This window comes from Girardinichthys multiradiatus, chromosome 13 (genome assembly GCF_021462225.1).
Source record: "Girardinichthys multiradiatus isolate DD_20200921_A chromosome 13, DD_fGirMul_XY1, whole genome shotgun sequence".
NCBI lineage: Eukaryota > Metazoa > Chordata > Actinopteri > Cyprinodontiformes > Goodeidae > Girardinichthys > Girardinichthys multiradiatus.
In genome coordinates, this window is record NC_061806.1 from 35,577,724 (window position 1) to 35,717,097 (window position 139,374).

Below are 139,374 nucleotides of genomic sequence, written 5' to 3' on the forward strand. Positions count from 1 at the left end.
AACTTTCAATCATGTTCACATTGACAAACCTTTGAACATAGAGGCATTACTCCTGATACATTAATGCCCAGAAGAATAAATAAATCTTATGGAAAGACCTTTTGGTGCAGGTTTTCCTAGTCTTCCAGTCTGCATGAGGGGTACTGGTTTTCAGGCAATGAAGTACATTATTTTTACTGATGACAGTTTTCTACATTAAGAAGCTAAATTCTTAAAGTTTAAAACTCCTGTTCACTTCAGAACTAGAATAGGATTGGTTTTGTTCAAATGATAAAGTTTTAGATCGGTTGTCCATATGAGGGCACTCGTGTTCCAAGTGCGATTCGCCTCGAGCTTTTATTTTGAAGGCGAATGTAACCGACCACCAACGGAAGTGATTGTTTCCTAGCAGCAGAAGCTACGTGTACAAACTTCACTTTTCTTCTTTCAGTTTAAGAAATGTTCTCGCTGAGGTAATCTTACTTTCTTGTAAACATGGTATCCCAACAGTCACCACGATGTTTTATCATAATTCTAAAGTTTTTAAGTTGTTTTTTTGTTTTATTTAGCTAAATAGCCTCCCGGCAGCAACAGCAACTGTGAGTGTTAGCTTAGCCTGCTAGCTGGAAGCAGACATGATGCCCTGAGAACAACTGCGCGTCAGGACAAACACTTTGGTGGAGAACAGATTGTGTTTCTGATGGAGTTTAAGAAGAGAAAAGTTTCTGCCGTGATTGTATGAAAACTTCGTTGCGTTGGAGAAAAGACAACTTGGGGAGATGGAGGAACCAACACACTGTAGGCTGATGGGCTCTCACTTTCAATGTAATTTATCTTCTAAATCTTTGTAAATGTGGATTATTGCATTAACCTTTAGGCTGCAGTTAATGACTGAAAACAAAGATCATAAACAATTAGTTTAACAAAGTCAGTTTATAATCAACATAATTTCAAAAGTTGTATGTCAATGGAAAAAGATTACTTTAAGTTAAAATAACTTTCACATGATACCAAAGTTAGGTGTGCAAAAAGTAAGGACAGCTGTAGCATTTTAAAAGATGAAATCATGTTGTAATTTGTGTCCCGCTGTTTATATTGAACCCTGTGAAAAGTTATGACCCAAAATCTCAAAGAAATGCTTAACTTCAGATATTTCCATGAAACATCCACGCAGCAATTTGTGAAAAATGTTCTCCCTTCTTAGTGTTCAGCTTAAATGTAAATTAACTTGTAATAGTCCTTTTATTTAGCCCAATGATCTCTTGTTCCACTAGAATATTATACTGTATTTTACCTTCAATGTCTGTGACAGAGAATATTCACCTTGAATGAAAACATTCAGCTCGCATTAAATTTCAAATGAAACATAATTTTATCTTATCACAGTGACGAGACTAATGATTGTCTTCAGAACTAAGAGGATACCAAACAAAATGCAGATGCTGCTTTGTTGTGCGGATTTATTTTACCTTTTTAATTATGATTTACAAGACAACTCAAGTAAAAATTACTTTAACATTTTCTTACAAAGAGAATCAACTACACATACATAAGGTTGATTGGTTTTAAACCAAGTTTACCAGCAAGTTTAATCTAAAAGCCACCTTTCCATGAAGACCTGAACATTTGAAGTAAATCTCTAGACTTGAAATTATTTAAATTAGGTTTCTTCGGAAAATGAACAACCAGATGTACATTTACATACTGTTTGCTTATTATATTTCCCACAAAATTATATATTGGAAAAAAATTTCAAATTATATAAAAACCTAACCCCACCTATTGGACTTTCTGTACTTAAGGAGAGCATAAACTGTACCTTAACTGACATGCACATCAAATTGTGGTGCAGCAAGGAAATCACCAAGTTGAAGACTTGAATAATATATTAGGAATGGACCTTAGATCTTCAGATTTGTCAGTCTGATGCTGAGTATAACCCAGGATCTATTTAAGACTGAGGCAGGTCATGAAGTCTGAAAACCACTGAATATGGGTGGGTGAAGCAGCAGTCTTTACCTCAGTAATACACTTTACAAGAGTAAAACCAAAGGACTGATGTGTCCTCTTCTAGGGTTCTTGCTGGTCTCAACGTCACATATGGGAAATAAAATGTTTGTGTCAATGGCAAATGACTGTTTCTGATATAACTACTTTAAAAATTCTGGTAGCATTGAGGTGGACAACTTTCTGCTTGAGTTTAGAGGGGCCTCTTCATTGTGATCTGCGGATGCTCATTTATACTGTATCTCGTAAGAGTATCCACACCTCTTCAGGTTTTTCCCATTTTGTCCCAACACAGCTTTAAATATATTTTATTTGGTGTTTTGTGTCATAAACCAGCACAAAGTATTGCATAATTGTGCCATGGAAAGAAAATGATCAATGATTTCCAAACGTATTTCCAAATAAAAATCTGAAAGGTTCTCCATGCACTTGTATTAAGTGTTCCTGAGTCAGTATTCTGTAGAACCGGCATTTAGTGCAGTTAAAGCTCCAAATCTTTTAGGATTTATCAACCATCCTCAAGATCCTTTTAAGAGTTTTTCACATTCTTTGTTAAATAGCTCAAACTGAGCCGCATCTGATGGAGATCATAACTTTTTAAGTCAAACCACAATTTCTGAGTTGGACTTAGGTCTTGACTTTAATTAGGCCGATTCTGTGGACAAGCTTTTATTAATCATTTTATTGGTATTATATTGCATAATTGTGCAATAGAAAAAAATGATAAATGTATATACAAATAAAAATCTAAAAGGTTTGGCATGCACATGTATTTAGTCTTCCTGAGTCAGTATTCTGTAGAACCTGCATGTACTGCAGTTACAGCTCCATGTCTTTTAGGATATACCAACTGGCTTTGATCAAGAGTTTTTCCCATTCATTGAAAAAATAGCTCAAACTCAGTCGGGTCTGATGGAGATCATAACTTTTTAGGTCAAACCACAATTTCTGAGTTTTAACTGAGGCAATTCTAACAGATGAACATGCTCTGATATAAACCATCCCCTTGCAGCTCTTGCTGTTTAGTGTCGTTGTCCCACTGGAAGCCGTTAGCAGGTTTTATTCCAGGATCCTGTTAAAGCTAGGAATATTGTTCTATAACATTACAATGCTTTGATTCTCTCCACAACCTTATTCCTGATAGATTTGTTCTGTTTGTTCTTCATGAAGCTATTTGTTCATTTATGCTCTGTAACAAGCCTCTGAGGCCTTTACAGAGCAGCTCTGTTTATACTAAGTTTAAATTACACCGAGATGGATAGAAGATAAGAAACTCATCATAAAGGTTGGTGGGCATGACATTTGTTAAATTACAGAGATGAGAATAAAGAAATTTTTTTTGCTGCAAGGATTTAAACAAAATACCTACATTTGTGGACAGCTGTACAAACTATGCTCTATGATCTTTAAATTGGATAAAACCTTCTCTATGCCAGACCTGAACGAGAGGGTCAAAGGTGGAAGGTGGGGATATGTGGACAGATAATGTGGGGCTGTGAGGTGAGAAACTTCAAATGTTGACATGTTTCCATATCTGAACTCAAATCTGGAGAGAGGAGATGATTTCTAAATAGTGGCGTAGGTAAACCTATATTGGCTGATCTCTTCACAGTATAGTAAAATGATCTGAGGTCATAAGGAGAAAATCACCTTAACATTGTATAAGACATTTGACTGGAGTGTGTTGGGTAAAGCCTGTCTGTGTTTGTGTTTCCTGCAGACATCCAACAGCTGTTGGTGATCAAGGATGAGCTTCCTGCTGAGATGCCGAACTGGAGTCCCAGCCTAGACCAGGAGAACTTGAATCCCTCACAGATTAAAGAGGAAGAGGAGGACACTGAAATCATGCAGTTCACATTTGATCCTGTATCTGTTAAAAGTGAAGATGATGAAGGAAATACTCAGATCTCAAAGCTTCATCATAACCAGATTGAGGAAAACAGACTCTCTGTAGAATCAGATGATGAGGACAAAACTTCAGATTCTTCAAAGACGGATGTCGGTAATGGAAACTGGGAGAAGAGCAGTGAAGCTCAGTCAGGTTTGGACTCCACAAAGAATAAAACATTTCCTGTAGGTGATACAAGCTGCAGGAGAGGTGAGCTGTTACACAGCTGCACTGAATGTGGTAAAATATTCAGCCGCAGACGAAATTTGTTACGACACAACAGAATCCATACAGGGGTAAAACCCTTCAACTGCTCCATCTGTAGCAAAGCTTTTATATGGAAAAGGGACCTAACAATACACATGAGAATACACAGTGAAGAGAAACCTTTCAGCTGCTCCGTCTGTGGAAAACAGTTCAGAAGAAAGGAGAACGTACCGCTTCATATGAGAATTCACACTACAGGAAAACCTTTCTGCTGCTCCATATGTGGAAAAACATTCTTAAGAAAGGCAACCCTAACTTCTCACATCAAACGTCACACTTCAGAAAAACCTTTCAACTGCACGGTCTGTGGAAAAAAGTTTAAAAAGAAAGAAGACATAACTCGGCACATGGTATGTCACACTGAAAACAAACCTTTCAGTTGCTGCGTGTGTGGACAAATGTTTAAAAGAAAGGGAAGTGTAACTCATCACATGAAAAGTCACACTGAAGAGAAGCCATTCAGCTGCTCCATCTGTGGGAAGACATTCAAAAGGAAAGAAAGTATAAGTCCTCACATGAAAAGTCACACTGAAGAGAAACCTTTCAGCTGCTCCATCTGTGGGAAGACGTTTAAAAGGAGAGAGAGTGTACCTCGCCACATGGCATGTCACAGTGAAAACAAACCGTTCAGCTGCTCAATATGTGGAAAAACATTTGGTCGTAAAGAAAGTTTGACGAATCACATGTTGAATCACACTTCAGAGAAACCCTACAGCTGCTCCATCTGTAACAAGGCTTTTACTTTGAAAGCAACTCTAATGGAACACACCAGGTTCCACACAGAGGACCGACGGTTTAGCTGTTCTGTCTGCAAAGCGTCTTTCAAAAAAAAATACTCTCTAGACGTACACACAAAAATCCACACTGGAGAGAAGCCTTTCAGCTGCTCCATCTGTAGCCGAAGCTTCAGTCAAGGCGCAACTCTGAGGCGTCACATGAGACGGCACTCTGAAGAAAAACCCTTCAGCTGCCCCTTCTGTGATGTCAAGTTCAAATGGAAAAGTGCTTGTGTGACACACATTAAAAGACATGCAGCTGAATAGTCTTTTGGCTTCACATACAGAGCTGGAAGTTACAGTAAGTTTTGATATAACTGTTATAAAGAATCATCAGCTGTTCTGTTAGCAAAGCTATTTTTAAAAGAAAAGCAAAACTGATTCTGGTGATTTTGCTCCTTTGTTATATTCGCATATTTTGTTCCCCCTTTAAAATCTGTGATTTAGAGTAATTTTCAAATTTTCACTCTACTGCAAGAAAATGTGGTTACTTGGCTACAATTAAAAAATGATCTACCTGCAGGAATTAGCAATAATTAAACCTGCTCAGCTGTCATTGATCAAAGCAGATCTGTTTTCAGGCAGAGGCAAGGAGCTCAACCCACATCAAAGCTGCTGTCTGGAAGCTGCTTTGACAGACGGACGTGGAAACAGAAAACTTTTGTTGGTTTTGGATGTTCTAAAAAGTCAGCTAAAGATTTAGTTTAAAGCTAAATGTCTGTAAATAAATGTTCAATTTGGAGCCATGTATTCAGTTTGCTAACAAAACATTCAGTTTGAAACTAAATATTTAGCTTGCTAACTAAATAATTAGTTAATCATAAACAAGTATATGTGTTATGTGTAGCATTCATGAACAGGAAGGGATTCTTATAAAGCTCAACTTTTTGATCAATAGACCACCATGTATTTAAAAAACTGAGACTCAACAGAAAATTGTGCAACATATGACTCTTTACATTTAAACGTGATTTTATTTCTAGATCTTTACATAACAAACAGTTCAAAGAATGTATTTTGAAAGGGTTAACATCTGCACAACCTGGAAGAGCACAACCTGGTTTGGGCATCTGCTTTAATGTGATGGAACTGGAATTAATGAAAGAACAAATTAAATTTAATATCGTTTCACACTTACTGATGATGTGTTCTTGCTCACAATCTTGGCCACAAATTCTTTCATATATACTTTTGTAATTAAATCATCTATTTTCATGTATAAAAACATATTCTAGAGTTTCTTCTCTTAAATGGTCTGAGTAATTACTTGTTCTACTCTTATTTGTTCACATGTTACACTTTTAGGTCGGTTGTCCATATGAGGGCACTCGTGTTCCAAGTGTGATTCACCTCGAGATTTTATTTTGAAGGCGAATGTAACCAAACACCGATGGAAGTGATTGTTTCCCAGCAGCAGAAGCTACGTGTACAAACTTCACTTTTCTTCTTTCAGTTTAAGAAATGTTCTCGCTGAGGTAATCTTACTTTCTTGTAAACATGGTATCCCAACAGTCACCACGATGTTTTATCATAATTCCAAAGTTTTTAAGTTGTTTTTTTGTTTTATTTAGCTAAATAGCCTCCCGGCAGCAACAGCAACTGTGAGTGTTAGCTTAGCCTGCTAGCTGGAAGCAGACATGATGCCCTGAGAACAACTGCGCGTCAGGACAAACACTTTGGTGGAGAACAGATTGTGTTTCTGATGGAGTTTAAGAAGAGAAAAGTTTCTGCCGTGATTGTGTGAAAACTTTGTTGCGTTGGAGAAAAGACAACTTAGGGAGATGGAGGAACCAACACACTGTAGGCAGATGGGCTCTCACTTTCAAGGTAAGTTTTCTTCTACATCTTTCTAAATATGGATTATTTTATTAACCTCCAGCCGGAGTTAATGACTGAAAACAAAGATCCTAAACAATTAGTGTAACAAAATAAATTTAAAAACATTTTAAGACATTAAAATAAATTTCAAATGGTACCAAAGTTAGGTGTGTAGGCTAAAAACAAGGAGAGCTGTAGCATCTTAAAAGATTAAATTATGCGAAAATTTGTGACCCGCAGTTTGCATTGAACCCTGTGAAAATCTCAAAAAAATGCTTAAGGTCAGATATTTCCATGAAACATCCACCCAACAATTTGTGAGAAATGTTCTCCCTTCTTAGCGGTTAGCTCAGATGTTAGTTAATTAACATGTAATAGTCCTTTTATTCAGCCCAAGGGTCACTTTTGCCACTAGAAAATTATATTTTACCATCAGTGTCAGCATCAGAGAATATTTTGCCTGAACAAAAACATTCAGCTTGCATTAAATTTCAAATTAAACATAATTTTATCCTGAAATGAACATTAAGATTTCAAATTCTTAATGAAAACTTACAGATGGTAACATAGCTACTAAAAGATGGGGGAAATATTAATAAATGGCTGGGTTTAAATTTTAAATCATGCAAAACTTAAAACTACCTAATGGGCTTTCTGTATTAAAGGAAAGCATATACCTGAATAGATATGCATATATAATGCAGCAGGAAATTGTTTAAAGTGTATTCACACCAGGACAATCCTTTGGTCCCCTTGTTTGGTCCGGACCAAAAGCGGACCTTAGTTTTTTCATTTGGTGCGGTTCACTTTCACATTGTACTTTTTGCTAGTGAACTATAAACAAAGCCAGCTGCATGATTATCGTTGCTCCCACTGGACAGAAATGATGGGGGCTGGACATGGCCCATACCCAGAAATGGAGGAAAACTATCTTTGAAGTTCTGCATGCTGCATATTTCTGCTGTTATTACAGCTGCAGAATCAGTGTGAGTGTAGTGCAGCTCATTCAACGTAGGTTTCGCAATGTTCTATTTCTGATTTTTGTCCACTGCTCATTGTTTGTAGCATCCATACAGGAGTAACGTTTGCAACACTGAAGGGCTTATTTTTCACATGGCGTTACTGTGGCTCGTTAAATCCTAAAAGGCATATGTTTTCTCTAGTTGGGTCGGATCAAGGCCAGTTCCTATTCCCCCATAGAAGCGAACTGCACCAGAGTCTGTTTGGAAGCAAACAGAGACCACCTCATAAAGTGTGTCTGGGTCTGGTTGTTTGGGCCAGTCCAGGGTTCACTTGAGTGTACTCACAGCTTCACAAAAGGTCCGGACACAAGGGGGGAAAGAAACTCTGGTCCTTATAAAGCGCACCAAATGTAACAGGTGTGAACACACCCCAAGTTGAAGGCTTCAAATAAAGCGCAGTTGTAACCGTGCCAGGGTATGGTTTTCTAGTCCGCTTCACCGTCCGGGATGGGTTCACACGGCCTGGTCCAGAAACTGGACTCTGGCACAGCACTAACCAGTTTTAAGCACGTTTTGCTATCTGATTTATTAACTGGTTAAATGAGAAGTTAAGTCATGTTAGCAAAATAATTGTTCGTTTGAACCCTACACACCCCTTTAACTTTTTCCCATTGTGTCCCATTACAAACACGGCTTTGATTATGTTTTATTAGGATTTTATGTGATAAACCAAAACTTCAAATGTTGACATATGTCCATATCTGAACTCAAATCTGGAGAGAGGAGATGATTTCTAAATAGTGCCATAGGTGAACCTATATTGGCTGATCTCTTAACAGTATAGTAAAATGATCTGAGATCATAAGGTGAAAATCCCATTTGACCTGGCTGTGTTTGTGTTTGCACTGAATGTGGTAAAATATTCAGCCGCAGACAAAATTTGTTACGACACAACAGAATCCACACACGGGTAAAATCCTTCAACTGCTCCATCTGTAGCAAAGCTTTTATATGGAAAAGGGACCTAACACAACACATGAGAATACACAGTGAAGAGAAACCTTTCAGCTGCTCCGTCTGTGGGAAGACGTTCACAAGAAAGGAAACTGTAACTTCTCATATGAGATGTCACACAGAAGAAAAGCCTTTCAGCTGCTCTGCTTCAATCTGTGGAAAAACGTTCAAAAGAAAAGGTAGTGTACATCGGCACATGATCTGTCACACTGAAAGCAAACCCTTCAGCTGCTTGGTATGTGGAAAAAAGTTCAAACGTAAAGAGGGTTTAACATATCACATGATGGGCCACACTGCAGACAAACCTTACAACTGCACAGTCTGTAACAAAGCTTTTACTTTAAAACTAACTCCGATAAAACATACCAGAATCCACACAGATGAGAGACCATTTAGTTGTTCTATGTGTAAAACTACTTTTAAAACTAAAATTTATTTAACAGAGCGCAGAAAAATCCACACCGAAGAGAAACCTTTCAGCTGCTTGGTCTGTGGTCAAAGTTTCCGACAAAGTACAACTCTAAAACCTCACATGAAGAAAAACCTTTCAGCGACCCCATCTGTCAGGCAACATTTAAATGGAAGAGTGCCTCCTACATCCAGCTGAGTAACTGTTCAGCTGCACAGACTGGTTGAAGCTTCAGGAAGGTTGGAAATTTTTGAAAAGCAGCCCTGTACACCATCTCCAGTGTTGTTTTTAAAAGGTAAACATGTTCGAAGCTGATTATGTAATACACAGTTTTCACATCTATTCATGTTTTTTCCACATTTAACTTTACAGATTTGATTTGAAGTAGTTAGTTTTTTCTCTAAAATGTACAGTTTCCCATAAGGATGAGGCAATGACAGCTGTTTAGAGAGGTGTGCATTTTTAAGCTGGTGTGTCTGAAAATTTTATTAAAGTGTCTTTTGTTGGAATCACAGCCTCCAGTCTTCTTTGTTGTGTTTTACAAGCTTGGGTTATTTTCTGACATTCTTCCTTGCAGATCCTCTCAATCGAGCTCAGTCAGATTGGAATGACAGCAGCGTTAAGCCAGATGTTCAGTTGGATTTAAGGCTATTCTCCGGCTGGCCCACTCAGACATTCAGTAACTGCCTTTGAAGTCACTCCTCCTTGTTTTGGTTTCAGGTCATTGTCTTGTTGAAAGATAAATCCTCACCCTTGTCTAAAGTCTGAAGCAGGTTTTCTTGATGAATATCCGGATTTGGCTGCTGTCTTCCTTCATTTATCCTCTAAGTCTTGCAGGAGATAAACATCCCCACAAAATGATGCTTCCACCACCATGCTTTAAAGTGATTGCTTTAGCTGGGTGATGAGCTGTGCCTGTTTTTCCTCAGACATGACACATAGTTTTGGTTCCAAGCTTCATTTATCTCCAATAGACCACAATGCTTGATTTATCTTCAGGGCTGCAGATTATTTTTCGTCTCCTTCCCCAGATTTGTGTCTTGACAAAATTCAGTCGAAGTCTAAAGAGACTTCCTTTGACATTTTTTCTTTGTTTATTCTCTGTTACGCATTGTCAGCTATTAGACCTTTATATAAAGTGTTTTTCCATCCAAATTATGTTCAGTCAACTGAATTTTGACAAGGTGGAGTCTAATGAAGGTGTACAAAACATCTCAAGCATAATCAGTGGAAATGATCTGCACCTGAGCTTAAGTTTTGTGTCCAAAGGGTATGAATACTTATGCCCCTATTATGTTTGTAAAGTTATCAAAAATATCCAAAAACATGCATTATTTTTTCATTAGTGGCTTTTTTTAAGAATACAATAAAGTGTTATCCTTGTTAATATTTAGCTCCCTCCAGGGTACTCCATTGGGTTTCCACAATTCAAAAAGCTGCTGGCTAGATTAATTGGAGATTCTCACTAGTGTGAGGTGTGAGTGAGTGTGTGAATGGTTGTTTTTTTGAATGTCTCTGTTGACTGCTTCAACACAATTATGGCAGCATAATTCCATCTATAAAACAAACCTGGCTTATAGCTGACTTCCAAACCTCAGTTTGTTTCTTTCATTCAGTCTGGGACTCAAATGTACAGACACATATGTCTGGCCAGTTTTCAAACACAATCTAACAGTAAACCAGCAGGGCCAAGCTCAATGTGTCTCTTACCTAGGGGCAATTGATTGTTTCAGAGCCACCAAAAGCAGCTGTGGCATCAGGCTATGAAGCAGGTAGATTAAACTAATGACATTATCAAAAATGCGCTCATCTGTCAGATAAGGTTATGTTTCTACACTTTGATTTCATTAGAAACTCTGGTTTTCATAAACATTTGTAAAGTGTAGACCTATTATTTAAAGCAGTTAAATTTAGATAGGGGGCGCTGGGTTGCTTGAGCATGCGCCTCATAAGCAGAGGCCATAGTCCTCAACAAGGTTGTCCAGGGTTTGATTCTCGGGCAATTTACTGCATGTCTTCCCCTTCTCTCTCCACCATATTTCAACTTACTGCTCAATAAAGGCCACTAGAGCCAAAAAAACCTTTAAAAAAGTTACTTTTAGATAAACATCATTAGCAAGTGGCGAATAAACATATTTTCAGAGAAAGTCCTGATTTCGTGCCTTCTGTGTTTGTGTGCTGTAAAAAAAATCCTAAAGCAAAGATGGAAAGGAATGGAAGGTTAGCCTTGATCCCTATTTACGGTTTCTTTATTTGTTCTCCTCGCTTCTATTGCCATGATAGTTAATATGCTGGCTTTGAAGTACTGCTTTGAAAAAAAGGAAGATGCAGTGCAAATGTTAATCCACAATGTATCTCTCTACAATGCCATTTGTTTTTATTTGAGGAACCTTTGGAAAAAGAGAAGGGATGACAGGTTAAAGAAGCCACCAGATCAACCTGGGCCTTGTGACACTCCAGAACAACACGAATCCAGCATGGAACATTGTCCTGGTACTGATATATTTTGTCTTATAAATAACTGATTATTAGAGTTCCCATGGTGGTGAATTTCCATCACATATGGAGACTCTTGGAATTTAGCAGTTAAATGTTTTCCTTTTCATGTATAATAGGGAGGACTGGTGAAATCAAATCAAAGAAAAACAACAGTAAAACTCTGGGCTATGTTTAATAGTGAAAGTAAGAGCATTTCCACGCGCACAATGCAAAGGAAACTCAAGGGATTGGGACTGAACAGCTGTGTAACCTTACGAAAACCACTAATCAGTGAGGCTAACTTGGAATAAAGTCTTCAATTTGTTAGGGAGCATTAAGATTGGACTCTGGAGCCATGGAAGAAGGTCATATGGTCTGATGAGTCCAGATTTACCCTGTTCCAGAGTGATGGGTGCATCAGGGTAAGAAGAGAGGCAGGTGAAGTGATGCACCCATCATGCCTAGTGCCTACTGTACAAGCCTGTGGGGGCAGTGCTATGATCTGGGGTTGCTGCAGGTGGTCAGGTCTGGGTTCAGCAACAGTATGTGTTCAAAGGATGAGGTCAGCTGATTACCTGAATATACTGAATGACCAGGTTATTCCATCAATGGATTTTTTCTTCCCTGAAGGCACGGGCATATTCCAAGATGAAATGCCAGGATTCATGGGGCTTGAATTGTGAAGGAGTGGTTCAGGGAGCATGAGACATCATTCTCACACATGGATTGGCCACCACAGAGTCCAGACCTTAACCCTATTGAGAATCTTTGGGACGTGGTGGAGAAGGCTTCGCGCAGCGGTCAGACTCTACCATCATCAATGCAAGATCATTGTGAAAAATGAATGCAACACTGGGTAGAAATAAATCTTGTCACATTGCAGAAACTTATCGAAACAATGCCACAGTGAATGCGTGCCATAATCAAAACTAAAGGCGGTCCAACGAAATATTAGTGTGTGACCTTTTTTTTTTTGGGCAGGCAGTGTATAAAGCACTTTTAATCGGATAGTAGATGGTCCACGTTACCACAGCTACTGTAGCTACTTTAAGGTGTTGGGGTGCGGTTCACATCGATCTTTTATTTTGAAGTCAAACATGACCCGCTCACCAGCGGAAGTGATTGTCTCTGAGCAGCAGAAGCTAGTGTGCGAAAAAAAAGCATCGTTTCCTTTACCTAGTTGGACATTTCCAGGTGTTGTCGACCTTTCTAGTATCGTTAGAGCATGTTTTAAAAACCACAGCGATTTTTAGCTGATTTGAGGAGTATTTATTTTTTGTTGTTTATCTTAGTTTTCTTCTCGGAGCAACAGCAGCTGTGAGGGTTAGCTTAGTCCGTTGGCTGGAAGCAGACCGTCAGCACCAAGAAACATGGCGAGTCAGAGAGACACTTCGATGGGGAACAAACTGTTTCTGATGGGTTGTAAGGAGCGAAAAGTTCCTGCTGTGATTGTGTGAAAACCTCAAAAGTACAAAGTGTCGGAGAAAAACGAAGTGACGGTGATGGAGGAACCAACACAAAGTGAGCAGATGGACTCTAAGTTTCATGGTAATCATGCTTTTCTAAAGCTTTTTCAGTGTTTCATTACTGCATAAAGGCTATTCAACTACTGACGATTTTATACCTGCATAAGGCTGAAGTAAAACAAAACAACATTGTAACTATTTTTAAATGTAGAAAAAGAAATCGACTGATGTCTGAACACGTAGTGAATTTAAAGAACAGGTGCATATGTGGTTGTGTTTTGTTAATCTTTAATCAATGTTGATATAGAGTTTAAATCTTATTTTTAGACCTAACATGAGTTTGTTTAAATGTAAAACTTTAGCTCATTGGAAAAGCAGACTGTTGTCAAAAAACATAAGATAAACTGAAAACATAATGCAACTCTATAAGAATAGATTAATCCTTTAATTCTTCCTCAGTGGATAAATCCCTGGTGTATCAGCAGCAAAGTTAGCAGTTAAATGGAGACACAAACATACACATTAAAAACATACAAAAATAATAAAGATATCTTTAAAGTCGATGAAAACTAAACGTGGAAATGCTGTTTTGTACTGATTGAATAGGGAGTGTTAATCTTGAATTGTACCTTATTAGAATAAAATGTACCTGTACAAATGGTGCATATATTTGTAAAATAATATGAAATATAAAATAATACAGAAACTAGTTTAAAACAATTAACAGCTTGGAAGATGTGCCTGCTTTCATAACTTTTTTGTAATTTTCTGTAATCTGCTCATAGTCTATTGCTTGTAAATGTGGTTATATTCTAATAAATAATATAAACCAACATAAAAAATCCAGGGGATCACTTACTTATTTTGGTATGATTATCAGGTACCATAATCTTTCGTAAGATTAAATTGGCCAAAAGGGGGATCAGAAACAATTTATATGGGAATCGAGAGTAATGGAAAGTTTTAAAATTAATTCAATATGTGAGGTTTGATCATTTTTATAAAACTTTTTTTTTTTCATAATTTGTAACAACATATTGCTACAAAACAAACGTGGAAACTAAAGTGGAAGTACGAGGGGGAAATGTGAAGGTGTGAATTGACCCGGGGTCAGCTGCAACTAAAGACTCCAGCAAGACTCAAAACACAAGAGAGAAGTAAAACAAAGCAAAGATTAATCAATATTTTTAAATGTAAAAACACAGATGTTTTAGCTTTATAATCCCATTTTCATTACCATAGTGACACATAACAAAGAAAACAACGTGTTTAATGTACAGCTTTGACACACATTTGAGATGGTAACAAAAATGAATGTTTTGGAGCCTTTATGTATAAAACATACTGTGGTGTGAAAAATGGTTGGCTCCCCTTCCTGATTTCATATTTTTTGGCATGTTTCGTACTCGTACTCGTCGTCTTCCGCTTATCCGGGACCGGGTCGCGGGAGCAGCAGACTCAGCAGAGACGCCCAGACGTCCCTCTCTCCAGACACCTCCTCCAGTTCCTCCAGGGGGAGCCCAAGGTGCTCCCAGGCCAGCTGAGAGACATAGTCCCTCCAGCGTGTCCTGGGCCGTCCCCTGGGCCTCCTCCCGGTGGGACGTGCCTGGAACACCTCCCGAGGAAGGCGTCTAGGAGGCATCCGGTATAGATGCCCGAGCCACCTCAACTGGCTCCTCTCGATGTGGAGGAGCAGCGGCTCTACTCCGAGCTCCTCCCGGATGGCCGAGCTCCTCACCCTATCTCTAAGGGAGTGCCCGGCCACCTTACGGAGGAAGCTCATTTCAGCCGCTTGTATCCGTGATCTCGTTCTTTCGGTCATGACCCAAAGTTCATGGCCATAGGTGAGGGTAGGAACGTAGACCGACCAGTAAATTGAGAGCTTTGCTTTTCGGCTCAGCTCTCTCTTCACCACAATGGACCGGCACAGCGCCCCCATTACTGTGGCAGCCGCACCGATCCGTCTGTCGATCTCCTGCTCCATTCTTCCCTCACTCGTGAACAAGACCCCGAGATACTCAAACTCCTCCACTTGAGGCAGGAACTCCCCTCCAACCTGAAGAGGACAAGCCACCCTTTTCCGGTCGAGAACCATGGCCTCGGACTTGGAGGAGCTGATCTTCATCCCAGCCGCTTCACACTCGGCTGCGAACCGCCACAGCGCATGCTGTAGGTCTTGGCTAGAGGGGGCCAGCAAGACCACGTCATCTGCAAAAAGAAGAGACGAAATCCTCTGGTCCCCAAACCAGACCCACTCCGGCCCTTGGCTGTGCCTAGAAATCCTGTCCATAAAAGTTATGAACAGGACCGGTGACAAAGGGCAGCCCTGCCGGAGTCCAACATGCACCGGGAACAGGTCCGACTTAGTGCCGGCAATGCGGACCAAACTCCTGCTCCGCTCGTAAAGGGACCGGATGGCCCCTAATAAAGGGCCCCCTATTCCATACTCCTGGAGCACCCCCCACAGGGCATCACGAGGGACACAGTCGAATGCCTTCTCCGGGTCCACAAAACACATGTGAACTGGTTGGGCAAACTCCCATGAACCCTCGAGCACCCTGTAGAGGATATAGAGCTGGTCCAGTGTTCCACGGCCGGGACGAAAACCACACTGCTCCTCCTGAAGCCGAGGTTCGACTATCGGCCGGACTCTTCTCTCCAATACCCTGGCGTAGGCCTTACCAGGGAGGCTGAGGAGTGTGATCCCCCTGTAGTTGGAACACACCCTCCGGTCCCCCTTCTTATGAAGGGGGACCACCACCCCAGTCTGCCAGTCCAGAGGCACTGTCCCCAACCGCCACGCAATGTTGAAGAGGCGTGTCAACCATGACAGCCCAACAACATCCAGAGACTTGAGGTACTCAGGGCGGATCTCATCCACCCCCGAAGCCTTGCCCCCGTGGAGCTTTTTAACCACCTCGGTGACTTCAGCCTGGGTGATGAAAGAGTCTAACCCCGAGTCCCCAGCCTCTGTTTCCACCACGGAATGCGTGATGGTAGGATTGAGGAGATCCTCGAAGTACTCCTTCCACCCCCCGATAATGTCCTCAGTTGAGGTCAGCAGCCTCCCACCCCCACTATAAATAGTGTTGGCGAAGCACTGCTTCCCCCTCCTGAGGCGACGGACGGTTTGCCAAAATCGCTTTGAGGTCAACTGGTAGTCCTTCTCCATGGCCTCACCGAACTCCTCCCAGGCGCATGTTTTTGCCTCTGCCACCGCCCGGGCCGCAGCACGCTTGGCCTCACGGTACCCGTCAGCCGCCTCAGGAGTCCCACAAGCCAACCACAGCCGATAGGACTCCTTCTTCAGCTTGACAGCATCCCTTACTGCCGGTGTCCACCACTGGGTTCTGGGATTGCCGCCGCGACAGGCACCGCAGACCTTACGGCCGCAGCTACAAGCAGCAGCATCGACAATAGATGCGGAGAACATGGTCCACTCGGACTCTATGTCTCCAACATCCCCCGGGATCTGGTCAAAGCTCTCCCGGAGGTGGGAGTTGAATACATCCCTGGCCGAGGGCTCCGCCAGGCGTTCCCAGCAGACCCTCACTATGCGCTTGGGCCTACCAAGTCTGTCCGGCTTTCTCCTCCTCCAGCGGATCCAACTCACCACCAGGTGGTGATCAGTGGACAGCTCAGCCCCTCTCTTCACCCGAGTGTCCAAAACATGCGGCCGAAGGTCTGATGATACGACAACAAAGTCGATCATCGACCTCCTGCCTAGGGTGTCCTGGTGCCAAGTGCACTGATGGACAACCTTATGTTTGAACATGGTGTTCGTTATGTACAATCCGTGACTAGCACAGAAGTCCAATAATGAAACACCACTCGGATTCAGATCGGGGAGGCCATTCCTCCCGATCACGCCTCTCCAGGTGTCACTGTCATTTCCCACGTGGGCGTTGAAGTCCCCCAGCAGAATAATGGAGTCCCCAGGAGGGGCACTATCCAGCACCCCCAACAGGGACACCAATCAGAGACCTATCCCCAACCCAAAGGCGCAGGGATACGACCCTCTCATCCACTGGGGTAAACCCCAACACGAGACGGCTGAGCTGGGGGGCAACAAGCAAACCCACACCAGCCCGCTGCCTCTCCCCGTGGGCCACTCCAGAGTAGAAGAGAGTCCAACCCCTCTCAAGGAGATGGGTTCCAGAGCCCACGCTGTGCGTGGAGGCGAGCCCGACTATTTCTAGTCGATATCTCTCGACCTCCCGCACAAGCTCAGGCTCCTTCTCCCCCAGCGAGGTGACATTCCACGTCCCTAGAGCCAGCCTAAGCATCCGGGGATCGAGCCGCTGAGGTCTCCACCTTCGTCCGCCACCTTCATCCGCCACCCAATCCTCTTTGCACCGGTCCGTCACGGTTCCCCCTGCAGATGGTGGGCCCACTGGGGGATGGCCTCGTGTCTCTCGTTCGGGCTCAGCCCGGCCGGGTCCCGTGAGGAGCGACCCGGCCACCAGGCGCTCTCCAGCGAGTCCCGACCCAGGCCTAGCTCCAGGGTGGGACCCCGGCTCCGCCGTACCGGGCGACGTCACGTGCCTCAATGTTTTCGTCCTCAGGAGGGATTCTTGAACCGCTCTTTGTCTGACCCGTCACCTAGAGCCTGTTTGCCATGGGAGACCCTACCAGGGGCATTTAAGCCCCAGACAACATAGCCTCTAGGATCATTTGAGCACTCAAACCCCTCCACCACGTTAAGGTGGCGGTTCAAGGAGTTTTGGCATGTTTATCACACTTAAGTGTTTCAGATCATCAAACTAATTTAAATATGATGACAACACAAATAAACACAAAATGCAGTTTTTAAAAGAAGGTTTTTATTATTAAAGGAGAAAAAGATCCAACCTTACATGGCCCTGTGTGAAGAAGCAATTGCCACTCAAACCTAATACCTGGTTGGGCCCTTAGCAGCAACAACTGCAGTCAAGCATCTGCGATAACTTGCAATGAGTCTTTTAGGCACGGTGAAGGAAGTTTGGCCCTCTCATCTTTTCAAAATTGATGTAATTTAGCCACATTGGAGGGGTTTTTTTAGCATGAAGTGCCTTTTCAAGGTTATGCCACGGCATAGGCAACAGCAATAGGATTCAGGTCAGAACCTTGACTAGGCCACTCCAAAGTCTTAACTTTGTTTTCTTTGTTTGAGCTTGAGGTCACAAACAGATGGCCGGACATTCTCCATTAGGATTTCCTGGTAGACAGCAGAATTCATGGTTTCATTTATAACAGCAAGTCATCCAGGTTCTGAAGCAGAAACAGCCCCAGACCATCACACTCCCACCACCATATTTTACTGTTGGCATCATGTTATTTTTCTGAAATGCGGTGCTACTTTTACGCCAGATGTAATGGGATACACCTTCCAAAATGTTCAACTTTTGTCTCGTCAGTCCTCAGAGTATTTCCCCAAAACTCCTGGGGATCATCAAGATGTTTTCTGGAAAAAATTGAGACAAGCCTTAATCATCTTTTTGCTCAGCTGTGGGTTTCGTCTTGGAACTCTGCCATCCAGGCCATTTTTGTCCAGTCTCTTTCCTATGGTGGAGACATGAACTCTGACTTTAACTGAGGCAAGTGAGTCCTCCAGTTCTTTGCTTGGTAAATTGAAAATGGCCTACACTTGAATATCAAGTCCCCAGAGACCCCAAAGCGCTTCACACTACAATCAGTCATCCACCCACTCATACACACATTCACACACTGACACATTGGATGTTGTTGTGAGTCTTTTGTGACCTCTTGGATGAGTCGTCCCTGCACTCTTGGGGTAATTTTGGTCGGCCAGCCACTCCTGGGAGTGTTTCCCACTGTTCCATGTTTTCGCCATTAGTGGATAATGGCTCTCACTGTGGTTCACTGAAGTCCTAAAGCTTTAGAAATGGCTTTATAATCTGTTCCAGACCGATAGATCTGAATTACTTTATTTCTCTATTCCTGAATTTCTGTGGATCTCAACATGATGTCTAGCTTTGAAGATGTTTTGTCCTACTTCACTTTGTCAGGCAGGTACCTATTTAAGTGATTTCTTCATTAAGAACAGGCGTGGCAGTAGTTAGGCCTGGGTGTGGCTAGAGAAAGTGGACTCAGGTGTGACAAACCACAGTTGAGTTATGTTTTGACACAGGGGGCAATTACTTTTTCACTCAGGGCCATGTTTTTTCTCCCTAAAAAGCCTTCATTTAAAAACTGCATTTTGTGTTTACTTGTGTTGTCTTTGACTAACGTTTAAATTTGTTAGACGACCTGAAACACTTAAGTGTGACAAACATACAAAGAATATGAAATCAGGAAGGGGACAAACACTTTTTGCAGGTAGAAAAACGGCTCTGGAAGAGAACTTTTTTCTGTACCTCTCTGTGTTTGTGTTTCCTCCAGACATCCAGCAGCTGTTGGTTATCAAAGAGGAGCTTCCTGCTGAAGACCAGAACTGGAGTTCCAGACCGGACCAGGAGGATCAGAAGCCCCCACAGATTAAAGAAGAACAGGAGGATGCTGAGATCATGCAGTTCATATTTGATCCTGTAGCTGTAAAGAGTGAAGATGATGAGGAGAAACCCCAGCTGTCAGAGCTTCATCACAGTAAGACTGAGCTGAGCAGAGACGATGCAGGACCAGAACCAGATGAATGTTTAGAATCTGATGAGGAAGACAAAACTTCAGATTCTTCAGCGACCGACGTCAGCGATGGAAACTGGGAGGAGAGCGGTGAAGCTGAATCTGGTTCCGACTCTGTGAGAAACAACAAATTCCCTGTAGGTGATAGAAGCTGTGAGAGAGATGAGAAGGTTCACATCTGTGGTGAATGTGGTAAAGCATTTAAACGAAGATCATGTTTGGTACGACACAACAGAATCCATACAGGAGAGAAACCTTTCAGCTGCTCCATCTGTAACAAAGCTTTCACCTGGAAACGAGGCTTAGTTATACACATGAGAACGCACAGCGGAGAGAAACCTTTCAGCTGCTCGGTCTGTGGTCAGAAATTCTCAAGGAAGGAGTCTGTGACCTCACACATGAGATGTCACTCAACAGAAAAACCTTTCAGCTGCTCTGTCTGTGGGAAAAAATTCAATAGGAAGGAGAATGTTATTCGGCACATGAGATGTCACACTGAAGAAAAACCGTTCAGCTGCTCCATCTGTGGACAAAGGTTTGGCAGGAAGGAAAGCTTAAGCTATCACATGACTCATCACACTGCAGAAAAACCCTACAGCTGCTCCGTCTGTAACAAAGCTTTTACTTTGAAAGTAACTTTATTGTACCATAAAAGATTTCACACAGAGGACCGACCATTCAGCTGTTCGGTCTGTAAAACGGCTTTTAAAAGAAAAGCCTATCTGACAGAACACAAAAAAATACACACTGGGGAGAAGCCATTCAGCTGTTCGGTCTGCGGCCGCAGCTTCCGTCAGTCTAACAGCCTGAAGCGTCACATGAGAAGTCACACAGAAGAAAAACCTTTCAGCTGCCACGTGTGTCAGGCAACATTCAAATGGAAAAGTGCTTGTGTGAAACATGTGAAAAATCACACTGGTAAATAACCAGTGAGGTAGAGATGCAGCGTCTATTAAACATATTCATACCCTTAAAGAATTTTCCACATTTTCTCATGCTACAAGAAGAAACGGCAATTTACTTTATTGGGTTTTCATCAAACCAACATGAATTAGTCCATAATTGTGTGTTGGGAGGAGGAGGATTCTTTTTCAGTATCATTTTATCAGTTACCGCAATCGCTTGATGGTATTTGTGAGGTTTTGGGAGAATTACTTATTCACCAAAGGCCTGGTTGTCTTGGAAAGCTTTATTAATGAATGGAATCTGTAGGGAAGGTGGGAAGAGTTGATCGGAAGATGGATGAAGCAAAATATGAGGCAATCCTGGAAGAAAATAAGGAAGTCAGTGGGCACAACTCCAATGTAGAAAAAAGGGAAAAGTAGATGGGTGCACGGTTCTGAAGAAACACAAAAAACTCTGGGTAATCGGCACACCATGATTAAATCTTAAGAATCCTGGGAGATAACTTGTTAAAGGCTGCAAAAAAGCATGCGTCTGGGACGGAGGCAGACACATGCAGTCTGACAGTTAGAGCCGAGCAGAAGAAAGCCATACAGGAAGGCCTTCCTGCCTCAGAGCGCTCACCACCAATGTCATTGAAAGTGCCGAGTAAGCAGCTAGTGGTCCATTCAGAGAGTTTGAAAGTAAGAACCTGGGAGATGTGTGGGGCTGTCCAGACTAATTCAATAAATTAGAATATTATTGAAAAGTTCATTCACTAAGTAAAACACATTATATAGTTTAATTATAGACGGCCTGATTTTTTTTTTTTTTAAAGCCTGTTTAAAGAGGGCTAATGAAAGCAGCACATTTAAAATTAGATTGTTACATCAGACCAATAAATACATCTTTAATAGAAAGATGTGGGCTAAAAGTATGTTTTTAATACCTCCTTAAAGGTTAGTTTCAAAAGGTACTTTTAGGGTGTATTTACACCAGCCACTTTTGGTCCGCCTTAAATGGACCAGAGTTCGGTTTCACGTTAGTCCCGGTCTTTTGTGCAGGTGTGAATATACTCAAACTCAGGTGTGGACGAAACGAGACCGAGAACCTCTTTTTCAGGTGGTCTCAGTCCGCTTCCAAACAAACTCTGGTGCTGTTCGCTTCTGGTGTTTGTATACGAACCGGCCCTGATTCAACCCAACTACAGGAAACTGGAGCTCTTGACCCTCACAGTGATATTGCAGCTGTAATAATGGCACAAATATTCAGAACAGGGGCTGCTTGCAGGACTTCCAGAGTAGTTGTCCTCCATTTCCTGGTCTGTGCTCATTTCTGTCTGGGAGCAACGATTGTCACACTTTATTTACAAGTTAGAGTTCACTTGCAAAAAGTACTAGGTGAAAGTGCACCTAACGAAAAAAATAAAGCCCGTTTTTGTGAATACACCTTTAATCTGACAAACGGACCACGTCGAAACGCATGTTGTCATTAAATGTGGTCATGTGTCTGAATGTTCCAGTCAAAGCTCAGGTCTAGGTTCAATTGAGAATCTGTGGTGAGAGTTAAATATTGATGTTTACTGACACTCTTCGTCCAATCTGACAGAGGTGAGCTATTTTCAATCAAAAAGATTTCCTTCTACTTCACAATTGTACAACATTAAATCCCAAGTAAATACACAGATGTGTGTGGTTTTAAAGTGACAAAAATGTGCAAAATCCAGGGGTATGAATACTTTTGTAAGGCACTGGATCTCAGTGGACACTAAGTGTTACAACTTTCTCTGTCATTGAGTTGTGATGTTGTGATTCTTTAATCGATGTGTAATCTGAAATAAACTGCTGCATGTCGGATCCCCCTGAGTGGCTTACATCTGAAAAGGTTTTACAATAAACACATTTTCCTGCCTCAAGTGGAGGAGTTTAAGTATCTCGGGGTCTTGTTCACGAGTGAGGGAAGAATGGAGCGGGAGATCGACAGACGGATCGGTGCGGCTGCCACAGTAATGGGGGCGCTGTGCCGGTCCGTTGTGGTGAAGAGAGAGCTGAGCCGAAAAGCAAAGCTCTCAATTTACCGGTCGGTCTACGTTCCTACCCTCACCTATGGCCATGAACTTTGGGTCATGACCGAAAGAACGAGATCACGGATACAAGCGGCTGAAATGAGCTTCCTCCGTAGGGTGGCCGGGCACTCTCTTAGAGATAGGGTGAGGAGCTCGGCCATCAGGGAGGATCCCGGAGTAGAGCCGCTGCTCCTCCACATCGAGAGGAGCCAGTTGAGGTGGCTCGGGCATCTATACCGGATGCCTCCTAGACGCCTTCCTCGGGAGGTGTTCCAGGCACGTCCCACCGGGAGGAGGCCCAGGGGACGGCCCAGGACACGCTGGAGGGACTATGTCTCTCGGCTGGCCTGAGAACGCCTTGGGCTCCCCCTGGAGGAGCTGGGGAGAGGGACGTCTGGGCGTCTCTGCTGAGTCTGCTGCCCCCGCGACCCGGTCCTGGATAAGCGGAAGACGACGAACGAACGAACATTTAATACATTATAGATCAGATTATAGCTGTCAACTCGCACAACTGTAGAGTGTAATTAGTTTAGGTTGCAGCTCTACAGATGCAAAGGTTAAAGTCTCAAGGAAGAAAAGTAACTGTAGAGAGCTTATTTAAAGGTGCATCACTACTGAATACTACAGGAAAATTAGCCAGTGGCTTTGTGAAAACTACTTAACTTACCTTTTCTCTGTAGAGCTTTTGCATGTGATTATCTACAGTAAAGCAATACACATTTTGTGGTAATGAGATCATTGTAAATTTGACAGAGAAATCTGGTCCCAGAAACGTAATGCTAGACTCTCTATTCACTCTCCATACATGAAAACTGGAGTGTTTGGCTTGGACTGGGATCCTTGAAAGTTAATAAGTTTGTTAGTCTTCACACCATTCAGAAACCTTTCTTTGGAACACCAGGTGTCCATATCTTTGTTATGAGTTATTATCAATCGAGATTAGATTGATGAGTCGTCTCCAAACCTCCCTGCGATGATTGAGTCCTAGGTGGGGACACAGTCAAAGATAAAGAGGGATTGTGGTTTGACCTGTTATTTTTGAATACAAGGTTTGCCTTTCAGTGACTTTCAGTTGTTTTTATATCAATCTAAAATATAAAGTATATTTATAATAGACTTTCTTTTGCTGTGTGATCATCAGTTTCCAAGGGGGCTGGTGCCTATCTCCAGCTGTCAATAGGTGAGTTCAGTGATAATGTAACCGACGTTTGAGTGTATCCTACAAGAAAGTTGAATAAACGTAGATCTCTTGGATTAAATTAAAAGAGAAACCTTTAACTTTCTGCAAATCCAATACTTTTGTGGACTGTTATTAATTCTGAGGTTTTCAATAGAAGGAAAAAAACAAAACTCCCTGGACGATCATGACTGTTTGTTGTTCCTCCGGCCTCCAGGTGGCGGTGTTGCTCCATATATAAGACGAGACTGGAACGTTGCCTTTCCCAAAAATGGTTTGTATTTGCTGTGTTTCTGGCTTATTTTTAGTCAAAGGAGGAGAAGAAAATGTTTTAACTAGTATCATTTCCTTTGAAAACTGGCTCAGAGTTTATCTGTTCTTTCTTTCTAGGTGAAACGACTAAAGGAGTTCCATCCATTAACATTTACTTCTCCTTCTCCTAGAAAGTACTCCTGGATCAGTGCTTCTTTTGTTCTTTTTGTGTCTCTGCTCTGTTCTCTCAAACCCCCAGTCGGTCGTGGCAGATGGCCGCTCACACTGAGCCTGGTTCTGCTGGAGGTTTCTTCCTGTTAAAAGGGAGTTTTTCCTCTCCACTATTGCTACATGCATGCTCAGTATGAGGGATTGCTGCAAAGTCAACGCCAGTGACTGTCCACTGTCTCTACATGCTCATCCGGGAGGAGGGAATGCTGCAAGTCACTGACTGGATGCAATCTGCTGGGTTTCCTTAAACAGAAAAACGTTTTATCCAATTTGAATAAATAGCTGAATCTGACTGAACTGTTCAATGGTTAGGATTAATTGGAATGTATGTACCTGACTTTTGTGAAATGCCTTGAGACGACATGTGTTGTGAATTGACGCTATATAAATACACTGAATTGAATTGAATTGTCAACTCTTTTGAGTTGTCCTGATGATACAATTGGGATCCACGTGTCCGGTGAGACAAGTGAAACAGACTATTCCGCATTGCAAGCAGATAATAAAATACAGCGCCTGTCAATCTTGAAGCTTCATAAAGAGGTGAATATTGATCCTCACATTAAAACCTGGCTTCATTAATTTAAATCCATTCTAATACTCACTGGTCCCCTTAAAATATAATTTAAAACAGCTCTTATTTTGTTGCCGTTTGGATCTTTACGGGTCATTTCTCTCAGAAAGAATGCTCTATGTGCCAAAACTACTGTTTGTCAATATTTTTCCATTTGAAGGACGTTCTAGTTTTTAAAGGTTTCGCTTTGCGCTTTTATTTTGAAGGTCAAAATGACCCAAGCAATTTCCTGCCGGAAGCAACCGAATCGCCGAGTGTTAGCTTAGCCTGCTAGCTGAAAGCAGTCAGCACAGAGGGACACAGCGAGTCAGAGAGACAGTTTGGTGGAGAACAGATAGTGTCTCTGATGGAGTTTAAGGAGAAAAGTTTGTGCTGGGATTGTTTGAAACCCTCAGATACTCAGAGCGTTGGAGAAAAGACGTCTTACAGAGATGGAGGAACCAACACTCAGTAACCAGATGGACTCTCGGTTTCAAGGTAATTATCATCTTTACCAGTTCGGTTGTTTATTTCTGTAACGTTCAATTATATTTTCATTATAAAAATGAGAATATGTTCATAGTTTATTGATTATATATTGATAAATACAGAGGTGGTAGTAATTAGTTACTTTTGCTTGACTAGCTTTTTGTAAAAGATTACTTCTAGGAGTACATTTAAGGTACCATACTTTCTACTTCTGCTGGAATAAAATTGTTTGGAAGTAACGGTACTCTTACTTGGGTACAATTACTTTATTCAATTACTGTACTTTACTCACCTTTAGTCCTTACTGGAGGAATACCGATGATCATTTTGACTAAAAATGCAGCAGACAGTCTATGCTAAGTGAGACCTCCTGTTTGTGAACAAGCTTCAATATTCTGATATTATTTTATGCTTGGTCATGTGGAGGTCAAGTGAATATACAATAAACAGTAGATATTGGAACTGGGGACACTTTTAACATTTTCCTTACAAGAATTGGCACTTAACGTTATATTTTTGTCTGATTTAAAATCATTTTGTACAAATTAAATCAGATGTTATGATCAAACAATTACTCATTAGTTGAGTAGCCTTTTTACACAATACCCTTCATACCCTTGAGGAAGTTTTGGGATAACGAGTTGTTACTTCGGGTAAAAACATATTGAAGTAATGCTACTCTTACTGACCCACCTGAGTCACAGCTTAGCTGTTCTTCAAGTCATCAAGTCTACCTTCTTTCAGTTTTTTGTTTGTTTGCTTTCTCCCTCACTCACCTTTCATTTCTCTGTCCTTCCTTCCTTTCACCTTTTTTGTGTCCTTCCTTGTGTCATCCCACCATTAATTCCTCCTCTTCTCCACTCGTCCATCTGTTTAAGCATGTAAACATTATTTAGTGGCTCTGTGAGCGTAACACCATTGTTGGAGGGATATAACCTCCATACTCTCAATGTTAGCTGTTGTATATAAACAGACAATTAAAGCAACATCATATTAAAAATGTTAAACAGAATTTAAAACTGGGAATTTAATTGTTGGTTGTTTTCACCGAAAATAGTAAAAACTAACAAGTAAAACAAGCAACTTAACTATGTTTTAAAATAAGAACCAGTAACTTTGCATGGAGAAAACTGACCAGAGAGCGTGGTTCTACATTATACTTTAACAATAAAGTGAACAGAATAGTAAAATGACCAGCCGTGATGAAACGTTTATCTTTTTATTCCTTAAAGCTGGAAAGTTCCATTAATTGTGTAGGCAAATAAAAATTTATGTGATTGACATTGAAACAGTTTTTTTTTTTTTTTTGTCTCTACTCTGTTTCTTCTTCCTGCAGATGTTAAGCAGCTGTTGGTGATCAAAGAGGCGCTTCCTGCGGGCGATCAGAACCAAAGTCCCCGACTGGACCAGGAGGACCAGAAGCCCCTACAGATTAAAGAGGAACAAGAGGAGGCTGAGATCACTGAGTCAACATTCAGTCCTGCCCATGTGAAGAGTGAAGATGATGAAAAGAAACCCCAGCTCTCAGAACCTTTTTACAGAGACTCAGTTGGACCAGAACCAGATAAATGTTTTATATCAGATATTAAAGATAAAACTTCAAATTCAGAGACAGACGTCAGTGATGGAGACTGGGAGAACAATGAATCTCCGTCAGGTTTAGACTCTGTGAAAAAAAAGAAAGGCCCTAAAATTCATACGATATATGACAGAGAAGCAAAGTTGCACAGCTGCACTGAGTGTAATAAAACATTTAACAGCAGATCCTATTTATTAAGACACAACAGAATCCACACAGGAGAAAAACCTTTCAGCTGCCCAATCTGTAGGAAACCTTTTACTTGGAAACATGGATTGGTCCAGCACATGAGTCTGCATAGTGAGGAAAAACCTTTCAGCTGCTCCGTCTGTGGCCAAATGTTCAGAAGAAAGGAAGATGTAACCTCCCACATGCGACGGCACTCTGAAGAAAAACCGTTCAGCTGCTCGGTTTGTGGGAAAAACTTCAAAAGGAAGGAAAGCGTAACTTACCACATGAAACGTCATACTGATAAAAAACCCTACAGCTGCTCCTTCTGCGACAAATCCTTTACTTTAGAAATAACTTTAATAGAACACACTAGGATCCACACTGAGGAGAAACCTTTCAGATGTTCCATCTGTAATGCAGCTTTTAAAAGGAGGTACACTTTAACAGAACATACGAGAACCCACACCAAAGAGAGGCCCTACAACTGCTCCGTCTGCGGCCGCAGCTTCGCTCACAAGTCGTATCTCACCGTTCACATGAGAGATCACGCAGAAGAAAAACCTTACAGCTGCTCCGTCTGTAACGCAGCTTTTAAAAGGAAGTACACCTTAACAGAGCATGCAAGAACCCACACCAGAGAGAGGCCCTACAGCTGCTCAGACTGTGGCCGAAGCTTCATGCATTCTATAAGTCTGAGGCGTCACATGAGAATTCACACAAGAGAAAAACCTCTAAGTTGCTCCATCTGCAGGGCAACGTTCAAGTGGGAAAAAACTTTTCTGAGGCACAAAAAAATCCATACAGTTACATAAACGTTTAACAGTAGAGACTGTGGAGGAAGGGTCTCTCTTTTAATCAAATACAGGTCCTTCTCAAAATATTAGCATATTGTGATAAAGTTCATTATTTTCCATAATATCATGATGAAAATTTAACATTCATATATTTTAGATTCATTGCACATTAACTGAAATATTTCAGGTCTTCTATTGTCTTAATACGGATGATTTTGGCATACAGCTCATGAAAACCCAAAATTCCTATCTCACAAAATTAGCATATCATTAAAAGGGTCTCTAAACGAGCTATGAACCTAATCATCTGAATCAACGAGTTAACTCTAAACACCTGCAAAAGATTCCTGAGGCCTTTAAAACTCCCAGCCTGGTTCATCACTCAAAACCCCAATCATGGGTAAGACTGCCGACCTGACTGCTGTCCAGAAGGCCACTATTGACACCCTCAAGCAAGAGGGTAAGACACAGAAAGAAATTTCTGAACGAATAGGCTGTTCCCAGAGTGCTGTATCAAGGCACCTCAGTGGGAAGTCTGTGGGAAGGAAAAAGTGTGGCAGAAAACGCTGCACAGCGAGAAGAGGTGACCGGACCCTGAGGAAGATTGTGGAGAAGGGCTGATTCCAGACCTTGGGGGACCTGCGGAAGCAGTGGACTGAGTCTGGAGTAGAAACATCCGGAGCCACCGTGCACAGGCGTGTGCAGGAAATGGGCTACAGGTGCCGCATTCCCCAGGTCAAGCCACTTTTGAACCAGAAACAGCGGCAGAAGCGCCTGACCTGGGCTACAGAGAAGCAGCATTGGACTGTTGCTCAGTGGTCCAAAGTACTTTTTTCGGATGAAAGCAAATTCTGCATGTCATTCGGAAATCAAGGTGCCAGAGTCTGGAGGAAGACTGGGGAGAAGGAAATGCCAAAATGCCAGAAGTCCAGTGTCAAGTACCCACAGTCAGTGATGGTCTGGGGTGCCGTGTCAGCTGCTGGTGTTGGTCCACTGTGTTTTATCAAGGGCAGGGTCAATGCAGCTAGCTATCAGGAGATTTTGGAGCACTTCATGCTTCCATCTGCTGAAAAGCTTTATGGAGATGAAGATTTCATTTTTCAGCACGACCTGGCACCTGCTCACAGTGCCAAAACCACTGGTAAATGGTTTACTGACCATGGTATCACTGTGCTCAATTGGCCTGCCAACTCTCCTGACCTGAACCCCATAGAGAATCTGTGGGATATTGTGAAGAGAACGTTGAGAGACTCAAGACCCAACACTCTGGATGAGCTAAAGGCCGCTATCGAAGCATCCTGGGCCTCCATAAGACCTCAGCAGTGCCACAGGCTGATTGCCTCCATGCCACGCCGCATTGAAGCAGTCACTTCTGCCAAAGGATTCCCGACCAAGTATTGAGTGCATAACTGTACATGATTATTTGAAGGTTGACGTTTTTTGTATTAAAAACACTTTTCTTTTATTGGTCGGATGAAATATGCTAATTTTGTGAGATAGGAATTTTGGGTTTTCATGAGCTGTATGCCACAATCATCCGTATTAAGACAATAAAAGACCTGAAATATGTCAGTTAGTGTGCAATGAATCTAAAATATATGAAGGTTAAATTTTCATCATTACATTATGGAAAATAATGAACTTTATCACAATATGCTAATATTTTGAGAAGGACCTGTAGTTCTGCAGAGAAGATGTTCAGCTTGATGTTCAGAGCTGAATCAATCAGGTGGCACCAAACCTACAGTAGGTTATGAAAACAATCAGTTACACATGCAAAGCTGCCAGACTTTTCCACCTGCCTATTTGCTTCATTGTTGGAAAAATATAATAAAGCAAGTTTGGACACAGTGTTTGATTCAGAAAGATGCATCAGCTTGTTTGAGTCACTGTGAGGAGTAAAGGAATCATCTGTGGTTCCTGCAAAGCTGTTATACAAGTTCAGTTCATTAAAATAGAATATCAAAAATTATTTTGTTCCTGTAATTAGATTAAAACTGAAACTTTTTTGATTCTTGATTGAGAGTTATAGTTCAAGTATTCAGTTAATTTTAATGATTATGATTTATAGCTAATGGAAAAAACATTCAATTTCTCAGAAAATTTGTTATATGATAACATTAATATATGTTTTATTGCAGAATATCTGCCTGCTGAGAGGTATGTCCTTGTACTGTTCAGCAATGGACTCAGTAATTGGTTCTGGTTATTTTTGCATGGCATGGAGGCAATCAGCGTTTTTTGTTCTGCTGGGGTGTTCAGGAAGTCTAGGTTGCTTTATTAGTGGCCTTCACCTCCTCTGCCTTGTTGGCAGAGTACCTTTTTCTACAACACTTTCTCCTTCCACTTAACTTTCCTTTAATGTGCTTAAATACACTTTTTCAAAAATTTCAAGAAGCTGAATTTTTTTCAATTTTCATCAGCTATAAGTTCTAGTCATCAAAAGTAACAGAAACAAACATTTGCATCAAACTGTGTGTAATGACTAAAGTATGTAATGATGAGCTTTGCTTTTTGAATGTAATTACTGAAAAACATCGACTTTTTGATGATTTTTCTAATTGTTTGAGATGCGCTTGTACATGTTTCCAGTGCTGTAGATTGGCATGAAGTAGAAGGCAATAAAAACGTGGAAACATTCCTCTGATGTGAGGTATTCTTTATCTGCATGAAAAATATGCAAAATAACACTCCTTCCGACTAGATGAGTCTGACATAATATTTTGACAGATTTTATTATCTAAAGTTAAACATACACACAAACCTCTGAGGAAGACATGCAAAGTTTTTGATAAAACAGTGGTCTTCAAATCTTTATTCTCAAATATTTGACCCAGATCAGGGAGGAAGAAGAGGAGGCTGCATTACACCTAATTGAAATAATAAAGAAAATATGAAACTGGTTCATTAAAACTTGATTAATCAGAAAACAGAAGAAAAAGGTAGGTTAACAATCAAAAAAGGAAATTTTAAGTAAAAAACACAAGTCTAAATCTACTAAATCCAAGATGAAAATGAAATTACCAACTCTGGTTTGCTGAGTCGTGAGCTTCATAAAAGAAAAACTATTTTTTTAACTAGTTAATTTAAAGGTAGTTGTAGAAATGTACACGACTAACTGAAAACAGCTGTTAACATGCCTCAGAGATGAAAAACACTGGACACAGCAGTAAGGATGGACTAATGCTGGGTCTAGACTAAATTAATTAATGAATTAATCACAGCCATGCCCAGTGCCCGAAGTCTTCCCTGATTGGATGAGGGAAGTGCAATCAGAGACCAAAGAGAAAGCTTTAATTTGTCCTCAGTGGGCAGACAGTCCTGAGCGACCAATCATGGAGCTCAGCCAATCAGCAACCAGCAACATAAACCTGACAGAGGAACTCAAACATAAGTTCTTAGAAGGTGAGGCTTTATCCCACAAGAAAGCATGCATGAATGCAGCATCTATGCTTCCAAATATAATCAGTTAATGTAGCTGGTGCTTTGAGGTACTGTTTGATGATGGGAACATTTAATTCTCAGACCATCGTTTGTGTTTGTGAGGCTCAAGCATGTCTGGAGGTCCCTCATGTGATCAATGCAATAAATAGCACAAGATATTGTGCTAAATATTTAGGTCCATGTTGCCCATCTCTACTTGGATAAAAAGGTTTTTATAGGTACAGGGATTTAGCAGCTTTACGTTTCATGTAACATGTTATAAAACACCCAAATGTGTAATGTAGGAAAAATTTGTCATTTTTCTTATGAAGGAGCAGCGAGTTTTCTGCTGGAGATCACTGGGTGCTGCTCCTTTCACCCCTTCACCGTTCTTAGGGTAAGAAGAGGAGCTGTCTGCCATGGGACATTTTGTTCCCATTCTGACAACTGATGGTTTAAAGTTATTTTCATCTAATCTACTTCAGTCTACTGTAAAGAAGAGGGGTTATGAGACTCCAATAAATAATATCTACCAACAGGAGATCACTCGTTCCTTCCTTACACCACATTTTACTGATGACCACTTCAGACTGGGAACCACCAGGCAGGGCTGACGTTTTAGAGATGCTTTCACCCAGTCATCTCACCTTCCCAGTTTGGCTCTTCTCAAACTCCTGATTTCACAGCCAGAAGAGGAAAGATTTCCTCTGGCCAAACCCATCCTGTTCAGCATGTATCTTTTCCCTGTGGCAGATGGTACAGATGTAATAAATACATAAAAAACTCAAAAACAGCATCGTCTCTTGGTCTATAGGATGTACAGGTCCTTCTCAAAATATTAGCATATTGTGATAAAGTTCATTATTTTCCATAATGTCATGATGAAAATTTAACATTCATATATTTTAGATTCATTGCACACTAACTGAAATATTTCAGGTCTTTTATTGTCTTAATACGGATGATTGTGGCATACAGCTCATGAAAACCCAAAATTCCTATCTCACAAAATTAGCATATTTCATCCGACCAATAAAAGAAAAGTGTTTTTAATACAAAAAACGTCAACCTTCAAATAATCATGTACAGTTATGCACTCAATACTTGGTCAGGAATCCTTTGGCAGAAATGACTGCTTCAATGCGGCGTGGCATGGAGGCAATCAGCCTGTGGCACTGCTGAGGTCTTATGGAGGCCCAGGATGCTTCGATAGCGGCCTTTAGCTCATCCAGAGTGTTGGGTCTTGAGTCTCTCAACGTTCTCTTCACAATATCCACAGATTCTCTATGGGGTTCAGGTCAGGAGAGTTGGCAGGCCAATTGAGCACAGTGATACCATGGTCAGTAAACCATTTACCAGTGGTTTTGGCACTGTGAGCAGGTGCCAGGTCGTGCTGAAAAATGAAATCTTCATCTCCATAAAGCTTTTCAGCAGATGGAAGCATGAAGTGCTCCAAAATCTCCTGATAGCTAGCTGCATTGACCCTGCCCTTGATAAAACACAGTGGACCAACACCAGCAGCTGACACGGCACCCCAGACCATCACTGACTGTGGGTACTTGACACTGGACTTCTGGCATTTTGGCATTTCCTTCTCCCCAGTCTTCCTCCAGACTCTGGCACCTTGATTTCCGAATGACATGCAGAATTTGCTTTCATCCGAAAAAAGTACTTTGGACCACTGAGCAACAGTCCAGTGCTGCTTCTCTGTAGCCCAGGTCAGGCGCTTTCTGCCGCTGTTTCTGGTTCAAAAGTGGCTTGACCTGGGGAATGCGGCACCTGTAGCCCATTTCCTGCACACGCCTGTGCACGGTGGCTCTGGATGTTTCTACTCCAGACTCAGTCCACTGCTTCCGCAGGTCCCCCAAGGTCTGGAATCGGCCCTTCTCCACAATCTTCCTCAGGGTCCGGTCACCTCTTCTCGTTGTGCAGCGTTTTCTGCCACACTTTTTCCTTCCCACAGACTTCCCACTGAGGTGCCTTGATACAGCACTCTGGGAACAGCCTATTCGTTCAGAAATTTCTTTCTGTGTCTTACCCACTTGCTTGAGGGTGTCAATAGTGGCCTTCTGGACAGCAGTCAGGTCGGCAGTCTTACCCATGATTGGGGCTTTGAGTGATGAACCAGGCTGGGAGTTTTAAAGGCCTCAGGAATCTTTTGCAGGTGTTTAGAGTTAACTCGTTGATTCAGATGATTAGGTTCATAGCTCGTTTAGAGACCCTTTTAATGATATGCTAATTTTGTGAGATAGGAATTTTGGGTTTTCATGAGCTGTATGCCACAATCATCCATATTAAGACAATAAAAGACCTAAAATATTTCAGTTATTGTGCAATGAATCTAAAATATATGAATGTTAAATTTTCATCATGACATTATGGAAAATAATGAACTTTATCACAATATGCTAATATTTTGAGAAGGACCTGTATAAACACCTGCAGAAATTACATTATATTTTTATTTTACTGATTAATATCTTGCATTGTCTCTCCTACGTTCCTACTCCTACTGCTTGAAAATTAAGATAAAAAGGATGGGTTTTGATCAGAGATGCACCAATCGATTGGAGATCGGAATCAGCAGATATTTCCCTTTATTTTCATCTCTGATCTCTTGCCAGGTTGGTTTTTATCTTTATTTCAATCAATAAATGCATTGATCAAAATCCTGTACTTGGATGCACTTATGGTTACTAAAATCAGATGAGGTTAGGAACATTTAGGGAAAATTAATACATGAACTAAAAGAGCAGCTAATGTTCAGAGAAATAAAGAAAGATCAAGGCCACTTTAAGACTTTAAAAAGTACATCTGTCACAACATACAGGTAGGTCCTCACTAACAAAAGTAAAGATGCATCTCAATAAATTTGAATATTATTGAAAACTTTATGTCAGTAACTCAATTCACACATTTAACAGATTATTTCGACGCAGACTGAAGTGTTCTAGCCTTTATTTCTATTAATATTGAAGATTTTCTGCTTACAGGTGATGAAAACACAACATTTAACATGTTTCTATTGGTCAGAAATATGAGTTTAATGAAAAGTTCATTTATTACCTGTTTAAAGGTATTTTTAATCTGACAGAACACATATTCTAGTTTATTTAGATGTATTTGAACTGCTGTAAAAATAAAACTTGCTCATTCCTGAACAAGGTTACTTAAGTGAATTACTTAAGTGGGTCGAAATAAATACAAAAAAACCCTTCAGGCACAAAGCAGCAACTATTCAGTCAAAAGCTCAACTGAAAGACCCGCTAGCAGTAACACAATGTTTTACTGACAACAGGCTAAACAACGTAGGGCTACGTCTGTGACATAGTTACGTCTCTGTAGCACGTAGCGGGACTGGGAAACGCTGGTCATCTAGTCTGATGAATTCAATTATTTTTGGGGTTATTTGCTTAGCCTTCTGACTGTCGCTCATACGGGCGAGAATGTCCTTTTCAATCTCTGCAGTGAGCCTCAAAAACTCACCGTGCTTGTTTTTAAATGTCTTATTAAATAAATTGTTAAAGAATTTTGAAGTGCTTCCCCTGCGAGGTAAATTTCTATTGCATGTGGTGCAGAATCCCAGCTTTACATCACTCTCGCAGACAAAAAAACGTTTTGCTGCTGTGTACTTGCCCAGTCCGAAGGAAAGAGGGAGATACACTACACTGCACAATGGGCCGAAAATCGGCAGATGACGATCGGTAGCCGATCAATAAGAACACCACTAATCAGAACCTAATCGGAACAATAAACGGTACGATAAATTGCCCTTCCCTACCTCTCATGTGTTTCCTTTAAAAAAGCTGTTTTATCCACAAACAGAACTAAAAATTGCTGCATGCATGACATTAAATATCTAACCAAATTAACCTTTGACCCCAGATTGTACAACTAAACAGTCACATACATGTGTGGGTTTTCGTGTGTTCCACAAGGTCCCGTTTATCCCGAAACTCCAGTCCACAAACCGAACAGTGGAGAGGTATTTCTCCCGTGTGACAGCTCATGTGACAGGTCAGGCTGGACTTGCGGCCAAAGCTTTGCTCGCAGAGGGAGCAGCTGTACGGCTTCTCTCCAGTGTGGGTCCTCGTGTGTTCTGCCAACGTGTACTTTCTTCTAAACGCTGCGTTACAAACAGAACATTTGAAGGGTCGCTCTCCCGTGTGGACTCGGTTGTGTCTCGACAGATCCGCCCGGTGGTTAAAGGTTTTACTGCACTCGGAGCAGCTGTGTAACTTCTTACCTCTGTCGCATGTTGTTTCACTAACAGAGCCGTTCTTTAGAGAGTTTAAACCGGACTCTTTGTTTTTGGATGACTCTAAATGAGGATCTAGACTCGGTTCTAAGCTCACAAAGTCTCTGCTCTTCTCAGGTTGGTTGTGATGAATTTGTGATGACTGCAGTTTCTTTTTATCATCATTGCTCTTTACAGGGACGGTTGGTGCTCTGAGCTCTTCTATCTCAGTCTCCTCCTGTTCCTCCTTAATTTGTGGAGGGTTGGAGCGGTCCTGGTCCGGTCTGGGAGTCCAGTTGTTCTCCTCAGGGGAAGGCTCCACTTTGATCACCAACAGCTGCTGGAAACCTTCAGAAAAAATGTAGAAAAGTTATCAAACGTTTTGAAGGTGGTGATGAGTTCAGGTGAAATGTTGACTTTGACTAGGCCATAAATATGCTTTGATCTCAACTATTTCCCTGCAGCTCTGGCTTGAAAGGTTACTCGGCATTTGGTCTCAACTGATCAGAGCTCCATCTTTTACATCAGGGGTGCCCAGCTGCAGTCCTGCAACGTGTAGATGCATCCCTTCTCGTTAATGTCTCGTTACCAGGCCCCTGCAGAGCTGAATGACTGCTGAAGAGGGAACTCCACCATTTCATTTAGGTGTGTTAGAGCAGGGATGCATCAACAACAGCTGAGGAATGGATTAGGGTGTTCCTGTTCTAGATCACTATGTGCCCCCTACATGCCTGTTGAAACTGGACTTTTTGGTTAATTTCCTTAAAGAAAATGGCTTTTTTCTTCCAATTATTCAATCAAGGCCAGATATGTGGAGTGCACAACTAATAGCTCTCATGGTCACAGATTCTTCCACTTAGCTGTGGTTCTCTGCAGCTCCTCCAGAGTTACCATGGGTCAACTGGGTGCTCCTCTGACTACTGCTCTCATTGCCTAGCCAGTCTGTTTAGGTCAGGGGTCTGCAGCCTGTGGCTCCGGAGCCACATGTGGCTCTTTAGGCGCCCCACAGTCGCTTGTAAACCACCATAAATGACAAAGAATCATACTTTTTACACTAGTTCTTATATACAAAGATAAAATGTAATCAAAAAGACTAATGTTAGCAATATGCTATTTTTAATGCAACTTTTGCACAGAATTTCCACAACAGAACGACTATTTGTGCAAGAATTTTTTGTTAACTCTTTATTTTGTCATTAGGTCACAAAGTACATGTTTTTTTTTTTTCCCTTTTCCATAATGGAGTTCAGCAAAATAAACTAACTCTCTTTTGTATGTTGTTTTTTTTTCTAAAACCCAATAATAGAAACAAAATTGTGGATCTTGAATTTAACCATTAAACACATTTTACAGGTTTTTAAATGACTAGCTACCTGTTTTTGAAAGGTCGTCTTGGTTTTGTGGCGAAACCAAAAACGGCTCTTTTTTGTTGCTGTGACCTGGTTTAGGTGGAACCCCATGATCAGATGGTTGTCTAATCTAACCCTGATTTAAGCTTCTCCACAGCTTCATCCCTGACCTGTCTGCTGTGTTACTTCATCATCATGAAGCAGTTTGTTCACTGATGTTTTCTAACAAATCTTAAAACCTTCAGAGATCAACTGCATTTATAATGAGATTAAATCATACACAGGTATGATTTCATAATCATAATCATAATCATGACAGCTACTTCTTTACAAAGTAAGTGACTTCTGAAGGCGACTGGTTGCACAAGAGACATTTGAAAAGTTTATATAAAGGTTTGTCACAAAAAATACAAACAATATACATTAAGATTTACGGTTGCAATGTGACAAAATGTGAAAAAGTTAAAACAGTATAAAAGCTTTTGCAAGGAAAAGTTAATGTTGTATTAAAGAATAATAATTAAAAGATTAGAAACTTCTAACTTTTAGGGCTGCACGGTGGTGCAGTTGGTAGCACTGTTGCCTTGCAGCAAGAAGGTCCTGGGTTCAATTCCCAGCCAGGGGTCTTTCTGCATGGAGTTTGCATGTTCTCCCTGTGCATGCGTGGATTCTCACCGGGTACTCTGGCTTCCTCCCACAGTCCAAAGACATGCCAGTTAGGTTAAGTGGTCTCTCTAAATTGCCCCTTAGGTGAATGTGTGTGTGCGTGGTTGTTTGTGTGTTGCCCTGCGATGGACTGGTGACCTGTCCAGGGTGTACCCTGCCTCTTGCCCATAGGCTGCTGGAGATAGGCACCAGCTCCCCTGTGACCCACTATGGAATAAGCGGTAGAAAATGACTGACTGACTGACTGAGATTAGAAAACACTTTAAAAGAAATGGAAAAATGTGGTTGCCTTGTATCTTGAGCAGCTTATTATAGTCCAAAAAATTTTATGTATGCAGTTTCAAAACTCCCTGAAATCAACCCAGACATGTTTCTTCTGTATTTTTGCCTTTGTGTTGAAATGCAGTAGGAGGCAACCTGACTTATAGTCTTGACTCCTTTGAATAGCTTTGACCACAGACTGAGCAGCTGGGAGGTTATTTACCTGCATGGATCTTTGTGTGCTTCACAACATCCTGGTTCCTCCTGAATGCGGCTTTACAAACTGAGCAGCTGAAGGGTTTCTCTCCTGTGTGGATTCTTGTGTGCTCCATCAGAGCGTTTTTCAGTTTGAAAGCAGCCTTACAGATGGAGCAGCTGTAAGGTTTCTGTCCTGTGTGACACCTCATGTGACGAGTTAGACTTATGCCGTGACTGAAGCTCTGGCTGCAGACCGAGCAGCGGTACGGCTTCTGTCCAGTGTGACTTCTAGTGTGTTCCACTAGCGTGTATTTCCGCTTAAACGTCGCCTTACAGATGGAACAGCTGAACGGTCTTTCGTCCGTGTGGATTCTCCCGTGCTCCATCAAATTTCTTTTTGAAGTGAAAGCTTTGTTACAGACGGAGCAGCTGTGAGGTTTTTCCTTAGTGTGGTAGGTCATGTGATAGGTTAGACTCTCCTTCCTGCTGAACCTTTGTCCACAAACCGAGCAGCTGAAAGGTTTTTCCTCGGTGTGACACCTCATGTGCCGAGTGACACTTTCCCTCCTGCTAAATTTTTGTTCACAGAAGGAGCAACTGAAGGGCTTTTCTTCAGAGTGGATTCTGCTGTGTCTTACCAGACACGGCCTGCTGTTGAAGGTTTTCCCACATTCAGAGCAGCTGTAAAACTTCTTAGCATTTACATCACCCGATGAAGATCCATTGCTCTCCCCACAGTCTTCCTCAATGACCTCTTTCTTTGAGGACTCTGGAGGTTTGTCTTTGTTATCTGACTGCAAATTTGGTGCCCCATGCTCCCTGTTCTCTTCAGTCTGGCTGTGATGAAGCTCCAAAGCCTGAGATAAGTCTTCATCATCTTTGTTCTCTATAGGATTGAAAACAAACTCTGTGATCTCAGCCTCATCCTGTTCCTCTTTAACCTGTGGGTCCTCCTTCCTGAACACCAGCAGCTGCTGGACGTCTGCAGGAAACACAAACAGAAAAGTTCTTGGAAACACAAAAAGCAGCAACATTCGGTCTATAACATTATTTGACCAAAATAGTTTTCACTTTAATTTATTGTGGATTTTCTCCATACAGGGTCATAAGCCTGCATAAGCCTTTCTAATATTGACTTAAATGAGCCTTTGCACGTTACACTTTGATCATATTTAGCTTTTTGTAGCAATCAATAAGGTTCTGGGATATTTCCGGTTGGACATTTGTTCTATTTCGTTCCAGAATTTGGAAAGCTAATTTAATTTGCTTTAATTTTTACAACATTTCAGAAATTAGCTATGATGTTCAGTTGGAAAACAATCCAAACAGAATGCTTTATGTTTCATTTTTGTTACTTTCAGTGGTGAAAACACAATATTCTACAGTTAAAAACTTGATATTTTGAGTGAATAAACAAGGCAGTCGATATTTAATCTGACTGCTAAAAATGGAGAAAATTCATTAAAGATAACTTGCTGGCAATATTCTTTTATGTCGGTTTTATAATATTTTGTTTTGGGTTACAACTTCGACTTGTTACACTGTAAATTGAAGGACAACAATTACATTGTGGGCAACTGGAGTTGGGGGTTTGATTCCAGCTTTCTTCTTGTCGATGTTCCCCTGGGCAAGGCACCTACAGATCTGCATATTAGTGTGTGAATGTGTGCAGTTTGTGAGTGTGACTGGGTGAATGTGGCTGTAGTTTAAAAGGACTTTGCGTGGTCAGCAGGATCAGAAAAGCACACAGTAAATTCAATCCTTTTACTATTTACATCTTTATTTTTTGTAGTTCTCTACATGCATGATCATTTGAAAAGTCTAGTTCTCTTTTAAACCAACCCTAAAAATGTTGACAACATTCCTAATGTGGAAATATAGCTCATCCACCACATGTGCATATTTCTGCCTCTGTTTAGTCTCAATTGAATGAAAACTGGGTCTGTGCGTCTGATCTTGTACTTCTGCAGATGAATCCTCCTCAATCAGAGATAGTGAGGGGTGTCTGACAGAGAACCAGCAGCCCAGAAGACCATCTAACAGCCATGATGAATAGCTTGTCTCAGTGAAAAAGGATGAATGTTGCTGAAGGTTCTGGAGAAGCTCAGGGTGACATCCATACGTCTGGCTTAACTGGTTAAATAAATAAATAGTTTTTATTTGAAGTTTTTTTTCTGTGCAAACAATTTCAAGTTATTAGAAGTATTTTCTATTATCACAGAGAAATGTGTAACAGTATTAGAGTTACCATCACTGTATGTTGGTTCCTCCATCTCTGTTGTCTTCAACGTTGAGACCCTCTGAGGTTTTTACATAATCACTGCAAAAAACCTTTATCTCCTTAAACTCCACCAGAAGCACAGTCTGTTCTCCATCAAAGTGTCAAAGTGTCTCTGATTCCCACTGTTCCTCAGTACAGTCTGCTTCCAGCTAACAGGCTAAGCTAACAAACTAAGCTAACACTGGACGCCTCCGTAACTTCCGGCCGGAAACGTCAACTGAAACAAAACTTCACGAAGAGAATAAAACCGGACAATGCACACAATGCATTTTTTTAGGATATGCCGAATATTGACTCAACCTCCAGACACAACAGACGATAAATGAGCTCAACTTTCGTCATCATAGCTTCGATAACTTCCGGTAGTAATCGAGTCCTTCAAAATAATTCACTTCAAAAATACTTTATTAATCCCAAAGGGAAATTAAATGTTGTTGTACCTCATTATGTAGATTTCTTCGAAGAGCCGTCGTAGATGCTGATGGCTGTGGGCAGGAAGGATCTTAAAATAAAAGTAACTGCGTTTCTATTCACCATTTATAATCACGAAGTGTCCAATCAGTATAAAATGTATGGTATTGATTTAAGTCAGAGTGTCACATTTTGGACCAGTTTAAAGATAATGGAATAGGACGAAGAAGTCTTCTGTTTACCACAAGTGTGGACACTGCTTCAAGTAGGAAACCAAAATAAACCAGTTTACATGCCAAATACTACATGTTGCAGAAACGTAACAGTTTGAAAACTCTACTCACTTTATGAAACATAGTGGTGGCAGCATGATGCTGTGAGAATATTGTTTTAGCAGGTACAGGGAAGCTGTACGGAGTTGATGGGAAGATGGATGGAAGGAAACCTGTTAGATGCTGTAAAAAGATTTGACAAAGTGGTCCACAAACCACATTTAAAGTATACTCACGTTAGAAAGACCCAAAGTAAACACTTGAGTATCTGAGAATATGTGGGAGGACTTAAAAACTATCATGACTATCTCTTCATCCAACCTTGAGCCATCCATGAACTGTGCCTGTCAGAAACACCTACCTTTCGTGGGACATTTTAAACCCACTATTTTCAATGTGTTTGTCTGTGGCTGAATTAATTACAACCCGCTCATGGCCTGAATCATAGTGCTTAATGGTTTCCACAGCAGAAAACTCTTGACATTATTTCCAGGAAAACTATTCTCTAGATTTCACAAAAAAATCTTACAGCAGATTGGACAGAGAATATGTTTTCCTGCTGAAGTAACCTTAACTGTGGAGAAGAAAGAGTGGAAAAAGATGCATTTTTCAGAAGGTAGTTTTTTATTTCCGGAAGGTTGAACAAAAGGTTTTTTGCACATCCTTTGGAAACACCTCGTCTGAATACTTTCCTTAGTTGGAAGCTCAAAATTTCCTAAATTTTTGTTTGTGCTGTGAAAATGCCAAATTTGAATACGTTTCATATTTTGGGAGCTCATAAGCCTGCAACCATCAGTTCAACTGGGGAACTTCAGGGCTTTTGTCTACTCTACAAATACTGCATTTTTTAAAAGATATTTAAAGGAACAAAAGATCTGTCATTATTTGCACTTTGTGAGGGATTTGTGATTCCAACCATGGAACCATGAGTCTAAATCTGGAGGTCAAATGACAATTTTTCCAGCAACATAACAAAAAATGATTGTAGTTATTTGTTCATGTTTAGAGGAAGAAAAAACTTTGTATAAGAGAAAGATAAAAAGATGCATAATGTGAGAGGGCTGCATGTGTACGGAGTTCGAATGAAAGAAAATAGAATAATAATAATAGGACGAGTTTCAGAATACAAATGTTTATTATATGCTATAAATTTCATATATCCAATTGTGGAACACCATAAAGTCAGACATGACAAATGGATCTGGTTTTCCTTTCTGTTCAGTAACAGCAGTGATTCTATGCTTAAGTTTAAGGACATTTCAACTGGAATGCCCTCGAAAGTCGGAATTATGAGTCAGAAAATTGGAGCAACACAACCATACCTGACTTCTCTATTCAAGATGGCTGCTACTCGCATCAACAGTAGTAAAACATTCTTACTTTGACAGTTTTAGCAGTTTTTTATTACTTATGTAACATTTAGTCAGTCATACATTTATGGGGTAAGAACGCTGTCAAAAACAATGTGTATGTAAAGACGGAAACGTGTGCATATTAGTCAATAGTTGTGCATAAATAAAATCCAAAAGAGGTATTGTATATTTTCTCTGTAAGAATACAAAATAAAATGTTACAGCTTCAAGAAATTACAAACACAAAGTTCAAGTTTACAGTTGTGGTTTATTCTTTATGAATACAATATGATAACAGTTTGTGAATACGATTTATTTTCTATGAGAATACGAATTTACATCAGCGACTTGGTGTCACGTGATCTCAGGCTGGTTAGTGGAGCACAGAGTTAGTCGATTCGGGTTGTGTATGCGCTGTCACACTCCTCACCACTAGTAAACGTAGTGCCGGGATTGGATGACGGAAAAAGGTAATGGGAGATAATTCAGTCTGAAAGGAATATTAGGAACAGAGGGTAGATAGGGGGGGAAATCAAGAGTATTATAAATAAAGCATTGTTCTTATTTTTATGAAATACAAAACTAAAACATATAGTGGGTGGAGTTACACAATTATGTACAGTAGGTGGCGTATGCACCTCTGAAGAAGAAGAAGCAGCAGCAATAGCGCCAAGATGGCGGACCAAGAGCATATATTAACAACATTAAGACATACATAAACTTAACATTACTTGGCTTTGTACCGTAGTTTCTTGGTCTGTCATCTTAGCGGTAGTGCTGCTGCTTCTTCTGGTGGCGGTGCGCAACAAATATTTATAATACTCTTGATTTCCCCCCTATCTCCCCTCTGTTCCTAATATATCTTTTAGACTGAATTATCTACCATTCTGGCACTACGTTTACTAGTGGTGAGGAGTGCGACAGCGCATACACAACCCGAATCGACTAGCTCTGTGCTCCACTAACCAGCCTGAGATCACGTGACACCAAGTCGCTGATGTAAATTCGTATTCTCATAGAAAAGAAATCGTATTCACAAACTGTTATCATATTGTATTCATAAAGAATAAACCACAACTGTAAACTTGAACTTTGTGTTTGTAATTTCTTGAAGCTGTAACATTTTATTTTGTATTCTTACAGAGAAAATATACAATACCTCTTTTGGATTTTACTTATGCACAACTATTGACTAATATGTACACATTTCCATCTTTACATACACGTTGTTTTTGACAGCGTTCTTACCCCATATACATTTACTACTTCTCAGAGTTTATAAGACGAAATGTGTCAATGTTTATATTCATAAAATACTGTGTAGAACAGTGTTATTGTTGTAACAGTGGCCATTTTGGCCAAATACAAGCGATAAAGAATACAAACGTTTACAAGCAGGAAACTGGAACGCTATCACCTTGGAAGATACGTCATTCCAACTTCCTAGTTTTGAAGTAAATGGAAGGCAGCACTTAAACAAGCAGTAATCTGAGCTTGAATCCTGGAAGATCCCTGAACATCTCTGATGATGCTCTTTGGCTGCAGATCAATAAGAATAATTCAATTCAGTTCATTTAAGTGGCGCCAGTTCAAAACAAATGTCATCTCAAAGTAAGAAGAATTAAATTCAGTCCAGATAAATCCACTTCATTATAATACAATCACATAATCAGAGTCAGATTCATTTAAAAAACACTATTTTGTAACAGATGAAACAAGCTTGAATTCCAATGTCCTCTTAGAGTTGATTTCCCTTGAAAAGCTGCTTTACAAACAGCTGCTGAACAGTGTTGTGACTCTTTACTCAACTCCAACATCAGAGACCACAGTCTGGGCACTTAAGAGGTTATCTTCTGTATGGATCTTTGTGTGGTTCACAAATGCATGTCTCCATCTGAAGGTTGCCTGACAGGTGGAGCAGCTGTAAGGTCTTTCACCTGTGTGCAGCCTCATGTGACGTGATAGACTCATGTAGCGGACATAGCTCTTACCACATACCGAGCAGCTGTAAGGCTTCTCTCCAGTGTGGGTTCTTATATGTTCCTCTAAAGTGAGTTTCCTTTTGAACGTTGCTTTACAGGTGGGACAGCTGAATGGTTTTTCTTCTGCGTGACCTCTTATGTGGACAACTAAATAGGACCTGTACCTGAAGCTCTGGCCGCAGATCGAGCAGCTGTGGGGCCTCTCATCAGTGTGGGTTCTTATGTGATCTTTCAAGGTGTGACTTCTTTTAAAAGCTGCATTACAGATGGAGCAGCTGTAAGGTCGTTCCCCTGTGTGGACTTTTGTGTGTTGCATTAAATTTTTTTTAGAAGAAAAAGCTTTGTTACAGACAGAGCAGCTGAAAGGTTTTTCTCCACTGTGAACTCTCATGTGCCGCACTAATCCACTTTTCCATGTAAAACCTTTGCTACAGACGGAGCAGATGAAAGGTTTTACTCCTGTGTGGATTCTTTCGTGTTCTGACAAATAATGTCTGCGGGTGAAGATTTTACCACATTCAGAGCAGCTATATCGAACAGGGGTCACAGAGTCTAAAACTGACTGAGTTTGAATGCTCTCCTTCCAGTTTCCATCGCTGACATCCGTCTCTGAATCAGACGTTTTGTCTTCAGGATCCGATTCTAAACACCCGTCTGGATCTAGTTCTGGTTCCACAGAGTCTCCATTTTCCTCGGGTTGTCTGTGATGCAGTTCTGGGAGCTGAGGTTTCTCTTCAGTATCGTCACCCCTCTCAGAGACAGAACCTAATGTTAACTCACTGATCTCCGCCTCCTCCTGTTCCTCTTTAATCAGTGGGGGCTTTTGCTCCTCCTGGTCCAGTCTGGGACTCCAGTTCTGCTCCTCAGCAGGAGGCTCCTCTTTGATCACCAAAAGCTGCTGGACATCTGCAGGAAACACAAACATGTAACAGCTCTCTGGTTCAATGAATCACGGACAAATTCAATCTACAACTAATCTAGTTTTGAATCTCTGAAGTATAAAAAGGCACTTTTCATCATGGCTAATGATTTTATTGTAATGATAACCAATATGTCACCTTCACTTCTGAGGCAACATGATTAATATTCTTTCATTATTATTCCAACCTCAATGCCATTTTTTGTACAAGGGAAATAAAAACTGAAGGTTTTCTTATTATTAAATCATATCCCTTCAATTTGTCTTTTCTGAAATTATGTGAATTTCAGTTCAGATTGAGAGACAAACCTTTTGTTTTAAAGAAAAAATCCAGATCTGCTTGGGATTAATTAATTGATTAAGCTGTGAGATTTCAAGGATACTAGGCTCCAAATGAATAATTTACTTTTGACAGATTTTCATATGACAGTTGACTTTTTTGATTGCAATGTTTCCATATGGGACCTAAAACTGATTTATACAACTATATTACCTAATTTCACTAATCCAGATTTATATCAGACATCCGTGTATGCACTCCTTTGTAAATATATTCTAAATTTTATAACCTTTTATAATTTGTTCATCTAGCCCCAGGGCAATCCACTCTTAGTGGAAAATCGTGTTTTAATATTTTTGAAATTTTTGTTTTATTTCTGACCTACGTTTTAATGTAAAATGTGCCCTTTTATGTGTGTGTCTTTTTCTGCAGAATTAAACCAGTCACTGATTGCATGGAAGCATTTAAAGAGCTTCAGAAGAACATGATTACCATTAAATTTAGAGTCCATTTGCTCACTGTCTGTCGGTCCCTCCATCTCCGTTAGTTGTCTTTTCTCAAACACTGAGATTTCCACACAATCTCAGTAGAAACCCTCCTTAAAATCCTTCAGCAACACAGTCTGTTCTCCATCAAGGTGTCTCTCTGACTCGCTGTGTTCCTTGGTGCTGACTACTTTCAGCTAACAGGCTAAGCTAACACTGGGCGCGTCCATCACTGTGCTCCAGTGTTGACGGTGTTTCAGCTAACAGGCTAAGCTAACACTGGGCGCTTCCATTTCTACCGGGAGGAAATTTGCCATTAAATAAACTCCCAAAAGCATAAGGCGAGATGTTTACATCTTACTTGAAGGACTACTAAAATGGAAAATTCACAACCTTTAAGACGGAAACAAGACGGAGCTTCTGCTGCTAGAAGACAGTCACTTCCGTTTGTTGTACTGGCCTTCAACATAAAAGCTCGATCTGAATCAGAAAGAGTTACAATGTAAATGCGTTTGGATGCAGAACTACCTATAATCAGATTTATACTTAAGTTATAGGAAACAAATAACGTCGTCTGCATTGCTTCCGCCGTTATAAAACGAATTCAGTTCAAAATAAAAGGTCATCCTAAACATTTCACATTGTGTTACATGGACCACCCACAGTTAGATCCATGGTCCAGTCAGACTTAAAGTGTACAATGCAAACCTCTTTATCACTCGACACCAATCTGATCGAGTTTAAGAGGCATCGACATTTAATCAGATAGAAAGAGGTGTTTCTAACCCCAACTTACTCTTTGGTTTGAGTCGATAAATATTAAATTTTTAATCAGTCAGTCAGTTTCTACCGCTTATTCCATAGTGGGTTGTGGGGGAGCTGGTGCCTATTTCCAGCAACCTATGAGCGAGAGGCAGGGTACAACCTGGACAGGTCGCCAGTCCATCACAGGGCAACACACAAACAACCAAGCATGCACTCATTCATACACCTAAGGGTAATTTAGAGTGACCAATTAACCTAAGAGGCATGTCTTTGGACTGTGGGAGGAAGCCAGAGTACCCGGTGAGAACCCACGCATGCACGGGGACAACATGCAAACTCTATGCAGAAAGACCCCCGGCTGGGAATCGAACCTAGGACCTTCTTGCTGCAAAGCAACAGTGCTACCAACTGCACCACCATGCAGCCCTTCAGATTTAATGATATACTAATTTAAATAGATGTGCCTACATTTATGTAGACCTGATTGTCAACAAAGGCATCTCAATGTATTTAAAAAACACAAACAGATCCAGTTATATGGAATCAAACTCGGTCTAAAATTTAATTCAAATCATTCCAGTCCATTCCAACTATGACAGATTCAGATCCAAATACAAATATTTTGGCACCGAATCAAGTTGGAAGATGCACAGATCATGATCACATTGTGACTTGACTTTTAGAAGTAGCTTTTAGGAAATGTTTTGATCCCACTCTATCCAAGGCGGTCTTTGAATGCTTAATTACGATGAAATCAACTCGTTTTAATTAGAGGGAACCTAACACATGGATTGCATCAGGTTGCTTTTTTCTTCTAGGAGTAAATAAATGCAACAATCACGACAAAAACAACAAATTTATAGCAATTTTCTGCAGTCTAACAATTGAGTTTATTGACGTAACACCAATTCACAACAAGTGGCATCTTAAAGCACTTTACAAGACAACCAGAACCCAATTCTGTCCAAATTTAATTGAAATAAATGAAGTTTATTCCAATGCAACAAAATCAAAATTAGATTCGGAACCAATTTTCAAAAAAGGGACTTGTTGCAGACCAATGTCTTCCCTTTAGGTTGAATTTCAGTGTGCTGCAGTGAAGTTTGCAAAAAAAAAAAAAAACTATCCCACTTACAAACAAAGCTCTGAACGCACCCAGAGTTCTACCATGTCGTCTATCCACAACACTCTTCGGTCTAGAAGTTGGGCTCCAGAGAAGACTCTTGCCTTTTTGTAGAACAGTGTTGTATCACTTCATTCAACATGTAAACTGCAGGCCTGGTGCAAGGTTGGGGTGTCAAGCATTAAAAAGTCTGAAGTCTTTATGGGATTCTTCTTAAATAAAATTGATTCTATTAAAAATAAAATCTTTGACATACTCCCGAAGATGATTACTTCATCCTCAGCAAGTGAGACAACATTGGAAATAACTGCAGAACCTGATTTGTGTTTGGACTGTTTTGATCCTGTGAAGCTTCCTGAGTTATCAGAAATATTAGCTTCATCTAAACCTTCAACTTGTATGTTAGACCCGATCCCAACCAAATTATTTAAGGAAGTGTTCCCTCTGATTACAGCCCCATTTTAGATATGATTAATCTATCCTTAGTAAATGGATATGTACCACAAGCTTTTAAGGTAGATGTAATTAAACCTTTACTTAAGAAACCTTCACTTGATCAAGATGATTTAATAGATTACAGACCTATATCCAATCTTCCATTCTTATCTAACATTCTTGAGAAAATAGTTGCTAATCAAATGTGTGAACATTTACACAGCAATGACCTGTTTGAAGAGTTTCAGTCAGGCTTCAGAGCTCTTCATAGCACTGAAACAGCTCTGCTGAAAGTCACTAATGATATTCTTATGGCCTCAGATAATGGACTTGTGTCTGTTCTGGTTCTGTTAGATCTCAGTGCTGCATTTGATACAGTTGACCATAATATTCTCTTAGAAAGGCTGGAATATGCTGTAGGGATCAGGGGAACAGCGCTAGGCTGGTTTAAATCTTATCTGTCTGACAGATTCCAGTTTGTTCATGTAAATGATAAATCATCTTTAAACTCCAGGGTTAATTGTGGAGTACCACAGGGTTCAGTACTTGGGCCAATTCTCTTTACAGGTCCTTCTCAAAATATTAGCATATTGTGACAAAATTCATTATTTTCCATAATGTCATGATGAAAATTTAACATTCATATATTTTAGATTCATTGCACACTAACAGAAATATTTCAGGTCTTTTATTGTCTTAATACGGATGATTTTGGCATACAGCTCATGAAAACCCAAAATTCCTATCTCACAAAATTAGCATATTTCATCCGACCAATAAAAGAAAAGTGTTTTTAATACAAAAAATGTCAACCTTCAAATAATCATGTACAGTTATGCACTCAATACTTGGTTGGGAATCCTTTGGCAGAAATGACTGCTTCAATGTGGCGTGGCATGGAGGCAATCAGCCTGTGGCACTGCTGAGGTCTTATGGAGGCCCAGGATGCTTCGATAGCGGCCTTTAGCTCATCCAGAGTGTTGGGTCTTGAGTCTCTCAACGTTCTCTTCACAATATCCCACAGATTCTCTATGGGGTTCAGGTCAGGAGAGTTGGCAGGCCAATTGAGCACAGTGATACCATGGTCAGTAAACCATTTACCAGTGGTTTTGGCACTGTGAGCAGGTGCCAGGTCGTGCTAAAAAATGAAATCTTCATCTCCATAAAGCTTTTCAGCAGATGGAAGCATGAAGTGCTCCAAAATCTCCTGATAGCTAGCTGCATTGACCCTGCCCTTGATAAAACACAGTGGACCAACACCAGCAGCTGACACAGCACCCCAGACCATCACTGACTGTGGGTACTTGACACTGGACTTCTGGCATTTTGGCATTTCCTTCTCCCCAGTCTTCCTCCAGACTCTGGCACCTTGATTTCCGAATGACATGCAGAATTTGCTTTCATCCGAAAAAAGTACTTTGGACCACTGAGTAACAGCCCAGTGCTGCTTCTCTGTAGCCCAGGTCAGGCGCTTCTGCCGCTGTTTCTGGTTCAAAAGTGGCTTGACCTGGGGAATGCGGCACCTGTAGCCCATTTCCTGCACACGCCTGTGCACGGTGGCTCTGGATGTTTCTACTCCAGATTCAGTCCACTGCTTCCGCAGGTCCCTCAAGGTCTGGAATCGGCCCTTCTCCACAATCTTCCTCAGGGTCCGGTCACCTCTTCTCGTTGTGCAGCGTTTTCTGCCACACTTTTTCCTTCCCACAGACTTCCCACTGAGGTGCCTTGATACAGCACTCTGGAACAGCCTATTCAGTTCAGAAATGTCTTTCTGTGTCTTACCCTCTTGCTTGAGGGTGTCAATAGTGGCCTTCTGGACAGCAGTCAGGTCGGCAGTCTTACCCATGATTGGGGTTTTGAGTGATGAACCAGGCTGGGAGTTTTAAAGGCCTCAGGAATCTTTTACAGGTGTTTAGAGTTAACTCGTTGATTCAGATGATTAGGTTCATAGCTCGTTTAGAGACCCTTTTAATGATATACTAATTTTGTGAGATAGGAGTTTTGGGTTTTCATGAGCTGTATGCCAAAATCATCCGTATTAAGACAATAAAAGACCTGAAATATTTCAGTTAGTGTGCAATGAATCTAAAATATATGAATGTTAAATTTTCATCATGACATTATGGAAAATAATGAACTTTATCACAATATGCTAATATTTTGAGAAGGACCTGTATATATGCTTCCAATAGGTCAAATGATCAGGCAGCATGGGATAAATTTTCACTGTTATGCTGATGATACTCAGCTTTATTTATCCATAAATCCTGATGAGCCCAACCAGTTAGATAGACTACAACCATGTCTTGAAGATATAAAAACTTGGATGACTTGGATAAATTTTTTGCTTCTAAATTCAGACAAGACAAAAGTTGTCGACTTTGGACCGGAGTCTTTAAAAAAGAAACTGCTTAGTCAATCACTTAACCTGGATGGCATTAAATTGACCGCCGGTAAATAAAAAAACCTTGGTGTTATTTTTGACCAGGACATGTCATTTAAAACCTATATTAAACAGGTTTCTAGGATTTCCTTCTTTCACCTCTGGAACATTGCCAAAATTAGAAATATCTTGTCCAGGACTGACGCTGAAAAACTAGTCCATGCATTTGTTACTTCAAGGCTGGACTACTGTAATTCTTTACTATCAGGATGTCCACAAAATGCAGTTAAAAGCCTTCAGCTGATTCAAAATGCTGCAGCAAGAGTTCTGATGAAAATTAAAAAGAGAGATCATATTTCTCCTATTTTAGCTTCCCTTCATTGGCTCCCTGTTAAATCCAGAATAGAATTTAAAATTCTCCTCCTCACATATAAAGCCCTTAATGATCTACCTCCATCATACATCAGAGATCTGATTGGTCCATATGTTCCTAACAGAGCACTTTGTTCTCAGACTGCAGGTTTACTGGTGGTTCCTAGAGTCTCTAGAAGTAGAATGGGAGGCAGATCCTTTAGTTATCAGGCTCCTCTCCTGTGGAACCAGCTCCCAGTTTTAGTCCGTGAGGCAGACACCCAATCTACTTTTAAGGCTAGGCTTAAAACTTTCCTTTTTGATAAAGCTTATAGTTAGAGTGGCTTAGTTTATCAGGGAGGGAGCCTTCATCCCTTCCTGTTGGTTGGAGTAAGGGGGAGTCAGGTTTAGCCTAAACCGGCTTAGTTATGGTTGAGGTGCAAACACACCCTCCATTTCTGCTACCTGTATGACCCCTTCTCTTTTCCAATGGTTATAATCAGTCTGACAGAGAGAAGTATCCCAATCCTTGTGGTTTTTAGTATAACAATGACCATCAGAGGGACCCTTTGTGGGGTTCCTTGAGACGACATTGTTGTAAATAAGCGCCGTTTAACTAAATAATCTGAACTGAAACTATCTGTGTAGTTATGCTGCTATAGGCTTAGGCTGCTGGAGGACATAACGACCACTTTCACCCTCTTCGCTACATTCTCACACTACTCTCCAATTTTGCATTATTTGCTGTTATTTCAGCTTTTAACTTTGTTCTCTCTATTCTCTTCCTAGAAGCTACACCTGACCTGGCTTTGTGTCTACCTGTGACACCTTTCTGGAGGGGGGAATCGTCCGAGCTTCTGCTGGCAACAACTTAAAGCTCACCCTCTACCAATGATCCACATGGCCCTGTCTTTTAGTGTTTAACCCTTTCTCTCTCCTAGACATGGCGATTGACTGAGCTTTTACTGTGACTAATTATATGTGCTCTCTTTCAGACTCTAACCTTGAAATCTGGCTCAGAGTTGATCTGTTCTTTCTTTCTAGGTGAAACGACTAAAGGAGCTACATCCATTAACATTTACTTTTCCTTCCCATAGAAAGTACTCCTGAATCAGAGCTTTTTTGTTCTCTTTGTGTCTCTGCTCTGTTCTCTCAAACCCCCAGTCGGTCGTGGCAGATGGCCGCTCACACTGAGCCTGGTTCTGTTGGAGGTTTCTTCCTGTTAAAAGGGAGTTTTTCCTCTCCACTGTCGCTACATGCATGCTCAGTATGAGGGATTGCTGCAAAGTCAACGCCAGTGACTGTCCACTGTCTCTACATGCTCATCCAGGAGGGGGGACTGCTGCAAGTCACTGACTGGAAGCAATCTGCTGGGTTTCCTTAGATAGAAAAACGTTTTATCCAATTTGAATAAATAACTAACTCCGACTGCACTGTTCAATTGTTAGGATTAATTGGAATGTATGAACCTGACTGTTGTGAAGTGCCTTGAGACAACATGTGTTGTGAATTGGCGCTATATAAATAAAACAGAATTAAATTGAAGTAAAAAAACAAATAAACTCTTCATGAGTGCTGGCAGCTCTCATGAGCTTTGAATCTGATGCTTTTTTTACATAATAAACTTGAAGATCTCCCTGGCATTGTTTAAAGGCGCTCTATTTGGGAATCAATGAGAGCTTTGCATGAAGAAACTCTTTCGTGCGCCTGGGACCCAAGCTTTTGTTTAGTATGCATTGTTTATGTCTCCAAGGTACATGGGATTAATAGGACTCATCAAGTTTAATAACTGACAGAAGACACTGTTGTTGTACAACAGGCTCCAGAGCATCGTCTTCATGAGACTGTTGTACAACAACAGAGCGTCTTCAGACAGAGACAGACCGCTACAGGAGATTCTTCAGGCCCACAGCCATCAACATCTACAACAGCTCTTTGAAGAAACGTACATAATATGACCTACAACATTTAATTTCCCTTTGGGATCAATAAAGTATTTTTGAATGGAATAGAACTAGTTTTTTTTTTTCCAAATAATTATGTCCTCTTAGGACAGTTGGTTTATGTTTGAATTTTAAAAGCATTTTTTCCAGCACAAGAGGCCTTTATTTTAAATTTTTTTTTGACAGTAGGCAGATTGGAAAGAGGGGCAGAGCAAAGGTCGCCGGGTCCAGGACTCTAGCCTGGGACGGCCGCATCAAGGACTATATACTCTACATATATGGTTGCGCCACAAGCGGCGCGCCTATGTTTGAATTTTAAATTTTCTTTTGAAATTTGGGATCAGATGATACCAATTACTCTAAAAACACAATTTCAGCTTTATACAATCAGTTCTCTAAAAAAAAAAAAAATGTCCCTACACAAGGACACTGGGTCTGTTTTCCTGAAGGACTCAAAAAAGACATGATTGGTTGAAAACGTATAAAACCAGTTTATTTGAGACAAAAATAGACAGTTGTTTGTGGGTAGTGCACGGAAGACTTCATGATTGCTGCCCCAAAAAAGGGATGAACCAGAAAACAGAAGTGTTAAAAGATCTCCAACTCTTAGCCAGGGACGTGGCGTCTGTGCAGCCGGCAAGCAGTTTCACGAGCTCCGAGTGGATTTACTGCTCCACATAATCCTGTGGCTGCCAATCCACTCGCTCGTCTTTCCAGTCATCATTTTCACCTTCCAACCGGAATTAAGTTAGGGGTGAAAGGAGCAGACTTCCAGGGATCTCCAAGTTCAGCATTTTAATGGTTTTTTCCTGGGCTCTCCATGTCCTTGCTCATCCTCATCCAATTCTAATGATAAAGACATAATACATCTAATGTATAATGCACTGCATGACACAAACAACGAAATATAGTCCCAATGCCTTTAAACAAGGAGTTCATCTTTATCCAAATTGTCCTTTGCTGTAGATTTGTCAAATCTGCATGCCTTATAAAGCTAAAGTTATAACTGTGCATAAATATACTAGTTTCAAGCATGAAATATAATTTTCCATTTTTATTTCTAGCTACAATTTTGTAGTCCAAGCTCGAGCATACTGAAGCTGTAAGTGGATAAGTCTAAAACGAGTTGCTCTCAGATGCACCTCACAACAGGGCAGTGCAATGCAGTTCCACTTCATATAGATTACTACTGATTAATTTAATTGTGAAAAATAAGGATTTAAAAGAATATGTCCTCTTCAAGGGTGGCTGCAAACAAAAGTGTAGAGTAAACTTTCTTCACGGTTTCTAAATAGTTTTACTTTCTGACGACCAAAGCAGAAAAAAGTATCAGGAGTAACATTATTGGGAATTCAGCTAAAATATGTGAGTAAAGACAATAAAGATAAACTGTGGGGAATTAAATGGATGTAAATAAGCCGACCAAGGCCAGATAGATAATTTTACGTGAGGACAGGATCCGTATGCCTCCTGACCTTTAACATAATGGTTTACATTTTTGATTGAATGCATAAAACTTCATGTTGTATACATCTTTTTTCCCCAGTGATGCCTGTTGAGCTAACTAAAGCGTTGATCACAGTCTGAGCAGGTAACAGATCATTCTCCTGCATGCGTACCGGTGTGCTTCACAAATGCTTGTCTCCATCTGAACGTTGCCTTACAGACCGAGCAGCTGTATGGTTTCTCTCCGGTGTGGGTTTTTGTGTGTTCCACTAAGGTAAATTTCCTTTTGAATGTTGCATTGCAAACAGAACAGCTGTAAGGTTTTTCTTCAGTGTGATCTCTCATGTGAACGGCAAGATATGACTTGTAAACAAAGGTTCGGCTGCAGATTGAGCAACTGAATGGCCTCTCCCCTGTGTGGGTTCTTATGTGCTCTACTAAAGTGTGTTTAGTTTTAAAAGCTGCATTACAGACAGAACATCTGAAAGGTCTTTTACCTGTGTGGACCTTTGTGTGTTCTATCAAGTTTCCCTTAGAGGTAAAAGCTTTGTTACAGACGGAGCAGCTGAACGGCCTCTCTCCAGTGTGAATCCTTTCATGTTCTGTTAAATTATTCTTCGTTTTAAATGCTGCGTTACAGACAGAACATTTGAAAGGTCGTTCCCCTGTGTGGACTTTTGTGTGCTCTATTAAGTATCCCATAGAAGTGTAAGCTTTGTCACAGACGGAGCAGCTGAAAGGCTTTCCTTCGCTGTGCATTCTCATATGTTGCGTCAATGACTGTTTCCATGTAAAGGTTCTGTCACAGACGGAGCAGCTGAAAGGCTTTCCTTCGCTGTGCATTCTCATATGTTGCGTCAATGACTGTTTCCATGTAAAGGTTCTGTCACAGACGGAGCAGCTGAAGGGTTTTTCTCCTGTGTGGATTCTGTTGTGTTCTATCAAGTTTCCCTTAGAAATAAAAGCTTTGTTACAGACGGAGCAGCTGAATGGCCTCTCTCCAGTGTGAATCCTTTCATGTTCTGTTAATTTATACTTCCTTTTAAAAGCTGCGTTACAGACAGAACATTTGAAAGGTCGTTCCCCTGTGTGGACTTTTGTGTGCTCTATTAAGTTTCCCTTAGAAGTGTAAGCTTTGTCACAGACGGAGCAGCTGAAAGGCTTTCCTTCGCTGTGCGTTCTCATATGTTGCGTCAATGACTGTTTCCATGTAAAGGTTCTGTCACAGACGGAGCAGCTGAAGGGTTTTTCTCCTGTGTGGATTCTGTTGTGTTCTAACAAATGAAGTTTGCGGCTAAATGTTTTCCCACACTCAGTGCAGATGTGTAACTTTTTACCTTTCCGAGTTTCTCTATAACCGACACGGACTTTGTGTTTCACAGAGTCTAGACCTGATTGAGTTTCGCTGCTCTCCTCCCAGTTACCATCACTGACGTCCGTCTCTGAGGACTCTGAAGAAGAATCTGAAGTTTTATCTTCAACATCTGATTCTAAACATTCATCTTGATCTGGCCCTGCAGAGTTTATGTTCACCTCAGTCTGGTTGTGATGCAGTTCTGGGAACTGAGGTTTCTCCTCATCATCTTCACTCTTCACAGGGACAGGACTGAACTTTGACTCCGTGATCTCAGCCTCCTCCTGTTCTTCTTTAATCTGTGGGGGCTTCTGGTCCTCCGGCTCCGGTTTGGGACTGCAGTTCTGCTCCTCAGCAGGAAGCTCCTCTTTGATCACCAACAGGTGCTGGATGTCTGGAGGAAACAGAAGCGCAGACAGTTACAGAAAACTGTTCTAATGTCATTGTAATAATTACTAAACTCAGTCCACAATTATCCCGGTTTCACAGCTCTGAACTATAAAAATATAATTTTTTCATACTTGTACTATTATGACCACCATTCTGTCAGGAGATATCACAGACAACATGTTGTCAGTGATACCTCCTGAAGTGGTGGCCTGTGAATATAAGCACAACACCACAGTGGTTGTATCTTTTGGCATTGGCTTCATAATCTCCAAAAGTAACCCTGATATAGTGTTAAATATATTAATTTTGGGAAACCTGGCATGTGTATGGAGTTAATTTTGTCTCAATACTATTCAATCAAACAAAAAACTAATCTCAATCAAAAAATATTAAGTTGTGATCAAAACTTTCAGAGTTTTTTCTCACAAAGAGAAAAAAGTTATTTGCAAAACATAAACTTTTATTTGCGCAGGTCAAAAATCTTTGGTTACGAGTCTCGCTTTTTTGGTTTTGACGCTCTCTGTTTTTGGTTGAACTCAACGAATTTTGAGTTCTGGAAACATGAACATCCTGGGCGGGGCCTAAAGACGAACGCTGTAAGACGTTTCCCTATTGGTTAGCGCTGACTAAAGCCGCAGACTCTGATCCCCCCATCTCTGAACTTCTGCTCGAACTGCAGGGCTTGCAGCGTCGCTTCAGTAAGGAGACATCAACTCTACAGAAGAAATATGCGGTCACGCCAGCCGACACCAGCTCTCTCTTAAAGATTAGCGTAGCGCATACAAGGTGCGTTACGGTAATGGAGCAGAAAGGACGTCGATCCTGACAATGGTTGAGAAAATAAGAGGAAAACAGAAAAGTAACCTACAGAACATTTATATTAATTACATTTTTACAACTTTCACATTCATGTTTTATGTAAAAGAATAAATATTTTACTGTACAGTTTTGGAGAAATATCTTGTCAAAATACCTCAAAATGCTCAACCATTATATGCATTTGTCCCACTTTCAGGAATTTATTTCTCCAAAACCATGAGAGGTGACAACACAATCTCTTCAGATTATATTAGAGGGTCATCTATATTAGAACCAGAATTAGTATTTCATAATTTTACTGTAAAGGTTTGGAGAAATACACAACTACCCCAAGTGTAGTATAAAACAGAATCTATGTCGGGCAGATGGCATCCCATAATCCTGTGTGCTGTCCTCACAACCCGTGATACTTCCTCTCCTGTGCAGTTCCCTCACCACACTGTCATGCTGAGACACAGAGTGCTTTCCACCGTGGCCCTGTAGATATCTGTAAGCAGCTGAGGAGATGAAGAAGAGCTGTTGTTGTACCTTCTTCAACAGGTGAGGGGCGTTTCCGATCCAGGAGAGGTCAGAGGAGACCTGGATGCTGTTGTACTTTAAGTTGTCCAGACCACTTCCCAGGACCTCATCGACCTCACCAAAAAGAAGCGTTTGTGGTACTTTGTTGGGGTAGTTGTGTATTTCTCCAGAAACCTACTGTGAAATTATGAAATACTAATTCTGGTTATAATATAGATAACCCTCTAATATAATTGAAGAGATTGTGTTGTCACCTCTCTTGGTTTTGGAGAAATAATTCCTTAAAGTGGGACAAATGCATGTAATGGTTGAGCATTTTGAGGTATTTTGACAAGATATTTCTCCAAAACTGTACAGTAAAATATTAAATATTTATTATTTTACATAAAACATGAATGTGAAAGTTGTAAAAATGTAATTAATATAAATGTTCTGTAGGTTACTTTTCTGTTTTCCTCTTATTTTCTCAACCGTTGCCAGGATCGGCGTACTTTCTGCTCCATTACCGTAATGCACCTTGTATGCGTGACGCTAATCTTTAAGAGAGAGCTGGTGTCAGCTGACGTGACCGCGTATTTCAGACTGTCGGCTCACTTAACCGCAGTTTTCTTCTGTAGAGTTGATGTCTCCTCACTGAAGCGACGCTGCAAGCCCTGCAGTTCGAGCAGAAGTTCAGAGATGTGGGGGATCAGAGTCTGCCGCTTTAGTCAGCGCTAACCAATAGGGAAACGTCTTACAGCGTTCGTCTTTAGGCCGCGCCCAGGATGTTCATGTTTCCAGAACTCCAAATTCGTTGAGTTCAACCAAAAACAGAGAGCGTCAAAACCAAAAAAGCGAGACTCGTAACCAAAGATTTTTAACATGCGCAAATAAAAGTTTATGTTTTGCAAATAACTTTTTCTCTTGGTGAGAAAAAACTCTGAAAGTTTTGATCACAACTTAATATTTTTTGATTGAGAACCATCACTTTAACGTGGTGGAGGGGTTTGAGTGCTCAAATGATCCTAGAGGCTATGTTGTCTGGGGCCTAAATGCCCCTGGTAGGGTCTCCCATGGCAAACAGGCTCTAGGTGATGGGTCAGACAAAGAGTGGTTCAAGAATCCCTCATGAAGAAAAAAATATCGAGGCACGTGACGTCGCCCGGTACGGCGGAGCCGGGGTCCCACCCTGGAGCCAGGCCTGGGGTCGGGACTCGTCGGAGAGCGCCTGGTGGCCGGGTTGCTCCTCGCGGGACCCGGCCGGGCCAAGCCCGAATGAGAGACGCGAGGCCATCCCCCAGTGGGCCCACCACCTGCAGGGGGAACCGTGAGGGACCGGTGCAAAGAGGATTGGGTGGCGGACGAAGGTGGAGACCTCAGCGGCCCGATCCCCGGATGCTTAGGCTGGCTCTAGGGACGTGGAATGTCACCTCGCTGGGGGGGAAGGAGCCTGAGCTTGTGCGGGAGGTCAAGAGATATCGACTAGAAATAGTCGGGCTTGCCTCCACGCACAGCGTGGGCTCTGGAACCCATCTCCTTCAGAGGGGTTGGACTCTGTTCTACTCTGGAGTGGCCCACGGGGAGAGGCGGCGGGCTGGTGTGGGTTTGCTTGTTGCCCCCCAGCTCAGCCGTCTCGTGTTGGGGTTTACCCCAGTGGATGAGAGGGTCGTATCCCTGCGCCTTCGGGTTGGGGAGAGGTCTCTGACTATCATTTCAGCCTACGGGCCAAGTGGCAGTGCGGAGTACCCGGCCTTCTTGGCGTCTCTGTCGGGGGTGCTGGATAGTGCCCCTCCTGGTGACTCCATTATTCTGCTGGGGGACTTCAACGCCCACGTGGGGAACGACAGTGACACCTGGAGAGGCGTGATCGGGAGGAATGGCCTCCCCGATCTGAATCCGAGTGGTGTTTTGTTATTGGACTTCTGTGCTAGTCACGGTTTGTCCATAACGAACACCATGTTCAAACATAAGGGTGTCCATCAGTGGACTTGGCACCAGGACACCCTAGGCAGGAGGTCGATGATCGACATTGTTGTCGTATCATCAGATCTTCGGCCGCATGTTTTGGACACTCGGGTGAAGAGAGGGGCTGAGCTGTCCACTGATCATCACCTGGTGGTGAGTTGGATCCGCTGGATGAGGAGAAAGCCAGTCAGACTTGGCAGGCCCAAGCGCATAGTGAGAGTCTGCTGGGAACGTCTGGCGGAGCCCTCGGCCAGGGATGTATTCAACTCCCACCTCCGGGAGAGCTTCGACCAGATCCCGGGGGATGTTGGAGACATAGAGTCCGAGTGGACCATGTTCTCCGCATCTATTGTCGATGCTGCTGCCCGTAGCTGTGGCCGTAAGGTCTGCGGTGCCTGTCACGGCGGCAATCCCCGAACCTGGTGGTGGACACCGGCAGTAAGGGACGCTGTCAAGCTGAAGAAGGAGTGCTATCGGCTGTGGTTGGCTTGTGGGACTCCTGAGGCGGCTGACGGGTACCGTGAGGCCAAGCGTGCTGCGGCCCGGGCTGTGGCAGAGGCAAAAACACGGACCTGGGAGGAGTTCGGTGAGGCCATGGAGAAGGACTACCGGTTGGCCTCGAAGCGATTCTGGCAAACCGTCCGTCGCCTCAGGAGGGGAAAGCAGTGCTTCGCCAACACTGTTTATAGTGGGGGCGGGAGACTGCTGACCTCGACTGAGGACATTATCGGGCGGTGGAAGGAGTACTTCGAGGATCTCCTCAATCCTGCCATCACGCATTCCCTGGTGGAAACAGAGGCTGGGGACTCAGGGTTGGACTCTTTCATCACCCAGGCTGAAGTCACCGAGGTGGTTAAAAAGCTCCGCGGTGGCAAGGCTTCGGGGGTGGATGAGATCCGCCCTGAGTACCTCAAGTCTCTGGATGTTGTAGGGCTGTCATGGTTGACACGTCTCTTCAACATTGCGTGGCGGTCGGGGACAGTGCCTCTGGACTGGCAGACTGGGGTGGTGGTCCCCCGGGGGACCGGAGGGTGTGTTCCAACTACAGGGGGATCACACTCCTCAGCCTCCCTGGTAAGGCCTACGCCAGGGTATTGGAGATGAGAGTCCGACCGATAGTCGAACCTCGGCTTCAGGAGGAACAGTGTGGTTTTCGTCCCAGCTGTGGAACACTGGACCAGCTCTATAGCCTCTACAGGGTGCTCGAGGGTTCATGGGAGTTTGCCCAACCGGTTCACATGTGTTTTGTGGACCTGGAGAAGGCATTCGACTGTGTGGGGGGTGCTCCAGGAGTATGGAATCGGGGGCCCTTTACTAGGGGCCATCCGGTCCCTGTACGAGCGGAGCAGGAGTTTGGTCCGCATTGCCGGCACTAAGTCGGACCTGTTCCCGGTGCATGTTGGACTCCGGCAGGGCTGCCCTTTGTCACCGGTCCTGTTCATAACTTTTATGGACATGTTTTCTAGACGCAGCCAAGGGCCGGAGGGGGTCGGGTTTGGGGACCAGTGGATTTCGTCTCTTCTTTTTGCAGATGACGTGGTTCTGCTGGCCCCCTCTAGCCAAGACCTACAGCATGCGCTGTGGCGGTTCGCAGCCGAGTGTGAAGCGGCTGGGATGAGGATCAGCTCCTCCAAGTCCGAGGCCATGGTACTCGACCGGAAAAGGGTGGCTTGTCCTCTTCAGGTTGGAGGGGAGTTCCTGCCTCAAGTGGAGGAGTTTAAGTATCTCGGGGTCTTGTTCACGAGTGAGGGAAGAATGGAGCGGGAGATCGACAGACGGATCGGTGCGGCTGCCACAGTAATGGGGGCGCTGTGCCGGTCCGTTGTGGTGAAGAGAGAGCTGAGCCGAAAAGCAAAGCTCTCAATTTACTGGTCGGTGTACGTTCCTACCCTCACTTATGGCCATGAACTTTGGGTCATGACCGAAAGAACGAGATCCCGGATACAAGCGGCTGAAATGAGCTTCCTCCGTAGGGTGGCCGGGCACTCCCTTAGAGATAGGGTGAGGAGCTCGGCCATCCGGGAGGAGCTCGGAGTAGAGCCGCTGCTCCTCCACATCGAGAGGAGCCAGTTGAGGTGGCTCGGGCATCTATACCGGATGCCTCTTGGACACCTTCCTTGGGAGGTGTTCCAGGCACGTCCCACCGGGAGGAGGCCCAGGGGACGGCCCAGGACACGCTGGAGGGACTATGTCTCTCGGCTGGCCTGGGAACGCCTTGGGCTCCCCCTGGAGGAACTGGAGGAGGTGTCTGGAGAGAGGGACGTCTGGGCGTCTCTGTTGAGTCTGCTGCCTCCGCGACCCGGTCCCGGATAAAGCGGAAGACGACGAGTACGAGATTAGTTTTTTGTTTGATTGAATAATATTCAGACAAATTTAACTCCATACATGTGTCGGTGAAATTTATAACTAAAGTTGTATCATGTGTATTAAGTAAGATTAATATCTTTTGTAAAAGGTGCACGATAGAACTACAGCATTTTCATGCAAAAAAATCTTTCATTTTATGACGATATATATATATAAAGAATAAAATATCAAAATGTAAATATTAAATACCCATGTAGTTACTACGTGCTGTGTGTATTAATAGCATTTTAATGCTGTATGTAATATAGAAACAGGATAAAGAACGTAAAATAACAAAATAGAGAAAAAAGAGCACTGAGTAGCTTTGGCAGAAACAAAAATCACCAACTGCACCATTAAATATAAGAATTAAGGCAACGTACTATTGGTAAACAACACTTAACTATGAACATTAACCAAATAAAGTTTGCAAACTTTTTGTTGCACCACTCATTGTTTCGAGCACACCGTGACCGTCCTCTATTCCACAGCACGCAGCCTGCGTCAGACACAGTGCCACGCACGTGTCTGACGCCATGACACGTGACGAAAACAAACACTGAGCATGAGCTCTGTAGGCTAGTACCTACACCCCTATCTGTTTCCATATTTAAATCACCTAAGAAATATAAATAAGTTAAGATTTAATTAAATTGAAAAAGTAGCATTACAGGCAAGGCAAGTAGTAAAAACAAAGAACAGCTCTCACTAAGACTTGTGTCCTATCGTTCAAGGTGGAGAACCGTTCAAGATTTCAAGGATACTAGGCTCCAAATGAATAATTTACTTTTGACAGATTTTCATATGACAGTTGATTTTTTTGATTGCAATGTTTCCATATGGGACCTAAAACTGATTTATACAACTATATTACCTAATTTCACTAATCCAGATTTATATCAGACATCCCTTTATGCACTCCTTTGTAAATATATTCTAAATTTTATAACCTTTTATAATTTGTTCATCTAGCCCCAGGGCAATCCACTCTTAGTGGAAAATCATGTTTTAATATTTTTGAAATTTTTGTTTTATTTCTGACCTACGTTTTAATGTAAAATGTGTCCTTTTATGTGTGTATCTTTTTCTGCAGAATTAAACCAGTCACTGATTGCATGGAAGCATTTAAAGAGCTTCAGAAGAACATGATTACCATTAAATTTAGAGTCCATTTGCTCACTGTCTGTCGGTCCCTCCATCTCCGTTAGTTGTCTTTTCTCAAACACTGAGATTTCCACACAATCTCAGTAGAAACCCTCCTTAAAATCCTTCAGCAACACAGTCTGTTCTCCAACAAGTTGTCTCTCTGACTCGCTGTGTTCCTTGGTGCTGACTACTTTCAGCTAACAGGCTAAGCTAAAACTGGGCGCGTCCATCACTGTGCTCCAGTGTTGACGGTGTTTCAGCTAACAGGCTAAGCTAACAGGCTAAGCTAACAGGCTAAGCTAACACTGGGCGCGTCCATCACTGTGCTCCAGTGTTGACGGTGTTTCAGCTAACAGGCTAAGCTAACACTGGGCGCGTCCATCACTGTGCTCCAGTGTTGACGGTGTTTCAGCTAACAGGCTAAGCTAACAGGCTAAGCTAACACTGGGCGCGTCCATCACTGTGCTCCAGTGTTGACGGTGTTTCAGCTAACAGGCTAAGCTAACAGGCTAAGCTAACACTGGGCGCGTCCATTTCTTCCGGGAGGAAATTTGCCATTAAATAAACTCCCAAAAGCATAAGGCGAGATGTTTACATCTTACTTGAAGGACTACTAACATGGAAAATTCACAACCTTTAAGACGGAAACAAGACGGAGCTTCTGCTGCTAGAAGACAGTCACTTCCGTTTGTTGTACTGGCCTTCAACATAAAAGCTCGATCTGAATCAGAAAGAGTTACAATGTAAATGCGTTTGGATGCAGAACTATCTATAATCAGATTTATACTTAAGTTATAGGAAACAAATAACGTCGTCTGCATTGCTTCCGCCGTTATAAAACGAATTCAGTTCAAAATAAAAGGTCATCCTGAACATTTCACATTGTGTTACATGGACCACCCACAGTTAGATCCATGGTCCAGTCAGACTTAAAGTGTACAATGCAAACCTCTTTATCACTCGACACCAATCTGATCGAGTTTAAGAGGCATCGACATTTAATCAGATAGAAAGAGGTGTTTCTAACCCCAACTTACTCTTTGGTTTGAGTCGATATTACATTTTTAATCAGTCAGTCAGTTTCTACCGCTTATTCCATAGTGGGTCGCGGGGAAGCTGGTGCCTATTTCCAGCAACCTATGGGCGAGAGGCAGGGTACAACCTGGACAGGTTGCCAGTCCATCACAGGGCAGCACACAAACAACCAAGCATGCACTCATTTATACACCTAAGGGTAATTTAGAGTGACCAATTAACCTAAGAGGCATGTCTTTGGACTGTGGGAGGAAGCCGGAGTACCCGGTGAGAACCCACGCATGCACAGGGACAACATGCAAACTCTATGCAGAAAGACCCCTGGCCGGTAATCGAACTCAGGACCTTCTTGCCGCAAGTCAACAGTGCTACCATCTGCACCACCGTGCAGCCCTTCAGATTTAATGATATACTAATTTAAATAGATGTGCGTACATTTATGTAGACCTGATTGTCAACAAAGGCATCTCAATGTATTTAAAAAACACAAACAGATCCAGTTCACATCCAGTTATATGGAATCAAACTCAATCTAAAATTTAATTCAAATCATTCCAGTCCATTCCAACTATGACAGATTCAGATCCAAATACAAATATTTTGGCACCGAATCAAGTTGGAAGATGCACAGATCATGATCACATTGTGACTTGACTTTTAGAAGTAGCTTTTAGGAAATGTTTTGATCCCACTCTTTCCAAGGCGGTCTTTGAATGCTTAATTACGATGAAATCAACTCGTTTTAATTAGAGGGAACCTAACACATGGATTGCATCAGGTTGCTTTTTTCTTCTAGGAGTAAATAAATGCTAGGTGTCCTAAACAATCATGACAAAAACAACAAATTTATGGCAATTTTCTGCAGTCTAACAATTGAGTTTATTGACGTAACACCAATTCACAACAAATGGCATCTTAAAGCACTTTACAAGACAACCAGAACCCAATTCTGTCCAGATTTAATTGAAATAAATGAAGTTTATTCCAATGCAACAAAATCAAAGTTAGATTCGGAACCAATTTTCAAAAAAGGGACTTGTTGCAGACCAATGTCTTCCCTTTAGGTTGAATTTCAGTGTGCTGCAGTGAAGTTTGCAAAAAAAAAAAAAAAACTATCCCACTTACAAACAAAGCTCTGAACGCACCCAGAGTTCTACCATGTCGTCTATCCACAACACTCTTCGGTCTAGAAGATGGGCTCCAGAGAAGACTCTTGCCTTTTTGTAGAACAGTGTTGTATCACTTCATTCAACATGTAAATCGCAGGCCTGGTGCAAGGTTGGGGTGTCAAGCATTAAAAAGTCTGAAGTAAAAAACAAATAAACTCTTCATGAGTGCTGGTAGCTCTCATGAGCTTTGAATCTGATGCTTTTTTTACATAATAAACTTGAAGATCTCCCTGGCATTGTTTAAAGGCGCTCTATTTGGGAATCAATGAGAGCTTTGCATGAAGAAACTCTTTCGTGCGCCTGGGACCCAAGCTTTTGTTTAGTATGCATTGTTTATGTCTCCAAGGTACATGGGATTAATAGGACTCATCAAGTTTAATAACTGACAGAAGACACTGTTGTTGTACAACAGGCTCCAGAGCATCGTCTTCATGAGACTGTTGTACAACAACAGAGCGTCTTCAGACAGAGACAGACCGCTACAGGAGATCCTTCGGGCCCACAGCCATCAACATCTACAACAGCTCTTTGAAGAAACGTACATAATATGACCTACAACATTTAATTTCCCTTTGGGATCAATAAAGTATTTTTGAATGGAATAGAACTAGTTTATTTTCCCCCAAATAATTATGTCCTCTTAGGACAGTTGGTTTATGTTTGAATTTTAAAAGCATTTTTTCCAGCACAAGAGGCCTTTATTTTAAATTTTTTTAGACAGTAGGCAGATTGGAAAGAGGGGCAGAGCAAAGGTCGCCGGGTCCAGGACTCTAGCCTGGGACGGCCGCATCAAGGACTATATACTCTACATATATGGTTGCACCACCAGCGGCGCGCCTATGTTTGAATTTTAAATTTTCCTTTGAAATTTGGGATCAGATGATACCAATTACTCTAAAAACACAATGTCAGCTTTATACAATCAGTTCTCTAAAAAAAAAATGTCCCTACACAAGGACACTGGGTCTGTTTTCCTGAAGGACTCAAAAAAGACATGATTGGTTGAAAACGTATAAAACCAGTTTATTTGAGACAAAAATAGACAGTTGTTTGTGGGTAGTGCATGGAAGACTTCATGATTGCTGCCCCAAAAAAGGGATGAACCAGAAAACAGAAGTGTTAAAAGATCTCCAACTCTTAGCCAGGGACGTGGCGTCTGTGCAGCCGGCAAGCAGTTTCACGAGCTCCGAGTGGATTTACTGCTCCACATAATCCTGTGGCTGCCAATCCACTCGCTCGTCTTTCAGGTCATCATTTTCACCTTCCAACCGGAATTAAGTTAGGGGTGAAAGGAGCAGACTTCCAGGGATCTCCAAGTTCAGCATTTTAATGGTTTTTTCCTGGGCTCTCCATGTCCTTGCTCATCTTCATCCAATTCTAATGATAAAGACATAATACATCTAATGTATAATGCACTGCATGACACAAACAACGAAATATAGTCCCAATGCCTTTAAACAAGGAGTTAATCTTTATCCAAATTGTCCTTTGCTGTAGATTTGTCAAATCTGCATGCCTTATAAAGCTAAAGTTGTAACTGTGCATAAATATACTAGTTTCAAGCATGAAATATAATTTTCCATTTTTATTTCTAGCTACAATTTTGTAGTCCAAGCTCGAGCATACTGAAGCTGTAAGTGGATAAGTCTAAAACGAGTTGCTCTCAGATGTACCTCACAACAGGGCAGTGCAATGCAGTTCCACTTCATATAGATTACTACTGATTAATTTAATTGTGAAAAATAAGGATTTAAAAGAATATGTCCTCTTCAAGGGTGGCTGCAAACAAAAGTGTAGAGTAAACTTTCTTCACGGTTTATAAATAGTTTTACTTTCTGACGACCAAAGCAGAAAAAAGTATCAGGAGTAACATTATTGGGAATTCAGCTAAAATATGTGAGTAAAGACAATAAAGATAAACTGTGGGGAATTAAATGGATGTAAATAAGCCGACCAAGGCCAGATAGATAATTTTACGTGAGGTCAGGATCCGTATGCCTCCTGACCTTTAACATAATGGTTTACATTTTTGATTGAATGCATAAAACCTCATGTTGTATACATCTTTTTTCCCCAGTGATGCCTGTTGAGCTAACTAAAGCGTTGATCACAGTCTGAGCAGGTAACAGATCATTCTCCTGCATGCGTACCGGTGTGCTTCACAAATGCTTGTCTCCATCTGAACGTTACCTTACAGACCGAGCAACTGTATGGATTTTCCCCTGTGTGACTTCTCATGTGACAGGTCAGACTCAAACAATGAGCAAAGCTCTTGCCACAGACCGAGCAACTGTATGGTTTCTCTCCGGTGTGGGTTTTTGTGTGTTCCACTAAGGTAAATTTCCTTTTGAATGTTGCATTGCAAACAGAACAGCTGTAAGGTTTTTCTTCAGTGTGATCTCTCATGTGAACGGCAAGATATGACTTGTGACCAAAGGTTCGGCTGCAGATTGAGCAACTGAATGGCCTCTCCCCTGTGTGGGTTCTTATGTGCTCTACTAAAGTTTGTTTACTTTTAAAAGCTGCATTACAGACAGAACATCTGAAAGGTCTTTTACCTGTGTGGACCTTTGTGTGTTCTATCAAGTTTCCCTTAGAGGTAAAAGCTTTGTTACAGACGGAGCAGCTGAACGGCCTCTCTCCAGTGTGAATCCTTTCATGTTCTGTTAAATTATTCTTCCTTTTAAAAGCTGCGTTACAGACAGAACATTTGAAAGGTCGTTCCCCTGTGTGGACTTTTGTGTGCTCTATTAAGCTTCCCTTAGAAGTGTAAGCTTTGTCACAGACGGAGCAGCTGAAAGGCTTTCCTTCGCTGTGCGTTCTCATATGTTGCGTCAATGACTGTTTCCATGTAAAGGTTCTGTCACAGACGGAGCAGCTGAAGGGTTTTTCTCCTGTGTGGATTCTGTTGTGTTCTAACAAATTAGGTTTGCGGCTAAATGTTTTCCCACACTCAGTGCAGATGTGTAACTTTTTACCTTTCTGAGTTTCTCTATAACCGACACGGACTTTGTGTTTCACAGAGTCTAGACCTGATTGAGTTTCGCTGCTCTCCTCCCAGTTACCATCACTGACGTCCGTCTCTGAGGACTCTGAAGAAGAATCTGAAGTTTTATCTTCAACATCTGATTCTAAACATTCATCTTGATCTGGCCCTGCAGAGTCTATGTTCACCTCAGTCTGGTTGTGATGCAGTTCTGGGAACTGAGGTTTCTCCTCATCATCTTCACTCTTCACAGGGACAGGACTGAACTTTGACTCCGTGATCTCAGCCTCCTCCTGTTCTTCTTTAATCTGTGGGGGCTTCTGGTCCTCCGGCTCCGGTTTGGGACTGCAGTTCTGCTCCTCAGCAGGAAGCTCCTCTTTGATCACCAACAGGTGCTGGATGTCTGGAGGAAACAGAAGCGCAGACAGTTACAGAAAACTGTTCTAATGTCATTGTAATAATTACTAAACTCAGTCCACAATTATCCCGGTTTCACAGCTCTGAACTATAAAAATATAATTTTTTCATACTTGTACTATTATGACCACCATTCTGTCAGGAGATATCACAGACAACATGTTGTCAGTGATACCTCCTGAAGTGGTGGCCTGTGAATATAAGCACAACACCACAATGGTTGTATCTTTTGGCATTGGCTTCATAATCTCCAAAAGTAACCCTGATATAGTGTTAAATATATTAATTTTGGGAAACCTGGCATGTGTGGGTGAAATTTATAACTAAAGTTGTATCATGTGTATTAAGTGAGATTAATATTTTTTGTAAAAGGTGCACGATAGCATGTTCATGCAAAAAAATCTTTCATTTTATGACGATATATATATATAAAGAATAAAATATCAAAATGTAAATATTAAATACCCATGTAGTTACTACGTGCTGTGTGTATTAATAGCATTTTAATGTTGTATGTAATATAGAAACAGGATAAAGAACGTAAAATAACAAAATAGAGAAAAAAGAGCACTGAGTAGCTTTGGCAGAAACAAAAATCACCAACTGCACCATTAAATATAAGAATTAAGGCAACGTACTATTGGTAAACAACACTTAACTGTGAACATTAACCAAATAAAGTTTGCAAACTTTTTGTTGCACCACTCATTGTTTCGAGCACACCGTGACCGTCCTCTATTCCACAGCACGCAGCCTGCGTCAGACACAGTGCCACGCACGTGTCTGACGCCATGACACGTGACGAAAACAAACACTGAGCATGAGCTCTGTAGGCTAGTACCTACACCCCTAAAGGCGCACTTAAAAACCTTTAATTTTTTCAAAAAATGACAGTGCGCCTTGTAATCCGGAGCGCCTTATATATGCATCAATTGGTTAATTGGTTGATCCATACTGGTTGTACACGGCGCTCTGTCAAAATGTTTCAGTACGACTGGTAAACTACAAAGCCGCACCGCTTGCAGCACTACGGCTACCGTAGTCAGGGGTGTCGCCGAAGTAATAGCGGTAAACACCTGTACTGTGCTTACTCCTAGTCCAACACCACTTGTGTGTGTATAACGTTTGAATGTACTGTTGCAGGAATTGCTTGAACTATATGTGATTAGAAGCTCAGTGTGTGGGGTGTATGTTTCGTGCGTGTGTATGGAAGATGTTGACATTACTCCTCCGGACAGAGGTGGCGCTGTGTGCTGCCGTAGCTGAGAATTAAGAGTGAAGGAGTGACGTCGGTATTATTGTGTGTGTGGGGTGGGTAGAGACGGCGACCGGAGCAGCGGTGTATGAGTCTGTAAGCCCTGTGTTTTTACGTGCTGCAAAGTCATTAAAAAGAACCCCGAATCTCGTCAACAACTCAGTGTTTTGATGCTGTTTCTTCATGCTCAACTCAGCAACGTATGAGTGAGGGAGTTAACCCCGAGGAAACTAGTAACTTCGGCCGTGGAGAGAGCGTCTCCCCTGTGTCATCAGACTACGGTCAGGGGACAGAAACAGGAAAGGTTAACAGTACTAACGTTTGATTTAGTGCATCAAACTGTTTCTTTTACGTGTTTACTGAATCAGGGAAAAGTTCCCTTTCACGTTTTAACTAATGTTTGATTTCAACTTCAACTTCATAGACTCCAATGCATTCCTAGCATGCGGTTGGCTCTATTCAATAGAATTCTACGTAGAGGAGACCTTACCATGAGAGTGAATGGAGTTATCAGAACGCTGGTTTGTAGTGTATTAATAAAGTTTGACTGACTGACTTATCTGACTGTTTTGTTGACATTCTCTTTAGCACAGCTCCATCTAGTGGATGCATAACGCAACCCCAGTCAAACGTTTGACTGCAGTAGCTTCTATTCTATGCGCCTTATAATCCGGTGCGCCCTATATATGAAAACAGTTCTAAAATAGGCCATTCATTGAAGGTGCGCCTTATAATCCGGTGCGCCTTATAGTGCAGAAAATACGGTAAATCACCTAAGAAATATAAATAAGTTAAGATTTAATTAAATTGAAAAAGTAGCATTACAGGCAAGCCAAGTAGTAAAAACAAAGAACAGCTCTCACTAAGACTTGTGTCCTATCGTTCAAGGTGGAGAACCGTTCAAAAGAATCGGATTGTTCATGAACGTCACATCAATAATGTTGGTATGTATTCTGTAGAGCGGCAGAACTTGGGTGCTTCATCTAAATCAGTCAGTGCTGTCTTCTTCCATAAAAACTGGCTCTTTTGTTATTTACTTCTCTGCCCTCCTCCAATATCTTCTTTCCTGGTTTCCCCCTTTTCTAGTCTTGTCCACTTTTATTTTCTCCATTCTTGTTTAATTTAATCATTTTTTCTCTTGTTCACATTGATGTACAAGTACTACAGGCAAACAAGTAGCTATATTTGTGATATCTTGAATGAAAGAGTTTCACAATCAATAAAATACATATATTTTAATAATTTTAAATATAACTGTATTCATATAAACACAACCTTTTCAAAGATTACAACCATAAATGCATAATAAAATGAAAAGCAGTAGATAAGATTCATATAAATCTACCAAAGACGTTCTATCATGATTGTAGAATGAAATACACAATAAAATTAACTTACTGGGCTTGTTAATGTCAGGTGTCCTAGTCGGAGGTGGTTTGGTGTTAGTCTCCATTTTCTGATGTCCACACACAGGGCAGTTTGTAGACACAACCCTCGCATGTACGCTTACATCTTGAGGTTCTGACAACTGAGAAATGCATAAAAGTTTAGAGATTCGCAGAAATTAAATTGTTAAATGAAAGTTGAAAAAAATCGAACAAAAAAAAAAAAAATCAGTAAAACAACCTAAGTTCTGCATTAAACAGGACTTATTTTTTTAACTTGTATATTAAAACAAAGCTAAATCTAAAACATGTTCCAAATAAAAAATAAAAATAAAACTTATAGAAATAAATTGGAAATTATATTACAATGATGTTATGATAATGTGCAGCAGTAATATTGTTATTTACCAATGTTCCTGTGAGGACAGTTTCTCCATGAGCAGAACTCGATTCTGGTGAAGTTTCCTTCACCATTTTCTAGGAATACAATTAGCACAGTTATTTTATATAGACTTATTTCGGGTTTTGAATTATGAACAATAACTACCGATGTCTAAAGGTACACTTGCAATGAAATATTCTTACCTGCCGAGCTACAGCTAGCGACTTTTTTGTCGACGACGTTTTCATAGTAGATGCGCTGTAAAGCGTGGGGATAGCATCTGCTTTCAACATTCTCCTCCGTCTATAAGATATCCCGAACTCCGACATCATTTCTCTGGCGAATTCGGACGTTTGTTCCACGAAGCAGTTAGCCGAAAAGTGCTCGGAGCACAACTGACTGTACTTGGTTGGACCAGGCCATCTATCCCTCGTCAGTTTCACTGCTCTGATCCAGGCAGCTCTGATCTTCTTCTCTTCGGGAAAGTAGTGCAGACTAACGGTTGCTGTCGCAGTGTTGCTGCAACCACCGGCAATGCAACGTTTTACCATTTTTTTTTTTTTTACACAAATTGGCTTCTACCGAAACAATTTATCACCGACGTTCACACAATGAATGAGAGTACAAATGGGACGTCCCCTTTTACGTCACCTCCGGGATTTTAACAGCAAAATATGTCTTTTTTGTGTCACGATTATCTTTAATCACGTGTTTAATTCTTATATGTTGTAAATAGCTGCCCAATTTTCTTCAGTGGTTTCTTTGGGGTAAAAGCGTGAGCCAGGTCGAAATTAGGTCTGTAGCCTCAATGTTGAATTCATCTGTATTGCTCAGTGGGCTCCCCGTTTCTATATTCCAGAATACAGCTTTGGTTAGTTCGGCTTTAAAGAAACTAATATTCTTAGTAAAATGCAGTTAAAAATGGTGTAGAAGATAGTCACCATGAAACTGAGTCCATTTGCTCACTGTGTGTTGGATCCTCCCTTCCCTGTAAGCTGTCCTTTCTCCAATGCTGAACTCCTGAAATGCTCATTCACAACAGAGAAGTTTAAGTCCTTAAGCATCACAAACACCGCCTGTTTTCCATCAAAACGTCCCTCTGACTTGCTGTGAGCTCGGTCCTGCTGAGTGTCTGCCTTCAGCTAACAGGTTAAGCTAACACTCGTAGCTTCTGTAGCTAACGGAAGGTAATCTTGCCCTAGAAACACACAACAAACTTCATACATCAGTTAAAATGAATAACGCTTTTTAAAGTACGTTTATGAGACACTCGGGAAGCCAAAGAAAACATTAACATTTCACAATGTTCGCTTAGCAGCTAGTGTTAGCAGAAAGTCACTTCTCTCCATGGTCGGGTCAGATGCCGCATTTGCGTCATGTAGCGTACGTCAACGCCGCCGCCATATTGTGAGTGGCTGCTTTGTTGAGCCGCTCAGAGAAACCACTACAAAATGGGTGATTGTTTTCTGAATAGATAATGTGAGGTGTGTAAATAATATATTAGCAGCATTGTGCTGCTAACACATACATATCTGCTAAAAGAAATTGTCAAGAGGGACTTAAAACTCAAGGGAGTTTTTCCTCTCCGCTGTTGCTACATTCATGCTCAGTATGAGCGATTGCTGCAAAGTCAACGCCAGTGACTGTCCATTGTCTCTACATGCTCATCCAGGAGGAGTGAATGCTGCAAGTCACTGACTGGATGCAATCTGCTGGGTTTCCTTAGATAGAAAAACGTTTTATCCAATTTGAGTAAATAACTAACTTTGACTGCACCGTTCAATGGTTAGGATTAATTGGAATGTATGGACCTGACTGTTGTGAAGTGCCTTGAGACGACATGTGTTGTGAATTGGCGCTATATAAATAAAACTGAATTGAAGAGGTATAAAAGAACTGCAACATTTTTTTACATACATAGTCATACCTAAGAAATTACAATATGCTTTCCGATGAGGCTCGTTTGTCGGATTAAAGTTTTTTTTTGGAAATAACATTTAAGCAGGTATTAAACATACTTTCTTTAAGAATACATTTTTGTATTCAAAATGGGTTTTTTTTGGTCTGATGTAACATCTTGATGTTAAATGTGTTTTCATTAGCTGTAAATATGGATCATCATAACAGTAATAAAGGCTTCAAAACATCACTCTGTGTAATTAATTTATATAATGAAGAAATAAACATTTCAATAATATTCTGATTTATTGAATGGGTCTGTACATTCATACATACATACTATTTTACAACAAATTTTAACCACAAATAACTTGTAAATGACATTAACTATATTTTAAGCCTTTAAGATATGTATCTAAATATAAAGTATCTGATTTTAGGGGTTAAAAAAACAGATCTGTTGTCTGCCCATTGCCTCTTTTTATATTTTACACATAAATAATCTAAACAAATTCAGACACTTAACTTGTGCTCTTTTTAAGTGCCGAGTTAATTTTAATGTTGACTCAAAATCCAGCATGTTCATAGGCAGTCAATGACGGATTGTATCAGGATGCTTCATCATTGGCATGACTGAGAACCTGTGGCATCCTTCTCAGGACATCATTTTCCAGATGCAGCAAACAATTAGGAGGATTCATCAGAGAACATAACTTTGAACCACTTCTCTACAGTCCATTAATTCAGTTTATTAATAAAGCATCAATTCACAAAAATGGCATCTCAAGACGTTTTATAGTTCATATCCAAATATGTGGAATCGAATCTGGTCGTCATTCGTCGTTTTTCCGCAGCTTCACTTTTGATGTGCTGCAGTGAAGTTCGATTTAAAAATCTGTTCTGGAAACGGTAGCTGAATGAAGCTTCAACCACAGTCTGTGGAGCTGAAAGGTTATTCACCTGTATGGGTTTTTGTGTGTTTCACAAATGCACTTTTCCACATGTAAGACACCTTACAGACGGAGCAGCTGTACGGTTTTTCTCCTGTGTGACGTCTCATGTGACAAGTTAGACTTAAAGAGTGAGCAAAGCTCTTGCCACAGACCGAGCAGCTATAAGGCTTCTCCCCAGTGTGGGTTCTTGTGTGTTCCACTAAAGTGCGTTTCCTCTTGAAAGCCGCCTTACAGATAGAGCAGCTGTAAGGTTTTTCTTCAGTATGACCTCTTATGTGGAAAGTTAGGTGTGACCTACAACTAAAGCTTCGGCTGCAGACCGAGCAGCTGAACGGCCTTTCCCCTGTGTGGGTTCTTGTGTGTTCTACTAAAGTGTTTTTACTTTTAAAACCTGCATTGCACACAGAACATATGTAAGGTCTTTCCTCTGCATGTATTTTTGTATGTTTTTGTAAGTTTCCTTTAGAAGTAAAAGCTTTGCTACAGACAGGGCAGCTGTAAGGCTTCTCTCCAGTGTGGATTCTTATGTGCTCTATTAAATTGTTCTTCCTTTTGAAAGCTGCGTCACAGACAGGACATCTGCAAGGTCTGTGCCGAGTGTGGACTTTTGTGTGTTCTTTTAAATTTGCTTTCGAAGTAAAAGCTTTGCTACAGACGGAGCAGCTGAAAGGTTTTTCTTCGCTGTGCGTTCTCATGTGAAGTGTCAAACATTGTTTCCATGTAAAGGTTCTGTCACAGATGGAGCAGCTGAAGGGTTTTTCTCCTGTGTGGATTCTGTTGTGTTCTAACAAGTATCGCCTGCAACTGAAGGTTTTACTACACTCAGAGCAGCGGTGTGACTTTTTCCCTCTCTCACAAACAGGATCCTTTTTTGTCCGAGACCCCAAACCTGACTGAGCTTCACTGCTCTCCTCCCAGTTTCCATCACTCACATCCGTCTCCGAAGACTCTGAAGTTTTATCTTCACCATCAGATTCTACATATTGATCTCGTTCTGGTGCGACAAAGTCTCTGTTCTCCTCAGTTTGGCTGTGATTAAGCTCTGATGGCTGAGGCTTCTCTTCATCATCTTCGCTCTTCACAGGAAGAGGATTGAATGTGGACTCGGTGATCTCACTCTCCTCCTGTTCTTCTTTAATCTGTGGGGGATACTGGTCCAGACTGGGACTCCAGTTCTGCTCCTCACCAGGAAGCTCCTCTTTGATCACCAACAGCTGCTGGACATCTGCAGGAAACAAAGAAAAGTTACAGGACCCCTCTCATATCAATGTAGGGTCTTAGGGTGGGCGAAAAAAAAAATATTACGATGCATCGAGATGCAGACATGGAAGGTCCTGACCTGATTAACAAACATTAAAACCTGAATATTTTAATGTTCACTTCTGACCTAATTTTGAGAACCACAGAAGGTGGAACTCCACAATGTGTGAAACTGACAAGAAATCTTTTGAAATACAAAAAACAAGAGAAACTACATGACAGACTTCAACCTGGAGGTGGAAGTAACGCAATGCCATAAACACCAAAGCTCATCAAGCTTAGCAATGATAAAGATTCCCCTTTATACAGAAAATACAAAGTTATTTACAAAGTTCATTCTAACTATTACCACAAAGGATCTGTGACAAGAGTTGTAAACAATCAGGGCTTTGGAAGTATGGAGTGGTCGTTGGATATAACATCCCACCTCGGAGATATTATGGCGATCTACACACGCTACAGCAAGACCAAACAAAGTAACAAAATCACAAGCAGGTGAAATACAGGTCCTTCTCAAAATATTAGCATATTGTGATAAAGTTCATTATTTTCCATAATATCATGATGAAAATTTAACATTCATATATTTTAGATTCATTGCACACTAACTGAAATATTTCAGGTCTTTTATTGTCTTAATACGGATGATTTTGGCATACAGCTCATGAAAACCCAAAATTCCTATCTCACAAAATTAGCATATCATTAAAAGGGTCTCTAAACGAGCTATGAACCTAATCATCTGAATCAACGAGTTAACTCTAAACACCTGCAAAAGATTCCTGAGGCCTTTAAAACTCCCAGCCTGGTTCATCACTCAAAACCCCAATCATGGGTAAGACTGCCGACCTGACTGCTGTCCAGAAGGCCACTATTGACACCCTCAAGCGAGAGGGTAAGACACAGAAAGAAATTTCTGAATGAATAGGCTGTTCCCAGAGTGCTGTATCAAGGCACCTCAGTGGGAAGTCTGTGGGAAGGAAAAAGTGTGGCAGAAAACGCTGCACAACGAGAAGAGGTGACCGGACCCTGAGGAAGATTGTGGAGAAGGGCCGATTCCAGACCTTGGGGGACCTGCGGAAGCAGTGGACTGAGTCTGGAGTAGAAACATCCAGAGCCACCGTGCACAGGCGTGTGCAGGAAATGGGCTACAGGTGCCGCATTCCCCAGGTCAAGCCACTTTTGAACCAGAAACAGCGGCAGAAGCGCCTGACCTGGGCTACAGAGAAGCAGCACTGGACTGTTGCTCAGTGGTCCAAAGTACTTTTTTTCAGATGAAAGCAAATTCTGCATGTCATTCGGAAATCAAGGTGACAGAGTCTGGAGGAAGACTGGGGAGAAGGAAATGCCAAAATGCCAGAAGTCCAGTGTCAAGTACCCACAGTCAGTGATGGTCTGGGGTGCCGTGTCAGCTGCTGGTGTTGGTCCACTGTGTTTTATCAAGGGCAGGGTCAATGCAGCTAGCTATCAGGAGATTTTGGAGCACTTCATGCTTCCATCTGCTGAAAAGCTTTATGGAGATGAAGATTTCATTTTTCAGCACGACCTGGCACCTGCTCACAGTGCCAAAACCACTGGTAAATGGTTTACTGACCATGGTATCACTGTGCTCAATTGGCCTGCCAACTCTCCTGACCTGAACCCCATAGAGAATCTGTGGGATATTGTGAAGAGAACGTTGAGAGACTCAAGACCCAACACTCTGGATGAGCTAAAGGCCGCTATCGAAGCATCCTGGGCCTCCAGAAGACCTCAGCAGTGCCACTTGCCTCCATGAAGCAGTAATTTCTGCCAAAGGATTCCCGACCAAGTATTGAGTGCATAACTGTACATGATTATTTGAAGGTTGACGTTTTTTGTATTAAAAACACTTTTCTTTTATTGGTCGGATGAAATATGCTAATTTTGTGAGATAGGAATTTTGGGTTTTCATGAGCTGTATGCCAAAATCATCTGTATTAAGACAATAAAAGACTTGAAATATTTCAGTTAGTGTGCAATGAATCTAAAATATATGAATGTTAAATTTTTATCATGACATTATGGAAAATAATGAACTTTATCACAATATGCTAATATTTTGAGAAGGACATGTAGCTCTAATGTGTAATACATGGGAATGGATTCCTATATGAACACTGACATTAACTGAGGCAATTGAGGAGCATGGTGCTTTAGATGCTGTTCCCTGAAGCCTTTTAAATGTAAATTCTGCATTTCATTTGGAAATCAAGGTCCCAGAGTCTGGAGGAACGGCAGAGGCATATAATCCAAGATGTTTAAGGTCCAGTGTGGACTTTCCAAAGTTAGTAATGATTTACGTAGGTAGCCATGTCATCTGCTGGTGTTGGTCCACTGTGTTTTACCAAGTTCAAGTTCAAGTCCAAGTCAGTGCACCCATCTTGCAGGAAATTATAAATCTCTTCATGGAGATGTTGATTTAATCTTACAGCAGGACTGGGAATTTAACAGAGGTGTGTACACTTTGGAGGTCCAGTGTAAGATTATTTTTAATTGAAATAATGAAATAGTGTTAGATGATGTTCTAACTTATTAAGATGCACTTGTATTACTGTTAGTAAAATGTTATAAGATAATTACCATCAAACTGAGAGCTCATCTGCTCGCTGTGTGTTGGTTCCTCCATTGCTGTTGTCTTTTCTCCAACTTCTGAGGTTTTCACATAATCACAGCAGGAACATTTCTCTCTTTAAACCCCATCAGAAACACAATCTGTTCTCCATCAAAGTGTCTGACTCCCTGTGTTCCTCGGTCCTGACTGTCTGCTTCGAGCTAACAGGCTAAGCTAACGTTTGGAGCTTCTGCTGCTATCGGGGGAAATTCAGATAAAACTAAAGGAAAAGAAAACGTCACAAAAACGGTAAAATCCCGGTAGCTTTAAGGATGCGTTTAAATGTGCTTGGAAAGCCGAGTCAGCTGGGACATTTCACATTAAAAAAGGAAACATTTGTTCGCCTAGCTTTTGCTGCTAGGAGACAATTACTTCCGCTAGCGGTCGGGTCATATTGGCCTTCAAAGTAAAAGCTCGATTTTATACACAGTTCAAAGCTACACAGTAGCTACACTTACAATCACATTCAATTAGAATAAGCATTTGTTTCTCTGTTGCTCGTTTGTCAGATTAAATGTACCTTTTATTAAGCATATTTTTTTACTAAACACATTTCTTTATTAAAATGGTTTTATTGGACTGGTGTAAAATTTAAATGTGTATTCATTAACCATATAAATCATTATAGTTAACAGAAATAAAGGTTTTGCCCTTAATCCTGCTGGACATGCCCCCTTCAGAACCACCAACTAAAGCTGGCGACCCCCACTAAGACCATGTGACTAATATAAGCATAGGCCAACAGCAGGGTTGTTTGGGTACAGAGAATGCAATATTGTCGAAAATAATGAATACAGTGGAAAGGTCTGCGGAATGTGTAATATCAGGCTATGTATTAGTCCAAGATATATTTAGTAATTTATATTTTAATGTCACTCTTTTAAGTTGTCATCTAATGACTTATCATTCTCCGTTCTTTCTGACAGGATGTTTCTGACCTCATCCTGCCGACAAATGCTTTGCTTAGCGTCCATCCATCCATTTTCCATACTTGCTTACCCTTGCAGGGTCACGGGTTGACTAGTGCCTATTTCCAGGGGTCATCGGAAGAGTGGTGAAGGCCACTCTGGACAGGTTGCCAGTCCATCACAGGGCAACACAGAACCACACAGGACAAACCATTCACACACACAAACACACACCTAAGGGTCATTTAGAGAGATCCATTAACCTAAAATGTATGTTTTTGGTTTGTGGGAGGAAGCTAGAGTACCTGGAGAGAACTGACACATGGACAGGGGAACATGGGAACTAGACCCCTGGCTTGGGATTCAAACCCAGGAGCGTCTTGCTGCAAGGGACCAGTGCAACCAACATGCACCATGAAGTAAGTAAATATATGTTATTTATATAAAAGCCTTTTCACAAATAAAATATCACATATCAAGCAGACGTTTACATAAAATGACAGTTAAAAACATAATAAAACAATAAAAAAAAATCCTCAAAATAAAAAAAGGGTAAGAGATACTGTTGTACTGTTGTATAGCCAAAAATACAGCAATGTAAGCAAGAAAACAAAACTACTGAGTTAAAAACTAATGCATAGGAGCTCGATGCTCAATGGACCTAAGGGACCTGTTGGGGATATAAAGATTTAAAAGATCAACGACATATGCCCCTCCTTGAACCGTCACCTTAACGTGGTGGAGGGGTTTGAGTGCTCAAATGATCCTAGAGGCTATGTTGTCTGGGGCCTAAATGCCCCTGGTAGGGTCTCCCATGGCAAACAGGTTCTAGGTGATGGGTCAGACAAAGAATGGTTCAAGAACCCCTCATGAAGAACACAATATTGAGGCACGTGACGTCGCCCGGTACGGCGGAGCCGGGGTCCCACCCTGGAGCCAGGCCTGGGGTCGGGACTCGTCGGAGAGCGCCTGGTGGCCAGGTTGCTCCTCACGGGACCCGGCCGTGCCAAGCCCGAACGAGAGACGCGAGGACATCCCCCAGTGGGCCCACCACCTGCAGGGGGAACCGTGAGGGACCGGTGCAAAGAGGATTGGGTGGCGGACGAAGGTGGAGACCTCAGCGGCCCGATCCCCGGATGCTTAGGCTGGCTCTAGGGACGTGGAATGTCACCTCGCTGGGGGGGAAGGAGCCTGAGCTTGTGCGGGAGGTCGAGAGATATCGACTAGAAATAGTCGGGCTCGCCTCAACGCACAGCGTGGGCTCTGGAACCCATCTCCTTGAGAGGGGTTGGACTCTCTTCTACTCTAGAGTGGCCCACGGGGAGAGGCGGCGGGCTGGTGTGGGTTTGCTTGTTGCCTCCCAGCTCAGCCGTCTCGTGTTGGGGTTTACCTCAGTGGATGAGAGGGTTGTATCCCTGCGCCTTCGGGTTGGGGAGAGGTCTCTGACTATCATTTCAGCCTACGGGCCGAGTGGTAGTGCAGAGTACCCTGCCTTCTTGGCGTCCCTGTCGGGGGTGCTGGATAGTGCCCCTCCCGGGGACTCCATTATTCTGCTGGGGGACTTCAACGCCCACGTGGGGAACGACAGTGACACCTGGAGAGGCATGATCGGGAGGAATGGCCTCCCCGATCTGAATCCGAGTGGTGTTTTGTTATTGGACTTCTGTGCTAGTCACGGATTGTCCATAACGAACACCATGTTCAAACATAAGGGTGTCCATCAGTGCACTTGGCACCAGGACACCCTAGGCAGGAGGTCGATGATCGACTTTGTTGTCGTATCATCAGACCTTCGGCCGCATGTTTTGGACACTCGGGTGAAGAGAGGGGCTGAGCTGTCCACTGATCATCACCTGGTGGTGAGTTGGATCCGCTAGAGGAGGAGAAAGCCGGACAGACTCGGCAGGCCCAAGCACATAGTGAAGGTCTGCTGGGAACGTCTGGCGGAGCCCTCGGCCAGGGATGTATTCAACTCCCACCTCCGGGAGAGCTTCGACCAGATCCCGGGGGATGTTGGAGACATAGAGTCCGAGTGGACCATGTTCTCTGCATCTATTGTCGATGCTGCTGCCCATAGCTGTGGCCGTAAGGTCTGCGGTGCCTGTCGTGGCGGCAATCCCAGAACCCGGTGGTGGACACCGGCAGTAAGGGATGCTGTTAAGCTGAAAAAGGAGTCCTATCGGCTGTGGTTGGCTTGTGGGACTCCTGAGGCGGCTGACGGGTACCGTGAGGCCAAGCGTGCTGCGGCCCGGGCTGTGGCAGAGGCAAAAACTCGGGCCTGGGAAGAGTTCGGTGAGGCCATGGAGAAGGACTACCGGTTGGCCTCGAAGCGATTCTGGCAAACCGTCCGGCGCCTCAGGAGGGGGAAGCAGTGCTTTGCCAACACTGTTTATAGTGGGGGCGGGAGACTGCTGACCTCGACTGAGGACATTATCGGGCGGTGGAAGGAGTACTTCGAGGATCTCCTCAATCCTGCCATCACGCATTCCGTGGTGGAAACAGAGGCTGGGGACTCGGGGTTGGACTCTTTCATCACCCAGGCTGAAGTCACCGAGGTGGTTAAAAAGCTCCGCGGTGGCAAGGCTTCGGGGGTGGAGGAGATCCGCCCCCTCAAGTGTCTGGATGTTGTAGGGCTGTCATGGTTGACACGCCTCTTCAACATTGCGTGGCGGTCGGGGACAGTGCCTCTGGATTGGCAGACTGGGGTGGTGGTCCCCCTTTATAAGAAGGGGGACCGGAGGGTGTGTTCCAACTACAGGGGGATCACACTCCTCAGCCTCCCTGGTAAGGCCTACGCCAGGGTATTGGAGAGGAGAGTCCGACCGATAGTCGAACCTCGGCTTCAGGAGGAACAGTGTGGTTTTCGTCCCAGCTGTGGAACACTGGACCAGCTCTATAGCCTCTACAGGGTGCTCGAGGGTTCATGGGAGTTTGCCCAACCGGTTCACATGTGTTTTGTGGACCTGGAGAAGGCATTCGACTGTGTCCCTCGTGATGCCCTGTGGGGGGTGCTCCAGGAGTATGGAATCGGGGGCCCTTTATTAGGGGCCATCCGGTCCCTGTACGAGCGGAGCAGGAGTTTGGTCCGCATTGCCGGCACTAAGTCGGACCTGTTCCCAGTGCATGTTGGACTCCGGCAGGGCTGCCCTTTGTCGCCGGTCCTGTTGATAACTTTTATGGACAGGATTTCTAGACGCAGCCAAGGGCCGGAGGGGGTCTGGTTTGGGGACCAGTGGATTTCGTCTCTTCTTTTTGCGGATGACGTGGTCCTGCTGGCCCCCTCTAGCCAAGACCTACAGCATGCGCTGTGGCGGTTCGCAGCCGAGTGTGAAGCGGCTGGGATGAGGATCAGCTCCTCCAAGTCCGAGGCCATGGTACTCGACCGGAAAAGGGTGGCTTGTCCTCTTCAGGTTGGAGGGGAGTTCCTGCCTCAAGTGGAGGAGTTTAAGTATCTCGGGGTCTTGTTCACGAGTGAGGGAAGAATGGAGCGGGAGATCGACAGACGGATCGGTGCAGCTGCCACAGTAATGGGGGCGCTGTGCCGGTCCATTGTGGTGAAGAGAGAGCCGAGCCGAAAAGCAAAGCTCTCAATTTACTGGTCGGTCTACGTTCCTACCCTCACCTATGGCCATGAACTTTGGGTCATGACCGAAAGAACGAGATCACGGATACAAGCGGCTGAAATGAGCTTCCTCCGTAAGGTGGCCGGGCACTCCCTTAGAGATAGGGTGAGGAGCTCGGCCATCCGGGAGGAGCTCGGAGTAGAGCCGCTGCTCCTCCACATCGAGAGGAGCCAGTTGAGGTGGCTCGGGCATCTATACCGGATGCCTCCTGGGCACCTTCCTCGGGAGGTGTTCCAGGCACGTCCCACCGGGAGGAGGCCCAGGGGACGGCCCAGGACACGCTGGAGGGACTATGTCTCTCGGCTGGCCTGGGAACGCCTTGGGCTCCCCCTGGAGGAGCTGGAGGAGGTGTCTGGAGAGAGGGACGTCTGGGCGTCTCTGCTGAGTCTGCTGCCCCCGCGACCCGGTCCTGGATAAGCGGAAGACGACGAACGAACGAACGACATATGCTTGTGTTTGTCGATGTAAAGCCCTAAAAACCACAACACATATTGTATAAATTATTTTAAACAAAACTTAATTTGTAAATATTTAAGTCATGTATTCTGTTTGTAAAGTAAAAAAATAAAGGAATAAAGCCTGGACACTCATTTTTCCAAAACGTTTTCTTTTTCCCCTACTTATCCAGACCTGGAAAATGTTAAAGATACTTTTCAAGACTGCGTAGGAACTCTGATATCAGAAAGATATTTCTCTCCAGCATGCAGTTTGGTTGGTATGTTCTCCAAATCGATAGTAGCAAAATTAAATTCTACCTCAAAACCCACAATTGGCTTCAGTTTTTTTATAACCTGAACCCAGTACAACTGAAAGCTATAGAATATGTGGTGATCAGCCTTTATGTTACTGTTTTGCTTACAGCAGTTACCAGATTTGAGTTCATCTTCCTAAAACTTCCTTAAGGAGTGATAAAAAAATCCCTCTCCCTGTATGTCAAGTTAATAGAGATTAAAGTAGTCATCAGAAACTAGGAACAAGTGCATCTCAATAAATTCTAATATCAAAAGGTTAATTTTCTAAAAGCCTTTGGTTCAGCAGTGTCTTAATACAAGGAATGTGACAGTTGTAGTTCATGTCCTGAATGCATGTGTATGTTGTGGGTATTGAAGCTCTTACTATAGCTACAGTCCACACCTTGTAAATCTTCCTCAAACTCTTAAATGGGCTTTTATTCTTAATCGTCACAAGGCTGTAGTTAGCCCTGTTGCTTGTGAACCTTTTTCAGGCACACATTTTCCTTCCACTCAACTTTTCATTATCACAACACTCTAAACAACCACCTTCTTTAGCAATGGCCTCTTGGGGCTTACCCTCTTTGTGGACTCCCAGCTAGACAACTGTCAAGGTAGCTGTCCTCCCCATGATTGTGTAGGCCAAAATGTATTGCCCATTTCCTGAGAAACTACATTAGTGTTTTCATTAGCTGTAAGCCTAAATTATCATCAAATTTACAGAAAGAAGAGCCTGAAACTCAAAAGTATGGTAACCTAGCTGCATAAGTGTTTACACTCTTAAACTAAAACTTTAACCACTTTTCCGTTTCAGTATTCAGACTTTTTGAATTTACACTTGCCAGCAATTATAGTAAATTTGATTTACCTGAAAGACCAGCTTCCCAAGTAAGATTTGTTCATTTGTTTCCTATAGCTAAAACTATAGTTTAAAGAGAGGTTCTGATATTTTCATTGTCATGTTTCATGTTAAATGCATTTCCACTTACATTAAGTTTCCCTATGTGTGCTATGAATACTTGCATGCCTGGTAAATAAATTCATAAATAAATCAAATCAACCTAATGTCAGTTGCTCTGCAACCATAATCTCAGAGCTCTGGTTAAGTCAACTCAGAGTTCCCAGAGTGAGCGTTTGTTAAACCTCTTTCTAGAATACCCTCAATGCAGAGGACTGTCAAACACTGCAAAACAGATATGGTAAATAACCCCTGCACGTTTATTTGTGGAGTTAAAGTACTATCTTGAGGCAAAGTGACTGAAGAAATTCATTCATAATCCAGGGACATCTTGCTTCCAAATGTTTTTGCACAGATAAAAATGTTTTGTCACGTCAACCATTTTGGATTTTTTGGACATGTTTCTATACCAAAGTGTAATTAAAAAGGTATTATTTTTAAAGGCTTTTGCTGCTTTTAAATAAATAAAACCCGTGTGGATTGCACCAGAATGCTCAGGTTATCTCTTCAACAACAAAATGATTTTCTGGAAGTCCCAAACAGTCACAAAAAAAAACACTTTGCACCAATTTTCTGCTGTCCATCAATTCAACTTTTTTATTTGGCACCAGTTAACAAATATATTCTTAAGGCACTTTGCAGGACAAACAGGTCCAGTTCATATCCTGTTAAAAAGGGTCCAACCTCATCAAGAATCAATTCAAATCAATCCAATGAAATCAAATCACATATTTAGATCCAATCCTACCAACTGTTGTGTTGCATTTCAGCAGCTTCTCCCCAGGTTGGCATCCAGGGTCTTCCTGTGAAGTTTAAGTCCTTTAAAAAGCTCTTTTACAGACAGTGCAGCAGAAACCGGCTGAAGATTCAACCAGAGTCTGTGCAGCTTAGCGTTACTCATCTGTGTGGATTTTTATGTGGTTGGTGAATGTATTTTTCCACTTGAACGTTGCCTTACAGATGGAGCAGGTGTAAGGTCTCTCTCCTGTGTGACTTCTCATGTGACATGTTAGACTTACACAGTGAGCAAAGTTCTTGCCACAGACCGAGCAGCTGTAAGGCTTCTCACCAGTGTGGGTTTTTATGTGTGCCAGTAAAGCGTTTTTCCTTTTGAATGCCGCTGTACAGACGGAACAGCTGTAAGGTTTTTCTTCAGAGTGACACTTCATGTGAACGGTCAGATACGACCTGAAGCCAAAGCTTCGGCCGCAGAGGTAGCAGCTGAAAGGCTTCTCCCCAGTGTGGGTTCTTGTGTGTTCTATTAATGCGTTTTTACTTTTAAGAGCCGCACCACAGATAGAACATTTGAAAGGTCTTTCCCCTGTGTGGACCTTTGTGTGCTTTTGCAAGTTTCCTTTAGAAGAAAAGGTTTTGTTACAGATGGAGCAGCTGAAAGGGTTTTCTCCGGTGTGTATTCTGTTGTGTCCTAACAGACCTTGCCTGCTTCTGAATGTTTTACCGCAGTCGGGACAGATGTGTAACTTTTTACCTTTCTCACCAAAAGGGACCTCATTATTTTTCACAGAGTCTAAACCTGACTGAGATTCACTTTCCTCCCAGTTTCCATCACTGACGTCCGTCTCTGAAGAACAATTTGAAGTTTTGTCTTCATCATCGGATGGTAAACATTGATCTGATCCCATGTACTCTGTGTTCCCGCCAGTTTGACTGTACAGAAGTTCTGAGAGCTGAGGTTTCTCTTCATTCTCTTCACTCTTCACATTGACAGGACTGAATGTAAACTCAGTGATTTCAGCATCCTCCTGCTCCTTTTTAACCTGTGGAGGCTTTTGGTCTACCAGGTCCGGTCGGGGACTCCAGTTCTGCTCCTCAACAAGAAGCTCTTCTTTGATCATCAACAGTTGCTGGACATCTGCAGGAAACACAAACATTTACTAGTTATTTGGAAATTTGGTCTGATGTTTCCCTTATAACTCTGTTTTCACCCTTTACACTGATGTTGACAGTGAAAGAGATTCTAACCTCTGCCCTTTGGTCTTATATGTTGTGCTCAGCTGCGTGGAAGAAATCTGACCACAGCGCTGCACTGCCAGAAGAAGATGCTACAAGCAAAATTATCAACAAGCCCTATCGGTGCCTCCTGATGCAAAGGTCGTCAGCGGAAGCACTGCGGGTCACGGCTATGCTGATGATTGTCAAGTCTAGATTCCTTTAAAAAACACGATGCTCAATCTGTTCATTCTTTGTTGAAACACCGAAATGAAATCAAAGCTGAGATGATCCAGCATCTTTTGAGCTTTTATGATAAAAAAAAAACTGAAGTCATATTATTCCTGGTGACACCCACCATGTGACTCTGGGCTCTCCGACTCCACATTTAAAACCCACTGCCACCAGTCTCAGGGTAAAATTAGATGGCCACCTTAGATTTGACAAACAAATCAGCTCAGTAGTAAAAACAAGCTTTTTCCAGCTGCGACAAATGACCAAAATAAAGACCATTTTGTCCAGGCAGGACATAACATTTTATCCTTAATTACTTAACTTATTGTTATGCGCTGTATTTGGGGATCAGTCAGGTCTTCTTTGAAATCCTTTTTAAAGACTCTTTTTTTTTTTTTCCCTGGCGTTCAACAACGCAGCTTGAGCCGTTTGTTCCTTTGTGTAAGTTGTTGTGTTTTACATTGTTTTATGTCTGTTTTCACTTTATTTACCATTTTTATTTATTGTCTTAATGTACAGCACTTTGCGCAACCATTTATTGTTTTTAAATGTGCTTTATAAATAAATTGGATGGGACAGACTGTTTGTTCAACCAGTCATTAAGAAATATATAATTCACAACTGATAAAACTACATGCGTTTAGTTTTGTTAGAACGTAACAGCAGCTGTCAGGTTCTCCTGCAGAAATGACTGCTACTGTAATGAACCGTCTCCTATATGCAAAGATTCAGGGTGAAGGCGAGACACAGAATTTGTAGCCAGAAAAATAGAAGTGAATACATTTGATTGAATTTTGGAAAAAGACAAGATTTTATAGGAAAAACAGGTATATATAGGTCATTTTTCTTCATCGCTGATCATTTTTACTATACTGTCAGCGTTCTGTCACTTTTACAGCATAAAGAAACTGTAATATGCTCTAAAATGATGAACGAAGAGGCACAGTCTGTGTGTTTGGCTCCTCAACCCATGTTAGGTTACTGAGCTCCTATTCTGTTATATTTCAAAGGAGTTAACTCAATAGAAAACAGGATCAGAACCTAAAAAATTAAAAGCATTTACCCTTCTATATTCCAACTTGCTCTTTTGCGTCTTTTTTAACTTTCTTACATTTATTTAGCGTTAGTTTGTTTTAGAATGTGTGGAATAGTCACTGGAACCTAGATATTATTAGAAAAGGAAAGATGTAGATCACCAAGAGCCCATCTGCTCACCGTGTGTTGGTTCCTCCATTTCTATTGTTCTTTCTTCAACACACTGAACTTCTGAGGCTTTCATACAGTCGCAGCAGAAACTGGTCTCTCCTTAAACTCAATCAGAAACAATCTGTTCTCCATCAAAGTCTCTCTGACTCGCTGTGTTCCTGTCAGCCTTAAGCTAACAAGCTAAGCTAAAACTCGGAGCCACTAATGACTGCGGGAGGAAATTCAGCTAAAACGAAATAATAAAAAGAATAAAACCCGATTAATGCTTTTAATTATGACTTTTAAGAGACGATACAATACTCATAGGACTTGTTTGAACGAGATAGTTTCATGCATGTAAAAAAAGGAAACTAAACTTTAGTCGCGTAGCTTCTGTTGCTATGAGAAAGACACTTCCGGGTTAGTTTTCGAGTTGGCCTTCATAATAAAAGCTCGCAAGGAATCAATAGCTAAAAGGTTTTGGAGGGCCCGGTTTTATCAGTCAGAAGAGCTGTGGTGTTTCTAAACTTGTTAAATCACTACCATGGGTCAAGTCAGGTTGATATTTTAAGAACTTAAACATAAATTCAAGATTTATATGAATTCTCAAAATCTTTTCAGAGTCGCTTTATTAACTACTTTCACATAAGCAGTTTATGAAAAGGTTATTTTTCCATCTTAGTTTTATTTGTCTGAATCTTTTAAACAGGTGTTCATTGGGATTAGTGTAAATAAAAATGACCCAGGGTTGAGTGCTTTTGATCATCTGATTTTGTTTAACATGTTTAATGGCCATTGAGAAGCGCTTTGTGATCTCTATATTTTAAAAGGTGCTCTATAAATGAAATGTACTTACTTTACCAATATTTACAGGTCCTTCTCAAAATATTAGCATATTGTGATAAAGTTCATTATTTTCCATAATGTAATGATGAACATTTAACATTCATATGTTTTAGATTCATTGCACACTAACTGAAATATTTCAAGTCTTTTATTGTCTTAATACAGATGATTTTGGCATACAGCTCATGAAAACCCAAAATTCCTATCTCACAAAATTTGCATATCATTAAAAGGGTCTCTAAATGAGCTATGAACCTAATCATCTGAATCAACGCGTTAACTCTAAACACCTGCAAAAGATTCCTGAGGCCTTTAAAACTCCCAGCCTGGTTCATCAATCAAAGTCCCAATCATGGGTAAGACTGCCGACCTGACTGCTGTCCAGAAGGCCACTATTGACACCCTCAAGCAAGAGGGTAAGACAAAGAAAGAACTTTCTGAACGAATAGGCTGTTCCCAGATTGCTGTATCAAGGCACCTCAGTGGGAAGTCTGTGGGAAGGAAAAAGTGTGGCAGAAAACGCTGCACAACGAGAAGAGGTGACCGGACCCTGAGGAAGATTGTGGAGAAGGGCCGATTCCAGAGTTTGGGGGACATGCGGAAGCAGTGGACTGAGTCTGGAGTAGAAACATCCAGAGCCACCGTGCACAGGCGTGTGCAGGAAATGGGCTACAGGTGCCGCATTCCCCAGGTCAAGCCACTTTTGAACCAGAAACAGCGGCAGAAGCGCCTGACCTGGGCTACAGAGAAGCAGCACTGGACTGTTGCTCAGTGGTCCAAAGTACTTTTTTCGGATGAAAGCAAATTCTGCATGTCATTCGGAAATCAAGGTGCCAGAGTCTGGAGGAAGACTGGGGAGAAGGAAATGCCAAAATGCCAGAAGTCCAGTGTCAAGTACCCACAGTCAGTGATGGTCTGGGGTGCCGTGTCAGCTGCTGGTGTTGGTCCACTGTGTTTTATCAAGGGCAGGGTCAATGCAGCTAGCTATCAGGAGATTTTGGAGCACTTCATGCTTCCATCTGCTGAAAAGCTTTATGGAGAGGAAGATTTCATTTTTCAGCACGACCTGGCACCTGCTCACAGTACCAAAATCACTGGTAAATGGTTTACTGACCATGGTATCACTGTGCTCAATTGGCCTGCCAACTCTCCTGACCTGAACCCCATAGAGAATCTGTGGGATATTGTGAAGAGAACGTTGAGAGACTCAAGACCCAACACTCTGGATGAGCTAAAGGCCACTATTGAAGCATCCTGGGCCTCCATAAGACCTCAGCAGTGCCACAGGCTGATTGCCTCCATGCCACGCCGCATTGAAGCAGTCATTTCTGCCAAAGGATTCCCGACCAAGTATTGAGTGCATAACTGTACATGATTATTTGAAGGTTGACGTTTTTGGTATTAAAAACACTTTTCTTTTATTGGTCGGATGAAATATGCTAATTTTGTGAGATAGGAATTTTGGGTTTTCATGAGCTGTATGCCACAATCATCTGTATTAAGACAATAAAAGACCTGAAATATTTCAGTTAGTGTGCAATGAATCTAAAATATATGAATGTTAAATTTGCATCATTACATTATGGAAAATAATGAACTTTATCACAATATGCTAATATTTTGAGAAGGACCTGTATTTCCGTGGTAGCACGGAGAGAGGTAGACAGGCACTAAATTATCCGCTGGGAGAAGCTTGTGGTGCTTAGTCTGGGGTTGTGCTCACTGAGCCAGGTTTTGGCAGTTTTTTGAAAAGCAGAAGCTCGTCCATTTTGTTTGACAGGGAGCAGAGATAGGCTTTATAGATTGAGGGCAAAAGTTCAAAATGACTCAAACATAAGCATCACACAGTGGCTACATTTACATGATGGCCCCCCTAAAATCAAAACAATAGTCCAGTTAGATGTAAGATTTTTTTCAGAAAGTTTGTTCGATTCTAAGAAAGTGTCTTGTATTTTTCCCATTTCAGTTGTGTATATATATTCACTTTGCTACTTTATCTTGTTGAAAGCCAAGTCAGAAACAGTTGACAGTAGATTCATTAAACTATTTTACAATGTCAATGTCTGTAAATATTTTTACATGGACATTTGAAGGGATATTCATGCCAGGGCTTTGTTGAGTCTCAAACTATGCTATGGTCCCTTAAGCACGCAAAGAATTTAAGTTAAAAACTTTGTTTAAAAAAGAAAAATCCTATAATCCTCATGGAACCATGAAAATAATGCATATGCTTCCATGTGCTTTGATTTTCAGTATGTGATAGGAGATACAGATAAGAAGTTTAAAAGACTGGAGAAGGAAGACACAAAACCTAAAAAAATTGATCTCCAACCATCAACATCTTTGTTTCTCTTCCATAAAGTGCCTTGTATAAATATTAACATCCCCTGAACCTTTCATATTTTGTCACACCAAACATAACTGTATTATATTAGGTTTTTTTGGCTTGCGAAATGCCATGTGCGACAGGAAATTAATGCAGCACATTGCCCTAAACTCTCCACCCTCATTGTAAAACATGGTGATGGCAGCAACATGCTGAGGGGATCATCTTCTTCAGCGAGGACACGCAGGTTGGTCAGAGTTGATGGGAAGATGAATGCAATGCTGGCAGAAAAAAATGATAGAGGCTGCAAATGGAGGTTTAGCTTCCTAGAGGACAATGACATACAGCCAGAGCTACAATTGAATAATTGGATTAAAGTAAATTCAAGTGTTAGAATGACCTAGTCAAACTCCAGACCTAAATCCAACTGAGTATCTGTTACAAAACCTAAAAATTGATGTTCAAAGCTACGTTTCATCTAATCTGACTGAGTTCGAAGTGTTTCAGGGCATAAGATATAGCATATCTGGTAGTGACATACCCCCAAAAAACGTTCAGCCCTAAATGGTGGTTCTGTGAGGTCAATATTGTACTTAGGTGGGCTGAATACAAATGGACATTACATTTAGCAAGTTACTATTTATTTTTTTAACTTTGAAAACCATGTATTTTTTTCATCTACCTCTCACAGCAATGCAGTATTCGAGGTTGGGCTATCACATGAGACACATTGATTAGTTTGCAACATGACACAATGTGTAAAGTTCAAGGGGTGTGAATACCTTTAAGGCACTGTACACTGCGATTTGGAGCATAACATTTTGAATAGAATAGAAATACCCTTTATTGTCCAGCAGTGAGGACACCCAATACCAGCTGATTCAGTTATTTATCTACGAATAACTGAACATCTGGACTTAAATGTAAACATTGCTCTGAAGAGGAAACTCCTTAGGAGGCAGAAAGGTTTTCCTCATACGCATTTATTTTTGGAAAGGTTTGAAAAACATTTAAACATTTTTAAAGTTAAATTCAAGTTAAAATAACTATAAAAATATATATATTATCAGTCCTCCTAACACAGTCACAAACGATTTTACTGTACTGAAGAAAACAAATAAAACCAATAAATGATCACTTCTAAACACATTCTACACCAAAACCCATCAGCAGCTCTTTACATTTCTCTTGCTTTTCAGACTTTCCAAATGATAAACGTCAGTCTGAAAGTAGTGGTGAACAAACGTTTTCTCACACAGGCCAAAATAGACACGTTAAAATTACTTGCCGATCAAAGGAAAAGTGAACACAACATTTTATTACAAGAAAGTAGTCTGATTGTTGTAACAAAAAAAAAAAGGGGATCTGTAGATCATTGGAGGTCTACAACGGTCCTCAGGTATAAAGTGTACTAAATGTTTTGGGTCGAATGTTTTCTATCTTCTTGGTTTAATTAAATGTTTGCTGTATTCTCAGCATTTTCTTTGAAATCTAAATGAAAACCAAAAAGAAGGGTTGATAGAAGATGAATTATTTGTGTTCAACCTTACACTTTCCATTTTAAGAACATTTTTGTTGTTAGTCAAAGCCTAAACTATTTTTTAAAAAGTCTCCATTTGCATCATACACCTGTGCTCAGGCCAAATTTGTACCAGTCTTGAAATGCAGTTGGATGGTCCCACAAATCCTTCGATGGGCTGCAAATGGCAGTGGGCCGCACTTGGGACATCCTTGTTTTGATCTGGTCACAGATAATTCTTCTGTTGTAACATCCTCTGAGGAAATGTCCTCCTGGATTAATTTTCTCATTTTCCATGAAAAGATTTTATTTAAAAAAAAAAAAAAAAAAAACAGCTGAAATGTTGTTTTCTTCTGTGTGAAACGTAGGGCCCTTTTCCACCAAACCGATTCCAGTGCTTAACTGGTGCTTATAAGTGAGTTCTGTGTGTTTCCACTGAGACAAGCCGTGGTTCTAATACTGATAACCAGAGCTAGCCTCAGTTCGCTACTGGGTCAGAGGAAACAACCGCTTTCATCAGCGGCTAGGGTCGGGCTCATGGGGAACAGCAACCAATCAGAACATTAGTAGCACCATATTTTGTTTAGTTTTTGATTGCTCAAATTTAAAACACAAAAACAGTGAAAATAAATATATTGCGCTTCAATGATAGTAAAATGTCGGATTAGCGTCAGAATAACAGAAGCTGACTTTTTCTCCCCGCAGTTTATTTTGAAATCATCCATCACTTACTTTGAGTAGGTTAATGATTGCAGCTGATTATTTTCAATAATTGTTGTTTCCGACTCAGTTCTTAAACACCATCTGTCTTTTAATATCACCAGATTGTGTTTGGCTGCAGACAGAGCAGCTGAAAGGTCTCTCTCCAGTGTGGCTCCTCAAATGTTGGATTAAGTTACTTTTACATTTAAAAACTGCACTACAGACAGAAGCGTCGTTCTTCTGAGTGGACTTTTATGTGTTTTATTAAATCTGTTTTCAAAGTAAAAGCTTTGTTACAGACGGAGCAGCTTAACGGTTTCTTCCCACTGTGGGTTCTCATGTGCTCAGTTAGGGTGACCTTGTTTTTAAAAGCTGTCTCACAGAAGGAACAGATTCGAGGTTTTTCTCCTGTGTGGCCTCTCATGTGGACGGTTAGATACTACCTGGATCCAAAGCTCTGGTCACAGAGGGAGCAGCTGAGAGGTTTTTTTCTCCTGTGTCTAAACAGATCCAAACTTTTGGAAAATGTTTTACGGCACTCGCTGCAGCTGTGCGTCAATTCTCTCTCACATCTTGTGTCACACGCAGGACATTTACTTCTTACCAAGTCTGAACCCAACTGAGTTTCACTGCTCTCCTCCCAGTGTCCATCACGGATGTCCGTCTCCGCATTTGAAGTTTGGTCTGCATGATCTGGTTCTGGTCCAGCACAGTCTCTGTTCTCTTCAGTCTGACCATGAGGAAGTTTTGAGAGCTGAGGTTTCTCTTCATCATATTCACTCTTCGCAGGGACAGGATTGAATATAAACTCTGTAATGTCAAACTCATCCTGTTCGTCTTTATGCTGTGGGGGATTCGGGTCGTCCTGTTCCAGACTGGACTCGGGTCTTGCTCCTCAGCAGAAAGCTCCTCTTTGATCACCAGCAGCTGTTGGATATCTGCAGGAAACCCGAACACATGCATTTTAAACATGAAAAATACATTTTTGTCCAAAGCTAACAAAACCAACCTGTGAACTCTGTAAAAAGTAATTGCCCTCCTTAATAAATCATAAATTAAGATTAAACACATTTTAGGGGTCATTTTAAGCAGCCATAAACAGGCCTGATTACCGCCAGACCTGTAGATTCAAGACTTCACTAATATAACACCTGTCTGTCAACATGAAGTAGGCTAGGATATCACAAACACCAACACAACCTGCCCTGATCTAAAGAAATTCAAGAACAGATAAGAAACAAAGTCACTGACATCCACTAGCCTGGAAAGGGTAACAAAGCCGTTTCTAAGGCTTTAGGACCGCAGTGAACTACAGTGAGAACCATTATACACACGTAGATGAACCTTTATTGAAGCTGCTTTTATACTTTGTTTCTTTATGTTATGTTTTTATAACAAAAATGATTCTGAATAAAACAGGCCTTGTGTACTTTTAAACCAGAACTACATATATAAGAATTTTCGCACTGCATTTTGTTGCTTTTATGTTTTTATACTTTAAAATGATACTTATCATCCCATCACAATGAAGCAGATTTAAAAAGTAGGAAGGTCTCTTACTATCAGGGAGTTTGTGCTCCAGTCGATTGATCAGTGATTACACAACCGACTGTACTGTCCCACCAACAGATCTCTATCTGCCATCGTTGATTTTATTTTAAAAAATCTCCAGTGATTACATAAGGCAAACATACCCAGGATAGAATTTTTGGGGTATTTGTGCAACTCTTGTCAACAACATAGCGAGGGCGTAATATTGAAGTTTTGGTCTGACAAAATTGTGTTTGAGTTACCTAAAGATAATTTTTTTTTAAGATATTTTTTTGGCACTAGTGGCCTTTATTTTATTTTTTGACAGTAGGTAGACAGTAAAGAGGGGTAGAGATAGGGGGAGACATTCGGGAAATGTCGCCGGGTCCGGGACTCGAACCCGGGACGGCCACTTCGAGGACTGTAGCCTCCGTATATGGTCGCGTGCTTAACACCTACACCATCAGCGCTGAGCCCACCTAAAGATCATTTTTAACCAACCCAATAATCATTTTTGTCAACTGTTCTAAGTAACTATAGAAAGAACAAATCTACTGTTATTATATGACAGCATAAGGTCAGTAATTTATAGCTTAATTTCAGGATTTAACTGTAATGTTTTATTTATAAAACTGAATATCTTTTTGCTTCAAGGCAGAATATTTTGGATAAATAGAGGGAGTGTTACAGATTGTTAAACATTTCATACAAATATCTAAAAACAAATAAGGAAAATAAGCCTTTTTTTTCTAACTACAGCCGACCAATAGTCCCAGCTAAATAAAACATTTATTATCCAATACGACCCGTTTGATGCTATTTAAAGACAACTGACACACAGACAAAAAGGACTGTGTTTTGTTTAATATTTATTTACCAATTTTATATTGATTTCAAGGTAATATTTACCTTGTTTTTCATATTTATCCAACAGCCGACAATAACACCACATTTTAGATTCCTGACTACAGTCAGCCCTCTTGTGCTAAAATAAATCCTATGACAGCACCTAATCAGGGTTTATTAAAAGTAAAGACCAGTCATCTGTCAGCAAACTCAAGTTTTACCTCCTTGAAGCTGAATTCAGGTATTACTGAGGAGTTATTTTAGAGGGACAGAAGACAATGGTGGTTTCATGGTAAGCAGATTGAAATAGTCGATTGACAAAAGTATTTAGGTGACACTATGTACAACAATTAAAATGTTAAAGAAAGTCTAGAAACCTTTTCTTTTTGAGGAATCTGATTGTTTAAAACAAGCAAAGGGCTTTGGATGTTTTCTATCAAGGTAACTGGGGTAGTGCTCTACCATACTATTGCCTCTGTAGATGATAAAAACATGAAGAAAGTTTCAGAAGTGAGCTGGATCTGTTATTGGTACATCCCTGGACATACATGAGGTCATTAGATATAAGTAAACAAAGTCAAAACTGAACAAGTTTCTTCTTTCTCTCTTGTTTCTCTTGTCTCCTTTGTGCCTGCAGAGGTCAGACACTTCCAAACACATTGCATAAAGTTGTGTTCAAATAATAAAAAATTAATAATTAATAAATTTCCAATAATAGCTTTGGATACACATAAAACCAATGGGAAAACTGCACATTTTATTTTAAACCAAAACATAAGGATGTTTTCAAACTTCTCACTCTACAGAAAGTGAGAAAAAATGTAATATGTTATTCAGAGTCTGCATGTTTCTTTACATTTATTTATTGTAAATCTCAAAAATGTCTCCAGATTTAGCTTTCCTGTGAAAAACAGAAAATATTTAGCTACACAACCGCTGTGTCTGACATCTGCTTTCAATCTGTACTGCTTGGAGTTGAACAACTTCTATCAGTCTGTAACCTGTATCCTGATGGTCTGGAACCAAGATGATGCTCACTTACTGGTGTGTTTGGGGTTGTAGCCTTGCTGGAACACCGATGGTAGGGCATTTCCTGTAAGGTTTGGGGAAAGAAGACTTCTTCAAGCAATTTGATGTAGTGAAACTGATCCAGGCTGCTGCAAACATGCACACAGCCATTCTCACAGATTTAATTATTGTGACCTGGATGGATTTTTGAGTGTCTTACAAATGTTTTTTTCCATTTGAAAGTGGCCTTGCAGATAGAGCAGCTGTAAGGCTTTTCTCCTGTGTGACTTCTCATGTGAACAGTCAGATATGACTTGGAACTGAGGCTTTGGCCACAGATCCAGCAGCTGCAAGGCTTCTCTCCGGTGTGGATTCTTGCGTGTTCTGATAGCGTTCTCTTTTTTTTAAAAGCAGCATCACAGACAGAACATTTGAAAGGTCTGTTCTCTGAGTGGACCTTTGTGTGGTCTGTCAAGGTTAATTGGGAAGTGAAGGCCCTGTGACAGATGGAGCAGCTGAAAGGTTTCTCTTTAGTGTGACATCTCATATGCCGGGTTACACTCTCCTTCCTCTTGAACTTTTGTCCACATATGGAGCAGCTGAAAGGTCTGTCTTCAGTGTGACATTTCATGTGCCGATTCACGCTCTCCTTTCTGCTGAACATTTGCCCACAGACAGAACAGCTAAAAGGTTTCTCATCACTGTGGCGCCTCATGTGATAGGTTAAAGTTTCTTTCTTTCTAAATGTCTGACCACAAACAGAGCAACTGAAGGGTTTTTCTCCACTGTGAGTTCTCATGTGCTGCACTAAGACATGTTTCCATGTAAAAGAGGCTTTACAGACGGAGCAGCTGTAGGGTTTTTCTCCTGTATGGATTCTGTTGTGTCTTAACAGATCCCACCTTTGGTTAAATGTTTTACCGCATTCACTGCAGCTGTGTAACTTCTTACCTTTCTCACATATTTTATCACCTACAGGAACTTTATTATTCCTTACAGAGTCCGAACATGATGGAGCGTCACCGCTGTCCTCCCAGTTTCCATCGCTGATGTCTGTTTCAAAAGAATCTTGATCATGATCTTGTTCTGGACCTACAGAGTCTCTGTTCTCCTCAGGCTGGCTGTGACGCTCTGAGAGCTGAGGTTTCTCGTCATCATCTTCATTCTTCACAGGGTCAGGATTGAAAACAAACTCTTTAATCTCACTGTCATCCTGTTCCTCTTTAATCTGTCGGGGCTTCTGGTCCTCCTGGTTCAGCCTGGGACACCAATACTGCTCCTCACCCGGAAGCTCCTCTTTAAACACCAACACCTTCTGAACGTCTGCAGGAACAGAAACCTGGATTAGTTACAGGAAGCTGTTCTCATGTCAAATGTTGCATTAACGAAATAAATTCAGTCCATAATGACAAAAAAAAAAATGTAAATGCTGACATCTGAATGAATGAGATTAAATTTAATGAAGCTGAACTCTGAGAATAAAAATCTGAACAGAATAAGTGGAAAAGGCTCAGAGTAAATAGGCACTGAAATCGAAATTACAGCAAACTTTATAGGCACAAGATTGAACGCAACATTTGGATAGCTCAACATGAAAAGTACAGCATTCCTGCTGTGAAACAAGTAGGTGGATCACTGATGTTTTTGTGGATGTGTGAGCTCCAAACAAAGGTACAGAGAACTCGGTCAAAGACCAAGATGGGAAGATGGCTGCAGCATGCCATCAGAAAATACTAAAGCAGAATTTGCACTAATCGGTTCAGAAGCAGCACATTGGATGTACTTGGATGTTCAAACATAACAAAGATCTGATACACAGGGCCAAGTCGACCTGTCATTGGCTACAGCATGAAAAGTGAAGGCTCTGGGGCGGCCATCTCGGTCTCCTGCACAGGAAACCAAGAACTTATAGAAAGTGAAGTCTTTTTTCTAAGAACAAGGAGCTTTACCATCTGAGAAAAAAAGTCACTCATCCACAATAACTAGGAATAACTTCAAGCTGTCATTAGCCAAGGGCAAGGCAAAATTATTTATATAGCACATTTCAGTAGCAAGACAATTCAAAGTGCTGTACATGAAAAAACAGAAAAAAAAACAGAAAAAGAAAAGTACATTGCAGTGGCATAAAGGTAATTAAATAATTAAAGGGAATAGAAATTGAATAATTAAAAAGATAATAATAAAACATTTATAAAATAAAAAAATGATTAAATGATTGATAAGACAATTAAAGGAAAGTTGGACTGAAAACTAATAATGTTTAGATGGCACAGTCAAAGGCCACTCTAAACAAATACGTTTTTAATCTTGATTTAAAGCAACTAAGGGTTTCGGCGCTTTTACAGATTGGTGGAGTATATGAACTAAAAGATGCTTCTCCATGTTTGGTTCTGGTTCTGGGTATGTAGAGTAGAGTAGATTTGAGCCAGAAGACCTGAGAGGTCTGGGTGGTTGATACACTGACAACAAGTCTGTAATGTATTTTGGTGCTAAGCCATTCAGTGATTTATAGACTAACAGAAGTATTTTAAACTCTATTCTCTGAGCTACAGGGAGCCAGTGTAGGGACTTTAGAACCGGGGTGATGTGCTCCACTTTCTTAGTTCTAGTGAGGACGCGGGCAGCAGCGTTCTGGATCAACTGCAGCTGTCTGATCCACTTTTTATGCAGACCTGTGAAGACACCGTTGCAGTAATCAATTCTACTAAAGATGAACGCATAAATTATTTTTTCAAGGTCCTGCTGAGACATTAATCCTTTAATCCTGGAGAAGTTCTTTAGGTGATAGAAGGCCGACCTTGTTACTACCTTTATGTGCCTCTGAAGGTTCAGGTCTGAGTCCATCACTACACCCAGGTTTCGAGCCTGACTGGTGGTTTCTAGATGTATTAACTGAAGCTGTGTGCTAACTTTTAAACGCTCTTCCTTTGGTCCAGAGATTATTACTTCAGTTTTGTTTTGAGGGTTCAGCTGAAGAAAATGTTGGCCCATCCATGCATTGATTTCTTCTAAGCATTTACCCAGCGCTTGAATGGGTTCATCGTCACCTGGTGACATGGTAACGTATAGCTGTGTGTCGTCTGCATACTTATTAATGTTAAAGAGGCCAGCACATAATAATAAGAAACAAGTTTTAATCAGAGTCATTTTGATTAATAAACAGCAGTCACTTTAAATAAAAGGTTTTTGTATCATTATTTATTTTCCTTAAAAATAGCCAAAAGATCATAAAAAACTTTTGAGCACTAATCAACTGTATGCTTTAGGCCTTGTTTTTGTACTTCTCTCTAGAACAGCATAAAGGGTGAGGCTGTCTTGTTAATATTGGGGTAGTTTTGTCACTGGCAAAGAAAAGGGTTCTTTTTGTCCTTGTTGACTGTTTTCTGGGACGGTATATGGGAATTAAACAGGCTCCATCCTTCTATACAATGACCAATATGTTCGTATTCATCTCTCCATTTAGTTCTCTATACTTGCGCCAGATTGATTAAAATATGCATCAAAGGTTTGTCCATTTCTGTCTCGTGTTTTTTGTAGGTGTAAAAGTTCATTATTTGCATCCTGGATGTTAAAACACTGAGTTGAAGAACAATAATCACCTTGAAACTGAGAGTCCATCTGCTCACTGTGTGTTGGTTCCTCCGTCTCTGTTAGCTGTCTTTTCTCCAAAACTCTAAAGATCCGAGGTTCTCACACAACCTCTCCTTAAACTGCACAAGAAAAGCAGTCCGTTCTCCATCTAAGAGTCTCTCTCTGCGTTCCTCCGTGCTGGTTGTCTGCTTCAAGCTAACAGGCGAAGCTAACGCTCTGAGCTTCTGTTGTTTTCGGGAGACAATTTACCTAAACCTAGTTGTCAACGATGATTGAAAACATCTGAAGACTTTTTAAAAATGCGTGTTTAATTCACAATAAAGGTTGTCTTAACCAGGATATTTCCCTACACTGTCAGGAGGAAACAAAATGTAGACCCCGTAGCTTCCGCTGCTAGAGGACAACCACTTCCGTTAGAGAGCGCGTTAAAATGTCCCTTCAAAATAAAAGCGTGCACTCACTCGTATTTCGACACCATAGTTGATTTTTTTTTACATCTTTACAGGAAAATCCAGTCAGGTTCCCAAAATAATCAACGCCAGTTTGAGCCTAGACGTCCTTTATTTCTACAGGTTTGTTTTATTGAGACACGAGTACTAATTTTTAAGAGCGGTCTGTTTTAAATATACTTACAAATGGTTTTAATGTTATGGCTGGTTGGTGTATTTATAGAGCCCTGAAAGTCCTGAGAGATGATGGATCCTAGAAAATCCTTAAATTGTGCGAAGAACATAACCTCAAGTTGTTAACAAAGATGCTTCTTAAGAAATTAGCAGAATTATCTGCCTACATTAGGACATGAATAAAATACAAATTTCTCATTTCATTTTGACAGTAAACTTTTTTAAAATATGAAGACTGAACCACAGCTTCATGTCACTTTTAGTCCCCAGACATTAACCTACCCATATTTCCTTTTAATCCTTTTGTACTATTAAACTATTAAAGAAAATGTATCTTCTTTGTTTTTCAAATCTAGATGCCAAGTAGAAAAATTAATGAGAAAAATATGCAAGCATTTGGTCATGTTTGAACACTGTGGGTGTCATGTAAAGATGGGCTAAATAAGCAGGAGAAACTTATACTAATATATCCATTACACATTTCAGTTCACTCAATGGTTGCCATGAGACAAAAGAGAAGAAAACTCACTCAGAGTTTACATCTTGTCAAAAAATGTGAACCTCAACCAAACATCTTCTAAAAGCCAAACGATGCAAAACCAACAACCTGCTCTACTTAGGACTCAGTTTGTCTGATTTTGGGTCCAAGAGCACAGCTGTGCTTTTAACTACTTCATATTTATTTGGTGAGGGACAGCAGCACATAATCACTGTTATAAAGTAACCACTGCCTTGTCCATAGGCCTTCTAGCCACCGGCTAATTAAAAGACTGAGTCCCTGGTTGGACTTTTCTATTTAAATCTAGATCCATAAAACTTGTTAGGTTTTAAAATAAGGTTTACATTTAAAAACAAACAATGAAGATAAGAAAAGAACAGCATACAATCATTTATTAAGAAAATATTAAAATAGTTTAAAGTATTAAAAACAATGACTTAAGACTATAAATAACAGCACAAAACACTCATACAACACAATTTTAGGATAAATTGAAAAAATGTAAAATAAATTATTTAAAATTACAATCTTTAGTCAGATCATATGTGACTTCTCATCATTCAAAGATGACCCACGGGGTAAAGGGACACTACCTTGCGAAGGTAGCAACACCTCCTTCACATAACCACAAACATCTGTGAATGTTAGAGATTTTATGTCACAGACCAACGACGAAACAGTGCATATATGTGAAGTGGAAAGATAAATATACTAATCTGAAAAGTGTCCCATGCATTTGTATCAAGCCCCTTTTTCCTTTTACCCTAGCTGTCCTCAGAAGTCACCTAACATAGTAAACCGCATGGACCAGCGTGTCATTTAATCTCATCATAAATCCAGCTGTTCTCTGAAGGCCTCAGAGGTTTGTTAGGGGACTTTAGTGAACAAACAGTCTACTGAAGACCGAGGAACACAGCAGACAAGTCAGAGAGAAAGCTATAGAGAAGTTTAAAGAAGAGTTAGGTTATATTTGTAGCTGTGGATACATTTTAAGGGGGTTAGGGTTATAAAGCAGTATCTCTAACGTTCGATCATCTCATGAAGCTCTGTTCAATCCACCAACTGCAAACCCGCACATGTGGAAGAAGGTGGTCTGGTCAGATGAGACTAAAGACAAACGTTTTGGCCAAGATGCAAAACCGTATGTGTGGCAGAAAACTAACACTATGAACACACCATCACCATGGTGAAACACAGTTGTGGTAGCATCATGCTGTGGGGACAGTTCAGGGTTGGTGGGAAGACATATGGAGCTACATACAGGAGAATTCTGGAAGAAAAGGATTGTCTGCAGAACACTGGGGTGAAGGTTCAGCTTCCAGCAGGAAAACAACCCTAAACATGCAGCCTGGGCTACAATTAGGTAGTTTAGATGAAAGCATATTCATGTGTTATAATGGCCCAGTCCAAACTTCCACTCAATCTGTGGCAATCCTGTTGTTCATAGGTTTTCTCCATCTGATATTACTAAATCTAAACTATTTTGCAAAGAAGAGTGTGAAAAAATGTCAGTCTCTCGATGTGCAATGCTGGTGGAGACACACCTCAAAAGACTTGCAGCAGTATTTGCAGCAAACGGTGCCTTATTTTCCTTCCACTTATGGTCTTCTCTGTGTCGGTCTATCACATAAAATCACAGGATACATTAAAATTTTTGGTTGCAACATGACAAAATACAAAAAACACAATTAAGTTTTTCTTTTACTCTCTTTCAGAAACATAAAGGTAACACTGCTTAACGAAAAGTGATCAGAAATGCATCAGTTTTCTTTTTTAGTATTTGAGTAGAAGTGAAGGGAGGTCCATGAACATTGTTTATATATTTACTGTGAAGTACATGTGAGAGGAGACTTCATATGGTAGACATGATTTATCATAACCCAAGATGGTGTCGACACTGTTGGTCCTCCAGATTTTGGTACCGGGCGTCTATGATTTATCTTCAAACTACCGACCTTTCCAGACATCTGAGTAGAAATAATTCACCTAACTGTGATTTATGAGCTGTTTTTTCACCACTTTGACAGTGAGGTAAAGGCTTAGTTCACTATTTTTTTGGCATCCGGACAATATTATAAACCTGAGAAAAAACTGGACGGTATTATTCTTTAATTAAATATACATCCTTTAAATCACAGCTTGTGATCAGTAATATTTTTAATTCACAGAATTCCAAATAAGAGAAATTTCAATGCTTTGTTTGGCATCTAAACCAAACAGAGCTTAAGAACCTTGGGTCTAGGATCCAGAGGCCATAAAAACCCTTATGGATTTTAGTTTGAACATGTTTTTCTGTGTTAGTCACACAAAAAACCCCAAAACTCAATGAGCTGGACAAAAATATAACATACATTAATGCAAAAGGACTAAATTTTCTCAGAAATTCAGAGTTTCAATGGTTTTAAATAATGGAATATGGTTGTTTTTTTACTTTCCCATTTTATGTCCTGACTTGGAAAATAATCTAATAAATTCCAGACCATGTACGAACCCCGCTGGAAAGTCTCAACAAGCACCACTTTGGGATTTTCCTCTTGAACTTGACCATCATCTCCTTGGTCATGTTCAGGGTGTTCTCCATGAACATCAGCACCAGTTCCCGTCCCGCTGACCTCTGTTCATCCATTATACATCCAATCTCTACAGAGCAGTCAGAGGCTTTCTGCAGGAAACATGATTAATAACTTTGATGAAACACGTCTAATCTGTGGCTTCTACATCAACATCAGCTAGTCTCCTTGCGTGAACTTAAACAACGCTTCTGATGGGCTTTGGCCCATGACAGCTGAGTAAACTTCTTGCTACAGCCCTCGCAGCAGTACGGTTTTTCTCCGGTGTGGATTCTCATGTGCAGCTTCAAGCCGTCTTTCCTTTTAAAGGTGGCCTTGCACACAGAGCAGCTGAAAGGTCGTTCCTCTGTGTGGGTTCTCATGTGCTGCATTAAGGCGCTCTTCCTGATAAAAGCCACCGTGCAGACGGAGCAGCCGAAGGGCCTCTCGCCATCGTGAAATCTCATGTGTTGAGTCAAGCGAGCAGCCTTGGTGAAGCTTTGGCCACATATTTCGCAGATAACTCTCTCCTTGCTGTGGGTTTTCGTGTGGTTCACAAAATCCTGTTTTCTTCTAAAGGCTGCCTGACAAACGGAGCAGCTGAACGGTTTCTCCCCCGTGTGGATTCTTATGTGCTCCACTAAAGTTTGTTTTAACTGAAAGCGGGCCTTGCAGATGGAGCACGTGTACGGTTTTTCCCCTGTGTGACGTCTCATGTGCCGATTAAGGCTTTCCTTGACGCTGAAGTTTCGGGCGCAGACTGAGCAGCTGAAAGGTTTCTCTCCGCTATGGGTTCTTATGTGTCGCTTCAAACTGTCTTTTCTTCTAAAAGCCGTCAAACAATAAGGGCAGCTGTGGGGTTTTACTCCGCTGTGGATTTTTGAGTGCTCCACCAGCGTTCTTTCACTTGAAAAAGGTGCCTTGCAGATGGAGCAGTTGAAAGGTTTTTCTCCACTGTGGGTTCTTGTGTGCTCAGCTAATTCACGCTTCCAGAGAAAAGCACAGCTACAGATGGAACAGCTGTAAGGTTTTCTTCCAGTGTGACTCCTCATGTGCTGAGTTAACCATCCTTTTTTTCTGAAGTTCTGGCCACAGACGGAGCAGCTGAAAGGTTTGTCTTGGCTGTGAGTTCTTACATGTTTCATTAAGGCGTGTTTCCATATAAAAGCCTCTTGACAAATGGAGCAGCTGAAAGGTTTTTCTCCAGTATGGATTCTCTGGTGTCGTAATAAATAAACCCTGAGGCTGAACTTTTCACCACATTCTGTGCAGGTGTGTATGTCATCGTCTCCTTTATCGTCTACAGTATCTTCATTACTTTTAACAGAGTTACCATCCGACAAGTCACTGCTTTCCTCCCAGTTTCCATCACTGATGTCTGTCTCTGAGGAATCCAAAGTGTTGTCTTCGTCATCTGATTCTAAACACTGATCTATGTCTGGTTGTGGTCCAACAGAGGCTCTGTCCTCTTCGGTCTTGGACTGATGAAGCTCTGAGTGCTGAGGTTTCTCTTCATTATCTTCGTTCTTCACAGGTACCGAAGTGAATATGAACTCTGTAATCTCAGCCTCCTCCTGTTCCTCTTTAATGTGTGGGGCCTTTTGGTTCCCCTGGTCCATTCTGAGGCTCCAGTTCTGCTCCTCAGCAAGAAGCTCCTGTTTGATCTGCTGGATGGCTGCAGGAAACAGAAACACAGGCTGGGTTAGTTTTCACCTATTAATCTAGTAATCAGCAGATCAAATACAATGCAAGAAATGCATCAAACACAAAAACTCCCACATCAACAAACAGCATGAACTTCACTGCATGTTCTATGCATAAATGGGGATAATATTGTAATTTATTTATTTTCTTTTATTGTTCTCTTTTACATAATCTTTCTTGTGGTAAAAAGATGGACTTCAATAGGTTTGGGAAGGCCCATTCCCAGATTTATGGGCAGCAACAATTACTTCTTTAAAGTCATTGCTAATACCTTTCCACCATGGTATTGTGTTAAGAACTTCTGCTTTTAACCTGGCTGATTAGCAATTGAACGAGTCATTTAAATTAGCAACGTTTTAAATCCGCGGGAATTAGAATAAGTCCATCAACTTTTTTTTCTAAACAGGCAGCTTTTCATTTAATTTTTGTTTAAGGAACGGCGGCAGGGTAGGATCTATTGTTTGGTACCGAACACTTTTGGTTTGACTGAATAAAACTGCAGAACCTGATAAAATGGGGTTGGGCATCGTTTGAATTTGAACGAGTGCGGTTCCGATTCCAGTTGTTGGCAACTCTCGATTACGATTCTTTCAAGAGGCTTGCTTAAAAAAATATTACATGTTTTAACTGAGTAAACTGACCAGAGTTATTTCACTTGGATGCTATGGTGAAAGGAGTAGCACATCTGGTCAACTCCCTGGCTAAATATTAGCAATGTCAGCTCGTCTATGAAAAAACACACGGGCTAATGTTAGCTGGATATCTGCATTTGAGTTGACCCACTGTTTTAGGTCGAGTATAACTTGTTAGCTGCCTCAATGTTGGTATAAAACGCATTTTGTTAAACTTAAAATAATGCACATTGCTGTGCTATGCTGTGTGTCGGAGCCAGAGGGAGAAGCAGCAGAGAAAGGCAGGTGCAGCGCGTCAAAGATGGGGCACTCTGTTACTTTTACATCATGAATATGGAGGTGTCTAATCATGTTGGCCGTGCTCCCTCCTTTGCATATAGTCTTACAGTAAGTGCTGCCCTGAGCTGACTGGTCATTTCTTTTATTAAAGTTCAGCCATGCTTTCAATCACTGTCGTTCGATGGTTGCCCACACACTTCCTGCAAATTCTTCTTCATTGCTGCTTGGCGGCTTCTTCTTCTGGGTCGGTGAACTGGGTATTAAAACTTGGAATCAAAATTTCAAAATTGGAACAATTCCGGAAGAATCGGAATGTGAGTCCCGGTTCCAATCGATTCTCGAGACTCGATACCCAAACCCTACTGATAAACATGTTAAAGACCAGATAAGCTTCATCCTGATAAGAGAAATCCTTCAATTCAAAGAGAGAGAACTTTTTTTTTTTTACCATTCCTGGAAAACTCACTTCTTATAACAAGGTAGAAAACGGTGTATCTTATCTTAAACCTTAAGTCTGATGACTGGAATCAAAGACAATCCCAGAATCATGCTCTTGTTTCATATGTATTATTAGTGAGTCCGCAGCTCATGTTTGTGCTCCAGTCAATGGATTGGGGATTATGCTAGTGGCCGGATATTGAGGATCACTGCTTCAAGAATTTCCTACGCTAACATAAAGTAAGCATACCTAGAATATCATTTTATTTTTCATTTTTTCCGTTCCTGTTAATGTTTGTCGCTAAAACTTCTGTCCGACTAAGCTCTTTGATTAAGGTCAAGATGATAATAGTCTGCTGGTTTACGTTTACAACTATTTAGACACTTAAAATCAACTGATTTGATATGTGAGCATATGTTTAATTAGGTCCAGATCCATCAAAAACAAAAAATATATATATTTTAATTGAAGGATTTCATTTTAATGCTTCATTTGAAGAATACCAATTAATTGCAAAAATGCAGAAAATATCCATCTCTGTTTTTAGGCTGTAGAATATTATATTTAACAGTACAAAACAAATGAAAGGACTATTACAAGCCAATTGCCTGACTTTTACAAAAGGTTGGACATTCACCAACCATTGTTAGCTGAATCTTTCATGACAAGATATAAAATATTCAGCCTTTTTTCAGAATTGCGTCACAGTTTTTCAAGGGTTTCAACATAACTTCTGGGACATAAATGACCCCCGAATTTCCGCCTTTAAAAAGCTGCCGCTATTTAATTTTTCAACCTACGTTCACTATCTTGACAGCAAAATGTCATCTTAATGATCTTTCACACTAAGAATATTTTGCTAACCTGGCCATTAGCAGCAACTATTCGCTGTTTAACATTTACAGCTGCTAGAATGCGCAACTGAAATCTGTCATCAAAACAAATGACTGGAAACAATAAATAGTAAAATGAAAATGAGCAAGTATAGACAATTTACCATAGAGTGGGGGAAATTCTCCAGATTTACTTCCGGGTGGTCCTTCCTCTGCTGGTTCTGATCGCTCATTGTCTGTTACCATCATCCTGTGGAAATCAGACATCTTCACACAATCAGAGGAACTGAAATCCCATCATAAACACTGCCTGATGTCCATCAAAGCGTTGCTCTGACACCGGCCAACCCTGTTGTTCTGGTATACCTAGCATGCTAAGCTAACATTAGCTTACCTGCTAGCAGGACAAAAAGGCCAGCGGTGAAAATATTAATAAAATTGAACCGAAGAACTCATATTTAGACATAAGTATTGAACTGCGGTCAGGAGTAATATGGTGGAAAACACGAAACTGGACTTCCAACACCTACAGCAGTAGCTACTGAGTTTGAACCCGTCATTTCCGTCTTTCTTCGTTTTCTTTGCTGGGCCTTCAAAATAAGAGCACAAATTTGGCTACAGTTAAACAAAAGGCACTAACAACAAAAATATAGTTGTCATGTCATTTGGAGAGTTTTCAATATGTGTGCTTTTTTCCCTGTATCGCTAAAGAATGACCACTAGTTATGTTATGCATCAGGCTATAGTTAAAACCAAATATTTTACACACACTGTTAAAAAAGACACGTATTTTTTTCCTCAATCAGACGACATCTTCTCTGTTTTATGCCAGTTAGGGTTATCAAAATTATTTATACAGTTAAGCCCTAAAGTATTGATAGCCCTAGCAGATATAAATGTACAGTTTCATTCAACAAAGAAGTTTGCTTCAGATATGAAATGAGACAGGCGTCTCTCAAAAGGTAATGTGAAACCTGACCAACATTTTGCATGTTTCTGCTGGAGTTTTGACTGATTCTCTTTTCTCTATCTAGGAGAATAGTAGCCAAACTAACATCACTCATGAGAAATGTCTCCCATCTCATGCATGAGAGAGAATACAGCACTGGAATATGAGAACTATAATTTATTCTGTTGTTATTGTTATTTTTATAAATGTGTGTATCTGCATACCTCTACTTAACATTCACTGTGGTCAAGTTACTCTGTGAATTTCTGAGGGAACAATAAAAGGAAACATTGCTTTTAAACACTAGATTCAAGAAGTTAACCCAAAAAAAAAAAAAAAAAAAGAAGTGAACCTGAGAAACGTTAGGTTTATAACAGATATAACACAATTACTTCAATGTCTGTGAGTGAAACAGTGATATAATGGAGATATAGGATGAATGGCTTTACCAGCTCTAGACAGTAATACTGAATTAAAACCTTATATGGACAAGAGGACACTGGAGACTTATTGCATATGAGTTTCTGACTGAGCCAGGAGCCAGGTTTACGTCATAGCCTCATGCTGCCATCTCCTGACTCTAAAGCTCCAACGCCACATGTTTATTAGGCATCCTAATACTTTTACCTCTGGGAAATGATAGTACAGTAAAACAAGTCAGTGGTTTTAAGTAAACTATGAATAGTTTTTCATGTTTTTGTGTGAATGTGGACAGCTCTTATGACTGCAGTGACATCAGCCATATCGAGGCAGCGAAAAAGGCAGAAAGTAAAGGATATCCAAATTTAATATTAATAATAATAATGATTATTATTATTATTATTAGTAGTAGTAGTAGTAGTAGTAGTAGCAGCAGAGGTAGTAGCATTTTCCTAGTTAATAATATTAAAGGATTGGCGTAGCTTGAGTTTTATTTTGAAAATCCCCCCTCCCCCCGGTAGTAGTTTCCCGTAGTTCCGTATTTGGCAACGATGGTAGGTTAGACACCTCAGGAGCAAATTTGGCAGGTTTAATAGTTTGTAAAGAATGGATCTACATCCCGATAAACCGTCAGTTCGGTCGGAACACGCAGGTTAGGTTCCGTTTTTCTCTTTGTTTTATATTTAATATTTTGTATTGTTTTTTCTGAAGTTTATAATTATGGTCGATGCTAAGATAACGTCAGCTAAGGTCTGCACACTACACAGCCTGGTAGCAGATATAGTTGGAAATGTGTTTATTCATTAACATTTTAAAAGTGTTAAGGTTTATTTGCTTCATTTGATGCTTATTACTGAATGTAGGGATGCTATTTTAAAATGGCTTTGATCTTGAGCAAATCTAAACTTGTTCATCCCCTTGATGTTAGGTGCTACCTACTGTTATTAGCTAAAGGCGATTGAAAATAATGGTAGCAGAAAGCAAAGGGTAAATATTTAACCCTTTTGACACAAATTTAAACAAAGATAACTGATTGTCTAGTAACCTTGGTTAATCTGTGAGTAAGTAGGGAGGTGTTGTCCAATTACTGGACAACTGTATTTACACCAGTGTTTGTTCTGACGTGTAGACTCAATCTGCTTATTAGTTTGCACATGTGTTGTTAACAGTTTAACAGTTTGAGGAATGGCTACTTCTTTTGTTAAATAATTACATAACATTGGTTTTTTTTTCTGGTTTCAGAAAGAATAAAAATTAGAAACCATCTCTTTGTCAGCGAGTACAGGAAAGTTCAGTTGAAATGTAGTGAGTGAACTGTAACCCGTTTGCAGATTATAACTTAAATTGATGCCAGATATCAATACCTACCCCTCTTAATTAACAATATCTGTTCATTTAGGCCCTAAAACAACAGTGTATGTGCATGAGTAAGCTGCTGCAGCACCATTCCTCTCTTCTGAGGTTTCATCTAGCAAATTGCCCATTTAGAGACAATCATTAAAACACAAACCCATTGTCTTCCACAATGTTTCTGTTTTTTAGCCACCCTGCAGGTGTTTGAAGTAAAGACTCCTGATCAGACTATTACAAGCTCCAGGTTGGACCAGGATGACAAGCTTTATAAAGATATAAAAAAGAAGCTGCATTCTCCTCAGAGACGAACAGAAGCAGATGTAGATGAGTTATCATTCAAACGTACTAGTGTTTTTAAACCTGTAAGTGAAGACTATATCGAGGACATGAAAAACTGCCACTCTGTGCAGCAGAGTTTAAATAGTCAAATAAAGGAAGAAGCAAGTGATTCGGAAAGCCATCCTGACATGAAACACCTTAGCTGCTTTTTCTGTGCAGCAGAATTTACATCAGGAGGTCTGTTGACGATACACACGTCTGGTCATACGGGAGAGAAGCTGCTAACCTGCATTATCTGCAAAAAAACTTTCAACTCCGAGTCAGAACTTGTTAATCATGAGTGCGGGTCTCTTGAGCACCCTCAGAGCCAAACCGAAGAACTGATTCCAGCAAACAAACTGCTCTGCTGCTCTCAGTGTGGAGAAGGGTTCTCCATGAGTGAAGACCTAAACCTTCACCTCAGACTGCATTCGAGAGGAAAACTGTTCAGTTGTTCGGTCTGTAACACCAGCTGTATTGACAGAGACACGCTGATTCAACACATGAGACTCCACACCAGACAAACACAGTTCACCTGCCATGTCTGTGGGAAAGACTTTGCCTGGAGGAGGCACCTGACCAAACATATGGAGGTGCACAGGAAAAGGAAGAAGGTCTTCCGCTGCAGAGCGTGTGGTGCTGAATTTCGTACCTATTATTTGCTGTCTAAACACAAAGGTGTCCATCAGATATCAGAGCTTCCTCAGGGCCAGACTGAGGAGAACAAAGAGGAGGCGACAGCTGACGGGGATGACTTTGGAGGAAGAGAACCAGCAGAATCAGATTCTGATTTGCTAAATGAGACCAACATGGAGGTTTCAGCATCTTTTAAAACTGAAAATGACTTTTGGAGAGATTCTAGTCAACATCTGCCAAATTTACCCACTAAGGGACTTAACAATGTCTCTCAGACTGACAAGAAAACCACTTTTCATACAATGACACAGAAGGAGGTAAAGGAGGAGTATTCAGAGCCTCCACAGATAAAAGAAGAAGAGGAGGAGACCGAGATCGGCAGGTTCGCTTTCAGTCCTGTGCAGATAAAGACTGAAGAAAACGAAGAGAAGCCTCAGTCCTTAAAACGTCATCATTCTCAGACTGAGGAGCATAAAGACTATTTGGAAGAAGGAGAACCAGGTAAAACGGAGAAGACCTCAGATTTGTCTGACCCTGACACAGACGACAGCGAATGTTGGAAACCAAGAGGAAAACTTGGGTCAGGTTCGAACTCAGAAAGTGATTCTGGCCGAAATCCGTCCAGCTGCTCCAATAACAAACCATCAGAGTCTCTGCAACCCGAGAGCGACGACAGCGTTGACAGCGACTTCTGGAAGGACTACAAGAAGCCACAGTCGAGCTCAAACCCAGCGAGACAAGAACCATCAGAGAAAGGAGTGAAATATGTGACGGACTTAAAGCCGTACAGCTGCCCTCAGTGCAGCAAAGCGTTCCGCTACAGTTCCTATCTGAAGATTCACATGAAACAGCACACAGAGAGGTACTTCTGTTCCATCTGTGGACACAAATCCACCTCCAGTTCAAACCTGAAGGTTCACATAAGAACGCACACCGGAGAGAAACCGTTTAGCTGCTCGGTTTGTGGTAAAAAATACACAAACAAGGCGAGCATGCTGTCCCATATGTCTGTCCATGATGCGGAAAGGAAATACAACTGCGATGTGTGTAAGAAAAGCTTCGCTTGGTACACGGAGCTCAAATACCATCAGTGTGTTGGTGAGTCATCAGGTGAACAAACGCATGAGGAAGATGCAAGCATCAATCTGAAACGGCACACTTTATACAGCTGAAAGGATTCATCTGCAGAAGTTGGTTGAATGATTGTTTAAAAACTTGTATAATTCACTTATTTCCTTAAAGGTAAATATGCTTTTGGAAGCTTCTTGAAACAGTGAGGCTTTTCCTGACCAATATTTTCTATAAAGGTTCATTGTTTAAAGGTTCATTGTTTAAAGAAATGCTCAGTAGTGCCCCCGTCTGAGGAAAAAAATTAAAGGCAAGAATTAACAAAGTTATTTAAAATTGTTATGGCCTTACAATGTTATAGCATCGTTTCGCATCCTGAGGAGCTGGTCCAGCTCAGAGTTAGCAGGGAAATCTGCTTTCACAACTGAACGATTACAGTCCTGGTCGAAGGTTAACATCCAGTCATCATGGGAAGGAATGTGAAATTAATCTGAGGCTTTTAAGGACTTATGTGAGCCATCGTTTTTCCAGGGTGGAACAATCATACTTCTCTTAAATTAGGTGAGAAATGTTTGAATTTATTGCAGAGGTTTTTATGTCTATATTTGAGCCTGCATTTCTAAAAACAGGCTCAAATATAGACATAAACCTCCTTTGGAGTTGTGTAATCAGCCAATTAATTTCAGGTCATAATATAAGGACTTAGATAAATTTGATTGTTTTTTTTTTTTCTTTGATCAAGCAACCATTACCCCCATTAAGAGTTGGTTATATGTCCTTTAATGAGTTGCACACGGAACAAACACTTTTTGCCACATTTATCAAGCTTCCAGCATCACTTTGGTTGGATATTTAAGCTCAATTCTTGGAAGAATTGGTAAAGTTAATTTAAATTTGTTGGTTTCTTCATACAGGCTACAGCTTTTAGATATAGTCCCCACCATTTCAGTTTTAATAATCTGAGGTTAGGGCTTTGATTGGACGTCTTTGGAGCTTAATGTAGACTTTCTTTATCCTGGCTTGGGATCATTGTTCTGTTGCAACACCCAGTTTCCCAAACTGCAGTCCAACATTTTTACAGTAGAGCATATAAATGTATGTATTTATTTAACGAAGTTCTGTTAAGTTTGAAATTAAGAACAAAGACAAACCACTTGATCTTTTATCCTCTGACCTGAGAATGAATTTATATCACGAGAAATAAATGTTTTCTGTTATTCAGCTGTTTCATACATTTATCTCAATATGATGAGCTTTCACACTCTGAAATAGACTGAAAGGGAAGCTTGAAATAAAATTATGTGTAAAAATGGACATTATGATAAATTCTGTAATAAAGACCTTATATAATTTCAAAATGAAGATGAAATATTGCTACAGAGAAGCTGTAGTTCTGCTTGTATCGGGCAAAAAAATAATAAGTGTGATATTCATTAAATAGTGTTTTTATTTGTTTCAACTCCTTTTAATCTTTTTTATTTTGTTAGTGCTTTTTTGGATCTCTTCACCAAGACTGATTTGAGATTCATCATTTGTTTTCTGAGAGACTGCCTGAAATATTCAGATTAATTTTACTTTTGTCAGGCTGTGTGGTTTGGGAATATGCTGATTTTAGACAGGTTTTCTGTTGAAGGACATGTATTTGAACCTAAATCTATAATATTCCAATAAATCGAGTCCAAACTGCTGCCTTTCTAGGTAAAAAGTTGTAATGTGGATAGTTAAAAAAGGAGAGGATACACAGGTTCCGTTTATTTATTTATTCATTTATTTTTTTGCGGATTTACATTTTTACCTGAAACTTTAAAGGTAAAATCTGAATCAAATGGCATTTCCCTCACTCAGCTCTGCAGAGGCCTGATGAAGGGATGTATCTAAAAGTTGCAGGACAGTAGCTCTAGAGGAGTGGTCCCCATCCTCCGGGTCGCGGACCGGAACGTGGATCAATTGGTACCGGGCCGCACAAGAAATAATTAAACTTGGGCCCCACCCCCCAGCAAACGGGGAAGCTCCAGGTTTTTTCTCCCAATGTTTATTGCTCAAACTTCCCTTTGTTAAACATAGACATGTGTGGTATCCTCTGAAACACCAGAATCTTGGCTAAAAGCCAATATAAACCATTTCTACGAACACCAAACACAGTTAAAACTACAAGCAGTTGAATCAGAAAGTAAACACACCCTACAAAATTGAGTCACCGGAAGTCTCGGCCTCTGCTTCCTGATTGACGTGAAAGACTTGGAGATAACTTTATTCTACTGGCTGGATGAAAAGGACGGCTCATTTGTGGAATTCGGCCCATCCAAACTATGGACATGCGTAACGGCGCGTATTTCAAAAATCCACATCGAGTTCAAACAGGGCAGAACCGATTATGCAGCTGAGCGTGTATGTGTTTTTTTTTTAAAATAATTTCTCGCGTTGGATTATTTGTTTTCTACGCCCAATGGCTTCCCGAAAAAAGTTTTAAACCGTGGATGAAGCATTGGACCAAATTACGGCTGAGTTTTGTGCTGAGGACGGCAAATGAAGACCTGGACCGTGTTTTTCTCAGACAATGGGACAACAAAGAGTGGCGCAGCTTGACTAAAGGTATGTTCAGAAAGATGCAGGTGGATACTCCCGCTACTTTTGGTCCGCTTTAAACTGAACAAAACGTCTCTTCGAACTTAACAAGCCTTTGACGCTGGTATCAAAGGTTTATAAAGTCATACCAGTTCAGCTGGGCGTTGCTTAGCAACACGTGGGAAAGGACGCCGTCTCTTGTTTGTAACACGCATTCGTCGACGCCGTTCCAAAAGCTTAAATAGAACGCTGCAAAATCTGTGTAGAATGAGCTGCTCTTGGCTCTCACGATAATATTTCTCCTTTAAAAAAACGGCAGAAATATTCAGAACAGAGCAGCTGCGTGTTGTTGAGTTTGAGTCTCAGCGGGCACACCAACATGACGGTTCAACCCCGCACAAACCGGGCCGGAGTAAAATTGTCAAGCGTTGACCGGTCCGTGGTGATATAAAGGTTGGGGATCACTGCTCTACAGGACTGTTCTTGGGGATCCCTGCCATAGGGGGAAAAAACCATCAGAGAAAACCAGAAACTGGTATCAGCCTGGGAAAAACCATTACAGAAGCAATTTATAATTTATCTAATATTATTTGAGGTAAAATGGTGTATAAATATGATAATGAAGTTATTTTGTCACATTTTAATAATGTGATCTTACCTGGAACAAACTGAACACAGCACCATCTAGTGGATATAAACAGTTACTCCAGATGAGGATGCTCCATAAATTCAAGTAGGCAAAGGGAATGAAAGGAGTTTGAGTTAAATAACTTTTTTGATGCAATAAATTGAAGTGAACTTTAAAGTCACTTTAAAGGTAAACTAGGGATGAGCTGATGTTATTGTCTTCTGTCAGTCTTTGGTCTCTCTACTCTTAATTTGCTTGACAATCTTAAGAGAAGCCCATTTAGAGAGAACTCACATCACCTCCCCTTCATCTATTCAATTCAATTCAGTTTTATTTATATAGCGCCAATTCACAACACATGTTGCCTCAAGGCACTTCACAACAGTCAGGTACATACATTCCAATTAATCCTAACCATTGAACAGTGCAGTCAGAGTTAGTTATTTATTCAAATTGGATAAAAAGTTTTTCTGTCTAAGGAAACCCAGCAGATTGCATCCAGTCAGTGACTTGCAGCATTCCCTCCTCCCGGATGAGCATGTAGAGACATTGGACAGTCACTGGCATTGACTTTGCAGCAATCCCTCATAATGAGCATGCATGTAGAGACAGTGGAGAGGAAAAGCTCCCCTTTAACAGGAAGAAACCTCCAGCAGAACCAGGCTCAGTGTGAGCGGCCATCTGCCACGACCGACTGGGGGTTTGAGAGAACAGAGCAGAGACACAGAGAACAAAGAAGCACTGATCCAGGAGTACTTTCTATGGGAAGGAAAAGTAAATGTTAATGGATGTAGCTCCTTTAGTCGTTTTACCTAGAAAGAAAGAACAGATAAACTCTGAGCCAGTTTTCAAGGTTAGTGTCTGAAAAAGAACACATATAATTAGTTACAGTAAAAGCTCAGTCAATCGCCATGTCTAGGAGAGAGAGAGGGTTAAACACTGAAAGACAGGGTCATGTGGATCATCGGTAGAGGGTGAGCATTAAGTGGTTGCCAGCAGAAGCTTGGACAATTCCCCTCTCCAGAAAGGTGTCACAGGTAGATACAGAGCCAGACCAGGTGTAGCTTCTAGGAAGAGAATGCAAGCAAATCTCACTAAAGAAGTGAAAAGTTTGAAAGAGCTTGTTTTAGGCATTTGCATAGAAATATTTTAATATGTTCTGCAAATTAAGATAAATGTAAAATTAAAAAAGACTTTTTTTACACTGTTATTAAGCAAGATGGTTTTTTTTTATTGTTTTTGTTGTTTAGGGACAAAGGAGCAGATGGGCCAGTTTATTAAGCTCAGGGGTGAGAATGACCACCTTTTTACTGGAGCTAAAAACTGAGTTTTTAGCTCCAGTAGGAGCACTGCCAGAGCCCTGCAAAATGACCTCCAGCAGGCCACAAATGTGCATGTGTCTGCACAAACGGTTAGAAACTGACTCCATGAGGATGGTATGAGGGCCCGACGTCCACAAATGGGGGTTGTGGTCACAGCCCAACACCGTGCAGGACGCTTGGCATTTACTTTTTCAAAAGAGATTGCATATATGTTTCCCTTGGTATTAAAGAGTCATAAAAAGTCTTAAGATTTTGTTATCTCTATAGGCTGTACATTTTTACATCATATCTCTTACATGTCATTTAGTTACAGTACAGACCAAAAGTTTGGACACACCTTCTCATTCAAAGAGTTTTCTTTATTTTCATGACTGAATATTGTAGCTTCACACTGAAGGCATCAAAACTATGAATTAACACATGTGGAATTATATACTGAACCAAAAAGTGTGAAACAACTGAAAATATGTCTTATATTCTAGGTTCTTCAAAGTAGCCACCTTTTGCTTTGATTACTGCTCCACACACTCTTGGTATTCATTGTCATGAAAATAAAGACAACTCTGAATGAGAAGGTGTGTCCAAACTTTTGATCTGTACTGTGTGTGTATATATATATAAGCCGGCAGTTACTACGGTGGGAGTGGAAAACTCCGATACGGCGGAAAAACTCTGATACGGCGGGAGCGGGAAACTCCGAACACGTTTGAAATTAAGCGATGTCTTGATAAATCAAGCAGATTTTTCACGTCTACACAGTTATATTCACGCACTAAAAACATTGTAAAAGTTCATTTGTGTCACAGTTTACTCACAGCTTTTGCCACTGTGGTCCGCCATGGCTGCCCCTGTTTGACCAAACCGCTTCGACCCGCAATGAATCATGGGAAAAGATGGTCCGCGAAGGATACTCACAATGCATCCTTCAAATCGGTCAAAAGAAGGACACATTTGTCGGCAGCATCTGACAAACCTTACGCGCCGCGCTGTGATGTAATCGGCCCACAAGTACAGACTTGGAAGGATCCAGCCCCTGAATTGGGACACACCCTCGGCCTGCACATGGATCCTCCTTCTTCCTGTTTATTGACCAATAGTAGAGGAGCTGGAGAGAAGAAGGCAGCCCTCCTCATTTGCATAATGAAGGAGAAATGCATACGGTAAAGGAAAAAGAGAGACGAGGAAATGTAAAAAGAACAAAGGCATGTGTAAGGAAAAGGAAAAAGAAAACATTTACATTTCTTGATGAAAACGCATGTTTAAGGAAAAGGAAAAAGAAAATATATATATTTCTGTTTTTATTTTTAATTTTGTCAGGATCGGTCCTCCATATCTCTTAGACTTATTTGCAAATTAAAACACTTGAAAAGAACATTACATGTTTAAGTGGAGTATTATTGTGGAAAAACAGTTAATCGGGTTAAATAAGATATTAATATTCCACAGGATAGGAAATTTAAGGAATTATTTCCAATATTAAATAAAATATTAGGTTGTTGTCTAGAAATCCTGGTTTCTAAGACGTTTGAAATCATTTCTCGTCTTGATGGACTTCCAGATGTTTGGTTAGACTTCCCTTCTGTCTGTATCTTCTACCACAGACTGGACAGCTGAAGGGCTTTTCTCCTGTGTGAATCCGCATGTGAACTTTCAGGTTCCCACTTTCAATGAAACCCTTCCCACACACGGTGCACCTGTAGGGTTTCTCGCCCGTGTGGATTTTCATGTGTTTCTGCAAACACCCGTTCCATGAGAAACACTTCCAGCAGATGGGGCACTTGTAAGGCTTTTCTCCTGTGTGACATCTCATGTGGGCCTTCAGCTGTCCCTTAAAGCCAAATCTTTTCCCACACACAGAGCAACTGAGGGTTTTTTTACAGGTAGAACATCCTGTACAGTTTACATGGACTTCTCTATTTCCAGTTTCATCATCAACTCTAAGAAGAGGTCCTGCTTGTAAATCCTCTTGTGGATACGGGTTTGGGGCTGATTGTTGTCCTCTCACACAGTTTCTGTTCGGCCCAGCCTGGCTCTGATGATGAAGTTGTTCCAACTGATGAAGACTGCATCTGAATATGTTGTCGCCTTTGTGAATGGCCATGTGCATTTTCAGATTCCCTCTCTGCGTATATCTCTTTCCACAAACGGTGCAGTTGAAGGGTTTTTCTCCTGTGTGAATTCTCATGTGGACCTTCAGGTTCCCACTTTCGCTGAAGCTTCTGCCGCACACCGAGCACCTGAAAGGTTTCTCCCCTGTGTGGATTCTCATGTGTTTCTGGAGACGTCCTCCCCACGAGAAGCACTTCCTGCAAACAGGACACCTGAAAGGTCTATCTCCTGTGTGGCATCTGATGTGCAGCTCCAGATAACTCAGGGAGCCGAATCTTTTCCCACATTGAGAGCATCGAAACGTGTTCACACCAATGGACACACTGTCGTTCAGAGGATTTTTATAATCCTGGATTACATTGACCTCCTCAGCCCCGATGTCAGTTTTTGGTGCTCTCAAATCTGGATTAATGTAACCATTACCAGTTTCAAGTTCTCCACGGTTGTCTTCAATCTCTATAGTCTGGCTGGGATAAAGCTGTGAAGACTGAGCTTCCAGCTCATGTTCTTCTGTTTTCACAAGGACAGAACTGCCTGTCATCTTGTTGATAACCACCTCCTCCTGTTCCTTTTTAATCTGCAGGCCCTTTGGTTCCTCCTGGTCAACAGTGGAGCTTTTCTCCAGCTGCTTGTTCAACATCTGCTGGACATTTGAGAGATACCCTAAACACAGTAGCACAAGCAAAGCTTTTTGCATTAAGTTTGTTAATATTATTGACACAAATACGAAAAAAGGAACTGTAATTAAGTATGAATATTAAGTGATAAATCATTAATGTTGCAGTGTCGGTAATGAACAAAGTTATTATCTAGCCAACCACAAAAGGTTCAGTGTTCAGCAATAAATAATCAAAGTTATAAAACACCTGTTAAATCCAGCATAATTACTGAATAGAATAGAAATATCCTTAATTGTCTCACAGTGGGACACAGGAGCAATGTAAAAGGCATTGAGTTTATTGGGAGCAGTGATGATTATAAACTCTAACAGCTGCTGGGAGGAAGGATCTGCGATAACACTCCTTTGTTCACCTAGGATGCAGCAGTCTGTCACTGAAGGAGCTCTCCAGTTCTCCAACTAGAATCCTTCTGTCTCCCACCACCTGCACTGGGTTGAGGGAATCCTAGGCATCCTAGCACAGTCTCTGTCCCTAGCCTTCCTGATGAGCTTATCTAACCGCTTCCGCTGAACTATAGATGAGCTGCTGCTCCAACAAACACCATAGAAGATGGCTGATGCCATCACAGAGTCAAAAAGGTTTTACGGGGTGTCCCCTGAACTCCAAAGCATCTCAGTCTCCATAGTGGCTCGAGTCTGCTATGACTCTTCCTGTGAAGAGCATCGTTGTTGTGGTTCCTGTCCAGTTTATTGTTCAGGTGAACACCCAGGTACTTATAAGAGTTCACCATCTCAACCAGGAAAAAGGTCCTGGTGCTTCAAAGAGTTCAGGATGCCATGGACTCAAGCACCTTCCCAGGGGCTTTGGAAAAGAAACAGGCCCACAGCATCATAGGTCCTCAACTGTACTTAACAGTGAGTACGACATTTTTCTCCACATATCCACCCTTTATTTCATACCAAACCCAATTTAGGTGTTTGGTTCTGAAAAGCTCAAACTTCTGAGTCCTTAGACCAACACACACTGTTCAAGCTAAAGTCCCTGTAGTTTTAGAAAACTCCACCTTTATTTCTGTCATCACTTTCAAATCAAATAGTTATTGTGACTGATATTTGAATCAACAAGTGATAACTGGACCTCTACCTGACTTGCACTAAAGGTAAATTCCATCTACACGTAAACTCACACACTGATTAAATGCAAAAACGTTTCATTTACCAACTTTATGATCTTTTGGGTCAGCAGTTTTTTGTTTTTTTTGGAGCTCTCCCATAGCTACCATTACTGGTACATATTGGTGTCTAAAGTAGTTTAAAGATTACAGGCCCAGTTTGATACCCTAATTTAGGCTGAGTGGCTAAAGAAAGAAGTGAAATGGCTTTTTTAATTTGTTTTTAAATGCATTTTTCTGTGGGCTCAATAAGGAACTAAAAAATTCAAAATGATCGATATGTTGGACAGAAAGACAAGTTGTGACGTGGAAAAATCATGAAGGAGATAATTTAAATATTAAAGTGAAAAACTCATTATCTGCACCACTTGTTTTTATCAGTCTAACTGATTTTTGTCCAGGTTTGCCCTGTTTTTACCTCCATCTATTCTCACATCAACTCTGACCAACTTCCCTGTCCTTGGTGAAAAAAAAGCATCCCCACAGCATGATGCTACCATCACCATGTTTCACTCTGAGGATGTTGTTATTTCGCATGTAAGCTGAAAAATTCTATTTGGGTCTAATCTGTCCAGAGTTTCTCCCACATCCTTCTTGTGCCCCCTACCAGGACCCATCATAGCTTTCTTTTAACATTAGCTTTTCTCTTGCTACTCTTCTTTGAATGCCAGATTTGTGAAGTGCACCTCTAATAGTTATTTACAGATTTTTCCACCTGAGTTTTGGACCTCTGCAGCTCATCCAGTTACTATGAGCCTCTGGCTTCTTCTCTAATCAATGCTCTCCTTGCCTGGCCTGTCACTTTAGGTGGACAGCCATGTCTTGGTAGGTTTGCAGTTCTGCTGTACTTTTTCCATCAGATGATAGACTGAACAGTGCTCTAGGAGATGTTCAAAGCTTGGGATACTGTTTTATATCCTATCCCTGCATTGAACTTCTCCACAGCTTTTTCTCGGATTTGTCTGCCGTGTTCCTTTATTTTTGTGATGCTGTTTGTTACTGAAATTTTCCTGTACACCGATGGCCTTCAAGGTAAACATCTAAAGCCTTCACGTCTGGATTGATACTGAGATTTAATTACACAAATGTGGCCTTTTTTTTTAACCATTTATGTAACTTCTTAGGGCAACTAGTTGCACTGGATTCTATCTAAGAATAGGCTACTATGCTAAATATGTATACTACAATTTCTGGATGGTATCGTTTTCCCTCTGATTCTTAATTATTCACTACTGTACAGAACCTGGGCCAGAACCTGGTAACAGAACCACCCTCTACATCTGTTAGTGCAGGTCCAGACAGAGCATGAAGGAGCTCTGGACCAGTGGTCCAGAAAACCACAAACAGATCCACTGCTCGCATTCCTGCAGCAGGGAAAAATCATCAGGACTTCCTGACCATTTGGGAAAAATAAGTTTCAGATTTCAAGTTTTCTGACGTACTATGAAGTATAGTATTCTCTAAAACGCAGTCTGTTGTTGTTAGAGGGGTTCGGTGAGGATTTCTAAATCCAGGTCAGGATTAGACTTTAGAGTTTTATAACCCAGACCCAACTGATGGTTTTCAGAACCAAACAGCAGCTGATCTTAGCCTGATGTCTATGAGGGTTCGGATCAATTCAGTTCAGCTTGTTATTCAGCTGGTAATAAAAGAGATGCAAACCTGCTTTGCGTTGCTTCATTTCAGCCTTTAAAATCACATCCAGAGAGTCTCGACGGCGTCTCTCCATCTCCTCTTCATACTCCAGGATGGTCTTCTCCAGATGTCCCAGTATGTCCTCCACAGCCGCGGAGAGCCGCTGTCTGATGAAGACCTTGAGACTGTGAATTCTGGACATCTTTACAGGTGCAAACCTAGGTGTTTGTTTGTTTGTTTGTTTGTTTTTTACGGTGTGGTGTTTTTTGAGTAAGCCAAACTCATCCTTTTTCTTAACGTGAGTAAAACAAACGACCAGAGGCTATCGGTTCCAGGTCAGTTTTTAAAATAAAAGCCACATTCACGATCTTTTAGAAAATTTAAAGTAATTTTTTATGATCAACTTACAGTCTACTGATGCAACGTGGCTTTATGACTCCAATAAATATTATTTAATTTGTTTTATATCTTGATGCGCCAAGTGCATTTTTGATGTATCAGGTTGTCTTTTGTTGTTGTTATCACTATTTTGTTATTATTATTATTATTATCTCTGTTACTTTGTTTTTCCAAGAGCACTTTGGACTGCCATGTGTATGGAGGGTTTGTTGATTTAACCACATTTTTACACTTCTTCTAAAATAATCACTTCTCAGCTAATTAATTATTATTATTGCAAATAATAAAGCAGCTTGTTTAAAGAATGCAGTACAAATTCATAGCAGCTGTGATTAATTTAAATCCTGTACCTCTTCACTTATGATTAAGATTAGAGTACATTATTACTTTCTGCAATGGTATCTGGAAAATAATAAACGAAGAAGAGTATTGTGTTGTCCCAGTTCTGTGGGAGATTTTGAAACACTTAGGTGGATAGTGGTGTATTAAATGACAAACCACATACTGAACTATTTCTTGCATTATACCATTAAAATAAATTACAAACCCCGTAATTTATTTCTTGCCTTAAACCTTTTTCAACAGTAATATAATCTTTATTGCCACCTAGAGTAGCAGTCATATTAGAATATGTATTCCAATGAGGATTGTTTGTCAGAGTTAGAGTATTTTTTGAAGATAACCTTTAACCAGGTATAAAACATACCTTTCAAAAAGCCCACATTTCTGTAATAAAAGTTTTTTTATTGGTGTGATGTAATATTCTACTCTTACATGTGTTTTCATTTGCTGTAATCAGAAAAATCCTCACAAGTAACAAAAAATAAAATCACTGTGTGTCCACTTAATCTATATAATGTGTTTCACTCAATGAGCTGAAATGAATAAACTTTTCAACAGTATTCTAATAAACTGAATGGGTCGGTAGATACGATTGCTATTCATTTAAAACTTAATTGAACTGAAGCTTTTACCTTGAAGGCCATGGGTGTACAGGAAGTGACGTTAACACGTCCTGGCAACGAACGCTTAGATCCACCGTTAGTGATGGCTGCAGATGTACTTCGTTTCTTGGCTTTGTCTTCGGTCTGAGGAGAATTTCTAGAGTTCATGAAATAAACGATGGTGCAGATCTGTCAGGAAAACCGATCGATAACCAATTCTGGATGTGGTTTCACACTCAGGTGAACTGCAGAGAGCAGGTTCATTTTCTGTCCGGCTTTAAATCTGATTTTTATCATTTCATAACTATTTTGTTTAGATTGAAGCCTGGTGTCAACAACTAAAAGGCAAAGGGCTGAATAGAAACAGTGGCAGAAAGGATGAGATAATTTTTTCTGTTGAATACCTCACTTTAAAATGACACTGGTAAGGATGGCTCTTTATGTGAAAAAGATGGTAGAATAAATCAGAATAATGCAGTGTGAGTAAATTTAATAAATACATTTAGGTTTTAAAGAAGTGCCATAATCTGACTAAAGAAATTAGAAAAAAACAATGCTGTATAAAAAGGAAAAAGTTTAGTCCTTATCTATAACAGTTCACAAGGTTGGAGCCAGCAGAGAGAGATTTTTGATCATTGCCTTTCTCTAAATCATCCAGAGTCCTGGAGGTTCTCTTCTCCTCACTTCCCTACAGGTTTTACCAGATTTAGGTCTGGTTTGGATCATTATCCTACTGAAAGAGCCAGCGGCAACCATTTTTTTCAGTTTACTGGCAGAAGCCACCAGATTTTTAGTTAATATGTTCTGGTTTGATTATTGATGTCATGTACTCAGAAACAGGCCCACAGTATCACAGATCCCCCACCATATTTAACATGTTCATCCATCTTCATCTCACCAAAGCACCCAGTTCTAGAAAAGTCTAAATGGCATTTAAGAAACTTCACACACTGTAAAAAAAGGAACTGTAAAATTTACAGTAAAGTACTGGCAGCAGGGTTGCCAGTACTTTACTGTAATCTTTACAGTAAATGGCTGTAATTTTATTACAATTTTACTGTAATTTTATTACAATCTTACCGTAATTTTATTACAATTTTACTGTAATTTATCACAATTTTACTGTAATTATATTATCATTTTACTGTGATTTTATTACAGTTTTACTTTAATTCTGTAACAGAATTATTATTATTATTGTTTTATTTTACAGTAGCCTAAGAACACTTCCTAAATTGTAATTTCAACAGTAATTGAACTGACTGGCTATTGCTAGCTGTTAAAATTGAAATATCAAAATTCAACTTAATTTAAACTCACAATAAATGTCAACAATTGTTATTTCAAGGAAACAAAAAACAATACATTTTAAACATACTTTATTTCAGTGTTAATGTTTAAAACCGACACACAGCAGTGCAACAAAATATTACATTTTTAAAGAACAGCAACATTTGCTTTTGACATAAATGTCAAAAGGTATTGCAACCTGAATGTAAAAATACTCAAGAATTGACTGAAAAATATATATTCATACACCATTTTAAATGCATAACTCCCATGGTTATAACATAATGCACACAAGCTGTTAAATAACCAGAAAAGTAGAAGTGCCAAAGGTTAAAAGTTACAACAACAAAAAAACAGCTTGTCAACCAAAGGCATAAGAACAAAGCTTTACAAGCTTATAATGTAAAATTTCCAGACCGGATGGATGGATGGATGGAAAAATAATGGACAGTGCAACAGGGAATAAAGTTTAGGCATATAAGCAATTTCAATACTCTGTTGTCTTCATCAAACTAATCCAGAACTGTAAAATATTTAAATCACATACACACTGCATAAGAACCATGCTCGTACATCTTTAAAATGTCAGCCAGTTTAAAACGTTGTGAACAGCCAAACAAAAACCAACGAGAACAAGTAATGAGTCCTGAACACATCTCTGAAAATAAGGTAGACTGATCCAGGTCCTGCTGCTGATCCAAATAATTCATCAAAGGGTTGCTAGAGGATAAAGAAAAGAAAAGAAATTTATTCAACACATGAAATGTACAGTAGATTTAACCGCACTTATGTCACAGGGAGAGAGAGACAGAGATTTTACTGTTTCTCACCACTGTTTTAGACTCTCCCTAAACAGAGTCTAAAACAGTGGTTGGTCTCCTGAAACTGGTAGAATAGAGAAAAAAACAAAGAGCACATAACAGAGAACAGATTGTGGGTAAATGTGTAATCTTACCATTTTAAAAGTTCCACTGGTAGTCCATGATTTGGCAGAGGAGAGTGGAGACGTGGGTTCACTGCCGTCTGTTTCTTTTGAACAAGTCTTCCTGTTGTTTTCTATGTCACTTTTCCTTTTGCTGCTTTTGTTCCTCTTTCAGGGTTGAGGCCTTAAAACCCGCCTAAAAACAGACGAGAGACATAGCTCAGAGTTCAAACTACCATCCATCCATCAATTTTCTACACCCGCTTCTTTTGTACAGGGAGCTGGTGCCCTACGGGCAAGAGGCAGGGTACACCCTGGACAGCTCACCAGTTTATCGCAGGGCAACACAGAGACACAAGACAAACAACCATGCACACACCCATTCAAACCTAAGAGCAATTTAGAGAGACCAATTAACCTAACAGTCATGTTTTTGGACTGTGGAAGGAAACCAGAGTACCCGGAGAGAACGTTCAGACTACCTGTTTCTTTATTTTAAGGTACATATTGCATTTTTAAATCAGACGCTTCTAAACTACAAAATACGTTTAGCAAAAGCATTAGTGAATTAGTTCTCACCTTTGAATAAACTCCAGTGTGCATGTCGCCTCCTCTGGATACTAAAGGTTAAATACATAGAAGGTAGCAAAAAGTGCTGCAAGACCAGCCAGGAAGGTAGGTTGAGGCCCCTCAGAAACAATTTCACCCTCAATGCTTATCATTCATTGGTCAAAGATAAAGTCGTCTCCTAGAAAAAAACAAAACAAAAAAACAATATTAACAGATATTATTTTAATTTGATGTTCAGGTTCTTTGTTTCCACAATTTTCTTGGTTTCTGTGTTTCTAGGTGAGTAAATTTAATTCAATTCAGACAATTCATAATTCTACAGACAGGGATTATAGAAACAGCAAGTTTGCCATCCCTCTGCCTATTGACACAGATACAGTGAGATGATGTGGAGTGTTCCACTGTCTATAGAAGGACATTTCTATAGACAGAGACAGAAGGGAGGCAGATACATCCCTGTCTATCCCCCACCCTCTGAAGGGATGTATCTGCCAACCCTCAGATACATCCTGTCTCTGTCCACATACTGTTGTTTTTTCTGGGACCACGTAGGGCCTTCTCTGAATACCCTGAAGGCCCTGACTTCTCATCACTGCTGTATTACAACTTAAAGCAAAATATGTTAAAATTGTTTATAGACATCTGGGCTAAAATTAGGATATATATGTCTAAAAGAGGCTGGTCTGGTTACTGCCTTTAATGTTTTACTTTTTTTTTTCATAGAAAGTACTCCTAGATCAGTGTTTCTGTGTCTCTGCTCTGTTCTCTCAAACCCCCAGTCGGTCGTGGCAGATGGCTGCTCACACTGAGCCTGGTTCTGGTTCTGCTGGAGGTTTCTTCCTGTTAAAAGTTGATTTCCTCTCCACTGTCACTAAATGCATGCTCAGTATGAGGGATTGCTGCAAAGTCAATGCAAGCGGCTGTCCACTGTTGCAAAATGCTCATCCAGGAGGAGTAAATGCTGTAAGTCACTGACTCGATGCAATCTGCTGGGTTTCCTTAAATAGAAAACCTTTTTAACCAATTTGAATAGTAAACTGAATATGACTGCACTGTTTGATAGTTAGGTTTAATTGGAATGTATGAACCCGACTTGAAATCTGTATGATTCGATTGAATTGACTTTGTGAAGTGCCTTTAGAAGACGTGTTGTGAATTGGCGCTACATAAATAAAGCTGAATTGAATTAAAAGGGAACGTTTTTAAGATGTAAGGTTCAGAGATGCTGCTGCTCATTCAGAGTTTAGTAGTGTTGGTTGGAAATTACAATTTGTGATAAACATCATCTGCCAGTGCAGGCCATACAGGTAAATATGTCTTGATAGTTACCATTATTCTCTTAATATTTAGCTCCTAAATCAAACCTAAAGACATTTTCCATGCATTGATACTACTACCACTATATCACAACAAGCTGAAATGTGCTTTCTGTATGATTTATAGGTTTTTTCTGTGGTCCTAATGAATTTTGAATTAAAGGGCAAAACTGCTTTGTCTAAAATTATATGAAATATATACGTCTGAATCTGGGTTTTGCATTGACTTAACATTGAGTCATGTTGAAATAAGGTCTACATGTAGTCTCAATGTTAAAATCAGGCCCAATACTCAGTTCTACTATATTACATGTTGGATTTATTTTACAGCTTCAACATGCTTATCAGAGATGACAACAAATGTGTCCACATTGTTAAAATGTGTAGCCTACTTACAACTTTCTTTAAATATAAGCATTCTTTTAGCCTGAGCACTCTTGGATGTTTTTTTAATTGCCTTTTTGCCTTCATTATTAAATAACTCAATAAAGAAAATGTTTTTCCGTAATGAAGTCAAACTAAGCCTAACAGGTATTTCTTTTTTAAGAACTGATGGAAATTTAGTCTCTTTACATTTCTGGCTAAAGAGCCATTTTGTTTGGATTTGTTATACATATTACCATATTTTTGGAGGCAAATGTCTGCTACTTAAAACACTGAAAAAAATGGGATTTTATATTCGAGATACAGTCATAATAATGAGACAAAAAGTCATAATTTGGGCTTTTAAAACCATAAGAGTTTCACAAAGTGGTATCAACTTCTAAAATCAAATTACATCATGTTTTAATTTAAGAGACGAAAATTAATGTCCATATTGGTGACAGATTTTAAACATTTGTTATTAGCAATGATTTAATAAACTATATAAATTAAATCTAGTAATTCTTCTTGAAAATTGTAACCGTTAAAACAAGTGGTTGTCCTCGTGGCGTTGCTAGGATACCACAAACCGTTCCGCCGCCATGCTAGTTTTTCATTTAGAGTTTGTCTTCGGTTGTTGGGACACGTTTTTCCCCGGTTTGCTCTGAGTCCGTCCAGTTGTCTCTCGGTCCTTGTCCCCGGCGGCTACACGGTGAATCCCTCCGTCATGGAGATCACCCATGTTTACGCGAAGCTCCGCAGCGAGTTTGGCCGTCAGTGTCTGTTCTCTGACCGGCCTGAGGAGGTGATGGTGGACATCCATCCGGAGCCGAGCCTGGCCTCCCAGTTCATCCTGAAGACCCGCAAAGATCAGGGCTTGCAGGCCTGCAGGGACATGTCCGAGCACCAGGTTGGTTTACGTCTGAAGTAAATTTAAAATAGCTGTTTTTGGCTAACATTTCTGTCAATTCCATGACAAATAACTAATTTAACACCCCAGTTAATTATTTCGTTGTGCTCCTAGATGAAGAGATTTATACGAGGGCAAATGAATAAAAATGTCAACTCTAATCACATAGTCATTTAATTTTAAAGCAAAGACAAACCAGATGAAAGTTGTAAAGTTCAGAATCTAAACATCTGTCCAGATTGTGATTAGCTTGATGCAGAAAGCTGTGCAGCAGTCTGGTGGTCCTGCTTTTGATGTTGAGGTAGTGTTTGTCTGACAGCAGCAGTTCAGGAAGTTCTTGGAGAGGGTGTGAGGAGTCTCTGACCATGTTCAGAGCCCAGCTCCTGCAACAGATCCCAGACTGGCGCCAGAAACACTCCCATGATCCTTTTTTGCTCCCCTCACTATCCTCTGCAGGTCCCTGGCGGTGCATTATAACCTGTAAACATTCCTAACTTATTAATCTAATTTTTCTCCTTATAGGCCATTCTTACAGCAATTAGTTGTTGCAAAAACAGTTGAATTTGCTCTGTCTAGATTCTGTAGCTGTTTTTGTCCTCATTCACTCACATATAATAAAGATTTTGCACATATGACCTCAGGAAGATATTTAGGTTTAGTGAGGTTTTTCATGAGGCTCTTTCCTAGTTCTCGGTCCATAACAAAACATTTTTTCAAAGCTTTTTCCTATCTAAAATAACTCGGTGCTGTAGAAATGTTTTGTGCGGTCTAATTATAGACACATTTCCCATTTGCTGTATTTTAGAGACATATATGCTTGACTCCAAATAAATTCCTTTGTTTTACTCTTTATAAAGACTGGACAAATCAGAGTTGTTCACATTTATATCCCCAAAAATTTTAATATTGTGATAAAGTTACATTTTTTTTCACTAATTTCAGAAAGTGAATCACAAATAATATTTAGATTTATTACACATAGAGTGAAATATTTCAAGCCTTAATTTCTTGTAGCTTTAAGGATTATGGCTTCCAGACAATGAGATCCCCATATTCTGTATCTCAGAAAATGTGAATATTACATAAGATAAAAAAAAAAGGACATTTTAAATCCTAACCCCAACTCTTCTGAAAAACATGTTCATTTCTATGCACTCACTACTTGGTTGGACCTCCAAGGGGGGCCATGGCCACCATAAGCCAATCCCTGAGAGGGATCCATCTGCAGGGACTACAGCAGCACTGTATATCCGGTCTATACCAGAAGTCCCAACCGGAAGTTTCAGGCATTTCCTCTTCGTGTGATTTATTGCTTATTGGGGTCCATCTGGACATCTGTCAAGTCAGCAGTCTTCCCCATGATTGTGTAGGCCATAATATATCCATTACATAACATTTATACATTATAATGTTCAAATTTTCTGAAACCCCAAATTTTGGGTTTACGCCATCTGCAAGAAATAAAGGTTTGAAGTATTTCAGTCTGTGTAATAAATCCACATAATGAGTGACAGAAAATAAAAAATTTCACAATATGTCTATTTTTTTTAGATGTACCTTTATTAATGTCTGCAAGTTGGTTTCATCTACTAATCTATCTGTCTATTGTCCGTGCAATCTAGACCAACAAAACCAGGATGTGTGAGTTCTTACCCTCCAATAAATCAACATTAATGTGCAAACAATTTAGAAATGATTAAAGTTTTTCCTAAAAGCATGTAAAATAAAAACAATATGTTAAAACGCTAGAATAATTTGATGTAGTGTATAAAATACTTTCTATGTCATCTTTTTGTCTGGTTAATAATTAGAAGCTACTTACTTAAGTTACTTGAAGTTAAATCAGCCAACCCAAACTATTAAGGGTGAGAACATTTTAGACAGAAGTAAATATGTTTTCTAGTGCATATTGTAGGTTTACAGCGAACTAATATTACTTTAATACGTTTGGATCTTGGAATCTTTTGTTTCATACAAAACATCTAAGATTGCACCTTTTTTTCTGGTGTTAATTTATTTAACTGTATATAAGCTACGTTCTTTACCCAAGTCTGGTTTTAATAGAAGATTTTCACATTATGATAAAATGACGCAACAACCCTGAGTGAAAGTTTGTTGTTGCTTTCATCTGAGCAACATGTAAATAAGGTTAAAAAGGAAAATGTGAACATGCATCTACTGATGTCTGATTGTAGTTAAAATATTAGACAGATCAGATGGGCTAAACAAGCCTAAATGTCAGATTTTAGCATATTTTCTGGGATAAAGCTGTAAAAATACATCCAGTGTTGAGAGGAAACACAACAAGGAGGAAAACCACTGGCTAAGAATGTCTGAGCCAATGATAATTTTGACCTTAACTAAAATAATACAACCAAGGATTACAAAGTACACGTTAATCTAGATAGGTCGCAGTGAACTCATATGATGGTTGTTGTTTTCAGGTGAACACTGAGCGCTTTGAGTCCAACAGTTGTGGTATGAACCATGTGGAGGGCGGATGGCCAAAAGACATCAACCCGAAGGACGTGGAACAAACCATCCGCTTCAGGAAGAAGGTGGAAAAAGAGGAGAACTACATCAACTGCCTCCAGCACCTGGGCAGCGTAAGATCAAGTTTAATCCAGTCAGCAACAAAAACTCATTTTAGCTTTTATTTATTTTATTTCAACTTTGTTTTTGTAAAGGTCAACACCTTGCATAGAGAGAAAATGTTGCTTTATCATTTGTAATTGCTGTCCCCATGCTATTATCATAACAATAAGGTCATGGAGCACTGCATTAAGCAGAACAACGCCATAGACATCTACCAGCAGTACTTCGAGGAAGATGAGGAGTTGGAGGAAAGTTCAGAGTTGCCGTCTGCAAAGACCATTAACATCCTCAGGTATATCTGACCACTAGCTAAGCACCAGGCTGATTCATTACTGAGACTTGCTGTGTGCTATGCTTAATGTCTTCCTCAGAGATCCCAACGAAGTGAAACGTACCATCACCAGCCTGTCGTGGCACCCTGATGGTGGCAGGAAGCTGGCCGCGGCCTACTGCAACCTTGGGTTCCAAAAAAACCCCAAAGATATGAGCTTGGACTCCTACATCTGGGAAATTGGTGGGTCATACGGAAGGTTCAATCACAGAGGCATGGTAAAGTATTCACACTTCATGAAGTTTCGGAAATGTTGACTCATTACAACCATGAACGTCAGGTGGTCGTGGCACCATCATGCTGTAGGTTTGCGTTTTATCAGCAGTGACAGGGAAGCTGGTCAGAGTTGATGGAAAGATGGATGGAGCTAAATTCGGGAAGAAAACCAGTTAGAGGTCGCAGAAGATCTGAGACTTGGATGGAGGTTTATCTTCCAGCAGGACAACGGCTCTAGACATACAGCCAGAGCTACAGTGGAATGATTTAGATCAAAGGTTATTCATATGTTAGAATGGTCCACTCAAAGTCCAGACATAAATAATTTCAACATTAGTGGCAAAACACGAAAATAGTTGTTCATAGATCTTCTCTATCCAATCTGACTGATGCTAAGCTATTGTGTGAAAAAGAATGGGCAACGTGTAAAGCTGGTGGAGAGCAACCTCAGATGATTTGCATCTGTAAGAGGGTTCTACAAAGTATTGACCCAGGGGGCTGAAAATGCACGGCACACACCAAACTATTTCATTTGTTACAAAAATTGGAAACCTTGTATAATTTCCCCCTTTACTTCACAGGTACAAGCTTCTGTCGGTCTGTCAATAAAATCATAGTAAAATACTTTGAAGTTTGTGGTTCTAACAAGGAAAAATGTGAATAAGTTTAGGGGTTGTGAATACTTTAGCCAGGCAATGTAAATCCACCTCAGAAACCAATCTGTTCACTAGTGGACATTTTATTCCTCAAGAGAACCCAAGCTGCCCTGAGATGACTCTGAAACCAGAATCTCCACTTGTCTGTCTGGACTACAACCCAAAGGACCCCCACACTCTTGTGGGGGGCAGCTACAATGGCCAGATTGGTGCGTCCTGCCTCAAGCTTAATGACATTTTCGCTGAGAACCACTGTGGAACCAGCGGGATTTATCTGTGGGTGTGTTTGTCGTAGCTTACTGGGACACTCGCAGAGGCAGTCAGCCTGTGGAGTATTCTTCTTTGGAGCACAGTCACAGAGATCCAGTTTACAAGATCATCTGGTTGCAGTCTAAGACTGGGACAGAGGCCTTCTCTGCCTCCACCGACGGACAGGTAGAACAACCCCTATAGATTAAAACCATGTCATGTAGAGTGGTGAAGGTAGGTGGATCAATGATGGCTGGGCAAGAACAGATAGTTTAGTAAAAGGTTAGAGTGACCTTTAACTGGTTTATGGAGAAAACCTCCTTACAATAATGAGCCTTTAAGATAATGATTTCTCTTGTTTTGTAAGGTTCTGTGGTGGGATGTTCGCAAGCTGAGCGAGCCAACAGAGCGTCTGGTTTTGGACCCGGGGCGGGAGGGGAATCTGGACCGAGCTTTAGGTGCCATCTCTCTGGAGTTTGAGCCCACCATGGTGACTGTTTGTTTCTGTACTTTCCAGCTGCACTTTGTTTTCTGAATTATGCCTGAAATACGTTTTTCTGTTCTGCTCAGAGACTAAAACTGAGGTTCTTTGAAAGTGGACTTTACTGACACCAGGTGTTTAGTCAAGATGAGATTTTTAGGATAGTTTATGATGCCATGTCCTCTAACAAAGTTCTCCAGACCTCTTGGAAGAGAAATTAGACCCATGGCACAACAGATCCTTCACCATACACAGTGAACATGGGGTTCTTTTCCTCATATTCATATTTTGTTTCATATCAGAACCACCTTAGGTCTTCCGTACCTAAAGCACACTAAGGTCCCAGGGACATTCAGCCAACTACACCCGTTTATGTTTGTGATGGTAGGACCTTTCCCTAGGAAACCTCCCATAAACCTGTTCTAGATAGGGTCTAACAGTTGTTGTGGAGACATTACATACAGTTCTCTAAGAGTGAGTTTTGTCGGCATCCCTTACTATCCTGCTCACTAGAGCAAAATAAACGTGGTTCCTTATCCAGCCTCGTTTGTTCCAGATGCTGTAGGTTACTTAATGAGTCCTCTGACTGTAGATATGGGCAGGTTTAGAAGTGGCTAAAAGATGGCCTTTGTGTGATAACATATTTATCCTCCAGGTAAACAAGAAGTTATAGATTGCTAACTATCAGTTCTTTGACACTGTGATCAACTCAAAAAACTGAAGTAAAGGTAAAAAATGTTTCAGATGCATTTATTTTAAAGCAGTGGAGTTAACTATTTGTCAAGTGGGCCAAATTCATAAAGTCTCCTGGTATTCCAGGGCCAAAAAATGTAATAATACATGTATTAATATAGGCAATAGTCAGTCATCTTTTATACCACTGCTTCCATAGTGGGTCGCAGGGAAGCTGGTGCCTATCTCCAGCAGTCTATGGGCAGGAGGCGGGTTACACCCTGGACAGGTCACCAGTCCATCACAGGGCAAGACACAAACAACCACGCACACACTCATTCACACACCTAAGGGCAATTTAGAGTGACCAAATAAACTAACGGGCATGTCTTTGGACTGTGGGAGGAAGCCGGAGTACCCGGTGAGAACCCACGCATGTTCAGGGAGAACATGCAAACTCCATGCAGAAAGACCCCTGGCTGGGAGTCGAACCCAGGACCTTCTTGCTGCAAGGCAACAGTGCTACCAACAGCACCACCGTGCAGCCCGTGTATGCAGTATTTTACCAATAAAAAGTAGTCAGATTATTTTACTTTCCATACTTGTCTAATTAAAAAAAAGATATCCGGTTTGCATTCTTTGGGCTTGATTGAAATAATAGAAAAATTAAGAACAGGAACTCTTTCTTTGAAAACGCTCGCTGTATTGAGCTAATTTTAATAAACGAATTAAAAGCATATTTGGGTTCACCAAAGTATGAAAGCAACGAGAATGCAAACAGCCTGGTTAATAAAAGACATGCTTACCTGAGAATGTTTTTCTTTGTCAGTAATAATTTTGCTCTGATTTAAAACAAAAGGTCTCCATCTGCATGAAGCATCCTGATCATCTCTCATTATATGATGTTTGTTCAGCCCACGAAGTTCATGGTGGGCACTGAGCAGGGCCTGGTGGTCTCCTGCAACAGGAAGGCAAAGACTGCAGCAGAGAAAATTGTTTGCACATACGACGGCCACCATGGACCCATCTACGCCCTGCAGAGGAATCCCTTCTTCCCCAAAAACTTTCTCACTGTTGGGGACTGGACGGCCCGCATCTGGTCAGAAGACATCAAGGAGTCGTCCATCATGTGGACCAAGTAGGATTCAGACTCATTATACTGTTAGAAACTCTGTAGAGCCTATATTGTCCTGCTTCATCTTGTGTTTCCATGTAGGTGTTTTTGTTTCTTGTCAAATTTCTCCTGTTTTCTTCTAGTCCTCTTTTATATAACCTCAGTTGGTTCTGTCTCTTCTTCAGGTGACCCATAAGTCTTGTCTCTTCTTCCTTATCCTGAACTGTCTGTTTTTTTTACTTTAAATACCAAACATCAGTTTTTACTTCTTTATATTTTGCATTCCAGGTACCAGATGTCTTACCTAATGGACGCCTGCTGGAGTCCAGTGAGACCTTCTGTCTTCTTCACTGTGAAGATGGAGGGCGTGCTGGACATCTGGGACATCCTGTTCAAACAGAGTGACCCCAGTCTGAGTGTCAAGGTGCTCTGATCTCACCAGTAAACCTAGAATTGTCTCTTCCACTGATTCAGAATCATCATGACATTTGCTCGGTGGTGTTGTCCTCAGGTGAGTGACAAAGCTCTGTACAGCCTCCGCGTTCAGGATAACGGCCAGCTGGTGGCGTGTGGCTCCCAAAACGGGGAAGCCACGCTGCTGGAGATCTGCTCCGGACTGTCGACCCTCCAGAAGAACGAGAAGAGTCTAGCAGCTGCTGTAAGAAACACCAAAACATTTCCTGGTCAGAGATCTCATTTAGTAACAAGAAAAACTAGTTACTCAGTGGCAAGAAAACTTGCAAAAAATATGCCTTTTACCTTTTGTCATGCTACAACCACAAACTTCGGTATATTTTATTGGGACTTATTTTCTTTCTTAAACTACTGCAGAATTGAAGGGGGAAGAAAATTATACAAGTTTCAACATTTTTTACCAAAAAGTCAGTTGGGTGGCGATTTATTAATTCAATTCAGTTTAATTCAATTCAGTTTTATTTATATAGCGTCAATTCACAACACATGTCGTCTCAAGGCACTTCACAAAAGTCAGGTACATACATTCCAATTAATCCTAACCATTGAACAGTGCAGTCAGATTCAGTTATTTATTCAAATTGGATAAAACGTTTTTCTATCTAAGGAAACCCAGCAGATTGCATCCAATCAGTGACTTGCAGCATTCACTCCTCCTGGATGAGCTTGTAGAGACAGTGGACAGTCACTGGTGTTGACTTTGCAGCAATCCCTCATACTGAGCATGCATGTAGCGACAGTGGAGAGGAAAAACTCCCTTTTAACAGGAAGAAACCGCCAGCAGAACCAGAACCAGGCTCAGTGTGAGCGGCCATCTGCCACGACCGACTGGAGGTTAGAGAGAACAGAGCAGAGACACAAAGAGAACAAAGAAGCACTGATCCAGGAGTCCTTTCTATGGGAAGGAAAAGTAAATGTTAATGGATGTAGCTCCTTTAGAGGCTTCATCTAGAAAGAAAGAACAGATAAACTCTGAGCCAGTTTTCAAGTCTAGAGTATGAAAGAGAGAACATACATCATCAATTTACCTGTATCTACAACATTTTGTGCTTCATCGAGCAACAACTGTCACCAAATATATTACAGGCATTGAGATCCTGAATGCATGGTTCTACAATTATTAGCTCACATTTATTGTAATTAAGGCAGTTCTTTGCAACATGCACATTGCATTCAATGATACTGTGATGATAAATATTAGATATATTATGCAGCTCTAGGCTGAAAAGATATGCACGTAACACATTTTTTAAATTTTTATTTGTGAAGAAAAAGTACCAGTACTATTTTTATTTACCTTCACAATTATGCTGTACTTGGTGTTGCTCTATCACATATCCAAATAAAATACATTTTGAGGTTGTAATGTTTCCAAATCTGAGAGGTTTAAGGGCTTTGAATACTTTTGCAAGCCAATGTACATTATGTACAGTACATATTGAAAATGTGTGATACAAGTGGGGCACCTACTGGATGTTGATAATCAGGAGTGATCTGCTGTGCTTCCTTAATTTAGTCTCATATTTTAGTAATTATCACAAAATATTTCACAGGTTTCAGTTTCTAAAATGAGTTAATAGCATAAAGACTTTCATTGCATTTAAATACATTTTAAATGAGATAGTTAACAGTTTCCAACCCTTATAATAGTGCTTCATATAAAAACTCTAGCAACTTGCAGTAAAACTGAATTGGAGTACAGATGTTTATCACCAGTCTTTAGTAGCTCCAATAAAACAAAAACAGGAATGTAGACCAGAATGTAATTGAATTTGGTCATTATTGGTGTCAGAAGGAAGGGGCTGGGCTTGTGTAAAACTGCTCCCTAGGATATAAATGATGGCATCACAGGTTGTGTGTTACAGGCAGTTACTGGAGCGTCTGACGGTCGTTAGAAACAGGAAGTAAACGTCAAGAAACAGGGAACATGATTTGTAGAGGTTTTAAACAGCAGAATGCGCCTCGTGGAGTTTGTTGGGGGTTTGCAAGAGGCCTGGTGGGTTTTGCATACAGTTACTCAGTACTTATAGCGATAAAAATAAATGCAGATTCTACAAAACCTACAAGTATAATTAGATCATGTAAAAAACTACTTTTGTATATTAAAAAAAAAATGACTTTTCACAATAATATGGGAACCTGTGCAAAAGATAACTGGACAAAATGACTTTTGTTTATGGTGGTATTTAGGAATTTGTTTCACACCGAAATACACTTTATGCATCGACATCCACTGAAAGAAAATGTCTGCATGTTCTGCAGATGTTTGAGAGGGAGACAAAGCGAGAGAAGATACTGGAGGCCCGTCAGAGAGAGATTCGTCTGAAGGAGAGAAGCCGCTCTGAACAGAGCAGAGAGGACGAGGCCGGGCGGGAGGACGGAGAGGACAACCTCGAGCAGCTCATCGCCAGAGCTGAGAATGACTTCTACAGCTTGGTGGAAGCAGAGATGAGGAGGAGGGAGAGGAGAGAGGAAACACCCCAGGTAAGGAGAGAAGGAGGTGGCGGCGCCCTTTAAACTGGTGACAGTGGTTTCCTGGTTCTACATTCTATTGGCCTGACTGGACTCTTACACTGGTCACATCTGGTTTACAATCAGTCTCACTCTTTTTTCCAGGAGAATGATGTCTGCGATGAAAGAGAAGTACAGAATGGAGTGGAAAATGGTAAAACTGGGGATGAAACTGGTAACACAGATTTGTCATAATGAATGGAAACAATCCTGTCCTTCCTCAACTTTTTACCTCTCTACCAGATTTCAGTTTTTGTATTTACTTGTTATTTACACCCCAATGTGCACATTCTGGCTTTAAACATTAAAAGGCTGTTAAAACATTAAACTGAGCATAGTTTAGTTGCGTTTGTGTGATCTGTTTATACACCCTCACATGGAGCACCTGAATGGAGCAGCGTTCCTACACAGTCTGGAAATGTGAAGAAAAAAATAAGGAAAAATAAAACAGAGAATCAAAAAAAATGGTACTTCCATCCTTCCATCCATCCATCCTTCCGTCCGGCCATCCATCCACTTCATCAGTTTCTTGGGTTTGCAGATTTCTTATTTCAAAACTGACCACTGTAGAAATATCTTTTCTAAATTCATATAGAACTTTTATGTCAATAAATTGAACCCTTGAAACATGTTCTACTGCTCTAAAATTAGATTGCACATGTTTCTACACAGATAGATAGATAGATAGATAGATAGATAGATAGATAGATAGATAGATAGA

General features: G+C 40.9%; 12 protein-coding genes and 1 long non-coding RNA gene across 40 annotated transcripts; 3 read left to right on the forward strand and 10 right to left on the reverse strand.

Annotated features, from left to right (window-relative positions):
• Positions 1-346: 346 nt before the first annotated feature.
• Positions 347-22,423, forward strand: LOC124879487 (gastrula zinc finger protein XlCGF57.1-like). Of its 7 annotated transcripts, XR_007041040.1 has the most exons (9): positions 347-452; positions 549-804; positions 3,707-5,218; positions 6,223-6,392; positions 6,489-6,744; positions 9,155-9,415; positions 9,698-9,799; positions 11,507-11,613; positions 19,446-22,423. XR_007041040.1 is itself a non-coding variant. In XM_047384098.1 (6 exons), exons 5-6 carry the CDS (start codon positions 11,598-11,600, stop codon positions 20,609-20,611), a joined length of 1,182 nt encoding a protein of 393 aa, XP_047240054.1. In that variant the 5' UTR covers positions 6,223-6,392; positions 6,489-6,744; positions 9,155-9,415; positions 9,698-9,799; positions 11,507-11,597; the 3' UTR covers positions 20,612-22,423. The 7 variants fall into 7 exon arrangements, 4 of the variants coding, with proteins under 4 accessions (XP_047240052.1, XP_047240051.1, XP_047240054.1 ...); XR_007041039.1 differs by lacking the exons at positions 9,698-9,799; positions 11,507-11,613; positions 19,446-22,423 and having other exon boundaries at positions 9,155-9,634; XR_007041041.1 differs by lacking the exons at positions 9,698-9,799; positions 11,507-11,613; positions 19,446-22,423 and having other exon boundaries at positions 549-777; positions 9,155-9,238.
• A 2,590-nt stretch (positions 22,424-25,013) lies between these two features.
• LOC124879590 (zinc finger protein OZF-like) lies at positions 25,014-28,060 on the forward strand. The gene is made up of 2 exons (XM_047384271.1): positions 25,014-25,343; positions 26,671-28,060. Exons 1-2 carry the CDS (start codon positions 25,298-25,300, stop codon positions 27,894-27,896), a joined length of 1,272 nt encoding a protein of 423 aa, XP_047240227.1. The 5' UTR covers positions 25,014-25,297; the 3' UTR covers positions 27,897-28,060.
• Positions 28,061-30,656: 2,596 nt separating this feature from the next.
• Positions 30,657-40,644, reverse strand: LOC124878778 (oocyte zinc finger protein XlCOF28-like). The gene is made up of 4 exons (XM_047382880.1): positions 40,261-40,644; positions 38,038-38,994; positions 35,212-35,886; positions 30,657-32,045 (listed from the first exon to the last, which is right to left on the reverse strand). The coding sequence occupies exons 1-4, from the start codon at positions 40,283-40,285 to the stop codon at positions 31,945-31,947; spliced, it is 1,758 nt and encodes a 585-aa protein (XP_047238836.1). The 5' UTR covers positions 40,286-40,644; the 3' UTR covers positions 30,657-31,944.
• Positions 40,645-43,475: 2,831 nt separating this feature from the next.
• Positions 43,476-46,478, reverse strand: LOC124878744 (gastrula zinc finger protein XlCGF8.2DB-like). Of its 2 annotated transcripts, none has more exons than XM_047382833.1 (2): positions 46,388-46,478; positions 43,476-45,216 (listed from the first exon to the last, which is right to left on the reverse strand). In XM_047382833.1, the coding sequence occupies exons 1-2, from the start codon at positions 46,461-46,463 to the stop codon at positions 44,129-44,131; spliced, it is 1,164 nt and encodes a 387-aa protein (XP_047238789.1). In that variant the 5' UTR covers positions 46,464-46,478; the 3' UTR covers positions 43,476-44,128. The 2 variants fall into 2 exon arrangements, with proteins under 2 accessions (XP_047238789.1, XP_047238790.1); XM_047382834.1 differs by lacking the exon at positions 46,388-46,478 and adding an exon at positions 46,002-46,264 and having other exon boundaries at positions 43,478-45,216.
• A 6,987-nt stretch (positions 46,479-53,465) lies between these two features.
• Positions 53,466-55,768, reverse strand: LOC124878747 (zinc finger protein 260-like). Its single transcript, XM_047382837.1, has 2 exons — positions 55,292-55,768; positions 53,466-55,207 (listed from the first exon to the last, which is right to left on the reverse strand). Exons 1-2 carry the CDS (start codon positions 55,623-55,625, stop codon positions 54,594-54,596), a joined length of 948 nt encoding a protein of 315 aa, XP_047238793.1. The 5' UTR covers positions 55,626-55,768; the 3' UTR covers positions 53,466-54,593.
• LOC124878742 (zinc finger protein 70-like) lies at positions 53,466-72,984 on the reverse strand. Of its 10 annotated transcripts, none has more exons than XR_007040844.1 (7): positions 71,791-72,977; positions 71,614-71,682; positions 71,219-71,348; positions 68,337-68,551; positions 55,974-56,188; positions 55,778-55,891; positions 53,466-53,840 (listed from the first exon to the last, which is right to left on the reverse strand). XR_007040844.1 is itself a non-coding variant. In XM_047382832.1 (5 exons), the coding sequence occupies exons 1-5, from the start codon at positions 72,136-72,138 to the stop codon at positions 66,489-66,491; spliced, it is 813 nt and encodes a 270-aa protein (XP_047238788.1). In that variant the 5' UTR covers positions 72,139-72,976; the 3' UTR covers positions 66,165-66,488. The 10 variants fall into 10 exon arrangements, 7 of the variants coding, with proteins under 7 accessions (XP_047238788.1, XP_047238784.1, XP_047238783.1 ...); XR_007040845.1 differs by having other exon boundaries at positions 55,778-55,903; XR_007040846.1 differs by lacking the exon at positions 55,778-55,891.
• Positions 72,985-73,773: 789 nt separating this feature from the next.
• Positions 73,774-78,728, reverse strand: LOC124878745 (zinc finger protein OZF-like). The gene is made up of 2 exons (XM_047382835.1): positions 78,301-78,728; positions 73,774-75,664 (listed from the first exon to the last, which is right to left on the reverse strand). Exons 1-2 carry the CDS (start codon positions 78,344-78,346, stop codon positions 74,439-74,441), a joined length of 1,272 nt encoding a protein of 423 aa, XP_047238791.1. The 5' UTR covers positions 78,347-78,728; the 3' UTR covers positions 73,774-74,438.
• Positions 78,729-85,120: 6,392 nt separating this feature from the next.
• LOC124878746 (gastrula zinc finger protein XlCGF8.2DB-like) lies at positions 85,121-88,352 on the reverse strand. Its single transcript, XM_047382836.1, has 2 exons — positions 87,951-88,352; positions 85,121-86,424 (listed from the first exon to the last, which is right to left on the reverse strand). The coding sequence occupies exons 1-2, from the start codon at positions 88,012-88,014 to the stop codon at positions 85,445-85,447; spliced, it is 1,044 nt and encodes a 347-aa protein (XP_047238792.1). The 5' UTR covers positions 88,015-88,352; the 3' UTR covers positions 85,121-85,444.
• Positions 88,353-92,057: 3,705 nt separating this feature from the next.
• LOC124878760 (zinc finger protein 501-like) lies at positions 92,058-100,694 on the reverse strand. Of its 4 annotated transcripts, XM_047382858.1 has the most exons (4): positions 100,297-100,694; positions 96,918-98,020; positions 96,732-96,782; positions 92,058-94,251 (listed from the first exon to the last, which is right to left on the reverse strand). In XM_047382858.1, the coding sequence occupies exons 1-4, from the start codon at positions 100,313-100,315 to the stop codon at positions 94,231-94,233; spliced, it is 1,194 nt and encodes a 397-aa protein (XP_047238814.1). In that variant the 5' UTR covers positions 100,316-100,694; the 3' UTR covers positions 92,058-94,230. The 4 variants fall into 4 exon arrangements, with proteins under 4 accessions (XP_047238814.1, XP_047238816.1, XP_047238815.1 ...); XM_047382860.1 differs by lacking the exon at positions 96,732-96,782 and having other exon boundaries at positions 97,695-98,020; XM_047382859.1 differs by lacking the exon at positions 96,732-96,782 and having other exon boundaries at positions 97,649-98,020.
• A 1,090-nt stretch (positions 100,695-101,784) lies between these two features.
• Positions 101,785-108,411, reverse strand: LOC124878802 (zinc finger protein OZF-like). 2 transcript variants are annotated; one of them, XM_047382917.1, is made up of 3 exons: positions 108,241-108,411; positions 108,011-108,096; positions 101,785-105,634 (listed from the first exon to the last, which is right to left on the reverse strand). In XM_047382917.1, exons 2-3 carry the CDS (start codon positions 108,093-108,095, stop codon positions 104,136-104,138), a joined length of 1,584 nt encoding a protein of 527 aa, XP_047238873.1. In that variant the 5' UTR covers position 108,096; positions 108,241-108,411; the 3' UTR covers positions 101,785-104,135. The 2 variants fall into 2 exon arrangements, with proteins under 2 accessions (XP_047238873.1, XP_047238872.1); XM_047382916.1 differs by having other exon boundaries at positions 108,011-108,411.
• Positions 108,412-109,744: 1,333 nt separating this feature from the next.
• On the forward strand, positions 109,745-138,995 carry dnai2b (dynein, axonemal, intermediate chain 2b). 7 transcript variants are annotated; one of them, XM_047383811.1, is made up of 13 exons: positions 109,853-109,867; positions 122,692-122,850; positions 131,799-131,960; positions 132,120-132,241; positions 132,321-132,463; positions 133,248-133,361; positions 133,448-133,587; positions 133,769-133,891; positions 135,469-135,692; positions 135,957-136,092; positions 136,180-136,326; positions 138,405-138,626; positions 138,759-138,995. In XM_047383811.1, the coding sequence occupies exons 3-13, from the start codon at positions 131,835-131,837 to the stop codon at positions 138,846-138,848; spliced, it is 1,587 nt and encodes a 528-aa protein (XP_047239767.1). In that variant the 5' UTR covers positions 109,853-109,867; positions 122,692-122,850; positions 131,799-131,834; the 3' UTR covers positions 138,849-138,995. The 7 variants fall into 7 exon arrangements, with proteins under 7 accessions (XP_047239761.1, XP_047239767.1, XP_047239766.1 ...); XM_047383809.1 differs by lacking the exon at positions 109,853-109,867 and adding an exon at positions 114,854-115,182; XM_047383810.1 differs by lacking the exons at positions 109,853-109,867; positions 122,692-122,850 and adding an exon at positions 114,853-115,182.
• Positions 118,562-122,842, reverse strand: LOC124878972 (gastrula zinc finger protein XlCGF57.1-like). Its single transcript, XM_047383198.1, has 2 exons — positions 122,668-122,842; positions 118,562-119,877 (listed from the first exon to the last, which is right to left on the reverse strand). The coding sequence occupies exons 1-2, from the start codon at positions 122,840-122,842 to the stop codon at positions 118,637-118,639; spliced, it is 1,416 nt and encodes a 471-aa protein (XP_047239154.1). The 3' UTR covers positions 118,562-118,636.
• Positions 125,346-135,460, reverse strand: LOC124879322. Of its 2 annotated transcripts, none has more exons than XR_007040998.1 (4): positions 135,361-135,460; positions 126,775-126,943; positions 126,229-126,391; positions 125,346-125,993 (listed from the first exon to the last, which is right to left on the reverse strand). It is a non-coding gene; the product is annotated as an uncharacterized LOC124879322 (long non-coding RNA). The 2 variants fall into 2 exon arrangements; XR_007040997.1 differs by lacking the exon at positions 135,361-135,460 and adding an exon at positions 128,987-129,001.
• Positions 138,996-139,374: the final 379 nt, after the last annotated feature.

What these genes read in the sequence shown, in the direction of transcription:
- LOC124878802 (XM_047382916.1), bottom strand. Translation starts at nt 108,113, where the DNA reads ATGTCTGATTTCCACAGGATGATGGTAACAGACAATGAGCGATCAGAA. An exon ending in AGAATTTCCCCCACTCTATG is followed by an intron (nt 105,635 to 108,010) that starts GTAAATTGTCTA and finishes TGTTTCCTGCAG; the next exon opens with CCATCCAGCAGATCAAACAG.
- LOC124878744 (XM_047382833.1), bottom strand. Translation starts at nt 46,463, where the DNA reads ATGTTGAAGGCCAGTACAACAAACGGAAGTGACTGTCTTCTAGCAGCA. An exon ending in GTCTTGTTTCCGTCTTAAAG is followed by an intron (nt 45,217 to 46,387) that starts GTTGTGAATTTT and finishes TGTTTCCTGCAG; the next exon opens with ATGTCCAGCAGCTTTTGGTG.
- LOC124879590 (XM_047384271.1), top strand. Translation starts at nt 25,298, where the DNA reads ATGGAGGAACCAACACTCAGTAACCAGATGGACTCTCGGTTTCAAG. An exon ending in GATGGACTCTCGGTTTCAAG is followed by an intron (nt 25,344 to 26,670) that starts GTAATTATCATC and finishes TTCTTCCTGCAG; the next exon opens with ATGTTAAGCAGCTGTTGGTG.
- LOC124878760 (XM_047382857.1), bottom strand. An exon ending in TCAAATGGAAAAAAACATTT is followed by an intron (nt 96,783 to 96,917) that starts GTAAGACACTCA and finishes CAAACCTTACAG; the next exon opens with GAAATGCCCTACCATCGGTG.
- LOC124878972 (XM_047383198.1), bottom strand. Translation starts at nt 122,842, where the DNA reads ATGTCCAGAATTCACAGTCTCAAGGTCTTCATCAGACAGCGGCTCTCC. An exon ending in AATGAAGCAACGCAAAGCAG is followed by an intron (nt 119,878 to 122,667) that starts GTTTGCATCTCT and finishes TACTGTGTTTAG; the next exon opens with GGTATCTCTCAAATGTCCAG.
- LOC124878746 (XM_047382836.1), bottom strand. Translation starts at nt 88,014, where the DNA reads ATGAAAGCCTCAGAAGTTCAGTGTGTTGAAGAAAGAACAATAGAAATG. An exon ending in AATGGAGGAACCAACACACG is followed by an intron (nt 86,425 to 87,950) that starts GTGAGCAGATGG and finishes TGTTTCCTGCAG; the next exon opens with ATGTCCAGCAACTGTTGATG.
- dnai2b (XM_047383805.1), top strand. Translation starts at nt 109,822, where the DNA reads ATGGATCTACATCCCGATAAACCGTCAGTTCGGTCGGAACACGCAG. An exon ending in AGTTCGGTCGGAACACGCAG is followed by an intron (nt 109,868 to 110,757) that starts GTTAGGTTCCGT and finishes TCTGTTTTTTAG; the next exon opens with CCACCCTGCAGGTGTTTGAA.
- LOC124878747 (XM_047382837.1), bottom strand. Translation starts at nt 55,625, where the DNA reads ATGAGAACGCACAGCGAAGGAAAGCCTTTCAGCTGCTCCGTCTGTGAC. An exon ending in GAAACAGTCATTGACGCAAC is followed by an intron (nt 55,208 to 55,291) that starts ATATGAGAATGC and finishes CATTGACGCAAC; the next exon opens with ATATGAGAATGCACAGCGAA.
- LOC124878745 (XM_047382835.1), bottom strand. Translation starts at nt 78,346, where the DNA reads ATGGAGGAACCAACACACAGCGAGCAGATGAGCTCTCAGTTTGATG. An exon ending in GATGAGCTCTCAGTTTGATG is followed by an intron (nt 75,665 to 78,300) that starts GTAATTATCTTA and finishes TGTTTCCTGCAG; the next exon opens with ATGTCCAGCAGCTGTTGGTG.
- LOC124879487 (XM_047384095.1), top strand. Translation starts at nt 759, where the DNA reads ATGGAGGAACCAACACACTGTAGGCTGATGGGCTCTCACTTTCAAT. An exon ending in GATGGGCTCTCACTTTCAAT is followed by an intron (nt 805 to 3,706) that starts GTAATTTATCTT and finishes TGTTTCCTGCAG; the next exon opens with ACATCCAACAGCTGTTGGTG.
- LOC124878778 (XM_047382880.1), bottom strand. Translation starts at nt 40,285, where the DNA reads ATGGAGGAACCAACATACAGTGATG. An exon ending in GCACACAAAGATCCATGCAG is followed by an intron (nt 35,887 to 38,037) that starts GTAAATAACCTC and finishes TTTTTTCTGAAG; the next exon opens with GTTTCCAGCAGCTGTTGGTG. An exon ending in ACACACGAAAACCCACACAT is followed by an intron (nt 32,046 to 35,211) that starts GTATGTGACTGT and finishes CATCTGCCACAG; the next exon opens with GGAAAAGATACATGCTGAAC.
- LOC124878742 (XM_047382826.1), bottom strand. Translation starts at nt 72,138, where the DNA reads ATGGTAAAACGTTGCATTGCCGGTGGTTGCAGCAACACTGCGACAGCA. An exon ending in CTGTCCTCACAGGAACATTG is followed by an intron (nt 71,349 to 71,613) that starts GTAAATAACAAT and finishes TGCATTTCTCAG; the next exon opens with TTGTCAGAACCTCAAGATGT. An exon ending in ACCTGACATTAACAAGCCCA is followed by an intron (nt 68,552 to 71,218) that starts GTAAGTTAATTT and finishes TGTTTCCTCCAG; the next exon opens with ACATCCAGCACCTGTTGGTG.